Source organism: Gymnoscopelus braueri, assembly GCF_963280865.1.
Source record: "Gymnoscopelus braueri genome assembly, chromosome: 7".
NCBI lineage: Eukaryota > Metazoa > Chordata > Actinopteri > Myctophiformes > Myctophidae > Gymnoscopelus > Gymnoscopelus braueri.
In genome coordinates this window covers 8,223,448-8,367,626 of record NC_137608.1, presented here as the reverse complement: position 1 = coordinate 8,367,626, position 144,179 = coordinate 8,223,448, and the positions used below count along the sequence as shown (strand labels likewise).

Sequence of the window (144,179 nt, the reverse complement as noted above, 5' to 3'; positions counted from 1 at the left end):
ATTTGTAAAAAGAAAAGAAAAAATTAGGTCACAATACAACTGTCTAAAGGTGGACATACACTACGAGATAATCTTAATATTAACGATTTTTAAATCGGGTATAATCACACACTACAAGATAATCTTTCAAGATTCTCTTATCAGATTATCTTAACATGCACACACTACACGATTAAAAAACTCGGGGGCATCTCACACTACAAGATTCTATCCAGATTCTCGGGCTTGCCCGAACAGCAATAATAAATAGAAATATATATTAAAAAAATAATAATTATTAATTATTAATAATTATAATTATATAAGATATTATATCAGTAGCCTATATTATTTTGATATTAAATAAAGTTACACATTACAATCCGTACACTTTCATATGTCAATTCAGCGTTTTTCTCCGACAGCCAGCTGCGCTCCTGAGCAGCGCAGCGCACGCGCATGCACGCATGCACACACACACACACACACACACACACACACACACACACACACACACACACACACACACACACACACACACGGTGCACGTGTCAGAGCAGATCTACAAGCTCACAACGCGTCTCATTCGCGGTAGGCTACTTGTGGTCTTGTTCTTGTATATCACATTAGCTGTAGTAGAATACAACTCTCGTAGACGTATTTATGATTATGACCTTTTCAATCTACGAGAGTTGTATGGACACAGGGACTTTCTGCACTATACCCCGTAGACACTCCAAACATGTACAAATGAAAATAAAGGTGCTTATTCCCACGCCCCCAAATGTTAACTCTCGCTACGGGGTAGTAGTTTAATGTAATAATCCATATCTTTCAATAAAGAAGTGTTTTAATGCCGTCTGTGGCCGAACGCCATTTTTTCACCCTCGTTTACTTCCTGTTTACATTGAGTGTAATTCCGGGGTTCACCAGATGGGCGCGTCACTACCGCCCATTGGGAACTTCCGACAGAATCAGCCACAGACGGCATTAAACACTTCTTTATTGAAAGATATGGAATATTAAATTAAACTATTACCCCGTAGCGATAGTTAACATTCGCTACATTGGGGTAAGCACCTTTATTTTCAATTTTTACATGTTTGGAGTGTCTACGGGGCATAGTGCAGAAAGTCCCTGTGTTCATGGGGGGTGAACCCTACAACTCTCGTAGATTGAAAACGTCAGAATCATAAATACGTCTATGAGAGTTGTATTCTACAGCTAATATCGCATAATGTTAACCACTCGAAACCATTGTGCGACGAAAAATAATCCTGGCTGGCAGAGAGACTTCCCTTGCAACATTTTACAAAATTCATGGATTTAAGAACTGAAGGGTGCACTGCACCGTGCACCAACATGAGTTTTTTTTCTAAAGCATTAGATGGCGGGCCAGAACATAATGAAAGGCTAATTTAAGAAATGGATAGTTAACAAATGTACTGGTCCCCCCCCCCCCCCCCATCCAAGACTGACCATGTAGCAATGCCTACCGTCCTTATAATCATTCAATAATTTGAATGATTTTACTTTTATTCTCATTATACCCCTTCTGCCAATGCCAGACGTAGGCTACAACATCACATTATTAAGCATGCTTCATCGCTTTGCAAATCCACAAGCTCACACTGCAGCGCAGATTGAATATATTCGGGGCGCAACACCGTTGTCACTTGTCAGTGGTGTAAAGTAACAAAGTACATGTACTTAAGTACTGTACTTAAGGAACATTTTTAGGTATTTTTACTTTACTGGAGTATTGCCAATTTTCAGTACTATTGTAGGCTATTACTTCTACACCCCAACGGCAAATAATGTACTTTTACTCCACTACAATAATTTGAAAACTTTAGTTACTTTGCTATTATCAATTATTATATTATAAAACATACATTAACCACTTTAGCCCTATTTTATAGGCCTACATAGGCTATTTGAAAATACCGATCTACAAGCTCACAATGCATCGCATCGCAACACTTGATACTTTTACTTAATAGGTAAAATATCTGAGTACTTTTCCCACCATGCACTGACCGTTGTACGTCGAAGCATAAATTGGTCGTTACTGGATGGATTGCAGCTGCTACTTATGGAGAGAGACAGACTGCTTGAGATCGCTAAACATTAATCTGCTAGTTAACAAGAGAAATGACACTATCCAAAAGTATAAAGAGTATAAAAGATATGTATAAAAGATATGTGACAGTGCTGAAAACAGGGCATTTAAAGATGGATATGGACACATTGGACAGCAGCAGTGCGTTCGGAAATTGGGCACCAGAGCGCACTCGCCTATTAGTTTGTATTGGCCAGTGCGCTCATGAGTTTCTTATAGCCTACCTGGTGTCATCAATGCAAAGCCGTTGTGTTTCATCGGCTACACACGTTTTGGCTGCTTGCAAGCCAAGGAATATAATTTTAGACGGCAAGATGAAGCATGGAATGGTACCAGGCAAGTTATAAAGTTTAATAAGCATCTTTCAGGTGGGGATATATTCTCTATGAACATTATGGCTTTAGGACTGTCAGTCCATATTTTAAAATGAAAATAATAAAATCATTATCAAAATAATGTATTTTAATATAAAACATGGATCCACCGCAGCTGCACATGATTGTCCATCCTACACAAATAACGTGTGTGTGTGTGTGTGTGTGTGTGTGTGTGTGTGGCATTGCGGTGTTGGAACAGCGACAGCGGCCGTATTTCTCTTGGTCTGACCCGCGCCAGGTGTTCCATACAGTAGCGATCCAGATAAATATCAAACATTTTTGAAAATGATTTTGACAATGACAAAAAAAGGGGGGAGGGGGTTCACCCGAGGGGAGGGGTTTTCACTCGAAATATCAAACTATTTTGAACGTGATCGGAGTGGCCCCGATCGTCTTGTGAGCAACTCGGGAGGGTTCAGATTGGATCTTTGAACCCTCACACTAGACGATGTTTATGGCCGAGATTCGCCCCCGATCTAGGCTGGGGTAGACACGCCCCCCCGATACTCGTGAGGGTTGTTTTTTAGCCCGATTATCTCGTAGTGTATGTCCACCTTTAGTGTGAAACTTGAGCTTGTTTTGCTGAACAGAGAGTTTGTATCCTGGCTGGGACTGATGACAAGCACACACGAAGCTCCTCGTCAACTGCTCTCAGTCTCTCTCTGTGTTTACTTTTTACGTAAGTCAGGGTGGAAAAGCTGAGCTCACACAGGTAGGTTGTTGAAAATGGGAGCAACACTGCCATTGCACTGTCTGAGATGGCTGGAAATTCTTTTCCAACAGTCAACCAAAAACTGTCCAAGCTTAGATCTCTGAATTTCATTTTCAAGCCATGGTTCTCCCTTATTTCCACTAGCTGCTCTTGCTCCTCAAATGGACTGTTCTCGTTTGTTTCGTTGAATGGGTCACGGACCCAGTTGAAGTTTGCCATGGACGTTGAGGGGAAATAAAAGGCAAATTTCTCCTCGAGACTTCTCAAATGCTCAGCAATGACCCCACGCAAAGCACGAGTGATTGTGTGTCCAGTGTTGATGAGGGGAAACATCGCAAACGTGCTCTTATCCACCTGCTGACGCCAGAGTTTCAGTCTCCCCCGAAATCCCGTCAGTTTATCTGTGCTTGTGAGGATATTCTCATCTTTTCCTTGCATTCGCCTGTTCAGTTCGTTCAGATGGGTAAAAATGTCCGCCATGTATGCTAGTCTTGCACACCAGTACTCATCTGCGAACAGGTCTGCATAGTCGGATTGCTCAGCAGCCAGAAAGCTTTGTAATTCCTCCCTCAGTTCATAGACACGGGACAAAACTTTCCCTCTGGAAAGCCACGTACTTCGGTGTGCAGCAGCAGCGTTTTGTGTTCCGCCCCCATTTCCTCGCACAGGGTGGCGAACAGCCGGCTTTTCAAAGGTCGTGCTTTAATAAAGTTAACGATGCTTACCGCATCATTCAACACAGCTGAGAGGTCTTTTGGTAAAGACTTTGCAACCAGCGCCTCACGGTGTAAAAAGCAATGCGTAACCAGGACGCCAGGATTCTTCTCTTTTACTCTGCTTACAAATCCCTTGTATCGCCCGGTCATAGATGCAGCCCCATCAGTGCACACACTGACACAGCTTTCCCAGCTTAAGTTCCATTGCTCCAAATACTCCGATGTCACCCGGAAAACCTCCTCTCCTGTTGTTTTCCCAGGCAGTTGTTTGCAAAACAGATAATTCTCTCTGATGGCGTCTCCGTCAATGAATCTCACGTTTGCCAACAGCTGTGCGTGTCCACTTATATCTGTTGATTCGTCAAGCTGCAGTGCAAACTTTCCACTAGTCACAATCTTTTCTATGACAGCACTCTCAATGTCTGCAGACATGTCTTCAATGCGTCGGCCAATTGTCATGCTTGAGAGCGGCACCTTATCGAATTCCGCTGCAACATCTGGTCCCGACATTACGTTAGCCAGGATTTTGGCTCCTGCCAACATGTATGTTGCCGCTGCATGTGGCAATTTTAACTTCGCCACAAGCTCTGCAATTTGGTAGCTAGCTTCCAGAGCTCTGTCATTAACCTTGGTGCTGGTGGTACTGCGTAACAATGCAGTTGTCTGTTTTGCGTTCTGTTTCGCCTTAGTAGCTTTCAAACTCACAAAATAGTCTTTGTCCTTTGTGGCGATTTCTCCATGGTGGGTCTCAAGGTGACGTTTCATCTTACTGGGAACCATACCACTGTTTGCAAGCTTGTCTCCGCACACGATGCACAGTGGAATAGCATTAGATGGGTCCCCCATAAAAGTGAAGCCAAACTTCATGTAGTCATCACGGTACCGTCTGTTGGCTCTAGTCGTCTTGCTTGTCGCCGTTGTTGTTCCCGGCGGCACGGCGAGGACGCTGGCGGCGGTGCTGTTGTGTGTGCTGCTGTTGCTGCCCTGTGCGGCCAGCTCGTCGGCAGGTCGAGGTGGCCCGGACACACCGGCAGCTCTGCTTGCAGGAGGATTTGGCGGCGGCAATGTCTTGTTGATGACGGCGAAATTTAGCGTCTTCTGGCCCTGGGTGCATCTCTTCTTTGCTAGTGGGGCTCTCATCATGTAGTAATAATACTGAGTGCCAAAGCATGTACCCCTGTGCCCCTTTATACAGTACCAGGTAGGACAACATATTTGCATTCCTATGGGTGATGGTCGCTACACTGAATGGACTCGGCTCGGGCGTGGCTGAGTGTGAGACGGATGATGGCCGTAACGATTGACGGACGATCGCCGCTCGCTATTGTTCTCGAGGGGCTGAGTTCACACTTACTTCAAACGGCGCGGAACACCTCAGCAGTACTCGCGGACCAAAATGGGTCCGTGTACCAGGGTTGATATTCACTGGTTTAGACTGATGATAGGTTCTTGGTTTACATACACATTTACATGAAGGTCATGCCTAAATCAATGTCAATCATCAATAGTCATAAATTGGTGAAGTCATGGTGGTGTTTTCTGTTCACCCCTCTGCTCTCAAGCCTTTTTGATTAATCACAATGTCCTTTTTTTTCCTTCTACATATTGGTTTTGTTGTGAGAATATATTTAAAGGTAGGGTAAGTGATTTTCTTTGGTTAAAATAAGTGTTAAATAGCTCTATATTCTGATAGTACTCATTGCTATAGAGTGTTTGTTCAGTAAAAGGAGTCTCCTTGTCTCTCCAGCTCTTTATAAAACAGAAAATGCATTTTCGTTTCAGTTTCAGTTTCATTTCCAATTTTATCCAATCAGGATAGAGAACTCAATCAGGATATAGATCAAACAAGTGAAATTGGAAGTGATGACACTAAGAAATGAGCAGGCAAGATAGGAACTGGAACACTATAAAAATGGAGCTTAAAAATGGGTACTTTCTCCTGATTGGCTGAGATTTTGACACCTACCGGAAAATGTATTTTCTGTTTATTAACACTTGCATGACTAGCCGGTCAATCTGGACGATTTTGAGAATTTAAAGTGGATTATCTTCTCTCAGGAAGCTCCGAGGAAATTCCCCTTTCATGACTTTTCCTAACTATTTGATTCAAATCATCTCTGTTTTTTCTTTTTTCTGAACCGTATTATAAATATGAAATTAGCCCCATATATACCATCCCAGTCGTTATATTTCGGCTAATTTGACCGCTCTCCCCCAGGGAAGAGCAGTTGACACCTCGAGACCCCCCGCCGACCGGCCGCAGACCAGCAGAGAACTGCTGCGCAGCGAGTCTATGTTGCCATGTCTGCTTATTATAAGCGACTTTGGGCTTGTTTTTCACGTCTTTCTATTATTATTATTATTATTATTATTATTATTATTATTATTATTATTATTATTATTATTATTATTATTATTATTATTACATTATAATGGCAATAATTTTCTACTCCACTACAGCTCAGAGGCAAATCTTGTACTTTTACTCCACTACAATTATTTGAAAACTTTAGTTACTTGTTACTTTGCAGATATAAATATCTTTTCATACTTGTTTAGATTAGAGCTTCATGCATGTCCTTTTGTAAATGATTTTTATTAGGTAAATATTTATATGGAAAGGTCTAACCAGGGACTGGGGTTTCAAATTAGCCTCGGCTATAAACCCCATTTACAATGCAATGGTTTCATGTTTTTATAACTTGACTCATTGTTTTTGTATTGTCCTTGTCAAATAAACATAAATAATAATAATAAAAAGGACTCACACATCAAATCACAAATCATGATGACATATAGGAGACAGACAGAAATACACACTACTGCTTGATCCCTCACTGTTTTCTCAGGGCACAACGCATGCAGTAACATTTTCATAGACCTGACTGCTTATTTCTCTCGCAAAATTCAACCCCAGTCATGGAAGTGTTAAGGAGCTGGAGAGACGGGGAGACTCCTGTTACTGAACAAACACTCTATAGCAATGAGTACTATCAGAATATAGTGCTTTAACCTTTTAACAAAATACTTTTTGTTTTAACCCAAAAACATCACTTACCCTACCTTTAAGCAGTAGACAGCACATGACAGTAAAACAAAAATGCTTTTGGCCAGTCAGTATTGCTAGTTTGAGCCAGAAAAAGAACTGGGGAGACCCCTGTACTGAACAGACAATTATAGCAATGATTACTATCGCAATATAATAGAGCGTTAACATTTTAACAATAAACTATATATATATTTTTGTATTCCTTCATCACAATTGAACAAGAAAACATAGTAACTATAAGAAATATCCATAACTTGCATAATGCATCCAGGTCCAGTCAACTGGAGAGAGACAGTAGAAGCTTCTACTGTACATACTGTACAGGACTAACTTGCAGGAAACATACAAGGAAACAAATGCCTCATTCAGTCCTCTTAAGCCCAGTTCAGACTTTGTCGCACAATCGTGTCAGATGTTGGAAATAGCAGATCTACAAGCTCACAACGGGTTGTTAATGAGACACATTGTGAGCTTGTAGGTCTGCTATTTTTAGTCTTCACGTGACAAAGCATAAATTAAGATTATAATCGGTTCAGGTGAGGTCAAATATATTCTCGATAAAGATTGCATCATTCCAAGTCTCACCAATGTTACTGTATGAAATGGTATCTTTTGGTCACCTGACGACGAGAACTGTTTGTTGTCAGATCGTGATCGTGAAAAAGTCCCTTAAAATTGTACTTAACTACAGTACTTGACTAAATGTACTTCTCTGACGACAGACAGTTCACATGGGGTGAGTTTGTAGATCGGTTATTTTCGAAAGAACTCGAAAAACGAGTTTTTCTCTGGAATTTTATATTGTGGGATTGAACTATTAGTGTATCATTATCCTCATCATCATCCCCATCATCATCGTTGTTTTGTCTTCAGTTTTTGAAAACATAAACAGCTCTTAACCAGCGGTTCCAAACCTTCTATGGATCAGGGCCCACTCCAAAATCTCATGAGCGGCCCACCCAGAGCGGCCCACCCATCTGACCACTTAACACGGCAGCCGAAAGGTTGTCAGATGGGTGCGCCGTGTTGCATTTTCAGAGCATGTTTATTTTAATATCAACCAGTCGATTGTGTTCGGGCTTGAATCAATGGAATTCACAGAGTGAAAACACATTTTTCAAGGTTTTAAAGAAAAAGTACTGTGGAATTTATTTTTTATTTTCAATGGTAAATAAATGGTAAATTTATATAGCACTTTTATCCAAAGCGCTTTACATATATTGTGCATTACATTCACCAATTCACACACCGATGGCGGAGGAAACCATGCAAGGCACCAACCTGCTCATCAGGAGTTATGAGGGGTTCAGCGTCTTGCTCAAGGACACTTCGACACTAACTCTGGGGGAGAGCCCCAGCCTGGGATCGAACTGTGAACCTTGTGGCTTCCAGTTCACTCTACCCGGCCACTCTACCCCTGAGCCACTGCCACCCCCAATGTTATATCATAATTCACTAACCACCACACTACAGTTGACATGATGGCTGTATGAGATCAGAACACACTACACACAGAATGGGGCATCTCACTTCCAGCTGAAACATTGAAATGTTACTTGAGTAAAAGTACAAAGGTATACCAAAGGTATACCAGTATATCAAAATATACTTAAAGTACCAAAAGCAAAAGTACTAAAATGTTTGAAAGTAGCCGATCTACAAGCTTGTAGATCGGTGTGTGTGTGTGTGTGTGTGTGTGTGTGTGTGTGTGTGTGTGTGTGTGTGTGTGTGTGTGTGTGTGTGTGTGTGTACTACTATTAGCATGAAAATATACTTAATGTAGCAAAAAGTACTCAGAATGCAGAATGACCATTTTAGAATCATGTACAGCATCATCTTGATGAATTGAATACATAGGGCCACAATTGAAACAAGCCCTCAGGGCTTCTTGTGTTATCCTTTTAGCATTATTGTATAACTGTGCCTCTGTACAAACTGTTGATAAAGTATTCAACCAATCATGTTATTGTTCTATAAGTATTGATCATTCATCACTTAAGGACTATTTCACATTTTGGTTATGGAATAAATGTATAGTGGAGTAAAAAGTACAACACTTGTGTCAGCACTAGATTCTGTAGTCCATTTACTGTACGTTAGGAAGAGATCTTTGTTTGTAGATGCCAGAGATACAGATGCATTAAACCTGAGGGGGAAATAAAAATAGGTTTGTTGTTTATCTAAATTAGTTTGTAAGACAGTCTTTGGTCAGTACAGCAGTGGCGGCCATTTTGTGGTGCCACATATAGAAAACCCATATTTTTTCCCATAGAGATTTCTGAAAATATTTCTATACATTATTTTAAGCCTGGAACCATGCCATCCAGGATCCTGGTGAATCATAACCATAAAAAATTTGATTTTGTGTCCAAAAAATATTTGTATTTAATGAATACCCTTTCTTTTGGAACGGAAATCTCTATGGGGAAATGTATGGGTTTTCTTTTTGTGGCACCACAAAATGGCCTCCACTGCTATGCCCTATACACTTATGAAGTAAAGACCCTGACACAATGAAATGTTTCAGACGCTCACGTCATTAACCCATTAAAAACGGGAAAGCATCTGTGTCATGTTATACTTTGGCTATTAAAAAAATAGCAGATCTACAAGCTCATAGCACGTCAGTTTGTGCTGCGCTATGAGCTTGTAGATCTGCTATTTTTGAAAACTCGTGATTTATTTGCAAACGCACATCTTTAACCCAAATCTTTGCTTCTGGGGGTCCCTGGAACTTCATATTTTGAGATGGGGGTCCGGGCCAAATACATATCATTTGGGGGGTCCTTGACATTAAAAAGTTTGAGAACCACTGATATAGAAACATGTTTTTCAGAAAACTGGTCTTAATGGGTTAAAGGAGTAGTTCACCCAAAATATTACTTATTTTCTATCAATTACACACCCCATGAAGCCTTGAATTCATGAAGATCTTTTTAGTTTTTGTCGCATTCCTAAGCCAATAATTTGATGAGAGGCCGATTCTACAAATGCCTTCTAAATCAGTAGTTCTCAAAGGACCAAGGTTGCGTGCTGAGAACGGCTGAGAACAGCAGACCTACAAGCTCACAACGGTCACATCCGCGAAGCGATGTGAGCTTGTATGTCAGCTGTTCTCGGCGTGCATTACCACTGCGGGGTGAAGTACATACTGTAGGTCTCGCTAGGAGCGTCTCACCAGCCAACACACAAGTGGGGGTTGAATGAACAGAAACCAGCGCTCCCCAAAACAGGTTTGGGCCATGCAGTTTCAATGTTTGTAAACAAGACACCCGTCTATAGAGCACCGAAGTCTGATGTAATTTACACATCCTACCTGGTTTGCGGTTTTCCACCCCCTTTCTGAATCCCCATAGACGTCTTTAATATCGCGTCAAATAAGAACTGTGTTCCAAATATAAACAAATGATCCCGGCGGTTTGACTCTTATGGATATGAAGCATCAACTGACGGTGAGAAAACGATAATGTTACTTCCGCCGAATTAGTTAAATTTTCGCCAGAAACAGACTGTATCAAATATAAGTGACTGACTATCATAAACGATACAGAACCTCCTCCCTGACAATATCGCCGAGACAGTTTGTTTATTTTTGGACCACAATTCTTATATGAGACGATTCTAAGATGACCCAATGTTATTCTCCATAGAGAAATTACTTTACGAACCAGGGGATGAACGAGTGACGTCAGGACTTCTGTACTCTATAAGGAAGTGTCAAGTCAGAGGCGGGTCACACATTGTCATATAACTCTATGGGTATCTTAGTAAACAGCGCCCTCTTGAGAAAAGAAAAGAAAAAAAGAGGCTTGTATTAGCAGACCGGCTTGTATTTGCTTTTTTCAGCAACGCCCCCGGTCATTAATAGAGGCCTGGTTTTTAATTGAATAGAGGTCACTATTAGAGGATTTACGGTATATATATATATATATATATATATATATATATATATAGCTAAAATCTAAAATGACACCGATGTTTTCCCGGTTTTAATGGGTTTTAAGGACATGAGTTCAGTGGCATCTTACCTGTGATGGTTCCATGGTGACCTTGAAAATAGAAGAAAAAACTAATCCCAAATGTGCTAAAGCGTCATTAAAAGCATTTCAATGTAATGTTTGCCATCTCTTGAAGTGTTAAAGAGAAGATTGTGGGAAAACACACCTGTTATGGACGTAATTTTCCCGGTCCTGTAGAATGACAATGAGGACAATCAGCTTATTCAATGTCAACAACACAATTTTATAGCAAGCATGAATTTATATGAAAGTGTTTATATAAAAAGTTTTGTAAACTTACCAAGAATTGCCATCCCAACAGCAACAGCGCCACCAACAACAAGACCGATAACAACACCACCCAAAACAACAGTGTAAACGTAAGCGACAGCAAAACCAACAGTAACAGTAACACATAAAAAGGCTTGTTGTGGAGGTTCAACAGCAAGAAAAACACAGACAACCACAAGAACATAAAGAATAATGACAACACCGCCGGCACCAAAAAGGAGACCGACATCGCCAACAGCAAGCAAAACATTCAGAAGATTAGGGCAAATGGCACAAACAACATGAAAGACACAAACAACAACAGAAACTATACAACCAGCACAAGCAGACAATACACCGCTGAAAAGAACATAAGGAACGCAAAGAACTTGACCAGGAACGCAAAGAACTTGACCAACAACACCGGCAAGACCAAGAAAAATACCAAATATGCCGACACGATCGACAACAACATAACAGCTTTAACAATAGCAACAACAACGGCAACAAAAAGACCAACAACGCCAACAAAAGCCGTTGTTCGTGAATCTGAATCGGCGCACTCTGTAGAGTCTCCTGTAGAGTCTCCTGTATAGTCAAACAAAATCACAATCGCAACAACACGTGACACAAGGGTAATATAGGCTACGTCCAGTTAGTGGTTGAAAGTAACTAATTACATTTACTCAAGTACAGTACTTAAAGGTAGGGTAAGTGATTTTCTTTGGTTAAAATAAGTGTTAAATAGCTCTATATTCTGATAGTACTCATTGCTATAGAGTGTTTGTTCAGTAAAAGGAGTCTCCTTGTCTCTCCAGCTCTTTATAAAACAGAAAATGCATTTTCGTTTCAGTTTCATTTCCAATTTTATCCAATCAGGATAGAGAACTCAATCAGGATATAGATTAAACAAGTGAACTTGGAAGTGATGACACTAAGAAATTAGCAGGCAAATGTATTTTATGTTTATTAAAGAGCTGGAGAGACGGGGAGACTCCTGTTACTGAACAAACACTCTAGCAATGATTACTATCAGAATATAGTTATTTAACCTTTTAACAAAATACTTTTTGTTTTAACCCAAAAATATCACTTACCCTACCTTTAAGTATACTTTTGAGGGTTTTTTTTTTTTACCATAATGTGTTTCCAATTTTCAATAATTTTACATCTACACCACTACATCTCAGAGGCAAATATTGTACTTTTTTCTCCACTATAATTATTTGAAAACTTTAGTTACTACTTACACAGTAGATTTTGATTATTGTGTGTGTGTGTGTGTGTGTGTGTGTGTGTGTGTGTGTGTGTGTGTGTGTGTGTGTGTGTGTGTGTGTGTGTGTGTGTGTGTGTGTGTGTGTGTATGTGTATGTATGTGTGTGTGTGTGTGTGTGTGTGTGTGTGTGTGTGTGACACCCAGACAAATCATGTAGTTGAATTGTTGTAGTTGCTGTAGAATGTAGTTCTTACCAGAGGGACAATTGGCAGCACTTCCAACATCCATATGCATGATGCAAATCTATTGAACAATGAATACATGAACATTACTTATTCAATTTACTATCTTTAATAAAATGTCATTGTTAAAGGAGAATTTTGGACTAAAGTTTTCTTACCTTTTCTATGACGTTATGATATCTTAGGATGAATGGTACAGTAGAAAAATTTCATAACTCCACCCCTGAGCCGCCACAGCTTAAAAGGTGCGCGGATAGGCCTTAGGTTTGTCCCAAAAAAAAAAAAAAAAAAAAAAAAAAAAAAAACAGAAGTCTCGCTAGACGAGATTGAAATCTCGTCTAGCGAGACTTCTGTTTTTTTTTTTTTTTTTTTTTTTGGTTGTATAGTGTTCAGTCACTATGAACGTCAGATCTCATCAAAAAAATATACAAAAAAAGCTATTAAAATATGTGATCTAACCTAAGGCCTATCCGCGCACCTTTTAAGCTGTGGCGGCTCAGGGGTGGAGTTATGAAATTTTTCTACTGTACCATTCATCCTAAGATATCATAACGTCATAGAAAAGGTAAGAAAACCTTAGTCCAAAATTCCCCTTTAAGGTGTTAACCTGTTTCATAGCTAGAAGAAAAAAATAAATTACAGTGAGTGTGTATGATATACAGGACAGGTATGTGAGTGATAGGCTGTTTCCACAGTTAATTACATTACCAGTAAGACAAATGAACCCATCACACAACGTTTTCTTTCCATTTTATGGACAATGACAACAGCAATCACGAGCCTGTTCAAAACACAGCTGGAATGTCTGGAATGAAAAAGAAAACAAATAAAAACATATTAGGCCTACATGTAACATTACATTACAAGGCAATTAGCAGGGTTGTGGGAAAAAATCGATTCATACTCGAATCGCGATTCAGAATCGATTCTCATTTTCCAAAAATCTTTTTTTTTTTTTTTTTTTACACAAAGAAAATTGTTTTCTTGGATTTACCTTTGTGTGTTTACACTATTATCAGTTGATAAAACCTTTACAGTTATAAAAGCTACGTAAATGTACTCTGCTTTCATGCCAGCAGACTGAAGTAGATCCTGAAATCCAGCAGACGATTCACAGCCCTAGTAATTAGAGTGCTTAATTCACTGTCACATTGCATACATATGGCATTAAAAATGGCTTGTTCCAAAAAATACTGATGAAATAAATCTGGTAATACCATGAAACAAATGCCAATACGTAGTTTTAAAATGTTCTCTCTTGATGCACTCCAGCTTGTGGATGTGCTACTTTCAACACAGAGATTTGTTGTAGAGGAAAAAAGGAGGGGACCAATTACAGACTCCTGGGGGATCCCAGACAACTAAGTGTATAGAGCATAGCAGTGGCAGCCATTTTCTGGTTCCACTCCAAAATAGTCAATGCATTTTTCCCATTGACATTTCCAAAAAAAATTATATCAAATTTGAAAACGGCAAAACAAAGGGTATTTATTTAGTATATATTAAATAAAATCACAGAAATAAATGTTTTATGGTCTTGATTCACCAGGACCCTGGATGGCTTGATTCTAGGCTTAAATCAATTGATATAAATAGTTTTGGAAATGTCAATGGGAAAAATGCATTGACTATTTTGGGTCTGAGATGAGATGAGATGAGACCTGATGAAGACCCACAGCGGTTGAAACGTTGTAATAACTTTAAAAACATTTCTACTGGGAGCTACAGTGTGCGGATTTCCCTTCCTTTCCACAAGTAAAAGTATACCATATTTAAAATGTACTTGAGTAAAAGTACAAAAGTATCGGCATCAAAATATACTTAAAGTACAAAAAGTAAAAGTACTCATATGGCAGAATGTCCCATTTCACAAGTTCAAAATGCATACAAAATATTTTTAAAATAGCCGATCTACAAGTTGTGAGCTTGTAGATCTGCTATTTTCAAAAAGGCCGAAATGTATATAGGGTTGAAGTGGTTAATGTATGTTTTGTAATAATAATCAAAATCTAGTAACTTGTAACTAGGGGTTACATAGGTAACCCCAGTTTTCTTAGTTTCGTAGTAAGAAACTTACTTATGGGATATCATCGCCCTCTGGCGATGGCACAGAACACAACACATACGCTCCCGGTAACAATCTTCGATTGGACAGCGTTCTGTGACGCAAACCGGAAACCGGTTGGTTATAAAACCCCCTGCGTCACCAGGTTCGTCCTCTGATACCCTTCACTCTGCACGCTAGTCGAAGCGCACAGAAGGGGTTTCCAGTAAGTTTCTTACTACGAAACTAAGAAAACTGGGGTTACCTACGTAACCCCTAGTTATTCTTTCGTTTCTTCTTAAGAAACTTACTTATGGGACACATAGACCACCCTGGGGAGTCCCAGGAGCATCCCTATCCAACCTGTACGCCCCAAGGTCAAAAGGTCATGCCTCCCGGCAAGACCCTGACCCCCAGACGCATAACCCAAAAGGTCAAAAGGAAGGGAAACGAAACAGGAGCCCATCAGATGGACCTGATCTCCCCGTGAAAGAGAGCCAGGCTCCTGTCCCCACCTTCCATCCCTGGGCCTGGCCCAGCCGGCCCCAGGGAAACAGAAAGGAGACCACCGGTTAGGGGAAGAACAACCAGCCAAAGCCAGTGCCGACGTCCCCTGACCATAGTCCCCCCTAACCCAGACCATACATGACACCCCAGGTGCCACTATGGTCGAGCAAGGGCCACAGAGGCCAAAACCTCTGTCAAGGTTACACACCGGTGATGCATGTCCCTCGGGGACGCAGTTATTACCGTTGGCCGTCCGGTGTGTAACCTTGACAGAGGTTTTGGCCTCTGTGGCCCTTGCTCGACCATAGTGGGGGGGACTATGGTCAGGGGACGTCGGCACTGGCTTTGGCTGGTTGTTCTTCCCCTAACCGGTGGTCTCCTTTCTGTTTCACCAGGGAGAGATCACCACTTTTCGAAACTTCATGGTGTGCGGTATCCTAAGACTCCGCATCCACCTCTGAAAAGGTCTCATGTGGAATCTCCCCAGCCGGATCAGGTGTATGGCCGAGGCCATGAGACCTGCAGCCTGCATGCATGTCCTGTACGCAACTCTGCGCCCCACGCGTAAAGAGCGCACACACGCCAGGAAACCGGCTAATCTGTCTTGAGACAGACGCGCCACCATCGTGGATGAGTCCAGGGAAATCCCCACGAAGGTGGTTTGCTGGGATGGGATCAGAACATTCTTTCGAGTATTGATCGTAAACCCCAGGGACGTCAGGTGCGCAATGGCTAACTCCGTGTGCCGCGCCACCTCCTCCCTTGACCCCGCCGCCAGCAGCCAGTCATCTATGTACGTTGCCAGACGGAGACCCTGCCGGCGTAGCGGACGTGCACTTCACGAAGACCGGAGGGCTCAGTGACATGCCGAACGGGAGCACCGTGTACTCGTATATTTTGCCTTCAAAGCCAAAACGTAGGAACTTCCGGTGCGCGGGGTAGATTGGGATGTGAAAATAGGCATCTTTCAGATCTATACTCGTCCATCAATCCCCCTGACGTATCAATCGCAACAACCTGGCCGTTGTTAGCATTCGAAATTTGAAGATCGTCAGAAACCTATTTAAACCTTTTTCAGAATAGGTCTCACGCCCCCCCCTTTCTTTTTCACCAGGAAATATTCCGAATAGAAACCTAGCCGGCTCTGATTCAGAGATAATTCTCTGATAGCACCCTTGCTCAGCAGAGACACCACTTCCTCCCGTAGCGTCACAGCCGCCTGGCCTGATGCTCGGGAGAAAATAACCTCGTCCGTCAGGGGAGGTCTACAGAAAAATTGCAACCTATACCCTTTCGTAATGGTACGCAGTACCCAAGGATTCGGTTTGCAAGCTTCCCATTGCGCCAAGCAACGAGCCAGAGGGTTCGTGGGGTCGGAGGGGGTCAATGACGTCATCAGCTCCGAAGAGCGTTGCCCCGTTACCAAGGCAACCGGTGAAACTGCCGGCCCGACCGGCGTAACCAGTGGGAGGGCGTCCACAGGGGGCAGTAGCGGTCGCCTCCGTCCGCGTCTCAACGGAAGTGAAGAACTCACCGCTTCGGAGGACGAGCCCGTTTCCATGGGAACCGGAGGCGTCGACACTCCTCTCGACGAGACAGCGGAACCCTTACTCGGTCGAGTTTCTACCCGGAACGAAACTCCCGTCCCTCTCGGGGAGAGTTGAAGGAGTAACACCCGGGTCCGTCAACTTCCGCCTCTTGACGACCGCCATCTTAGGGAGGTCAGCTGGGGCGGGCCTCTTGTGCGGAGACGTTGTTGCTACACAGAACAAAACTTTCGTCCCACCAGGGGAGTTTTGACGGTGCAACACCGGGGCTGTCCGGAAAACGCATTTCCGCCTTCCCTCGTCCGCCATTTTAGGGCAGTTGAGGGAGGCCGCCATTTTGGCTCTCGACCGTCCCACAGATGAACTTTGCAGCCATCTGCCGGACGGAAGAGGGAACTGCAAAGTCGCAGTTGGAAATGTTTTTACCACAGAAGGCCCCTGTTCCACATTGTGAAAACAACACTCAATAGACATTTGATTTATAGCAGAAAAAGGTACTACCTTCGATTGATTCATCATGTTCATGGCACGCGCAGGAGTTGTCCCTGCAGTGTTCGGAATGCCGTCCAGGGTGCAAACCGAACACTGAGGGCTCATAGCATAGCTTCGAGGACAGGGCACCCCACCGGGGTGCGATCCGCCTCTAAAATTAGTATGAGAAGAAATTAGCATTTGTGTTTTCGGCAACAGGTTTAATCCACACACACAAATCACATTACACACATTCGACTTAAAGGACAGCATGGCAATTAAATTGTCTTTTTTAGCGTCTCTTATAGTCTCTGTGTTCCTGCGGAGCCGCCCGTGGCCCTGTCCGTCGAGGCAAGAAGAGCGCCAGTTCTGGTCCCCAAGTGGGGAGCTGACCCCGCTTAATCTCGGCGAAGTGGCCGTGACGGGATCAGCCATAGACCGTCACTTACCCCTCCCTTTGCGACCAGCCCCGGGGTCCTTTCGGGGGGGTTTGATCGGAGGGGGGGTTTCAGAGTCTTTGCGCTTCCTCACGTCCCCCACACCGAGGGAGCCGCAGGGACGTTCCAAGGAGTTGGTTCTGGCGGAGGACGACCTGGACGCTCCTCGTCTGCGTCCAGCGACGGCGGTGGCGAGGAGGCCAGCGGTCGCCCCTCGCCTCTGCTGCTCCTCCGCCTGTGTCCTCCCGATCAGGTCCGTGCTGCTATCGAAGAGGTTGTGGGCCTGGAGGGGAAGGGCGAGAAGTCCTGTAGACACATCCGCCCCCGCAGTTGTGGCCAGGTCCAACCACTGGGCCCTCTCCAAGTCCGCGGTGAGGGCCATGGCCCGACCTGTCCACATCAGGCTCTAGCAGGTGCAGAGGATGGCTAGCTGCATTAGCCTGTCCAGCTCCGTCGCATCCTCCACCCACTCTCTGTGGACCGCAGCCGCAGGCATCCCGTCCACCAGGGGTTTGGCCACTAGCTCTTTAAGTCTGACGGCGGCCGACCCCTGCAGCAACGATACTACGTTGAGCGCCTCCGCAGCCGAGCCCGAGGCCTTGTAGAGGGCGTTGAGGGCCGCGGTGCGGTCTTGTCTGGCATGCTCGGGGAAGATGGGCCGATGTCCCGGTCCAATTCCCACCGAGCCTCTCCTCGCCCTCTCGATTCGAGTTGCCAGAGCAGCGTCCATGGGGGGAAGGCCTAAGACCCCCAGGTCCGTCCCGGATAGGATCTTGGTTGCGAAACCAAGTCGCTCCGGTTCCCCCCTACCTCGCCGCCAGGAGTGGTGCAGGGCCGCACGGACGGCGGTAGGCCTGGCCCGAGGCCCATGCTTCCCACCGACGCCGTGTGGCCCGTGGCGAGGCCAGCGTCGGTGTCAGCACTGTTGCTGGCGGCCGCCAGGCCCTGGGCCCTCCTGAGGCGGCACTCCAGCTGGTGGACCGTGAAGTCATCACAGGGCCTGCATGCGTCTTCGTCGCCTGCGTGGTTCAGGGCGAGCCACGCATGGTTGGGCCCCAGGCACAGGATGCACAGCCGATGGCGGTCGCCCGCTGCTACTGGTAGGCCGCAGCCCGTCAGACCGCAGACACGAGGCGCCTCCATCTTCTTTTCCACCAGTCACCACGAGGCAGGTAAACGCAGCTAGGCTAACCTGCTGTCGCCTATTAGCTTAACGCGGCCTGTAGTCTGGCTAGCGGCGTTAGCTAACTTCTTAGCTCGTGGAAGACTGAGAGGACAGGAAAGGTAACGCGGGAGCGTTCTAATCTAACAACGATAAACTGTAAAATAACGAAAACACCCGTAGAGCGACACTGGTTTAGTTGGGATTCGTCGAAGTCCGCGGTGAGGGCCATGGCCCGACCTGTCCACATCAGGCTCTGGCAGGTGCAGAGGATGGCTAGCTGCATTAGCCTGTCCAGCTCCGTCGCATCCTCCACCCACTCTCTGTGGACCGCAGCCGCAGGCATCCCGTCCACCAGGGGTTTGGCCACTAGCTCTTTAAGTCTGACGGCGGCCGACCCCTGCAGCAACGATACTACGTTGAGCGCCTCCGCAGCCGAGCCCGAGGCCTTGTAGAGGGCGTTGAGGGCCGCGGTGCGGTCTTGTCTGGCATGCTCGGCGAAGATGGGCCGATGTCCCGGTCCAATTCCCACCGAGCCTCTCCTCGCCCTCTCGATTCGAGTTCCCAGAGCAGCGTCCATGGGGGGAAGGCCTAAGACCCCCAGGTCCGTCCCGGATAGGATCTTGGTTGCGAAACCAAGTCGCTCCGGTTCCCCCCTACCTCGCCGCCAGGAGTGGTGCAGGGCCGCACGGACTCCCACCGCCTCAGGCAGGAGTTTTGAGGGGACCTGCCGGGGAGCGAGGGGTGCCAGGCCCTGGAATCCTGGGATGGGGGCCCCGACTGAAGCCCTCGCTGCCTCCATCGGCTGTTCCAGGCCGCACCTGGAGATTGCCCTTCTCAGCACTGCCGACAGGGGCTCGAGAGGCTCCCTCACCACGCTAGGAGCCATCACCCACGGTGCTGCTGGTGCGGGAGCCTCCACCCAGGCCGCTGCTGTAGGCGCGAGGATCTCTGCTCGCGCTGATGTAGGTACAAGAGGCCCCGGACTGGACCTCGGGGGCTCTCGTGCCCGACGGGGGGAGGGTCCGGCCTCCACCTCGTCCTGGGAAGCCTCTCTTATCTCGAAGTCCTCCCCATCCGAGCCTCCTGGCGTCGGAGTGTCGCCCCAGGCGAGGACGGAGAAGGAGGGGGAGGAGGGAGGCACACAGTCCCCGGTCGGTAGCCCGCTGGCCTCGGCTGAAGCTGCGTGGTCCGGTGTAGGCGACGGAGGAGCCTCTCTCCGGACTTTCCTCCTGGCTCCGCTGGATCGTGGCGCATCCTGCGGTAGGCCTGGCCCGAGGCCCATGCTTCCCACCGACGCCGTGTGGCCCGTGGCGAGGCCAGCGTCGGTGTTAGCACTGCTGCTGGCGGCCGCCAGGCCCTGGGCCCTCCTGAGGCGGCACTCCAGCTGGTGGACCGTGAAGTCATCACAAGGCCTGCATGCGTCTTCGTCGCCTGCGTGGTTCAGGGCGAGCCACGCATGGTTGGGCCCCATGGCACAGGATGCACAGCCGATGGCGGTCGCCCGCTGCTACTGGTAGGCCGCAGCCCGTCAAACCGCAGACACGAGGCGCCTCCATCTTCTTTTCCTCCAGTCACCACGAGGCAGGTAAACGCAGCTAGGCTAACCTGCTGTCGCCTATTAGCTTAACGTGGCCTGTAGTCTGGCTAGCGGCGTTAGCTAACTTCTTAGCTCTTGAAAGACTGAGAGGACAGGAAAGGTAACGCGGGAGCGTTCTAATCTAACAACGATAAACTGTAAAATAACGAAAACGCCCGTAGAGCGACACTGGTTTAGTTGGGATTCGTCGAAGTTTATCGCGGTTGCTAGTCGTGTTGTCTTCAGGACTCGTGCGCATTCGCTGCTAGCAGAGTGAAGGAAGAGGACGAACCTGGTGACGCAGGGGGTTTTATAACCAACCGGTATCCGGTTTTGATGGTCCATTGTGGAACCTTGGGCCGTCAACCTTTACTTTATAGAGTGCAGTCAGAAGACAGGCCTTGATAGCCACAGCGTTGATATACTGAATGTAATAGATAAGAACTTCAGAATTCTCCAGGCGCTCAACCGAACGCTTGTTTGCATGCAGACTTAGATGTGGAGCGATTTGCCTTCGTGATATATCAGGTCGTATTGTTTTAATATCATTAATTTGCTGTTCTTTTATTCACATAGTATAGAGGGAATCTCCCTTGTTTGTCAATAAAGATGCCTTGCGCATTTAAAAGGTAATTTCTGTGTATCCTATGGTTTATTGAAAAAACTACACTGTCTCTCTGTATTCTATGATCCTATAGTTTACTGAGACACTACACTGTTTCTCTGTATTCTGTGGTCCTATAGTTTACTGAGACACTACACTGTTTCTCTGTATTCTGTGGTCCTATGGTTTATTGAAAAAACTACACTGTCTCTCTGTATTCTATGATCCAATAGTTTACTGAGACACTACACTAAGTGGCGTCTACACGACTCCCTTTCCGGAATATTACGCCGGGTTCATGGGAAAAGACAGCGCTTAGCCTAGAAGAGTCTTGAATGTTGTGTCTTGTATGTTTTATCTCGTATGTCTCGTTTTGTATGTATTGTCTGTATGTTCCAACGTTGCTTAAGGCTTGTAGTGGAGTCTTAGAAATAAACCAAATACACTGTTAAGGCTTGTAGTGGAGTCTTAGAAATAAACCAAATACACTGTTAAGGCTTGTAGTGGAGTCTTAGAAATAAACCAAATACACTGTTAAGGCTTGTATGGAGTCTTAGGGCGGTTTCACACTGGATCCGTTTTCATTGAAAACGTTTCCCAGATCGAATGCTGGCCTCAGTGGCCTGCATTCACATTGGGCATAGATCCTATCGCACCACAGAACACATGCATATACACCCCCGATCCTACAGGTGGCGGCATGCACATAGTGTTTCCCCTGTGGACACAGACGTCATCAACTATGCGACAATGTTTGTGCTGGTCTCGCACAAATATGCGTTTAAATATGTTGAAAGCAAGGGGTGAGAACTGAATAACACTACTCATCATGAAAACATCATGCACGTGCAATATAAAATATTAATATTATCCAGTGATATGAAAACATTAGCTAATGTTTTTATATCACTGGATAATATTAATATTTTATTTCAAGGTGCCTTGACAAAATTAAAACACCATTACATTATTATGAATAGTATTAACCACATGAACCCCAGCATGGGGGGAACATAAGCCAAAAATAGCCAATCTACAAGCTCACAACGCGCGACGCGTTGTGAGCTTGTAGATCTGCTATTTTTGACAGAGAGATTTGGTGTTGACAGATAAAAGCGTCCAAGAAAAGTAGGTCCGTTTTTACTGAGAATAGAGGGTTTAAGTAGGCTACATAATAATAAAACAATAACTTTATTTATATAGCACTTTTCAAAACATGAGTTACCTTATTTTATGCTACAATTGGAGAAAAGGTCAAATAAAAGATACACTTTTTTTTTAAGCATAAGGGAATAGCCTACCATAGTTAACAAGTAAGTTAATTCTGACAAGCAATAAAGAAAACACATTTAAACAAACTAAAATGAGACCAAAATAACTTTGGTCTCGTTGCCCACATCAACAAACAAACAAATACAGACATACATGTGAATTACATCAATATATGAATGACAGATTCATATGGTAGAAGAGTGCAATTTATGACAATAAAGCACAGAGATGTTTCGTTTTTGTAGCCCACGTTTGTGTGTGAAACTGTAGAATTAATAAAAAGAAACTTCTCATTTATTTTGGATAGTAATTATTCTGCTATTCTTCATTATGCTCATTATAATATAATATTATATATTATCTTCATATAACTGGTCCTCATAATGCTCATTATAATGTATTTTGGATAGTAATTTAATGTATTATTCTGCTATTCTTTATTATGCTCACATAAGCTATTTAGAAGGGATAAACTAAACTGTGCATTCAGGAGAAATTGCATCATGAGTGAAACGGCTATAGTCCTTGGGAAACTATAAACCTACGTAGGCCTACATCTAAATGAGTTACCATATTTACTTACAAATTTCAAATTACAAAGCCTTATAAGCTATATATTTCTGGGATGCATAGTAGCTGAAACTCCACAAGATACCCACAAGATATACTATATGCGCTGCTCGCGCACCTGAAATGCGCGATGGAGACCCGCCAATGTTTCATGACTGATAGACATGAAAGAAGGCCCTTCACAGCTAATAGAGAATTTAAAATTTTAAGAATCGGTTCAGAATTGAATGAGTAAAATTGTTAGAAAGGCTCCCATATAAGTTGATTATTATTTCAATTGTTATGTTCCACCTTAAGAGTAATATGCACCAGCCCTTTAAGTGCGCAATGCATTCTGGGGCGTTTTCATTCATTCAGTAGCACCGGCTAGAAGAGCTGTGTTTTTGTTGGCTGTTTTTGTCGAGTTTATATACCGTCACCTATTCCAAATAGCGGGCCACTTCCGTCTAACGGTACGCTTGCTTTCACATTGCAGCTACCGTACCCGAAAACGCATGATTCGGATCCGAGACTGCCTCCCGAGGTGGTTTCGGGAACGGAACGGTGATCCGTTTCGCGGGTCGATTCGCTACATTCACACTAGCCAAGCGGTCTGGAATGCGCACCCGGGACCTGAGTGTGAAAGCGCCCTTAGAAATAAACCAAATACACTGTTAAGGCTTGTAGTGGAGTCTTAGAAATAAACCAAATACACTGTTAAGGCTTGTAGTGGAGTCTTAGAAATAAACCAAATACACTGTTAAGGCTTGCTGTGGAGTCTTAGAAAGAAAACCAAAACACTGTGTCTGTCTGTATGTTTCAACGACGTTTAAGGCTTGCTGTGGAGTCTTAGAAAGAAAACCAAAACACTGTGTCTGTCTGTATGTTCCAGCGTCGTTTAAGGCTTGCTGTGGAGTCTTAGAAAGAAAACCAAAACACTGTGTCTGTCTGTATGTTTCAACGACGTTTAAGGCTTGCTGTGGAGTCTTAGAAAGAAAACCAAAACACTGTGTCTGTCTGTATGTTCCAACGTCGTTTAAGGCTTGCTGTGGAGTCTTAGAAAGAAAACCAAAACACTGTGTCTGTCTGTATGTTTCAACGACGTTTAAGGCTTGCTGTGGAGTCTTAGAAAGAAAACCAAAACACTGTGTCTGTCTGTATGTTCCAACGTCGTTTAAGGCTTGCTGTGGAGTCTTAGAAAGAAAACCAAAACACTGTGTCTGTCTGTATGTTTCAACGACGTTTAAGGCTTGCTGTGGAGTCTTAGAAAGAAAACCAAAACACTGTGTCTGTCTGTATGTTCCAACGTCGTTTAAGGCTTGCTGTGGAGTCTTAGAAAGAAAACCAAAACACTGTGTCTTTATACGTATGTTATATGTACGTCATCCGAATGAATGAAGGCCTCTGTAAGTCCTGTTTGTTTTTTTGTTTTGTTTTTTTAAGGAGCATCCACTAGTCTACACCTTAGTGGAGACTATTCTTCCTGAGGTCCAGTATTGTGCTTAAGTACAGTCTTGAGGTATTGTTACTTTAAATAGCCCTTACAGCTACCTGTATTTGTACTTCCACTGCATACATCTCAGAGGCAGACAGTGTGCTTCTGCCCCTGCAAAACACCTTGAGAACGTTGGTTACTGTTTACTTTGCAGATGTTGATAATTGCTGCAGTACCACTTCAGCCCTGCACACAGCTCAGCCATTTGGAAATTGCCGATCTACAAGCTCACAAGCTATTTCATCTCAAGCACTTCGCGCTTGTGGATCTGCTATTTTCAAAAGGAAACTTGTGCATGTTAAATCTGAGAAATTGTGAATGGGGACAGGCTGCAGTTTAAACACTTCTCACGTTGGTGTCTCACTCCACTCCGATACCATTTTTGTTTTTGGTACTTTGACCCAAGTACATGTCAGTGGATAGTGTAGTCTGCTCCGTAAGCATTTTGTTTAGAGATTTTGTCCTGCTTAGGAATTTAAACAAGGAAGATAACCGCCTGCACGGGGTTCAGTGGTGGAAGCCAAGGTCACAAAGTACATTTACTCAAGTGTTCTACTTGAGTACATTTTGAGGGTCCCATTTTGTATCTCACTAGAGTGGTTCCAGTTTTCAATACTTTTACTTCTACTTAAGTGTACATTTCAGAAGCCGACATTGTACATTTACTCCAGTATGATTACTGGAAACCGTGGCTATTTAGGCTAGCTCAATAGTGACTCATTGTGCTAGTAGAATCTGCTATTGTTGTTAGAGTTATGAACAGTCTGAAATACGCTATAACTATGATTCGTAATCCCAGAAATTAAGGACACAGCTAACTAGGGAATGTAGCCCTTAGATTAAAAGATTGGGGTCAGTTATTTTGGAAAAAGGAAAAAGAGGAAAAAAGCGAGGAGAGAAATATGACGTTCAAATAAATTAGTTTCTTCAGAGAATTCTGCAGAATATAAAGAAAAAAACAATAGCTTCCATACAGTAAGTGAGTCACTCCCCTCAGAGAGAGAGAGAGAGAGAGCCTGGTGCAGCACTATAGAAAAAAAGGGGGGACCCTGTGAACTGATCAGATCTTAAATGCAGAAATAATGTACTGTGACCAAACTAAGCGTTATCCGTAATAATTGTATCAATTTGTAGATCTGCTATTTTCGTTACATTTTATGCACAGTCTGCAATATGTTGTATACCTATGATTTGTATAATCCCAAAAACTAACAGTTTACTTTCTTACAAGTGACCAGACCAGAAACAACATGCAAATGCACTAAGGTGCTGTTCTTCTAAGTGATTGTTGACTCTGAACTGAATATCAGTAAAAAAAAAAGAAATGTAATAATAATAAAGAAAAAAGCCAATTTGACCGTGTGGATAAGTTAGTAGAGTGTAAGTGTAAAATAAATACATATATATAAAATAAGTGTAATAATAATAATTATAATAATTATAATCATTTTAAGAATGTAATAAGTGGACAGAAAGCCCAAACGCTTCTATGTAGTGATACATTAATATATATATATATTTTTTTATTACAACTATCTCAGACTTTAGAAATGGGTTGGTTTCACATTCGAGGACTGCAACAATGGTTGGCGGACGGTCATTTCTTTCTATGAACTGGAAACATGCACTTGAAGTCCATTGAAAACTGAAAGAGACATATGAAACACCACGATATAATTCTGTCTGATCGACATGCTGAGGCAGAGGGGCACCAACATTGCAAACTGCAGTGTTCACGAGACTCACTTCCGATGACACCTATGGCGTCCAGAGAGCAAGCCTTGGGAAAGCTTGCATGACTTTTGACAAACTTTTATCTGTTACAGACACTGGAACTACTATGCCATGGGGAAGGACACACTTTCTAAGCAAGAAGTGGGAATATCTGAAGCAAGTTTGACTTACTGCTAATCGTTGTTGTTGGGGCCTCGACATGTGTAAACAAATACATGTTCTATCGCTCTGGGTAGGACGCAACACATTTTTATTTGTACAAATAAGGTACAATAGAGAAGTGACAAACATGATACGTATAAGTGCAAATTGTAAAAAAAAATAAAAATCTGTTCTGAAAGAAAAAAAGGGGGCAGTTGCACTAATATATTATAGCGTAACCATGACTTAGAATGCAGTTTCAAAAGATCAAATAATAACAGTGCCCCAAGTAATATAAAATAATATTGCTTCTTATGTGTAGTGACTTCATAGACTAGCAAAATTGAAATAGCTTAATAAGTGGACAACAACCAAATTGAAGTGAAACTGTTGTAATGTGTAGTGTGAAATAGAATGCCACAATCAAACTATATATATATTCAAATTAAACTAAATTATACAGGCCAATGTCAAATTAGTTAACTGAACGAAAACATGCTGTGTTATTCAATCAAGTCCATTTTTAAATAAGTGACTCAAAAATAAGAATAAATGATAATAAATTAAGTGAGAGATGTTAATGAATAACGTCGTTAAGTGAATAATGTATATATTTATATAGTTGGTTAAATCCAAAGACAATTTAATGGAAAACATAAACCAATCGATGAAACAACCTTTGTTAAGTAAAAAAACATGTGCCACAGTTAAGATAAAGCACTTTTCCAGTTCTAAAAATGCAAGGCCAGAGGCCTGTGTTTATTTTATTTTTTTTAAAGCCGTAACTATGAAAGCACTGAGATTTGGAATTAAGTAATTAATTATCATCATTATCCTTATTATTATAATCTTTGAAGAAAATTATGTTTGTGGTCACTAAAACAGCTTTTACAATACTCATTTGATGTAATAACATAAATTGTTTAGTGTGTGGGGAGATTTTGCTCACATTTAGTTTGGATGTAGGGAGTTCTGTTGCATTTGAGTTAGGCTGTGTTGTCGAGGGACTCACGAGCACGTTGGATGCGCTTAGCAGAACATTTATGACCACGGGGGTAGCTGCACGGTCCATGGCCTCAGAAGGGTGCACACTTCGGGGCTGTGTGCGTGTTGGCTCCTTTTGTGCTCTGGCTTGATTTGATTCACATACAGCGAAGTGAGGTGTTTGTGTGTGCTGCTCAAAATATCTCCCTCTTATGTTAATGGTCAGTGCGTTTGGTGTACATTATGAGAACATGCCGGGTTTTGGTTGCAGAGTGGATGTCAAGTGAGTTCATACATTGCTGACATTTGCTTTACAGTCTATTGCCAGTTGCGGTTGACTGGCTGAAACCTACACTATCTTCAAAATAATTCATACTTTACATCATCGATTTTGGTGCTAAATGTATCCAATTACTTTGCTGTTCATTGACCTAACTTTTATTTCTATTGCCATAATACCACTGATTGACCAAGGGTAGTGGGGAGGTCCGAAAGACTTAAGTGTGATTAAGGTTGTTTATGTTGTGGTAAACCTTCCAGTTCTCTAAAACAGGTCGACTGCTTGCAGGAGAGACGTATACACTTTTGCTGTCGTTAACCTTCCATTTCTCTAAAACAGGTTGACTGCTTGCAGGAGAGACGTATACACTTTTGCTGTCGTTAACCTTCCATTTCTCTGAAACAGGTCATAAGTGGCAGAAGAGAATTGTACAATTTTATACAGCCCGAGAATAATGTCAAGTGACCTGTGCATAAGGAACAGGAAAGTTGTTTTGTTGTGTTTCCAATTACATGTTGTGTACGGTATAACTAACTAAGGGTAACTATAAGTGCAACCCAATTTCAATTTGATTGAATAAGTATAGATAAGTCTTTGAACCATTTTAGATTTAGTCACGGTAAAGGAGGGTGGCACCCTGGCCTCTGCACATTCCTATGCTGTGTGCCCTGCCGGGTGGCAGGTCAAGGAGGGAAATAGTATAATAGCATATTCATATTAAGATAGTATAGGATTATATAGTGACAGTAGTATAATGTTAAGTGACTATACTAAAGTTCATACTTGTAGAAACGTTCATGTCGAAGTGATGTAATGTTGCCGTTATTTTTTGTTAAATGAATGTGCTTAGACTTATGGCAGAGTGACCATTACAGAGACACTTAAGTGTAAGGAAGGAGAGACAGTGACATGCACACACACTCTCATACACAGGCACGATAGTTAAGTGAGTATAAATACAGTCCACTGCATACACAAAGTGCAAAGACTCACCACCAAACCCCCACCCATTTTTTTTTATATCAAGGAGGGTGACTACACAATAAATTTGACTAGTACCCATATCACTCTCAGCCAGACAGGAACTTACCATTGTTTCATGGGGTTTAATCAGAGGGAGTATTCTTTAGAGACATATGTAGTATTGAGAGACCAAACAGAGATATTTTTACACGGCCCTACATCTATGCTGCCCAAGGCCACTGAACGACCCCAGAATACATAATAATTTTGATTTTGATAGTAATGTTGGGGGACGTAATCTGATCGTAGCGATCTCCCTGGCAGCTTCAGGCACATTAAGTATAGGCTGTGTTGCCCTTCGCACATGGGAAGTGAAGAGAGCAGGTACAGAAGAATCCCAATTCACACCCCCTAAACATTGTAGCGTAGCGCCACCAGGGCCCCCATGCTGAACTTGACGAAGAACACCCCTGCACGATATCTGCGCCCCGACTTTTGACCTCAAGGAGGGTACGGATCTGACTGGCGCTTGGGGGTTGGGGCCCCTGTGTATAATACGGGGGGCTCCGGTCTCAGGCCCCAGGAGGGTACGGACCCGGGGGGCTCGGGAGTGGGACCTCCGCCTCTTAGCTCATTCAGTGCCAAGTACATTCGTTAATGGCACTGGATGGGTTGGGGAGGGGGGGGGCTAGTCTTGGGCTCTCTCGGAACCTCCTCCTCCGGGCTCGGAAAAGTGACCACCTCAACCAGAGGAATTGGAGAAGAAACCAAAAATGCACACAGTTAACAAGATTAATAAAAAAATTAAAATTAAATATATATATACATATATATTACACATGTTAGAATAGTTGCTTGTAAAGGAAAACTCAGTGGGAATGCCCCACTGAGGGACCCTAAGTTTAGCAATGCGATATGGAATCAAATGATGTAATTGTCCCCAATAAGAGCTCATGTCCAGATGGTAGGTTTGGGACTGCCCCAGCCTAGTTCAGAGTTTCCCCTTCAAAGAAAAGGGTTTTCCTCGGCTCACATGACTCAAAAAGAGAAAAATGGGACCTGATTTTTTAAACATGAAATATGCTAGTGGATAATTTCTATAAAGTACTGTTTAGATTTTAATCTTGTGTTGTTGTGGGTACTAAATTCGTACCCAAGGAGGGGTTGATGGTCCATTGTGGAACCTTGGGCCGTCAACCTTTACTTTATAGAGTGCAGTCAGAAGACAGGCCTTGATAGCCACAGCGTTGATATACTGAATGTAATAGATAAGAACTTCAGAATTCTCCAGGCGCTCAACCGAACGCTTGTTTGCATGCAGACTTAGATGTGGAGCGATTTGCCTTCGTGATATATCAGGTCGTATTGTTTTAATATCATTAATTTGCTGTTCTTTTATTCACATAGTATAGAGGGAATCTCCCTTGTTTGTCAATAAAGATGCCTTGCGCATGTAAAAGGTAATTTCTGTGTATGTCGTCTATAAACTGGACTTTAGGGTTTTATTTAACCAAGAGTGACAGGTCTGCCACGGCACATCAGTTTGCGTCACAGAACCCTGTCCAATCGAAGATTGTTTCCGGGAGCTTATGTGTTGTGCTCTGTGCCATCGCCAGAGGGCGATGATATCCCATAAGTAAGTTTCTTAAGAAGAAACGAAAGAATAACTAAAGTTTTCAAATACTTGAAGTGGTGGAGTAAAAGTACAATATTGCATTTTTTAAATATTGTTTTCTAATAATAATCTAAATCTACAAAGTAACTAGTAACTAACATTTTCAAATAATTGTAGTAAAAGTACAATATTTGGAAATACTCCAGTAAAGTAAAAATACCTCAAAAGTGTACTTAAGTACAGTACTAGAGTAAATGTACTTAATTACTTTACACCACGACACCGGGAAAAGAGAGAGTCGGTCACCAGCACAGCTGAGGCAGTGCTGGCTGAGACACCTTACATTCCATGTGTAACCCACAACAAGCTCCTGCCTCCCACTCTCAAAGTACATGCGAGGACAACCCATCTGGGCTTCCTGCCAAAAACATGTTGCACAATGACAGAAACCACAGCCAGCGGAGTGAGGAGACAAACAAGAGACCATGGTAGGAACCATTGGTGAAAAAAATAAAAAAAATGAAATAAAAAGAAATGTGTGACCTGTTGAAAGTTTAAAAAAAAATACTAAATTGCTGGCAGTGGGCAAACACAGCCAGAAATAAGTCTGGCAGTGAACGAGTTAAAATACGTAATTTTTCGCCACTGGTAATGTGTGTAATGTTGCGTAAATTTTGGAGTATGTCAAAAACGTGATTCATTATCGGGAAGCGGAATAATAATAATAATCATTGCAGTTTCAATAGGGCTTTGCACTACTGTGCAGTGCTCGGGCCCTAAATATAATGGCGTGACCCAGGGGGATAGACTTCGGCGCTGATTGTCCCCCTGTCTTCAGCTGAGTGATGGCATATCAGACAAGTTGGCAGTGCCGTGGCACAGATCCGCTGGTTTGAATTATACATCAAGGCTGATACCGGTTCAACCAGTTTTGTGCAGGTCATTAGTTGAAGACATAATATTATGATGTTATTTATGCACATAAGGTGGGTGCAGTGGGTGCAGTGAGAGAATGCGAGAGAGAATAGATAGTTAGATACAAATTGTGTATTATCTGGCCCCGACCTGAAATTTAGGGGGGTTGTCCACTGCTCAAAGACGTACGGTAACAGCGTTTCTGTACGTGCCATACGTGCATTACGGCATGTGTGATGTGATGCGTGTGTGTGTGTGTGTGTGTGTGTGTGTGTGTGTGTGTGTGTGTGTGTGTGTGTGTGTGTGTGTGTTGTGTGTGTGTGTGTGTGTGCGCGATTTTACATGTGGGTGTGCTGTGCATACCGAGCTGGTTCAAGTTGTTGTACCACAAACTTATAACAACAACAACAACAACAACACCATATTATTATGATTGTTATTGTTATTGTTATTATTATTATTATTATTAGTAGTAGTAGTAGTATTATAATAATAATAATAATAATAATAACAACAATAACAATAACAATAACAATAACAATAATAATAATAGAATTATAACCTCCCCCCCCCCCCACACACACACACACACACACACACACACACACCTTGACTATTATGGAATGGAAGAAAAACTAATGGAATATGGAAGCTAATAAACGCTGTTTATACGTGACTGGCCTAGCTAATGTATGTAAGCACAGCTCCCTCCCCCACTTAAAAAAAACTATAACAACAGCAGTTAAACTGTTTGGCAAACTCCTGCATCAACATTTGACATTTCTATTCATATTTGGCAGTAAATTCATATCCTAGCAAGTTTCACAATTTGATGTTACTACATGTGTGGTGAGAAAATTGATACGCTTACCTTTCTTGCCAGTGAAAACTGTCAGTCTGTGTTGTGAGTTTACGGTGTGACCTACATCTGAGAGAGTGATCGAGATTATAGTGTAGTAGTATTAGCATGAGGCTCCTGACCTGTAATGTGAAACTAACCTCCTCATGTTTACGCCCTCATGATTTGAGCAGCAGTGTCAGTTTGCAACAACAAAACAAATGAAAGCTGCAAGCAGCGATGAACGGGCCCTCGACGTTCTGTCCAAGATACAACCCTGTAAGGTTACAGGGCTTAAGCAATTTCAGCCTGTCCCTTTTGGCCGTCTAAGTGTACCTAGCAAATTTCGGAGGTATTCGATGCTCGGAACCAGTGTTATGGCTGTTTAAAGCCCAGCCAATAGGAAGACAGAGGGGGCGGGGCTTCAGAATTTAGAGCTCGTCCCTATTGGTGGTCTAAGTCCACATACCAAATTTGTACTCTGTAGCATGCTGCGAACTGGAGTTATGGCTGTTTAAAGGCCAGCCAATAGGAAGACAGAGGGGGCGGGGCCCTTTTGAGGTTGATTAAGTGGCCCTTTTGAGGTTGAAGCACTGTCTGTACTGATGAGACTCAACTATTATTATCCAAAATAATTAGGATTTAATTTGTTGGTCGCTCAGTAGATAATGCATGTTATTGTTTTAAAATTAAAAAAAATGTGCAACACATTGGTGAACTTAGGGAAAACCAGGAAAGTATGCTTTCAAAAAGGATTACCGTAAAAATAAGTAACACGGAGTCAGTCTTAAATAATAATCAGGTTTACTTAATTATTTGCACAGGAGAGACAAGGTGTGGTAATACAAAATGCATCAATATAACAGACAGTTTATCTTTCATTAAGCCCACCCCACAATATAATATCAACATGAATAGGGGCGAAGGCTCATTTTGGTGGCAAGGTTGTCTGGGCTAAGGCATCATGGATAAACTGTAGCCACAACTTTCATGGGTAAGAAAGAGTAGGCCAGGGAGCAAGGACATCTTATATCAGCATTTACAGAACTGTCCCTTCTGAGCAAATACATCATACTTTATGCAATTATCCAAAATGATACAATACAATAATCATAATCTAATACACTATTGATTATAAATTATCTATCAATCCCTCATCTTGTTATCAGTTTGGATAGGGTCAAAGGGTGTCAAGTTCGCAGTCAACTAAGCAAGGCTTCTTTACAGGTTTACCTTGAAGCATCATCAAGTCATCGACCCTGAGACTCTATTCAGAAAAGACAACAATGGGGCAAGTCAAAATATGCAGACTTTATCTCCTAACGAGTAAACAAAGTATATAAAGGTGAAGGAGATAGGGGAAGGGGGAGAGAACATAGGGAGCACAAGATAGACACAAATTCAATATGCAATTTTTTTTTTTCTTATTTCGATTTACTAAAGGACTGTATTATGGAATGGTAGAATGTTGATCTCGAAGTGGGTATAGCTCTGACCAATCTGGGTCAGAGATAGGCTCCGTCAAAAGAATGTCCCTTTCTCTAGAGAACAGGCGGTGCACAAACTGTTTGACCAGGGGGATGAGACAGCATTGTAAGACTAAGAGACACAATACCAGAGGGATCAAAATGGGAAGTATTACTCCTGCAGTCAATGTGAGCCACCCCCAGCCCAGGGTTCTGAGATACGAGGCGAAGTCATCAGCAGGGAGAGGCTCACGGACTGCATCTTGCATCCTTCCTATGGCAGAAGAGACATTATCATAATTATTCTGAATATAAAAACAACAATCTGTCCCAATTACTTTACATACGCCTCCTGCCTTCGCTTCCAGTGTATCTAGCACAATTCTGTTCTGGAGGACAGCCTCCCTAATCTGAAATTGTTCAGAATTAAGGGCCGCCAGACTGGCGGTCGTCTCATTGGTCAACGTGAGGAGCTCAACAGCAAGCTTGTTGATTTTCTGGAAAGCAGCTACCACTCCACCAAAGGGGAAAAGGCCCCATCCTACCGTCTCAGATTGAGATGTAAATGGATTGGCCAGAATGTACCCTAAGTACTTGTTCCCAGATCTCTTCGATCGGTGGGTGTAGTCCACTCGAGGCCTGTGAGGCCGCTCCTCTGTCTCTGCAGCATACATCATCACTGCAGGTTGTATTATGGCTGGATAACAGCAGCCTGACCATCCTGTGAGAGGGAGATTAGCGAAGGCATGTTTACCACAGACCCAAAACAGGCCGGGCGTTGATGTCAATTTGGTAAATGGACAGGGGAATTTGTAACTAGTGGCGTTTTTCCAAGTAATAAGACAGGTTGAAGATGTCATATTCCTAACAATAATGTTAATGTCACACTGAGAATAACCAACATGGTGTCCCTCAATCCCACAAATGCACGTCTCAGCTTTCTTAACAGGAACTAGTAAGGTTTCATAGTGAGTCACAGTTTTACCGGTGTCCATGCAGGAAATGTTATGAGGAGGAAACAGAGAGAAATCATCATTAGAATGAGCAAGAGCTATCTGTAGTAACATTAGCATGGCATGTGACAGGGAACAATTAGAATCAGAACCTAGTGCTTGTTCATAATGCAGGTGATGTATAAAGTGGGAGGACAGGGGCGTGACAGAGAAACGTTGCCTCATGCGACAACACACCCAACAATCCTGTCCAGGCGATAGGGTTTGGTGATGTAATATTGAATGAGCACATGCAATATTATCTTCACAAAGCTCTAAAGCCCGGTGTGTGCGAGAGAGAGCAGGGGAATATCCAAATAACGTGGATAAATTAATATTGTCATCAGAATAACTTGTGCTGTCGACTTGGTGCCTTCTTCACACCAGAGAGTATGTGTATGATCAGCTTTACAGGGAAGAGCAGCAAGAGGAGGGGGAAAGAGACCCCAGAAGACAAAGATGGCGGACCAAGTGTATGTAAAAAGGGTTTTCATGACTTACATTAGTTGCAAAACGCTCTAAGATTATGACCATCAACCAGGGTTTGAGATGAATGTAATGGTCTATTCAAATGTGATAGGCCAACACACAAGGTCTCCCCCCCGGAAAAGGAAGTTACACCCCCCTTTGTAGTCTGATTAATGATCACGTTTTGCCAGATAATGTTATTCTATGAAGTGAGTGTAGTGTCTTTGAAAGGCGGAGGAGATAGTTTCACGTGTCGGACAGGGATCCAGCCTCCTCTCCCGAATACTTTGATGACGTGGGAGTCGGTGAGAGTCACTTGGAATGGGCCTTCCCACAGTGGAGTGCCCCAACGCTGGTGGCCTCCCTTCGTCCTCACGGTTGGTTTAAGGAGGACCCAGTCTCCCGGAGAGATAGTGTGGGGGGGATCAGCAGACACAGCAGCAGATTGTCTGAGGGTAGGAGCAACAGGTTTTGAGGACAGAAATCTTTTCATTTCATAAGCGATTCGATTCATTGTATTGGGAAAGGTTTTGCTTTCTGAGGTTATGAGAAAGGTTTTAGTGAGGGGACAACGTAAGTCCGCCCGAAAAGAATCTCATAAGTTGACAGCCCGTTCAGAGTGGGAGTCACATGCATAATCAGCCTAGCTAAAGGTACACACTGAGGCCATGGCATGCCTGTGGATGCAGAGATTTTTAAGATTCTACCTTTAATCGTTCGATTAGCATTTTCAATCAAGCCATTGGCTTCAGGGTTATAAGCACAATGTGGTTTTTGTGTGATTTGCATTGTTGTACACAAATGTTTTATAATGGAGTTGAGGAAGTGAAGTCCACGATCAAAATACAGAATTTCCGGACATCCAAACGTCGGAATAACCCTATCTATTAGTACCCAGGCCACTGTGTGCATCGTTCTTGACGCAGGCTACGGCTTCTATCCATTTACTGTACGGATCAATGAAATTGAGGAGACACTGAAAATTCTGAACTTTTGGGGGCCCTAAAAAATCTAATTCAAGAGTTTGAAATGGCCGCGTGGGAGAAGGGAAGGTGCCAGGGGAAATTTTCACTCCCCCCTGAGGGTTGTATTGTCTGCAAATTAAACACTCTCTACAAAAGGTTTGAAGAAAAGTTGTGATACCTGGTGCACAGAAGTTACGCTTAATTAAACCTCTCATGCCCTCTGCGGACACATGACCAGGTCCATGGGTCAGAAGTGCGATGGGGTGAAACAGCGACTTGGGAAGAAAAGGTAGAGAAGGGGGGAAGAGCAACGGCGGTAGCCCTCTCGATCAAAGGCACACCCCATACGGACCCACTTGAGCTTTTCCTTTTCAGGTGCGTTCTGCTGGGCCCGCAGGAGGACGTGCATATCTAGGGAATCAACAACAGAAGGGGTGACAAGAGACAGAGTTAGAGCATCAGAGGGTTCACACAAGGTGGCTTTCGCAGCGGCTTTCGCCGCATGATCAGCAAATGCATTGCCCAGAGAGACAGGGTCTCTCGATGTAGTGTGTGCAGCACATTTACATACCGCTTGCGCTGATGGGAGCATGACCGCATCTAAGAGAGATGAAATAAGAGAATAGTGGGCGATCTTCCCTCCAGAAGAGGTTGTGAAATTACGCAGCTTCCATTGAGCGGCGAAGACATGCAGTGTGTTGAATGCATACAAGCTATCTGTCCAGATGGTGGCGCTGTTATCCTTGGCCAGGATACAGGCCCGTGTCAAAGCCACCAGCTCTGCCATCTGACTAGAATAAGTGGGGGGCAGGCGCTTGGCCTCTATGACGTGGCTGGCGGAGACCACAGAGTAAGCGGAACACCGTTTGCCTAGAGAGTCAAGAGAACAAGAACCATCAACAAATTAAGTGAGTTCACAATCAGAAATGGGTTCACTTTTTAAGTCAGGCCTGGGAAGGGTGTTCTGGGCTACTTCAGTAAGGCAATCACAAAAATGTGGAGTGCCGTCACATCGAAGTGGAATTAAGGTAGCAGGGTTAAGTGATGTGCAGCGCTCTTGTGTGATGGGAGCTCAGTAAGATGGCCATACAGGAAAGGTGTCGTGCAGGGGACATGAAACTAAGCTTCTGTTCTAACAATAGGAGAGATACCACATGAGTCACCAGCAAGGTAGTGGGGTGGAAGAGAACCAGAGAGGAAGAATTCTTGACCGCCAGGGCAGCAGCGATGACATGTCTGACGCAGACGGGCATGGCTGCGGCCACAGCGTCAAGGCGAGTAGAATAGTAGGCCACAGGCCTGGAAGAAGAGCCTTTTCTGTAAGACAACAGAAGACATGTAAGAGGCATTATCACACAGGCGGCAGTCTACAGTTTGTATGAACATCTTGCTATAGTCAGGGAATGCTAGACAAGGGGTAGAGGCAGGCGCTTGGTTTCGGACATGGGAAAGGGGCCCGCTGTGGAGTTTAACACACTTCTGCACATGCACACCTGAATCACAGAGGAAGGTAGTTTTTTCATTATTAACCCAGAGATGAATTAGGGGTCTTTTAGTGTAGTCAGCGTGTAAGAGTAGGATATGTTCAATGTCAAACACTTCTTCTTCGGGTGCAACTGTTGTATGTAAATCAATCAAATCCTCCCCGGTGGGCCTTAGCACCCCCCAGGGGGGAGGGGGAAAGGAGTCTTGTTACTCATCACATTTGATGAATGTGATGCTTGTGGCCGTAAAGACCTAGGGACCCAGTTTGCGGGTTTGAATGGGAGATCCTGGTTGAAATTAGGACATGCGTCTAACCGGTGGTCGCCTTTCACTCCACACGACCAGCATTGTACAAATGGTGAAAGAGAAGGGCGCTGTCTAGGGTTTCGTTGTGTGGCGTTTTGTGGTGTGTTGACTTTACCTGGGGTCCTTGGTCCTTGCTGGCTCTGCTGACGGCGTGCCCCGGCTCCCCAGGTGTGATGTTGATTCTTTGGCTTGTTATGTTGTGCAGTAAGTGATTGTGTATGGTGGGTTTTAGTGTTAACCCGACGTTCAGGTAAAGATTTTGATTTCTTACTAGTGTTTGTGTCAGATGTCGAATGTCGGGTCGGGGTGAAAGTCCTGAAGGCTCGGCGATAGCAGGTCCAAGCAGGCCCGCATCCTGAGAACGTGGAGAAAGAGTAAATTTTGTTAGGTCAAACAACACCTCCTCATCATCTTTCAAAAATGTACGTATCAAATTAAGTTTGTATGCCAGGGTGAGTGGTGTGCTGTGTTTTTTTTTTACCACTGGTGGGTCCCTGTCTGAACCTGAGCTGTCCAGGTTCCTGTGACGGGGAGAGGATATTTCCCATAACGCCAAAAAATAATTATTCAGACTAAAACTTAAAAGACTGTGTAAGGGGTAGAAAGTGAACGGAAATGAGAAATAAAATAAATCAGAACCAATGGGACAGATATCAGATCATTTCAAAGTGGGTACTCATAAATACTACACATATACATGTTGACCTCTATTTTGAATTTCAAGAAGTGAGTGGGCTTGTGTAGACAATTGACCTGTTTTACTATAATTATTATCCCCTCTATTTGACACACACTGAATGTATCTGTGTGTCAAGGATTAAATGACTTGCAGGGAGAAAGAGCGTAGGGAAAAGGTGTTTTTTTTCCCGGGCGTGAGTAAATATTAAAACAAATCAAAAATGAAATGAAATGAAAATAAATAAATTAAATGATATAAAAAATGTAATAAAATCAAACAAATCAGAGTTTACTTCACAGCAGGTATGTCTAAGTGGATCTTAAAAAATAGTATTGCTATTCAGCACCAAAAATGAAAAGTAGTGATGGAGAATGAGCACCAGAGGAGTAGAGATGAGAAGTGGGTCTGGCTGGGGGGGTGGTTCAAGTAGGGAGAGTGGAAGTTTTCCAAGGTCAGCTAAACTACAGGAGGAGGCCAGAAGGAATGTGGGGGAGACAGAGAGAGTGAGAGATGATTAAAGATAAACAAGGACGTATGACATAAGATGTCATGTGTAGACGGGTGACAGTGTGAAGCAGGTCAGTCCCTGTACGTCTGTGGGAGTTTTTTTTTTGTTGCGAGGTCAGGCATGTAGTGGGTAGTGGGATGTGTGATGCTTGTGTTTTCTGCCATGTAGTTGATTGATTTGGCCAGCATTGGTAATGCAAGACATGAGTTACAAGAATATGTAGTTGTTACCTGATAAGAAGTTGTTTAGAATTTGTTATTACATTTGTAATGTTTACATTACAATTGATTGGGATTCTATTTCAATATTTAACTATTAAGAATTGGTACAGTAAAACATCTTGGTAATAAGCACAGATGGACTTGAGGAGGTGTGGTACAAGCATCAATATATCAACCAATAACTCATACTAAATATCAACTACGTTTTAGAAACAGGAACTCCAACTCTGTGAACCCCTCTTTGCAGACGTTATTGTAATATTTAATGTCCTGTTTATTATTGTAGGCCTATATAATAAGTGTCATGAAGCATCAGGGCATTAGTTCACACGTTGTGATGCATTGTGAGCTTGGAGATCCATTGTTAGCTTTTAGGAATTTAGCCCCATTTGAAACCTCTCCCTCAGCAGCGATTGGAGCTATTGTCAGCTTGAGCTGGATTCCACTTGAGCTGGATTTGGGTATAGTGGTGATAATATAACGACACATGCAAGTATCTGACAATATATGAAGTCACTATACCAACTTTGATGAGGCTGTACTGCTTTGTTTTAAAAAATATAAGGTTTTCTTCATTTCCTGAAAAACTAAAAAAAACAAACAATATTTTGTTGTTTCATTTCCTGAAAAATTAGCGTTTTGGAGGTAGCTGGTTGCTGCTGGACAGCAGAGATATATTCAATAAATTATTGTAATAACATGTTATATTATAATTGAATATATTATAATAATATGTATTATAATGTATATGATATATTATAATATAATAAATATTGTATTAATGATGCAATCTATTATTATTATATATTTTTTAATATAATATATTATTATAATGTTATATGTTGTATTATTGTATATATGATATAACATCAATTATATCATATTTATATCATATAAATATAAATAATGTTATGAGATATAAATATAAAAACATTTATATATATTTATTTATATACATTTATAAATGTTTTTTAAAAATATAAATATACAAATGAGCCATAAATGAGCCAGTCTTTTGAACGGCTCTGTGAAAGGAACGGATCACCAAGATCCGGCTCCCTTAAAAGAGCCATACATCCCATCTCTATTGCGCTGGTGATGTACGTGGAATGTGAATACTGATTAAGTGTGACATATCTATTGGTAAATAGACGTGTGAACTACTTTGAAACTTCCATATGCTGTGATTAGCACCACTTCAATAGCACAGGAAGGCATCACCTTGAAGCACCATTATTACCTGAAAAAACGTTTGAACAGCTATTATAGTTTACTATGTATAGGCGATATATTTTGGCAGTGGTGGAAAAAGTACTCAAAGTGGTTACTTAAGTTAAGTACCAATATTGCAATGTAGAAATACTCTGTTACAAGTTTAAATCCATACAACTTAGCAATACAAATTTTTGGAACAAAATGCCTCAAATCATGAATGAAGTGTCCGTTTGCTGTAAAAGGCCTAAGAAGAAATGCCACCCTTTTCACATTGGCCTATTATAGCGCCACCAGGAGGCCACAATAACCTACCTGACCTGGTGGAGACCTGTGCCCCGAGGAGCACTTTTTCTAGTTATTAATATTATTACTAGTGGTGGTGGTGGTAGTAGGAAATAGCAGATCTACAAGCTATCAACAAATAACTCATGCCAAATATCAACAACGTTTTAGAAACAGGTGCAAAGCCCAACCACTAGTCTTTACAAGTACCTTCACAGAAAAACAAGGGCAATGTCGCTTATAATTAGAGGACAAGGCAACACTGAGCGTGGGAGAGCTCTATATCAAAGAAATCTGTCATTTACTCCTAAATGTATTCAAATATGCTGTATTGGGCCCTAAATGTACTGTAATTGAGGGGGGGGAGTATTATATGTATTTATCCCCTCATTTGTAATGGAAATGTATGCTGTTAGGGACTGTTTGTTATTTAGTTACCAGGGGGTGGTCCAGATGTAATTTTTATTTCCTTGCCCCCCCCCCCCCCCCGACCTCCAAATACTTTTCTGTCCCTGCTTGATCTCTCTCTCAGCTAAGGGGTCCATGACCTGAAAAACGTTGAAGACCCTGGACCTGGACTGTATTACATTTAATCCAGTATGCTATTTTTTAATTTATTATGTTTTAAAAACATAGCAGACCTACAAGCTCACAATGCGTTGCATCCACGACGCGTTGTCAGCTTGTAGGTCTGCTATTTTAGGAATAAAGTAAGCTCTATAGCCCCTCATCTGTGGGCAGCAGACAAATAGCTGCATCAACAGTGAAAAGTTGTGAATCAGACTTTGTTTTAAACGCAAGCAGTACACCCAGAAACGTTATTGTGTGTGTGTGTGTGTGTGTGTGTGTGTGTGTGGGGCTAATAAGCGCAGAGGCTTTGTTTAATAAAAAAATGATCTCAATCGCGAGGGAGACGATGCAAGTAGCGCGGGTCCAAAAAATCACACCCAGTGTGAGTAAGCGGTGCCTACTCTGTTTGATGAGTGTGTGCTGTCATTCAGTTGGTACAAATCTATTTGAAGTGTGGGCGCTGGCATTCAGACTGGTATTGAGGCTGTACTAAAATAGTATTTTTATCGACTTTTAAGTATTTATACTCATTTTAACCATGTTTAAGTATTTTTACTCATTTGAATTACTACTGAGTATTTTTTACTGAATTTAAGTACTCCTAAGTATTGTTACTCAATGTATTTACTTGAAAGTATTTTTAATCACTTTATTAACTTTAAAGTATTTTTTACTCATTTTTACAACTTTTAAGTATTCTTACTCTTTTTATCAAATTTTAAGTATTTTTACTATTTTTTCAACTTTTAAGTATTTTTACTATTTTTTCAACTTTTAAGTATTTTTACTCATTTTGAGTACTTTTAAGTATTTTTACTCAATTTAAGTACTCTGAAGTATTTTTACTCAATTTAAGTACTCTGAAGTATTTTTACTCAAGGTATTTACTTTTAATAATTTTTACTCACATTGTAGATCGGTCGTTTTAGTGTGTGTGTGTGTGTGTGTGTGTGTGTGTGTGTGTGTGTGTGTGTGTGTGTGTGTGTGTGTGTGTGTGTGTGTGGTTGAGTGTGTGTGTGTGTGTGTGTGTGTGTGTGTGTCTCTGTGTGTGTGTGTGTGTGTGTGTGTGTGTGTGTGTGTGTGTGTGTGTGTGTGTGTGTGTGTGTGTGTGTGTGCGCGTGCACATGTGCGGGCCAGTCTGTGTGTGTGTGCATGTCTTTAAGTGGCGCATGTGTTGCAAAGGTGCGCCTTGCAGGACCGCATGTTCTGTGTGTGTGTGTGTGTGTGTGTGTGTGTGTGTGTGTGTGTGTGTGTGTGTGTGTGTGTGTGTGTGTGTGTGTGTGTGTGTGTGTGTGTATGTGTGTGTGTGTGTGTGTGTGTGTGTGTGTGTGTGTGTGTGTGTGTGTGTGTGTGTGTGTTTGTGTGCATGTCTTGAAGTGGCGCATGTGTTGCATCTTTGCCGTCCGCAAACATACGGACAGACATACACACATGGTCAAATGTAGAGCGGCTGGCACCGCTAAAAATGGGATCCGAACCGAAACGGACCCGTGGATAATTGGAGCGGTCCGAACGGAACCGAGAAAACATTCGAAATTACTGGACCCGGCCCAAAACGGGACCGAGGAAAACTGGACCCGTTCCGAAACGAACCGAGGATAATCCAAATGTACTACACCCGGTCTGACCGGGTCTCAGACCCATACTGGACCCGGAGCTCATATTAGCCATGTCTGTGTGTCAGTCAGCACACTGCTCCCCCCCGCCGCATCAGAGTAATCACAGACTCCGTCGTGTGCAATGTTCTCTGTCTGCAACACAGCAGTGCTGTGTTGCAGACAGAGAACATTTCGCCGACTTTATATCGTCTGTCCCCGCAGATTATATCCATAAACATGCTCCACAGTCCACACAGACAACGTTCCAATTTTTTCGACTGCTAAAAAACCTCCAGAAGACTCGCCCCAAAACACACTCGCCCCCATTTTCTTGTATTCGTTTTACTTGAGGATAAGGTTAGAAATAAGTTTAGGGTTAGGCATAGTTTTACTGAGGTTACGTTTAGAAATAAGGTTAGGTTTAGGCATAGTAGGCTAGTTTACTGAGGTTACGTTTAAGAATGCCAGGTGAATAGCCTACCGCCGGATTTGCTTGGGGTGACTGTGTTTTGGGGCGAGTGTTTTGGTATTTAACAGCAGTGCTGCGCACGAGATTGGTTACGTATCAATCGGCTGTTGACATTAAACTATGAGAGAACAGGCGATATGGATTTGGGAGCGTAATTACAACGCATTGGTCTCACTTTAAAACCTAAGGTTAAAGAGTATCTGTTATGAAAGAACACCCCCCACCCCCTTGGCAAAAACTCCTGAAGAAAGGGCCGTTCGCCTCTCTGCTAGAAACATGCGACCGCCTGTCTCGCTGCCTTGGAAGAAATGGGCCTGTGACGTTGAATTGTGGACGTTCTTCACTCCCATTCATATTAATAGGTGGGCGGGGCTAAGGTTGCATTCTTCGAATTCTTTTTAAAGTCTTTACTGAGACTGGGAGACTTCGTCACCCGTCTGAAAATCCCAGGAGGAGATAGATTTTAACTATTGCAGTTTTATGACAATTATTCATCTGCGCCTAACACATACATGCAGACTCACATTTGTTTGAAACTTTGCAGTAATGTAGAGGGTCATTCCAAATATCACTGAAACCAATCTTACTCCAATTGGCCAAAGGGGGGCGCTAAAGCAATTTTTGAAATGCAAACTTTAAACAAGCATAAGCCATGCCTCGTTTGGCCGAAAGTCGTGAAACTTGCTTACACTTGTGCCTTGACTCATGAAGAACACATCTATCACTTTGACCAGTAAGCTCTGCCCTTAGATTGTCCGCAATTTGAGCAGTTTGAAAAACACTTAAACCTAGGATTTATTTACTATTTGCGTGAAACTGTATCATCTGTGTGAGCTCCTTTTTCACCAGTTCAGGTCTGTCGGTCCAATGGTTTCTCTGTACAGCATCTGCCTGACAACCGCAAGGTCGCTGGTTCAAGGCTCACTTCATGCAGACTTCATTTAAAGTGCATTGCAAACAACATGACTGTATCAATGAATACATGTGCAATTGTTAAAGATAACATGAAATGCTTATTTGAGAGTGTAAGTGTCTGTGACACTTGTTTCTATTAACTTCAATTGTTTGTTTAGTTTGAAGTTAATTTGTTATTTACTTTGCGTATTTTGGTTTATTTTATTTTGACACTTCCTGTGTATTTTGGGCGAGCTTTATTTTGACACTTCCGGTTACTCCTGCGGTCTTATTGAGGCATGCTAGCTTGACACACAGATCCATTCACTCAGTGACGGTCAGAGAAAGAGACGCACGGTTGCACACCAACAGGTTTCTAATCACAGCGCGACACGGTACGAAATGTTTGTTTGTTTGCCTTGACTTTCTGTAGCCTGTTTGTAACCTGTATCCCTGTATTCTGCACTTTAAGTGCGCAGTTTGAGTAAGGTTGTTTATTGTTGTTTACAGCGCCTGTTGTGACGTTTGGTGCGATAAATGACCGTTTGAGTTACTTGAAGCCAAGGTGGTTTTGTATGCAGTCCATAGCATCCCTGGATGGATAGCGGAGCGAGGTACAGGAGTGTTCTTTTGTTTGTTTGTTTGGAGTTTCTTTCTGATTTAATTTGGGATCTTTCATTGTTTGTCTGGTATTTTGATTTGGTTATGGTACATTTTCGTTTGGCTTTGCATTTGAAATTGGTTATTAATTCACTGAATTATATCAACTATAAATTAACTATTTTATTGTTGAATTGTACTTTGAAAGTGATGCTTTGAAATGCACTGATTTTATTGTTGAATGAAACTATGAAATTATTTAATATAATCGTAACAGTATTTATTTCTATTTTATAGTTTTCACGGTGTTCGAACAAAGCTTCATCCTGTGTTGAAGAGAAAATAAATACACCTGTTGAGACCATCCACTTCGTCATCATTCTTAATCCAGGGGCCGCTACAGAGAGTATGTTTTTTCAATGTATGACATACTTCATTTTGAAAATAGACGATCTACAATCTCACAACTTTTCAGATAGCAACGTTTTGTGAGCTTGTAGATCGGCTACTTTCAACAATTTCTGTTCCGAGGAGACGTACAATTGCTCTATCGGTAGATGGTTAGGGAACCAGTGATCTAGAGTAGTTAGCAAAACAGAGGCTTGGTCCACCAGGGACGGAAAGACTTATAGATGTCAACAGACACTATCAGGGGGGCCATATATCTAGCTCAATGAGAAGAAAGGCAGCCTATGAGTCAGGAGGTCACTGGTTACATTTTCAGGCCGGGATACCAATTCCGTCCAATCAGGAGAGAACTCTCCACAAAACATGAAATAAAATAATGGAACTGGAACAAAATTGAAGTTAATAAATTGGTTTTCTCTCTTAATTGGATGAAATCGGTGACCCACCTGAAAAGGTTCTGTATTTAGAGCTGGAGAGACGGGGAGACCCCTGTTACTGAACAAACTCTATAGCAATGATTACTCTAAGCTACAATCACTAAACTTTTTAACAAAAAATATATATATATATCACTCACAGCACACTATTTTATTTATAATGCTGATATTTTATTAAATAATACAAAAACAAAAATGGAAACAAAAAGTATAAGGAACGGCAAATATGTAGCTCTCAGTAATGACCATGGAATAATAGATACACATACAGTACAGTCAATCATTTATGGATATAACACACGGGCACATCATAAAGCAAATTGTAAAAGGACATCAGGGGCTTTCCAATCTAATGAGTCACTTCCTCTAAATCAAATCACTAAAATCCGCCATATATTCATCCGTCATAAAGTTGTTTTCCCTCTTTTGTTTTGGCACTGAGTCTTTCATTGATTACAATTGTATTTGTACATTTCTGTCCACTGTCTGCAATGTTGCCACGCATGTTGTACAGTGAAAGTGACAATACAAACCTTGGAATCACCAAAATTGTTTGACTCGTAGGTTTTATTTGTAGGGATTAAGGGCAGATACAATAAGCTATATGTCCACATGTAGTTCTATATCATGTATGCACCAAAATAGTTTTCATGGAACAAGTGCTGTACAATCTGTGAGGAGTTGTTCACTTCAACAAAGAGCCTGTCTCCTTTGAACAGGTGAAACACTCCACCCAAGTAGCTGTTTGATCGTACCTGTCCTTTTCCTGAGTTGTGGGAGTAGTTTCTGGACCCCAGAAGGGTTAAAGGTTTACCAGGGTAACGGGGTGAATCAACCTTGACATTGTGGTGAAATACACTGCGTTCTGTGAAGAACAATTTGGAGTAGACATAGTAGTAGCCCTCCTTTTGAATGACGAGTTTTCCATCTTTGTACTCCATCTCATAGAGGATCTCCGTGTCCGTGCTCCATGACATGATCTTAACTCCGTGGGCCTGATTTAGTCTGGCTGTAAAACAAAGCAGCTAATAGTCAACACTAAACAGATTAGCTTTATATAAACGGATAGCAGATTGTGTGTGGTCGTGAACCTTCTGGTCAATGATCAACGAATGATCTATCAGAAATCGTGGGACGAAGGTGACGAAATATCAATCAGCCATGGTAATAATCCAAACCTTGAAAGGTAATGATCCAAAACCTCACCTGTCAGATGTGCAACAGGTTTGGAAGGCAGGACCACAGGGTTTGGTCGTTTAGTTGGTGCTGGAACAGCTTCTGTGTCGGGAACAGAATGCAGATTATTGTATATGATGAACCAAATTAACGGAACAAGGAAGAAACATTGAATACAGAGTACTGACACATACCTTCAATAACTTTTGAAGCAGATGTTGACTCAGCCTAGAAAGGGAATATAAAAGGCTTTATGATGTAGCACTGTGTGTGTGTGCGTGTGTGCCAGGGGTCATCCCCATGCCAGCTTGTGACGGACATTTTGATCAATTTTATTTTTGTCAGACATACAAAATAACTAGTCAATAATTTTACCAGAAACCCAAATGACTAGCACTAAATGTAAACTAATGGACACCATGCCATAGTGTCTATGCCAGTGTGCTACACATGTTAACAATATTAGACTAGTGTGTCTGCATAAACACTAGTGCCACTGAGCCACTATATATATATATATATATATATATTGAACATGCAAACTCTATATATATATGTGTATATATATATATATATATATATATATATATATATATATATATATATACACACACACACACATATTTTTTATCTTATTATAGACCACTAATTCAAATAATAAAAACATTATTTATGATTAACATACTGATGATTGCACTTGACTTGATAATTTCATATGGCAATGGTTGACATTTCAGTTCCTTTTTCTGCTAGAAATGTCTAGTCAAATGATGTGTGGTTTGTCCGCAAGTGTCTTTCTAAGTTCTCTTTCTTCACCATAACTGTGCAGTTCCTACTGATGAGACAAATACGTACAGTAGAATAATGATGAGAGAGCTCTATCCAGTTCCATGTATGGTACACAAATACATATGGCTAAGATTTCATGGTATGTGTCTGACAAACCAATGATATGTGGTTTGTCAGACAGTGTCTTTCCAAGTTCACTTTCTTCACTTACTGAGTTATTGTATAGTTGTTGCAATTACTTTCTCCATAAAAAATAATGTGTTGTACACTATGTCTTTTGTCTTATGAGGTCTGTTCCCAAACTCATTCAACTGATGTTTCATTAGATGTGGTTGAGAAATAGTAGTAGCTTAATAAACAGGTAACCCACCTGTACCATTGATATGCTGCCAGGGTCAATCCTGTGTTAATTCACATAGTCTAAAGGCCAACGTATTGGCCTTTAGACTTAAGCTAAAGAGAGCAGCGTAATACAATGAACCAAAGTGACCCACGAGGAGGGTCGCAGAAAGACAGCATGCCACAGTCATATCAGGGGTAGCCTATCACAGGCAAGTGAGCCATATACTAGCAGTGGTGGGCAGTAACTAAGTACATTTACTCGAGTACTGTACTTAAGTTGTTTTTTTGCACGTGGCTTTTCACATTAAAAAAAGGTTTTACTTTTGACTAAATTTCTAGTAAGGGACTCTTGGAACCCAAACTTAAAGTATAATGAATGAACCACTTCAGCCCTATTTCAAATATAGTGAAAATAGCCGATCCACAAGCTCACAACGTGTCGCACTGTGACACGTTGTGTGCTTGTAGATCTGTTTTTTTCACCATTTCTATTTTTTCATTTTTGAACATTTCTGTTCTCTTTTTTTTGTGTAAATGTTCTAAATTTCAATACAGCAATGAAATGATATTAAAAAGAGAATTTACTTTGTAATTTGCGCTTTTGAATACTTACCGGACCAGGGTGGTAGAGACGATAGATGAAATAGGCTTCGATGCCCATGCCAAACAGTGCCATGCTCACCAGGAAGAACAGCAGGGTCTGAGCCACCTTGGCACTCCGTGGTGGACGACCGATCCTGGGGGGCCCATGGCTGTCCAACGCAAACACAGAGGAATACTGGGCGCTACCCTGGGCCATGGTGTTCTTCTCTCAACAGGACATGGACGGAAATAAGATAATGATCATTCAGGAAAGGACGCAGTGTAATCCAAGGGGCGGGGCCTGCGACGAGAAATGAAGACTTCCCCATAGTCAGTGTTTGAGTGCATGTGTATAGTGTTGTATTATTGTTTTATGACTGTACAGGATTTCTTTATTGCTGTCACTGGGCACTGTGTTAAACGGAGTAAAAGGTTTTGACGTAGTTAAGTGAACATGACCAGTGACATGACCCCAGTTAGTGTGGTTAGTAGAAAGGCCCGGGTCATCAAGTTAATGAGTTGGTTTTAAGACACATATCAACTCAAAATATGAATAATTGCCTAGTGTAAAACAGAAAATTAATTTTCAGGTTGGGATACCGATTCCATCCAATCAGCTATAGAACTCATCAACATCAAGGATAAATAAGTTAAATTAGAAGTGACGGGGGGGGGGGGAACTGAGCAAACACAATTTGAACTGGTAAACAATATAAAATTCAAGCTGAATAAATTCTGAATGGAATAAATTGGTGACCCACTTGAAAATGTATTTTCTGTTCATTAAAGAGCTGGAGAGACAGGTATAGACCCTTGTTACTAAACCAACACCACATTGTCTATAGCGATGATTACTATAAGAATTCCGAATTTCGTTTTAACCAGAAAATATCACTCAACAGGAGCTCTTTAGTGTGCATCACCACACAATCAAAGGTGTGAGTCTCAATAAGTGGACAAAACTAGTGTTTTGAATTCCGAATTTCGTTTTAACCAGAAAATATCACTCAACAGGAGCTCTTTAGTGTGCATCACCACACAATCAAAGGTGTGAGTCTCAATAAGTGGACAAAACTGTAGTGTTTTGGTCATCAAAGGGAGACAAACACTCACCAAGGTGCACCTTGGTGAGTGTTTGTCTCTTTGTCTCCCCCTAGTGGGGAAACTATAATATTTTTTTATTCTCAGCAATGTTATAACAGCCGACTGGTAAAACAAGGGAGCACTTCATAAATGATTAATGTAATAATAAATTGTGCATGTGTGTGTCTCTCTACTGTATTTTGATTTATTAAAATAGATTTTTTAATAACAAATGTCTGAACCTGCGGTTCCTCTCGTACTGAGCGGGATTACTATTGCAACAACACATCATCAGTAGGGTAAAACTAACCTGTCTCACGACGGTCTAATCCCAGCTCACGTTCCCTATTAGTGGGTGAACAATCCAACGCTTGGTGAATTCTGCTGTCCTCAGACGAGCCCTCCATCAGCAGTTCCAGTCATCTTGATTCTCCGTAAATCTGGCCAACTCATTTGTGCTTTCCACACCAACATCTTGTCACACGTCAAGGTGCACCGTTGCTCCAATCTGCAATAAACCTGGCACAAACACTGATCAGGGGTGAGAATAGTCACTATTCTCACTAGTCACTATTCTAATGCACACATATGGGGCGCTACAGCAGTGTTACTTCAGTGTTTAACACTTAAAATTGCCGGTGTCGGTGACCATTTATCTGATCAACAGCACTATGGACTATGTTTGAAGGCCCTGAAACTCTAGTTGATCTACAAGAGCTGTAATCGTTATACAAATGACAGTTATATTTGCATGAAAACAAGACAAGTGAATTAGTTAAAGTCCCTACCATTCCCTACCATGCGGTGCCTACGGATAATGCGCAATCTAACAGCTGTGTGTGTGTGTGTGTGTGTGTGTGTGTGTGTGTGTGAGCTTGCACGTTCATCTCTATTTCTGGACCTAAAACGACGTAAGGTCCCCCTGGCATGTGGCTCGGATCCTTGCTTCCTAGGCTTCAGGAGGAAACCTAGTGGAAAGCTAGACAGTCGCTCTCCCGGCTTCGGTGTGTGGTCAGACTGGCCGGACTTAAACGATCTGTGCTGTTGGGCTGATGTTACCTTGAAGTGGGTAGGGTCTAACTCAGAGGCGATGGCTGTCTCGGAGGACTTTATATCTGACCCCAGTATCTCTGTCAGAGCATCTATGACTGTGTGTGGAACAGAACACCAACTCCCACTGACTAATGCCCGAGGTCGCCTCTTATGGGCACAACAGCAAAGGCAGCGGCAGCTGGACTGAACTGAGGTTGCAAGGGAAGACTGCATGTCTCCCCGCTGCGGACCATTCTGTCTCGCACTCTGTGCTAAAAAATGTTGCTTTAGACGAATGCATTATTATCTTTACTCTGAAAGCGAGGTTGCAGGTTTTACCATCTAAACTTAACCTCTCCATCTGGTTTCCAGGCAACCATGCTCCTCACTGTATACATCATGGTCATGAACAAATAGCTGAAACCATGTCCCACATCTTAAATGGGTGCCATGTATACAGGGGACTCTCAGCCTGATCTCCAGAGAATACCGTAACATTGCACGGAACGAGTGCACTTCATTCCGTGGATAGTCGCCTCGGAACTCCCAAATTGCGTGCATATGTACGGCGAGTCCCACGGTGGGCGTAACCAGTCGCAACATGGAAAAACCCGGAAGCAGAGCAGTCCGCACAATAAAATTTACGATTCTGTGCCTATCGGTACATAACTCAAACGGCGCTGAGTAGGCACAGGCGAATGTCCCACCGTTCAGGACGGCAACTCGGTCGCCTTAGCTCCCTCGGTGGTCCTTCACGGGGGGACAATTCGCCTGTGACTGCGCGCCTCCGAAATGGTTTTGTCACAAGGCAGCGCCGTACCATATGCACGCAATTCGGGAGTTCCGAGGCGGCTATCCACGGAATGAAGTGCACTCGTTCCGTGCAATGTTACGGTAATCTCTGGAGATCGGGTTGGGACTCTACATAAGTAGGCATGACAGAATAGTGGATTTGATATCTAAAGATATCACTTCTATTTTCAGGTCCTCCATCATGCTGTATAAGCATTCTACTGTGAAGCCGAGCATGTTTAACCTGTGTAACGATGATTCTGTGTTCTCTAACATTTCAGCTAACACCCCTGATGTCATTGTTGTTAATGAAAACCATAGGGAGGTGTTCCTTCTCGAGGTCGGCTGTACTTTTGATTACAGCTTAGCCCTCCTAACCAAAGTGCTAAAATATCATCAGCTAGAGCAGACCATCTCTCAGCTAGGCTACAGATGTAAACTTTTGGTTTTTATCTTTGGTAGTCTAGGGCACGTGCACAAGTTGGTTGTAAGAGGCCTGCAAATGGCCGGCCTCTCCAAAAGGAGGGCTAAACAATTAGCAAGGTAGTGCTCAATATCAGCTATTATAGGAAGCCGCTCAATTTGGAGGAGGCGTTGCTTCCTTTACCCATGATTGTTGTCCGCTGTGTTTGACAAGTATGCCATCTTTTGTTTTGTATGTAACGTTGCTCTGCTTTACATGCACTTTGTAACTAACTGTTTTCCCTTCATCTGACTGCACTGGCAGTGTTTATGTCCTTTGTACATCCTGTACTTCTCATTATGTGGACATAAATAAATATTTCATGTGTGTGTGTGTGTGTGTGTGTGTGTGTGTGTGTTTGGGGGGGTAAAAGAGTTTTTTAAAAAAAAGGAAAAATCTTCTTGACTCTCTGCCTTTGAACTGAGTCACAGGAGCCTCCCTTTAATTGAAATACTTATATACAGCATAGAAGTGTGTATAGTGATCTCAGGGAAAGCAAGGTGATAGGAGTTTAGAAGTAGCACTTAATCAAACTAATCAATTTAATCTATTATAAAATCATATTTAAATAAAATTTAGGTGGGAACATCTCCAAAGAAAATCTAAATAGCAGATTTACATGGGTACCAGCTGGGAAAACCTGTAATTCTTGTTTTTAGTGTTAGAAGATGACACAAATGAACCAGGCTCAATATCCAATAGCTCAAAGTCCACCTCAAAACTATATTCTCGTTCCGTAAAGTATGTGATGTGTCTAAATCGGTGGTTTTCGAAGTGTGGTCCAGGGAAGGGTGGGGGCAGTTAAGAGCCAAAGTAAAATTCCAAGAGTACAATTTTCCATTTGTACACTCTTTCAGAGTTGTGGGGGTCCGTAGCATAATGCACACCAAAATTGGGAGGGGGTGGGGGGGGGGGGGGGGGGTCCATTAAAAAGGTTTGAGAACAACTGGTCTACATGCCCATTGACCACTGCTGTAGATTCTCCATTGCATCCTCCTCGTCCTCATCCTTCTCTTTCTTGGCAGGCCTGGAAGGCAAAGAGGTGGAAGGCACTTGGGGAAGTGGGACGTCCTCTGTCACACCGATCTCCAGCAGGTTATTGTCCAGCTCTTCCTGTTCCAGCTCTTTCAACTCGGCCAGCAGCTCGTCCTCGTCGAGTTCCTCTCCGAAGCCCACAGGTTTGGAGATGACGTCGGAGATCTCCTGCGCCAGCTCCTGCTGCTCCGTGATGTCTTGCATTAGGTCGTCCACCTTGTCGACGTCCAGGTTTTCGTGGGCAGACTTCATGGCCTTGGCGGCGATGCCCATGTTCTTGAGCACTTCGGTGTTGGTGTTGGCGTTCTCCAGCGCCTCTCTCTGAAACTCGATGGTGGACAGCTGGCCATCGACCTGGTCCAGCTGCTTCTCGTACCTCTTCTTTCTTCTCAAGGCCTGCAGAGCCACCCGCTTGTTTTTCGTGCCGTTTTTCTTTGCGGTAAGTAGTTCCTCTTGAATCTTTTTCTCTAGATATTCCTGTTTCTTCGTTAGCAAGACCTCTGTCTCTTTGAGTTTCCGAATAGCCTCTGGTTGTTGGCTATGTTCCTTTCCTCCCTTTGATCCCCATATCTTCTTACCGAACAGAGGCATCTCTGCGACAATGCAAAAAAATACAAAAACCTGTTCGCCGTTGGCCTGAATTGTCGTTTATCTTATGAGTAGCTCTTATAAGCAACTCTTTTGCACTGTCTGAATGTCACATAAACAAATATGACGTCAGCTATCTCCATATTTTGGGCAAAACCGCGGGCACATACACAGACTGGAGGCCAGATGATGTCAGTCATCTATGATCTCAGGCCTGAAAATCGAGCGCTGATCAGAGCACTACGTCACGCAAAGCTGATGACGCCAGATTTTGACGTAGCTTCAGCTTAAAAGAGCGCCAGTACACTGGTTTCTTGCAGTGAAACTTTATTGTGTGTAAACCTTGAAGAATGTATAGAAACTTGAAAGAGGACAATTTATATGAGATCTTGGACCTGGAGAAGGGAGCATCTCCGGAAGACATCAAGAAGGCATATAGGAAACTGGCGTTGAGGCATCATCCCGATAAGAACCCGGACAACCCAGAAGCTGCCGAGATGTTCAAGGAGATCAGCAACGCCAACAGCATCCTCAGTGATCACAACAAACGGAAGGTCTATGACGAGTGTGGCTCCATGGGCGTCTATGTGGCGGAGCAGTTTGGGGTGGTGGACATTGCGTCCAAGTGCTGGTTCAAGGCCCTTGTGGCTATATGTACTATCTTATGTGCTTTCATAACCTGCGGCTGTTGTTTCTGTTTCTGCTGTGGCCTTTGTGGGAGGTGCAACTATCAAGTGGACGAGTATGGATGCATAGATACAGGAGATGCAACACGTGAAGATGGCAGTCCTGATGATCCATCTTGAGACTAGCTAAAAACAGACCTCACCAACTATTTCTCTCACTCTCCGTTGTGCTACGTGAATTGGATGACGGGGAACACCGTCCATATTTGTTTATCGATTTGATTGTATGACGCGAAACCTGCCGAGCAGTGGTGTACATTTATTTGGGTACTGTACTCAAGCACATTTTTTTTAGATCTGCTATTTTCACTATTCAAAATAGATCTTAAGTGTTTAATTCATAATGTACTTTCCTTCCTAGAAAAGTGGTGGAGTCTCCATTACAATATTTGGCATTGAAATGTAATGGAGTGAATGTCTAAAGTATCCAAATACAAATACTCAAGTAAATGTACACCACCGATCGGCAGGCTTCGCATCATAGCCTAACACAAATGAGACAGTGAGTAGTGCTCTTTTAAGCCGAACTGTGTCAAATCTTGCGTTATCAATCTTGCCCAAATATGGAGTTATACACAGCTCAGTGCCGTCAAATGCTCTGGTAAGAAATATGGGAACTTGATAGCAACAGAGATAATAGTTGGTGAGGTCCAGGAGTTGTCTGACTGAACTAACAATTTTAATAGAATAGAAGAGCACATTTTTACAATGGTGGATGACGCATTGAAAATAACAAATACTGATGAAAAGCCACATGCCACTTTGCGATGCATGGATAAGCTTTGTCTGGTCGTCCGTAACCATCCGGGTTTTTGGAGTCATGACGTCAGTACTATGACATCAGTAATGTGACATGGTCATAACCACCACCACAGTTAAGATTTGAGAGTTTTACATCACACAGAGTTCAGTGGAAGTGAGGTGTTAAGTGGTTAATGTTCCTACATTTTAAAATTATTGTAATGGAGTAAAATGTACAATATTTGCCTGAGTTGTAGTGGAGTAGAAGTTTAATGGAAATACTCAAGGAAAGTAAATGTACCAGCAATCAACTGGGTAAAAATGTTTACGGAATTTCTTCTGCGGGATCAAATATGTCTAAATTGTTGTCATTATTATTATTATTACAATTATTATTATTATTATTATTATTATTATTATTATTATTATTATTAATAATAATAAACCCACGGGGCAAGTCCATCAAGTCTAACAAAATTAGATCAACCAGGACCATCGTCTGTATTCAGGGAGGCTCCTGAAAGCTTTCTAAGCAGCAAGCACTCTCTTCCAGCATTGTACTTCAATACTGGTTTTGCTTTGTTTTTAAGAACATTCTGCAGTGGAAAAAAAACAGAACCTGAGACCGGATACACCTTCTAAATCCATAAGGCATTTTTGTAAATGACCTCCTAAAACCTAAGAGTGTTCTGAAAAACTTGACAGAATTGTCAACATTTAAGATATTATTTCTCAGCCTCTAGCAGATGGAAAGATGAAAAACCTCTGTCTTTTACTGAAAATGGCTATTTTCCCTAATGTTCATTAAAATAATCTAAATTAATAAACAAGGAAAGACAGACGTAAATAATGTATGCTCTCGAATGTTTTATTATTTTATTTTATTTTCATTTCATGTGTCTATCTGGTAATTCTTTTTAAAACATTGGAAATGTTTGGAAATGTTAGAATCTTTGAAGTTTTTTCTTTACGGGTTTATGGCAATTTTGCTTATAATAACCTGCCTAGACTATAGACACCAGGTTAGACACAAGTGGTTATGCTTCACTATCCCATTATTAATCCATCATTAATCCAACAACAAAAATGGGGGTCGCTCGCGCACAATCTTTTCAAATTAGGGATCCGTGGCCAAATTATGTAGGTTAACAATTTGAAATAATATAATTAAAAAATATTCATATATTTTTTTAGGAGGTAGAGCGAACACAGTTCAATCCCGGGCTCCCCCAGAGTTAGTGTCGAAGTGTCCTTGAGCAAGACACTGAACCCCTAATTGCTCCTGATGATGAGCCCATGCCTTGCATGGTTTCCTCTGCCATCAGTGTATGAATGTGTGTGAATGTAATGCACAATCATTGTAAAGCACCTTTGATAAAGGCGCTATATAAATGCACCATTTACCATTATAAAATGAAATTAATAAATATAAATAAATAATACAATAGATATTAACATAAATAAATATTTGGGAACTTACTGTACTGCTGTAGACCTAGCCCTGGTTCAGAGCGTTAGTGGTTTCGCTATAACGCCCTGGAAGACCCCTCGCTCTGCGCATGTACAAGGAATTCCACTGCCCTGCCAGCGCTCAAGAGTAGTGAAAATAAACAAAACCATTTCGCTACTCACCGAAGCAAAGTCTGTTTTGTGTTGTTGAAAGTCTATTCTCCGCACTGGGAAGCCTCTCAGCACCCCACCTACTCTGTAAAATACACTTTTTGGGCAGAAAATAAAATATGTCAGCGAGACGGAAATAAATTGTATTTACTCCACAGTGCCCTCTACAGATCTGGAGGATTGGAACTTACCATTAACCAAAATCTGTAGAGGGCACTAAAATAATTCCGTCTCGCTGACATATTTTATTTTCTGCCCAAAAAGTGTATTTTACAGAGTAGGTGGGGTGCTGAGAGGCTTCCCAGTGCGGAGAATAGACTTTCAACAACACAAAACAGCCTTTGCTTCGGTGAGTAGCGAAATGGTTTTGTTTATTTTCACTACTCTTGAGCGCTGGCAGGGCAGTGGAATTCCTTGTACATGCGCAGAGCAAGGGGTCTTCCAGGGCGTTATAGCGAAGCCACTAACGCTCTGAACCAGGGCTACTGTAGACCTGTAACTTAGCAAAAAAAAACACACGCACACACACACACATACACACACACACACACACACACACACACACACACACACACACACACACACACGCGCGCGCGCGCGCGCAAGAACACAGACATGCATGGGCACACACGCAAACACACGTACACACGCGCGCGCGCTTTGCGTAACGACGTCACACTAACAACAACAATAACCCGGATGAACATAGTAAAGCAGATGACGCATGGGGTCGTAGCCAGCGTTGCCATGTCGGCTTATTGTAAGCGACGTTGGCCTTGTTTCTAACGTGTATTTGCTTATTTCCTAATGCTGTTTAAACCAATGATTCTCAAACATTTCCATGGCAAGGGACCCCCATATTCATGTATTTGTCCACAGACCCCCCCCCCCCCCATCTGAAAATATTGTGCCACGTTTTCAGGATAATAAAAAAAAGAAGATCTACAAGCTCTATTTTCAAATAACCGATGCATATAAAGGGCGAAAGGCTTCTTTTGGGCTTGTTTTCATAGACCCCGGTTGGCTTGTTTCTCTCTCAAAACACTGGCAACAGCCGGTCGTAGTGCGGGCTCTCGGCGGTGGTGACGTCATCGGGGGTTAGCTTTACTATTCCACTTTCAAAGATGGCGGAGTCCGAGGAGAAGGAGGTCGATGTGTTGGTGCAGAGGGTGGTCAAAGACATCACCAACGCCTTCAAGAAGAACCCCCACATGCAAGTATTTAGCATTATTATTATTACTGTCGCTGGCCGACAAGGAGTCGTTTGTTTTGTTGGCTAAGAGGAAGAGGAGTGTTTGCTTTGTGTCGGTGAGAACGCTGCCGTCGTAGCTCAGTGCAGCTCAGTGTTGTTGTGAACAGAGTGCAATGGAAGAGTATCAGCAGAACTGATATAGATAAACAGTTGGTGGAAGAAAAAATAAGTACTTAAGTAAAAGTATCAATGCTGCAAGTGAAAGTCCGGAATTCAAAAATGTACTTGAGTAAAAGTGCTAAAGTATTGGGATCGAAATGTACTTGAAGTAACAAAAGTAAAAGTACTCATTATGCAGAGCTGTCCCATTTCATGTTTTCAAATGTATACAAGACTTGTATACAAGTCCTATGAAAATATTAGATCTACAAGCTCACAATGCTGTAGATCTGCTATTTTCAAATGGCCGAAATGTTTATAGGGCTGAAGTGGTTAATGTATGTTTTGTAATAATGATCAAAATCTACAAGGTAACAACTACAGTTTTCAAATAATTGTAGTGGAGTAAAAGTACAATATTTGCCTCTTGAGATGTAGTGGAGTAGAAGTAAAAGTGCTGAAACTTGGAAATACTCCAGTAAAGTAAAAGAATATACCTCAAATTTTGCTTTGTCGGCAAATGACACCGTCCTATTGCAGCAGTGTTGTTGTGAAGGGAGTGGAATGGAAGAGTATCAGCAGAGCTAATAAAACGCAGTGGTGGAAGAACAAGTGCTCACATTTTGTACTTTAAAAGCAGTGGTTCTCAACCTGTGGGTCGGGACCCTCAGGGGCGTCCCCACATAATTTTGGGGGTGTTCCCAGATGACAGTGAAGTGACAATTTAAAAAGAAAAGAAAGATAATTAACAACTATGCTATAAAAACTGGTCAAACATTGGCCAAACTGTCAAATGATATAAGAAAGAGGCAAACATTTTGAGAATAGCAGATCTACAAGCTCACAACGCCTCGTGTTGTGAGCTTGTAGATCTGCTATTTTCACAATGTTTATCTGTGAATCGAGTCAAACCAAATTGAATGCCTCAACAGACTCCTGCATTCCAAGTGCTTTTCAGGGTTAGGGCCCAGTTCAAATTATGATTATTTTGGGGGGTCACAGCCGGAAAAGGTTGAACCACTGCTTTAAAGCAATGGTTCTAAAACTTTTACATTTAATGGTCTCCCCTTAACTCTTGACAGTGTACAAATGGAACCAAATGGACCCGTTGTACACTGTCAGAGTTACAGACTTGTAAGGGTCAATTTAGAACCCCCTAAAGCAGTGGTTTCCAAACTTTTTAGCTCGAGACCCAAAAGAGAAATTTGATGTTTCCTCATGACCCAAACTAGTGAAAATAGCCGATCTACAAGCTCACAACGTGTGGCGATGCAACACATTGTGAGCTTGTAGATTGGCTATTTTCACTACTTCTCAATTTTTCTTTTATGGAAATTCTTAAATTCTTTTGTTTTTAAATCCATCAAATTATTGTGAAAAGTGTCTTTTTTTTATTGCAGGGGAGGTAGAAACTCTTTTGAAAACTTGTTTTTTTTTTATGTAGGAAAAGAAAAGGGGATTTTTACTCGTGACCCATAAAAATTGGTCCGCGACCCAAAAATGAGAGTCCCCCCGAGAGTCCCTGGAATGCACTTTGAGAACCACTCCTCTAAAGTAAAAAACAAAGTAGCACACTAACACAATGCAGAAATAGTAATACTCTGTTGCAAGTAAAACTCATGTATTCAGAATGATTGCTTGAGTAAAAGCACAACAATATTGTTTAGACTGAATATGCCTACAGTGCCAAAGTTAAGAGTAGACTGCTCAAATGTTTACACATTTGTCAAACTTTGGCAAAATAATGTTGAAATAGCTGTTCTTTGTGTGTTCACAAAGAGCTTGCAGACATGCCGTTGTCGAATAAAATGTGGCTCGCTCAACTGGTTAATGTATGTTGTAATATTAATCTAAATCTACAGAGTCACCTGTAACTGACAGGATAAATCTGAATAATCAGAGGGTGGCCAACGCCTTCTAGAAGAATCCCAACATGCAAGGGAACAAACTAAGCGTCGCATTTTGCACGGCATCGCTATCTGACAAGTTATGTCAGATGGCTATCTGTCAGCTCGGGTTCGTTATGTCGGCAAGCGACGCTGTCATACAGTCTGCTGCAGGAGTGTAAACCAATGGGATGACTGTTGAGCATCAGCAAGATGAGCCACTTCTAAAACACTGATATTCACTGATTCATAAAGTTTCCTTCCAAATAGCAGGTCAGCAAGCTCACAACTATCATTCTCTGCCCTCGACGGGGCTGGCCCCGAAATGACTGCTGGACTGAACGTATGAAAACTTCCTTTGGGAACAGTCTGTGTTTGGGAAGCACAAAGGTATGGGGCACACAGTTGACAGGTGCGTTGCGATTGGTGTGGGGTAATTAATCACACCTGTCAATTTGTGTGCCCCATACATTTGTGCTTCCCAAAGGAAGCTTTCGTATTTTCAGTGCAGCAATCATTTCGGGCCCGTCGCTGACAGAGAATGATGTCCGTGTGCAGCTCGTTGAAAAGTGGAGATATTTGACTAAACACATGTTTTCTGCCAGAACTTTCAAATGGATTTGAAATTATAATTAGAGGACAATATCTGACTCCAAGTCTTAGCAATTCATTATTGGGTCAGTACACACGCAGTGCACAATCATTTTATGCAGCCGAGATCACTCTGCTAACCGGGCGGGGATAGGGCCGATCTATGGCTGTGTAGAAGAAAAGATTTATGTAAAAAAATAAAAATAATCTAAAGCCTAAATCCATACACGAAAGCAGTCATAGTTGTCTTTGCTTTAATCCCTGACTGACTCTTGTCTTTCCTTCCCTCCGTGCAGCGATGAGATCGGTCTCATCCCGTGCGTGGAGGCGCGGTACAACCGCAGCCCCATCGTGCTGGAGGAGAACAAGCTGGGCGTGGAGAGCTGGTGTGTGAAGTTCCTGCTCCCCTATGTCCACAACAAGCTGCTGCAGCACCGCCAACGCAAACACTGGCTGGACCCTGAAGGTACGCACCGATTCTCAACCTTGTTTAATTTCAAGGACCCCCACTTTGATATGAATTAGGCCATGGACCCCCCCCCCCCCCCCCCATTTGATACAATAGACCCGTTCGCTGAGCTCTGCCCCCTACATATCTCTGCTGTCGGGCAGAAACCAGCTATAATGTCCAAAATATACACTTATCAGGTAATGAAGAAAGAAAAAGACATGTTTTAGAACAACAATACTGACTCATCAAAGTTGGTATGGTGACTTTATACATTGTCAGATACTTGAATGTGTCCTTATATCATCATCACTTTACCCAAACACAGCTCAAGTGGAGTTGGGAGGTTTTTGACCATTAATGTGGAGATTGTTTTCCGTCTGACTTTGTCATTCTTATCAATGATGGAAAACAACTACTAACTCGGAGTTAGGTGGTTTGACCGACAGTTTGCGGATCCTATGGAGTTAGGAGGTTTAGTCAGAAGTGCTTTTCAATACTTTCCAAAGTTTCCATTGGTTCAATATTTGTAAAACCCACACACACACACAGACAGACATAAATGGTGTTCAATAGCACTGATTTTATAAAAAATGAAAAACATTTAGATGGCTGGTTTCTACCCGACAGCGACGGTATATAGTACTGTACAATAACGTGCATGTTAGGCTAGCTGCGGTGTGAAGTAACACCACACCAACTCGGGACTCCTGAAATGCTGCCCTCCAAGCCGTCACCGTCCTGTCTAGCATCAGGGTCTTGAGCTTTGCAGTGTTGTTAGCTCTGCTGTTGGGCTGCAGTGTGTGTGTGCACCGGTGCCCCTCTTTCCCCTCCTAGCTACGCCTCGTGTTGGCTTCCCACAGTGTCAGTTTACTCGCCACCAGTTCCGGTGCGCCTGACACAGTGCCCAGTCAGCCCTCATCCTTCTCTCTTTGACCTTGTCTGTGACCCGTGGGAGGACCGCTGTAGAAGTCCACGTTTTTTGATGTGGTCCACCCCATGTGACACCCAGTGCCACGTGTAGCATCGTTCTTGTGTGTGGACGCCATCCAGGGCCTTTTCCTGCTGTGCTGTGAGGGTCCGTGTCTAGGGCTGTCACGATTACAAATTTAAGTTGACGATTAATTGTCACTCCAAAGTTTGCGATTAACGATTTCATTGTGTGTTTGGCATTGAACATATGAATACAAATTGTATTTATATTTGCCTTTTAGGCTTCGTAATCAAAAATTGCACAGGGCAGATTTGACAAATAATATGCAAAGAAATTATTGACATATTTAATATTTTTATACGTGTGTAAAAATAGCAGAAATAGCTGTTCTACAAGCTTACAACGCGTCACAAAGTGACGCGTTGTACGCTATTAGAGCTGCTGTTTCTGCTTTTCTTATGTTTGAAAATGTATGAACATTTTTCAACATGGAAATAATTGCGATTATCTCAAATAATTGCGATTAGACGATTATGTAATAATTGTGACAGGCCTATCCATATCTCGGCCCCATACAGCAGCACTGACTCCACTGTAGCAGCCGTTTTCTTGAGGTTATCTCCCAACATGTCATATTTCCACACACTCCTCGTCCCATGCAGGGCATTCCAGGCCAGTGGCTAAGCTAACGTCTGGTGGACACCACCAGAATGTGATTGTTGTGTTTGTGTGTGTGTCTTCCACCAGAGCTGTGGATAATCAATTGAAAATGTTGTTTTGTGTGTGTTTTGTGTGTACACACAGCTCTGGTGGACATCACCTGCACACTACTGCTGCTCAACCCAGACTTCACCACCGCATGGAATGTCAGGTATGACCCAGCCCCAGGTCCCTGACCAGGGCTGTCAGGATTTTTGTATACAAATGATTGCAATTAATCGTGTAATTGGCCTTGAACATTGTTTCATATAAATACAAAACACTATTTGTTTTTGTTGCACAGTGCAAATATGACAGATATTTTTGCCCGACAGCAAAAATATCGTTGCTGTCGGGCAGAAACCAGCTAACTCCATTTTTCCGCTTTAGCTTTTTTTTCCCATAAATCAGTGCTATTGAACACCCTTTACGTCTGTGTGTTGATTAAAAAATATTGAACCAATGAAAAGTATTAAAAAGCGCTTCTGACAAAAGTAGCTAACTCCATTGGATCCTCAAACTTTTTGCTAAACCAGCTAAGTCCACCAGAGGGGGGTGGAGTTAGCTGGTTTTGCTGACTCCAGGCTCCACCCCCGTTTGACCTCCAACCTCATTGTGAGCTTTGAGGTCCATTTAGCTGTTCTTATTAATGATGAACAAAACCTCCTAACTCCACTTTATGTTTTGGAGTTTTGGAGCTGGTTTCTGCCCGACAGCAGAGACATACAAAGAAATTATTGACAATATCGGTACCAATAATCAAAAGATGTAATGTACTAAGGCCAAAACAAGACAAACATAATATTTTAATAATTTTATACTTTCAAAGATATTAAAAAAACTAAATGGCAGAAATAGCCGATTTATAGTCTCACAGCGTGTCGTATCGCTTTTGAAGTCATGTTGTCTAGTTTTGCTGTCTGGTCAAATACCGACGACTAATGATGACTTTTCTCCACAGCCCTGGCCAGACAGGCCGGGGCTGGGTGCCCTAAACCGTGACGACATTGTGTTGCAGGAAGGAGCTGGTGCAGTGCGGTACGCTGAACCCAGAGAAGGACCTCTACCTGGGGAAACTGGCCCTCACCAAGTTCCCCAAGAGTCCGGAGACATGGATCCACCGGTGGGTCTTCATAGCATCACTTGTTACACTGCTGCCCTTTTCCAAATGAATGTTAAAGCTCTTTTGTAGAAAAGGGGGTTCTCACTCCCTCTAGTCCAAAAACTAGTCAGTTGTTCTTAGGGTTGTCACGCTGTTGACGATTAATTGTCACTCAAATAATTGCGATTAACGATTTAATTGTGTGTTTGGCATTGAACATTGGATCATATGAATACATGTTTTATTTCTGTTTGTCATTTAGGCTTTGTAATACTTTTTTTTTTTAAATCCACAGGGCAGATATGACAAATAACTTAAATATACAAAAAAATTATTGACATATTTCATAATTTTATACATATAATATCATATAATAAAAAGCAGAAATAGCTGTCAAAATGACATGTTGTAAGCTTGTAGATCTGCTATTTCTGCTTTTTTGTAATCTTCGGAAATGTGTGAAAAATGTTCAATATGGAAACGATTATGACGATTATGCAAAAATAATTGCAATGATCTCAAATAATTGCGATTAGATGATTATGTAATAATTGTGACAGGCCTAGTTGTTTTGCATACTGCTGGATTTATTGTGCAACTCTTGCTGGCACTCAAAACCCAGCAGCATGCAGAACAACTGACTCGTTTTTGGACTGGAGGTGATATTGGAACTCACTGGCTGCTCTACATAACATAAGGGAATGAGATCACTGGTGCCCATGAACACAGCGACGCACAAACTTGATCTCCCTCGTCACGCTGTCAAACGACGGAAGTGTAACCACTTAATGTGTCTACCTGATACCAAACCATATATAGCGTTCCGGCATAAATGAAACAATTGGCACTTCAGGTACAATGTTAACTCAAAACAACCAAGTTCAATTGGGCAAATAAATCAGAAATAAAGACACTAAAAAGAAACTAAAATTAAGAAATATAAGAAACAAAATAATTATGATTGACAGCCAAAGGGGTTTCTGTCCAAATCTTGATTTTTTTTTTTACTCTCAGGGGTGTCTTGTCTTATTTTAGTCTTGGGTGGCTTTCAAAGGGTTCCCTTTTTTAACAGTCCGATTTATAGTTAGGCTGTTTGAAAATGAGCTTGTAGATGTGCTACTTTTTTTAACAATTTTGAACATATATACGCCTATAATGACATGCCCCGACTATGGATGCTAGGGGGAAGCATGTGTCAACAACAACAAATGTCTTCAGTTTATATTTGGAATGATCTGAGATTAGTCATGTACTCGATATGGCGCTTGACAGCCGCCTCACATGTTGCTGTGTGAGCATGTGTGTGGTTGGGGGTGGTGGGTGCATGTGAGTGCATGGCATGATTTGTATTCTGTAGTGCATTTTCTTTTTACTGCTGTCATTTTCGATTCTATTCTCTATGTAGGCCTGTCACAATTATTACATAATCGTCTAATCGCAATTATTTGAGATAATCGTAATTATTTTTGCATAATCCTCATAATCGTTTCCTTGTTGAAAGATTTTCACACATTTTCAAATTTTAAAAAATAGCAAAAATAGCTGATGTGCAAGCTTACAACACGTCACTTTGTAAGCTTGTAGATAAACTCTTTCTGCTATTTTTACATGAATTAAAATGATTAAATATGTTAATAATGTCTTTCTATATTTCAGTTATTCGTCATATCTGCCCTGTGCATTTTTTGATTACGACGCCTAAAAGGCTTCATATGTTCCAATGTTCAATGCCAAACAAACAATTAAATCGTTAATCGCAATTATTTGAGTGACAATTAATCGTCAACTTAAATTTGTAATCGTGGCCCTAGTTCTATGCTAATTTGTTTTATATGTGCTCAAAATAAAGATGATGAGGATTTATCATTACTATTGATTGTGTGCTACTGCTATTGCATACACTGGGTGCAGCAGCAGATAAAGAAACAAAGATTATTATCATTGTGTGTGTGTGTTTGCAGACGCTGGGTGCTGCAGCAGGTACTGCGTGAGTGCCGCGCCCAGGGCGGTCAGAGGAAGGAGCGAGGCGACGAGCCGCCGCAGTGTGAAGCCTCGGCGGCCGCGGCTGCGGAGCGGAGCCAGCAGCTCGGCAAGCGGCTGGCCCGCACCCTGCGCCAGGAGATGAGGGTGTGCGCCGACGCTGCCGACCGCTACCCCTCCAACTACAACGCCTGGTCCCACCGCATATGGGTGCTCCAGAACATGGCCAAGGACAACATGAAGGTACAGTAGGAGGGAGTGGAGTAAGGGGTGGTTCTGTAAAGAAGGGAAGGACGTCTTTTATGAAGGTTCTGTCATGTTGCAAAATTCGAGACCCATCTACACACCTGTACGTACATTGACATTTGCATAAAATATTCATAGTTACGCTTGTAAATTAACATTTGAAGTCACTGAGAACAAGCAATTCTTGTTTTGCAACTGTCAATCTGTATGAATAGGTTTCTTTCTGTGACTTCACTTTTGTTTTTGGTGTGACTTCAAATGCAGATTATGTGTTAATTTTCATTTCAATTTCAGTGATTGAGTGCTCAAATCAAATCTACAAGCTTGATTTTGCAACATATCTACCATCATATATTGTATATGCTAGACGTCCTTTCCTTCTTTACATAACCCTTTTAGGAGTTAGGATAGACGGGACCCGAGACGCAGGCAGAGAGGCACACATGAACGCAAAAGAAACACAGAGGGGCTTAGGTACTAGTTTCAAGTACATTTCTCAGTAGCGTGGTGATGGCGTCGCTATTTTCTGAATAGCATAGCTCTTCAGCAGTGAAGCTCTTTTATTGAACAAGAGGGGGAGAGAGAGGGAGACATGCATTGACTTATTTGATGGAATGCACTGACTTCTGGTAAAAGAATGTCACAATTGATGAGATGACAGCCATCCTTTGTCATCCTACCCAGCATTGTAAGCTTGTAGATATGCTATTTTTGAACAATTTTGACACATTTTTGTAAAACATTTGAGAATGAGTACTTTTTCTTTTTGTACTTTAAACATATTTTGATGCCAAGTTGCCAACACTTTTGCACTTTTACTTTTTTAATACAGGACTTATACATTGTGGTACTGTAGAAACTTTAGAGAAGGTTGGTGTTTCCAGAGCAGAGGTTGTGAGTGTGAAGGTTTGTGGTTTGAGGAGTTCCTTAAAGTAGGAGGGAACGTTCCCATGGATGCATTGATGTGTTAACACATTAACTGCCAAGACCGTAGTCCTACGGGCCGCTAAATCCAACTGTTAAGCGCCGAGACCGTAGCCCTACGGGCTGCGGTCTTTTCGCGCATGCGCGGTCCGGGTGCACTTTCGGAATTTTTTTGATCCACTTCCGTTTCCGGTTTGATGACAGGAAATAGAATTATTTGGGATCCGGTTTTCACGATCACGCCCGCTCCCATTCTACAGACGAAACTGAAACTCAATTCTCTTCCTGTAGTTTTTTCTCCTCGCATTTCACTGTTTAACGTAATCCGCTCTAACTACAGTCATGGAAGTCCGTTTGACATGCGGTCTTCACTGGGAGATACAGGGAGATCTCGCGGATGTAAAAAGACCGTTCACGGCTCAATCTTAAGGATTTTAACAAGATCTATGGCGACATGAAAAAAACAAAAAAACAACAAAAACACCTTGGCACTGGTGAGTACATTATGAGATTAGCCCTTGGCAGTGGATGTGTTAATAGGGAGATCTTGTATTCTGTCTGGGAGGAGATGGGAAGCCAGTGCGGTCAGTGAGAGGAGGATAAGGATAAGGATGGGATGGGTGTGATGTGCTCGCATTTGTGCACTCTCATCAGGATCCTAGCAGCTTTGTTCTGGATGTACTCAAGCCTTTGAAGGCTCTTGCTAGGGATCCCAATGAGAAGTGCATCGCAGTAATCCAGCCTGGAGGAGACAAAGGTGTGGACAAAGTACTCAAGCCCAGTACTTTGTGAGCTTCTAGATCTGCTATGTTCACTATAGTTGAAATAAGTCTTAAGTGGTCATTTCATTATGTACTTTTGCCAAAAGTACAATATTTGTCTTTTAACTGTTAGTGGAGTGAAAGTCATTAGATTCCCAAAATACAGATCATACATGGGCAACTAGTGGCCCGGGGCCACATGCGGCCCCCACCTTCACTTAATGCGGCCCGCAGGTTAATATGGGAATACTGATATATTATTGATTTCAGCTGTTAAAAACATAAACATGACCCGCTTTAATTACTTTAGTCTATATTAGTAGCTTAATGACCAGTATTAAAATTATATTGTCTTTTTTATGTCCAATGTATTTGTATTTAAGTTCATAAAGATAACGTAAGTATAACTAAATACGGATACTAACTAGGCTATTTTTGCTACTTTTGTGTGACATAGAATGGCCCGACAGTATATGCAATGTGGCCCTCTGGAGTGAGTGTGGAAATATAGTGGCCCTCTCCATCATCAAAGTTGCCCACCCCTGCCCTAGGTTCTCCAGGAGGAGCTGTCCTCCATGCGCATGTGGGTGTCCATGCACGTGTCGGACCACAGCGGCTTCCACTACCGCCAGTTTCTGCTCAAGACGCTGGTGTGCCAGGCCGCCAGTGCCACGGCGCCCCCTCCTCCTGGCAGCGGTCCGCAGCACCAGGCTCATCTCCAAGCGAACGGCGAGGCGTCGGAAGAGGCCGAAGCCTTCAGCGAGGAGGAGGAGGAGGAGGAGGAGGAGGAAGAACAACCAGGTCTAACCTCTGTCCATCAGCTGTTCCACCAGGAGCTGGAGCTGTGCACGGACCTGATCCAGTCTTACCCAGGTCACGAGACGCTCTGGTGTCACAGGTGATTTCTCTCAGGCTTGGCTCTTAACCCATTAAAACCTGTGGCCGATTCTACAAATGGATAGATAGAAAACTTTATTGGCAGTTTTTTAAAAGAAATCACCAATGTCATTATTTAGGAAAAAAGCCAAAGCTTGTGTCCATTGTGGTCGGCCTTGAGAACAACACGCAACAAACTGTACCAACAACCATGAAACAAGGAAAAATAAATCCTTATTTATAAAGTTGGGAGCAATACATATCGTTGCTGTCGGGATGAAACCAGCTAACTCGACGCTTTAGCATTTTTTTCCATAAATCAGTGCTATTGAACACTCAGGTCCATTCAGGTGTTCTTATCAATGATGAACAAAACCTCCTAACTCCACTTTTTGTTTCCTGAAAAATGATGACATTTTGGAGCAGAGATATTGGACAAGAGGTACCCTAAGAGAAGAATCCAATGCAGAGTGGGCTATCTGGGGTAGGGATTCAACTATGACCAGTTAGTGTTAAGATGGAGCCATGATTTGAGGTCATTCTCAAATCTTGCAAGAGAATTTAGGGATTTTTGGGCTGAAGGGAGGGCAAACGTTTTCGATATTTTTCAAAAACATTAGAAAAAACAGATGTACAAGCTCACAGCGTGGCACGAAGTGACGCTGTGAGCTTGTTGATCTGCTATTTTTGAATAGCCAACGCTAAAATCTAAAATGACACGGATGCTTTCCCGGTTTTAATGGTTTCTGTTGTTCAACGATTCCTTGTGGTAGGCGACATAATATTAGGCAGTATAATATATCACCTACCACGAGAAATGGCAGATCAACTTAATAATGATATGCTCACTCTCTGTTGTTTTTAAACCACTTATTAAAACCTGACGGATGGCTGCGCACATGTGCGTCATAAGCCCCGAGGATGGAGAAGTGGTAATGCGTTCAGTGTTGCGCTGCATAAATAGCGAGGAAATGTGTTTGTGCTCTGCGTTGAGACAGCTGCGTTGGTCGGAAGATGGCAAGAACAAATGTGCTCGGCTGCACTTGGGAGGTTCTGAGGATGTTATTTGAAACCGAGCTGTAGTGTATCTGTGAAATACGTTACATGGCCAGGGTTGCCAGATCTGCTCATAATAATTTCCTCGCAAGATTTTATTTGAAAATAGCCGATCTACAAGCTCACAACGCCGCGTTGTGAGCTTGTAGATCTGCAATTTTCAAATAGCTGATGTACATGTTAAAGTACTCATGTGGCCCATAGTTGCTTCTTTTGGGCTGGTTTTCCTAGACCTGGTTGCTTGTCTCTCTCACAGAGTCTGGCAACACTGTACATGGCTCGGCACGCTTATTTCTTGTAGCCGAAAAGAGCCAAATGACATGAGTAATTTATGACATCACAGTACTGTGACGTTGGGCATTTATAGTACATATTTGGGCATAATTTTAACCAAAGCTTCTCCTTGATTTCCAGTGTAAAATGTATGTTTTACTCTGGAAAGATTACAGTATAAAACAGTTCAAAAGGTTGCCTGTGACCTTCAGTGTATCATAATACACCACTGTGTGTATAATAATTAAGTTAATTTCCACTGTGCAATTAAAGTTTAACGTGAAAATAAATCGGTCCAGCGGTTTACAGAATTAGCTCCGGACTCACAGACAGATGTATAGGGCGGAGCCATGCCGCAAAACAGACAGACAAGACGGACAACTTCAACTTCATGATAATACAGTAGATTTTCATAATTACAATTTCAGTTCTGATGTTGGTCACTTATATGTCCACCAGAGGGTACTGAAAACATGGCTCAACTCTTTGTCTTGTCACTTCTGCCTCCTCCACTGAGTGGACTACTTCTCTGGTCTGGCATTGTGTTTTGAACCTTTTTTATTTATTTGTTTTACTTCATTTACCCAGCAAAGTAGCTATTAAGCTAGGGTGCTTATTTTCAGCAACATCCTGCACGCGCACACATTAAAACTGATCTGTACAACCACAGCCTTATACTGTTGGCCATTGTGCCTTGCTCAAGGGCACTTCAGCTGTGTTTTTGGGGGAGGGGTGAGTGGTGGCCATTCTTTTCCCCACCCAGATTTTACCTGCCAATCCGGGGAAATCGAACCGTGAACCTTCCCGGCAACAAGCGCGCGCCGCTCCTCTAACCTCCGCTGCACACCGCTAGTCAGGCTACCTTTAATCACCGCTTCACTTGCAAAGTACATGACTCTGGATATTGTCGGGTGGAAACCTTGTATGACTAAAACCGTACATTTTCTGGAAATAACCAATGTTCCAATGTAGTCACAATCTCTTGTTAATACTGTTCATTGGTTCAATGTTTATAAAATCAACTGATAGACGTAACCACTTTCATCCTGATGTCCCTATTTGGTGCAGGTAATGGGCATGTTATAGGTTAACCTTTTCTGCCAATTCCACAGATCTACTATGTTGGCTACTTTTGCTCGACACCATTATACGACCAATTGTAAATAAAATGGTGCATTAATTTATGAAAATAACAACGACAAATATAATGAGTTTCTGCCCGACAGCGATGATAACATGCTTCTCTGACCAATTCCAGGCGCTATGTCTTCTACCTGTGGCACCACTGGAGGAGGGATCAGCAGCACCACGGCACCGTGAACGGAGCCCACCGTACCCACACAGAGCCCGGTGAGAGCCCCCCCGCCGCTCACACAGACCAGCTAGACAACAGCAGCAACAGCAGCAGCACGGCAGGAGGCAGCGGCTGCGGGACAGCGGCGACGGCGGCGGACACCACCACCACCACCAATAGACTGCCACAGGCTAGCGAAGCTATGGACGTGGACGGAGGAGGTCCCGGGGGGCCCACGACCAGCCTGCCGGACCCTCGCGACACCAAGCGGCTAAAGAGAGAGCCCCCCCCCGGCCCCCCCCGCCCTGTCGTTTGAGCACAGCTTTGTCCGTGGCGTCCTGGACGCCGGGTGCCACGGCCCGGACCAGAGACGCTTCGCTCTGGCCTACAAGAAGTGGCTGGATGCGGTCATCATCGGCCAGTAGCCCCCCCCCCCCCCCTCCCCCCAAGAGGAACATATTTTAGCCCCCTGCACTCTCTCTCTCTCTCTCTCTCTCCCACCTCCTTGTTCTGTGGAGTCTGCCTTTTAGGCACAGACCTAGGATCAGCCTCTGCTTCCCTTTAGCGCTATAACCTCTACCGATAGGGTCTGAAATGAAGTGTTAAAGCCTAATTCATGCTCTGGCGCACAACGGTGTCTCGGGCCCCCCGAAAATAGCCGACCTACAAGCTCCCAATGCGGTGTTGTCCGCGCCGCTTTGTGAGCTTGTGGGTCGGCTATTTTTGGCGTGACAGCGCCGCCGTCGGCGCCGACGACGTATGATTTGGGCTTTAATCCATTAAGACCGGGAACGCATCTGTCATTTTAGGATTTATTTGGCAATTCTTTTTTTTTTTTTTGAAAATGTGTGCACATTTTGTTTGAATATTTATATATTTGTAACTCAAATCTTTGCTTCTGGGGATTCTACAAATGTCTTCTAATTCCTAAACCTTATGCGTGCTGTGTCAAGGACCCCCAAAATTGTGTATTTGGCCGCAGACCCCCATCTCAAAATATTCTGTTCCAGGGACCCCACAGAAGCAAAGATTTGAGTTAAAATGTCTTACTTAAAACAAATACATATTCAAAGATTTTCACACATTTTCAAAAATAGCCAAAAGAAATGCACAATGACACATGCGTTCCTAGGTCGAATGGATTAAGCCTGATTTGAGCAGGACTCACACATGCTGCTTCAGCCGACACAAGTTGGAAACGCAAGGCAGACCTGTGTGTAGTTCGTTCGACTTACGTTGGCGTGTTGGCTCGCTGAAATAAAACTTCAAGCCAAATGGCTGCCAATAGGGGTCAATGCAGAACGGTGCTTCTATGCTATTGGTCGGTTCTCTCCCATGTAGCTGAAGTGAACGGCGAGGGTGACGCGAACGCCGCGTCTGAAGCTCACGTGTGACTCCCGCCTCATGCTTAGTTGTGCAGCGGTGTCTCGCGTGCAGAAAATAAGCCTACGAGCTAACAACTTAACTCGGGGTCTTTAACAGGGGGTCCGGGACCTCTAAGGGGTCCTCAGAGCTACTACAGTCAGGGGGACCGCCAAATCTTTGTGTGATAGGGACTTTATTTTGTTATTTCTACATTAACCACTTGAACCCTCACATCCCTATTCTGGGGGGAACATTAGCCGAAAATAGCAGATCTACAAGAGATCGTCTATTTTCGGCGAAGAGGTTTGGTGTGCAGGGAAAAAAGAACAGACGAAGTACCTACCTAGTAAAATACACATGCATCCAATATGTAGTGGTGGGGTCTGCTTAATCTCTCTCTCAGCTAAGGGGTCCTTGGCCTGAAAAACGTTGAAGACTTAGCTTGAAGACGGCCTGTTTTCTGCACGCGACACCAGCACGCAACTAGGTATGAATTAAGCATGAGTGAAAAAAGGTATTTTGGGGGGCAGGGCAACTTGGTTTCTTCTCTGTCCTCTATGTCTATGGTGACTGAAAAAAGGATGAGGGGGGATTCTCTCCTGATAGGTCAAGGCAGTTGTGGTGCGCACACCCAGGTTTGTTCCTGAAAACATCTCTCACTTGTTGGCAGAGCGTGATCTTGAGCCAATCAAAAAAAACCTTCAGAATGGAAAGCTGCATTACGTCTCTGTGGAACTGGTTTAGTAGTAGATTCTGCCTTATTTCAGCTGTCACAATACCTCAGGTCGCATATGGGAAAGGATTACTGTCCACATATAGCAATTTAACAAATGATTTTGTGTCACTGGCTCGGCATTCAGCTCCACCTACGCACTTCACAGTCGCCCCCAACTCCATTCAGCAAGAACGTTAAATGACGCAGACAATCGTTCACAGGTCAAATGTTTATTTGTAATTAGCGTTTGCTAGTGCTTTGTTAGCAGAGAGGGCAAAAGCGGAATTTAACACTAGATAGTTGGTCCTGTCTTTATAAACATTTACAGCATTTATATTTAATGCAGAGAAACTGTTTGGGTTGTTTCATCCTCTAAAGTTTATTTTTTAACAAATATCAAATGTTGCTTGTGCTACACAATTCTGTCATGTTTTACTTACACTAGACTTCTGTGTGTAAAGGTTTCAGCATACTTGTTTGTGGATAAAGAGGTCAATAAGAACAAGAGGACGTAAAAGGAACAAACGCATTGCCGTAGTGAAGTTTAGGCAGTTCTTGCAACCTCCAAGAGGCACCAGTGCAAACATGGTGATGCGCTTGTGATCTATATATAGTTTTATTTGTGCAACGCACCACAGAAAGCTAGCTTTGAAGAAAAGTTGTCTAGGACAGTGATTCTCAACCCGTGGGCTGGGGTGGGATATTATTGCGAGTAAGCCCCCCAAATAACTAGCAGAAAATACTTTAATAAATAACATTAATACTAAAACAATCACTATTTGTTATCTTTAAATCCATTGATCCAAGCCGTAACACAATCGATTGATTGATTGATCAATAATATAAATATGCTCTGAAAATGCATGCGACCCACCCATCTGTCCACCTGGGTGGGCCGTGAACTCCTTGCACATTTTCAAGTGGGCCCTAATCCACAAAAGGTTGAGAACCGCTGGTCTAGGAGAAAAAGTTAAACTGCATTTTAAGTATGCTGCCAGCTTTAGAACCAAAATTGCAACGTCTGTTAACTCTTGCATTCATTTGACATCAAATAAGTTACAATTCACTTCACCTGCACTTAGAATGACAAATATTCAAGCACAATGTGGGTTCTGCTTTTCTTTGAGTTCTTTTTTTTAGTTTTGTTTTTTGGATTAGTCGCATTTCCATTCTGAAGGGGGCCAGCACTTATTTATGTTTAAATTCTCTCACACATCTTTCCCATCTCTGATTTTCTAGCAATTAGGGTTTGTTGTCCGTTTCACTGTATTTTTTTTTTTTTTTCATTTTTATTTAGCTTCACCCTTGGGTATAGACAGTTAACATGTAATTCATTGTACCTGACAAGTTAGTGTGTAGCAAAAAACAAACAAAGTATCAAAGCTAGCGTAACGAAATAGCTTGCAAATGGCACAAGGCAGCAGTGTTTCCCAAATAACGGGTCAGGACCCATGTTTGGTGTGCGGACCCATTTTTATGGGTCGTAAATATATTACCATTTCAATAGATTAAATAATCCAAACTTTTCAGGAAACTAATCATTTTTCAAAGGAATTTCAGAAATTTCCAAAACTCAAAGAAAGTTTCACAAATAATCATTTCATGAGAAAGCTCAAGAAATAAAGCTTAAGTGGTTAATTCATAATGTATTTTTTGTAAGCGTGGGTCCTAGGAAGACATCAAATGTATCTTTTGGGTGTCGAGCTGAAAGAAGTCTGGGAAACACTGTTAGACGGCTTGTGATCACTAACTGAAAGGTTAGGCCATGGCTGTGTTCATGTCGAAACATCCTGCCAACACAAAGCTCTAAAAACGCCTAACCACATGAACTGTCTTTTATCAACGTGTGCGGTACTTATATGCTTGAATGATAGAGCACTTAGGGAAATAAGTTCCTGCTACAACCATTGGTGCTACATGCTACTGTAACCAGACATGGTGTGCAGTTAGCAACAGGTCAAAAACATTAACCACACTTTTTTTTTGGGACTATTTTAGGATAATAGTCAAAGTTGTTACTTTGGTTATAGGTTGGTCAACCCTAATATTCCAACTATTGTCCTCTTTAAAACTGTATGTTCTGCTGTCACCGACCTTAGCCGACGACGACAGCCCTGGCTGCCTTCTCTGTCAACATTGCTTTGTTTAAAAAAAAAATAGACTTTTGCAATTAAAAACTACTCTTGAGTGGATATTTCTTCAATGTTCAGGAGGAGTAACTCGTAGCTTTCCTACTTTGGAACATGTTGACGTACGGTAATGTCAGCGGCTGCACAGCTGATCCTGTACAAACAAACACAATGAAAGCTGTTTGTTTTCCACTGCATTCTACTCTAGCTAGTAGGGCTGCAACACTATCCAACTAATCAATTTAATCAATTATTTAACAAAATAAGCGATAACCAAGTATTTAATTATATAATCATTTAATAATCAATCCTTATTTTGGGCATGTCATTATTGTTGGGTTTTTTTCTACTGTCACAAAATGTCAAATAGTGCAAATAGCCACCTACAAGCTCTGTGAGCTTGTAGGTGGCTATTTTCACCGTTTTTGCACGACACAAAAACAAGGTATGAAATAATGCAACTTAAGTGGGTGAACAATTTGTCGATATACAATTAAAACAAATATAAAAACCTGCGTTATTAATCGAAAAAGTGACCAATAGAATAATCACTAAGAAAATAATCATTAGTTGCAGCCCTCTCAGCTCAACACACAAGCACTAAGAGAATGTCTTGCATTTTCAGTCACATTTTACTAGGGCTGGGCAATATCGATATTATCAGCATTGTGATATGAGACTAGATACCGTCTGGGATTTTCAATATCGTGATATGGTATTTTCCTGGTTTAAATAACCTTATTTTATACTTTTTTTTTTTTAAATGGCGTAAATAGACGATCTAGGTCTAGGAGATCATAATGTGTTGACACGCGATATGTTGTGAACGTGTAGATCGTCTATTCACATGATTTTTGAAAATGTTTGAGGAAATGCGATATTGAGGTATTTAGTCAAAATTATTGTGATTTTGATTTTGTCCGTATGGCCCAACCCTACTTTTTACTTAACCTAGAGGTAACTACCCACTCACCCCCACCCCCCCATGTCACCTTATGTCTTTATGGTATTAAGGTAAAGGAATGGCAATAAAGCCCAAACCATTGTGGTTTATCTCTTTCCATCTGAGCCTGATATTTATTTATTCTTTTAAATGCTCAAGTGATGTAAATGGAGTATTGAAAGTAGAGTGAGTGATATGGTATTAATATGGACATTAGACATAATATGCAATTCCTTCGAGACCAACCATCAGCCAGTGAACTGTGGACTGATGATGTTATTAGTTTCAGGTGTGTGAATCTGCAGCTGATAAGTATGTGTTATGAAAGTGAATCTCAGTGATTTTGTTAAGCCAGCCTATAGCTTAAAGGGATAGTTCACCCCAAAAAAACTTTTTTTCTATCGATTAGTCAACCTTAGAGACTTGACTTTATGGATATTTTTTTTTGTATTTGTCGCATTCCTAAGCCAATAATTTGATGACCAGCGGACCGGTAGGCAGCGGTTCTGGTAGGAGACCCAAAGGAGACTCTGTGTCTCCTACCGGAACCACTGCCGGTCATGAAATTATTGGCTTAGGAATCCAACAAAAACAAAAGAATATCCATGAATTCAAGTCTCCATGGGGTGACAAATCGATAGCAAAAAAGTCATTTTAGGGGTGAACTATCTCTTTAACTACTGTACATCTCCAAGCTTGTGGGCAGCTAAAGCTCAAGTCCGATTATAACTTTTCAGAATAATGTAGCATTCAAGTAGTGTTGCAGCTTGATAAAAGCTATCACTATACATTTTCAGTAGCACAACATGAGTTTTTGAGTGCAGCACTAAGCCAAGCACCCCATGAAACAAACAGTATTTCTGTAGCTTTTACACACACTGCCTGTGCATATTTTTTTGGAAAGGCGAGAAAACTGTGTGGAATGAGGATCCAGGAGGAGAGGAGTCGGTGAGATGTAAGAGAAGTGTATCATCACTGATCTTTTAGACTTTTTGTTTTTATTAATTTCATTTGAGTCATGACATCTGTATCATAACCTGAACATTGACATCAACAAGCTGCTGCCTGAATCTGAGTGAGTTTATAACAATAGTATTTAACCCATTAAAACCAGGAAGGCATCCGTCACCGTGTCATTTTAGATTTTTGCGTTGGCCATTAAAAAATGGCAGATATATACTGTGAGCTTGTACATCTGCTATTTTGGAACATAAAAAAAAAATCTTGAATGGGTCATACTGATTTAGAAGGCAACTATAGAATCGGCCTCAGGTCTTAATAAGTGTTCAGGCAGAACAGCAGGGACCACTCCAAAATATTTGCGGAGTGTACAAAGACCACTCTCCAAAAAACACCTCAATTCCATGTACTTTTTTCTCTGCACACCCCCACTATGCTCTGGGGCAAAAAGCCCCTGACCCTGTGTTCCATATCCACTCCATGGTGTTAGGCCTATGGTGTTTTAAAGATCTTGTTGGATGGATGTGCCCTTTTTGATGACATTTGAGCACCTGCCCTTCCAGTGGTCTCTGCATGACCCTGCTGTCAGGGTTACATTAACCCTGAATTTCACAGTGCAAATTGGGGTCCCATAAAAGTATTGTATGTATTGTATCTAATGGGGGGGGGGGGTGTGTCTCTGAACATTCAAAAGGTTGAGAATCAATAAATGCAATAGGGGTGGGTGGGTGCAAATTAGGCTCTATGCACCGCAGCCATATTGTGACGAATTTCACAGGTGTTGCCAATGATACTAATGAAGGCTCTGTTCCATTCTGGTCAAACAGGGTCAGGGTGCTGAAATTGTGCATGATGGCTCACTAGAAACACTGCTACACCAGAGGGTCTAAAAATGGTTCCTTGAGGGGGTTCCAAATGGCCCCTTACGGTTCCATCTGTACACACTCAGAGTTATGGAGGTCGTGTAAATGAAAAAGTCTGAGAACTAACTGAGCTACACTAAATGGAACAGAAAAAAAGCATTTCATGAATGAAACGACAAAGCCGTGGGTGTGCGTGTGTGTGTCCTTTCATTTTGAAGTGACACCATCGTACCACCCGGTATAAAACGAGGCTTGACAAATAGGGGAGGGGCGGATTGCTGCCGACCGACAGATGCCGAGCTCAACCGGGCGGCTGAGAGAGAGAGAGAGAGAGGGAGTGAGTGAGAGAGAGAGAGAGAGAGAGGAAGAGAGTGAGTGAGAGAGAGAGGGAAGATGGTGGATGTGCAGGGAGTGGTGGTGGAACGAATCGCAGGCTCGCAAAACATCACTAGAATAAAAACAGGTGAGTCCATAATGAATTAGTGTCGTTCCAGTTACAACTAGAACCTAAATGGTAGCGATCAGACGCCTGTTGGACAATAATGACTCACTGTCAGAGACCAGCACGGACCCTTTTATGGACGGTACAAAGAAAAAGAAAAGATTGGGGTGTTTTCTTTCTTTCATTCATTAATTTAACTGTTTGTGTCGGGGGCCGGTTGGTAAAAGATGCTGATCGCTGTTAAAAAAACGTTACTGTGGACCAAAACCGTTACAGCCATCCAGGTTGGATGGCTGTAACGGTTTTGGTCCAATGTAAGGGTTTTTACAGCGATCAGGATGATCCAGGCTGAAAAACTGAAACAAACCCTTTCTCTGAGAGAGAGGGAGAGCTTTATTAATCGCGATCGCATACTTTGTTGACGTGCAAGGGAAAGTGTTCACAATACATCCAGTCATATATAATGAAGAGATTTAACACTCTTTTAGTGGTGTGTTGCACTTGTGACTTGCGTATAAGCGACCGTGTTGTTGCGTTCAAGTGATTTGTGATTTGTTGATCACACATTAAGGCCTCCCATATAGCCTATTTATCCAGATATAGGCCGGTTTGTATATAGGCTACGATCTAGACAGCCTCGCATTCCATCCTGCTGGACGGCTAGGATGGGAGGAATGAGTGCAGGGAAACGATCCGTTAGGCTGGGGTTGTTATAACGGCGTTATTACGATGTAATAACGTTTTTTTTGTTCTACCGTGTTTGTTATAACGTTGTTATTACTATGTAATAACGTATTTGTTGTTATACATAATGATTATACATGATCCTGTATACATGCCTGGATTGTACGTGGAACAAGTTCACCTTCATTTGGGATGGGTGGCTTTTTTCCCCCTTATTTTTTTCAGAGAGGATGGATAGCATCTCAATGTAGGCTACATATAGCCCTGTGCTGTCGCTAGCCGACAGATTGCCAGATCTACAAGCTATCGATGGAGCTTAATTTGTAGGTTGGCTCTTTCTTGTTAGTCAGTGAGCGACAGACAGCAGCATCAGCACCCCTGCTGCGATGGAATTGCGTCAATCATTGATTTGAGGCGTGCTGTGCGCGCGCGTGTGTGTGTGTGTGTGTGTGTGTGTCTGCGCGTGCGTGCGTGCGTGCGTGCGTGCGTGCGTGCATGTGTGTGTCGTCTCTGCATCCGCCTGATTGACGATTTGATCCAGTCTTCCATCTCTATTCTGATACAGCAGTGATTCTCATCTCGACCTCTCTCCCATTTCAACGACCCCCCTATTTGGTTATATAGGACATGGATGGATGGACCCCCGTTTGATTAATTATGTAGGCCTATGTATTTATTTATTTATACATCTGGGATGCTGATCCGAACACTTTCATTGTTAGACGTGATTTGGTCTGATATGGTATGTCGTTTGGTCCAGAATACCTGTACTGTCTATGAGATAGGCCTACTCGCATCTGTCTGTCTGTCTGTCTGTCTGTCTGTCTGTCTGTCTGTCTGTCTGTCTGTCTGTCTGTCTGTCTGTCTGTCTGTCTGTTTGTTGGATGCAGACATGGCATGTTCTCTAGTTGTGTTTACTTGTAAATGTAATAATTAGTGAAGATGAACTATCAATCATTTAGCTGTGGGGACCCCCTGGAACCCCCTCAAAGACCCCTGTCATTGGGGTCTCTGGACCCCAATATTAAGAATCCCTGCTTTGACAGGATCTTATCACAGCGTTTTTAGAATGCTAATAATGCAACATACGGTCCGGGGTCCACTATAGGGGTCCAAGTGGACCTTTATGGGGCTGTTAACTCTGAGAGTGTGGGGAAAAATGGAGATCCTGCACACTGTCTTCACTTACAGCAAAACAAGTGTTTTATTGCGAGTAGGCTACAACGTTTCGGTCCAACTGACTATGATACCCATAGAGTTATTAATATACGGTACAGAATGTACTCTATGGACCCCCTGTGTGTCTGGAATAAAGTTTGATGCCTGATGAAGGTCAGTTGGACCGTATAGCCTACTTGCAATAAAATACGTTCCTGCTGTATGTGAAGACGGTGTGCAGGATGATCTCCATTTTTCCTGTCTCATGCACTAGCTGCCTGCTCCTATACGCACCTGTCCCAGCAGGTGTGCAAAAACAGTGGCGGAAGTAACGAAGTACTTTACTCAAGTACTGTACTTAAGTACAATTTTGAGGTACTTTTACTTTACTGGAGGATTTGCAATTTTCAGTACTTTCACTTCTACTCAAAACATTCATTACCCACATTTCGGCCTTTTGAAAATAGATCTACAAGCTCACAATGCGTCGTGATGCATTGTGAGCTTGTAGATCTGCTATTATCAAAAGATATTTATACAGTTTTACATTTGAAAACTTTTCTGAATAATGAGTACTTTCTACTTTTGGTACTTTAAGCGCATTTTGATGCCAATACTTTTGTACTTTTACTCAAGTCAAATTTGTATTCCGGACTTTTACTTGTAAGGGCACGGTCACACCGCACTTTTATTTTACCTATGGGGCGGAATCTGCCAATTATTTGTCAATGCAAATGCATGGTCTTGCGCATCTTTCCGCGCATGACGCACACTGTGCGTTTATTTTAAGCACATAACTGCTCGAGACAGATGCTGATTTCCCCCGTTCTGTCCCATCACGTGAGTCCAAAGTGGCCACGGGGAGGTCGTGAAAGTGAGTGACAGGTGGGTCACTGGTCATTGGGACAGAATGCACTGCAAGCTACTCCGTTTTCTTTAGAATGCGCTGGCTGCAAAAACTGTTGGCCGCGCACAACCTGAGTGTAACAGCGGGCAACCATATTTTGGTGTGAACGCGGCCTAACAGAGTATTTCTAACATTGCAGTATTGCTATTTTTGTGGAAGATGGAAGAGAGGAGGGGCATGTTTGTAAAATTCTTAGTATTGAAGATGTTTTAAACCATTAAGACCTGGAACGCATCTGTGTCACTTAAGATTTCTTTGGCTATTCAAAAATAGCAGATATACAAGCTCATGGCGCGGCACCGAGTAGATCTGCAATTTTTTGGAAAAATCGTGAAAAAATATTTGTTCTATTTTTTTTCAAAATGTTAGGATTTAGAAAACATTTTTAGAATCGGCCTCAGGTCTTAATAGGTTAATTGCTATTTTTTTGGTTAAAACAAAACATTTTATAAAGTTAAAGTCCTATATGCTGATAGTCATTGCTATACAGAGTGTTGGTTCAGTAACAGCCAGGGGGTCTCCCCGTCTCCCCAGCTCTTTAGTCAAAATAATACATTTTGATGTGGGTTGTCAACTTCATCCGATCAGGAGACAGTATCCATTTATCTGCTTTAGTTTGATAGCAGGCCTATTCCAACTGTGTCTGCTCATTTCTTTATTTAATCCCTTCCAATTTCACTTCTTTATCCTGTATCCTAGTATGAGATATATCTCCTGATTCGATGGAATTGGTATCCCGACCCTGTTACTGATCAAACACTCTCTATCAATGAGTACTATCACAATATAGAGCTATTTAACACTTCATTTAACAAAAAAAATATCACTTACGGTACCTGGCGCCCCTATTTTGGGCATGCCATTACAGGTGGACATTTTCAAACATTTCGACGTGCTGCGAAACGTGCAAAAACCACAAACTGCTGCATGGACGTATAGCGAATATCAAACGTTTTAAACTAGCAGTTGTAGATAGATAGACAACACACTAAACAACTAACTAAACAACATGCATACCAGTGGTTCTCAAAATGGGGTCCGGGGACCCCCAGAGGTCCTTGAGGGGTTTCCACGGTGTCCCCAGCTAAACAAAGTGTAACTCTGAGAGTGGAAAAATGTAAACTTTTTAACTTCAAGGACCCCCATAACTCTGAGAGTGTACTAATGGAAAATGGCTCACAATACGTCACGATGCGACACATTGTAAGTTTGTAGATCTGCTATTTTCGAAAGATTGTTTTATTTTTGAAAACGTGTGAAATGGGACATTCTGCATTATGAGTACTTACTTTTGTACTTTAAGTATATTTCGATACCAGTACTTTTGATTAAAGTAAATTTTGATTACCAGACTTTTACTTGTAACAGTGGTGTTTCTACATTGCAGTATATTGACAGAAATGTAAAACAGCACGAGTACATTGGGGTCCTAGGTATTCAATTCATCAACATTAAGAACATATTGCACAACATTAGAAATAGCACCAAACATTCAATATCATCACAAATATAAAAGACTATATGTACAGACCACAGAGTAGAAAAACAAAGGAGGGGGGGATGGGTCGCAGGTGTTCTGAGTGGCTCACCGCTGCTGTGCCCAGCGTGTAAGACGTACATTAAACATTCAGGGTTGGTGGTACAGTCAGTTCTCAGGGGAAAACAGGGAGAAAGCCTTAGATACAAACACAAGAGAGGAACTTGCCTGTGTCACGGAACCAGGCTGTACCCAAAACAATTGAGTAGATAGCAGACCTTGTGCCATGTCATCTTGACTCTGTGACATTATTCACAGGGCCAGAGCATCATAGACATAAGGCAGAAGGTGAGCAACCTAATAATAACAAAATAGGATATAATTTGGACTAATTGTTCCACACCGGTAGGTAGCTGTTCAGTATACCAACAGACACTCTGTGGCTACGAAGCTATTTGCCAGAATTGCCACTTTGTGGCATCCAGTGGTATTAAGCAGGGGTCTTCAACGTTTTTCAGGCCAAGGAGGCCTGAAAGCTGAGAGAGAGATGAAGCAGGGAGCACCCCACTACATAGCACCCCACTACATAATTGTATAACATTTTGTTGCAGATTAAACCTTGTCATAGATTTCATAGATAATTGTTTGACGAGACTTGTTTCACAGCACTATCATCAGTGTTGCGTAGCGCTGTGTAGCGCTGTGTTGGATTCATCATGTTAATGTGTATTTTCAGTCATTTAGCCACTTAAACCCTCAATACTTCTACACCGACTATACTACTCCAAATCTCTTCGCCGAAAATAGCCAATCTGCAATCTCACACCAAGTTGCAGCGTGACCTGTTTGTGAGCGTGAGCTTGTAGATCTGCTATTTTCAGCGAATATTCCCACCAATGACCAATAGCGATGCTAGGGTTGTAAAAAGTCATTAAAAATAAATAATGTTCCTAGCACACAGATTTGGCGGCCCGGCCCCCCTGTAGTAAGACTGAGGACCCATGGTGCAAAGTAACCAAGTACATTTACTCAAGTACTGTACCATAAGTACACTTTCAAAGTTCTTTTACTTTTCTTGAGTATTTCCATTTCTTGTTACTTTATACTTTATACCCCACTGCATCTCAGAGGCAAATACATCTTTTTATTCCACTGCATACATTTGACAGATTTAGTTACAAGTTACTTAGCAGATTTAGATTATTAATGGTTATCAATAAAACATATTTAAATTGTTTAAAAAAAATAGCAGATCCACAAGCTTGCGTTGTAATTTCGTAGGTCTGCTATTTCAGCATTTCTTTTAAATGGCTGAAAATGTTTCAACGATGAATTTGAGCAAACGAACCGAAACGATTCTGGCGATTATCGTCTCTGTCGGGTGGAAACCTCATATGTCCAAAACTGTTACTTTTCAGGATGCGAATGAAAAAATATCAAAAGTATCAGATCACAAGCTCGAAACGCGGCACAAAGCGACGCGTTTCGAACTTGTGATCTGCTACTTTTGAGTGACGCTGTAGTATGATCAAGTAGGACGTTAATTTACGAAAAAAAAGTTAAAATAATATGGAGATAAGAGGTTTCTGCCCCGACAGCAACGATACGCAAAAATAACCGCATTTATCACAAATAATTGCCATCGATTACGTAACGATCGCGACAGGCCCTATAGCGCTCGACCTGTCCACAACGACTACGCGCGATCAACAATCATAACACCGTCCAGAAATAGAGCCCTGCAAACAAACACAACACTGACATTGTGCACTGCTGTGGGCTGTGTACTCTGTAAGTAATCGATATATGGGAGGAGGAGGAGGAGGAGGGGGAGGGGGGGGGGGAATTGGGCGCCGTGACTGGCCTGTTCGATGTGATGGATTAGCCGGTATCCATGGAGATGAGAGCGCCATCGGGTCACCCGGAAAAGTGACTGTAGTGTACACACACACGCATGCAGCGCTGATGGGAGAAAGTACTCTCGCTGTGTGTTTACTCAATGAAAAACTGCGGATTTGGTTCTTAAAGGAGCACTTCACCTGTTTTCAACCGTAGCTGTGTTTTTTCCTATAGAGGACCACAATGGAAATAAGCCTTATAGGGCAGAGGCCTTCAACAGGGGGTCCGTCCGGGACCTCTTGGGGGTCAGTACTTGTACATCAAGCCGTCTCGCGCTACAGAAACAGGAAATAGCCTATGGGCCACATGGCTCGGGAACCACTTCCACTTCCCAAGGCTACTACTAACTTACAAGTAGAATGCCTGTATTCAAAATGTTACTTGAGTAAAAGTACAAACGTATTGTTGTCATCAAAATATACTATACCAGCAGTCGTAAAATATTTTTCTTTTTCAATCTGTCAAACCTTTTAGAAAATAACAGATGTACAAGCTCACAACGTCTGTTACGTACTGGGCCTAAGTGGTTAAAGGTTATAAGTTAGTTTTTTCAGATCCCATTCCAAGTGGCTATGACTGCCTTCCAAAGTTTGCAGGCCCTGGGGAGACTTGTGCTCTGGAGGAGCACATTTTTCTAGTTACCCATCATTTCCCTCTGTACCAGCAGTCATCAGCCACCGCACTAGTGTGGTGGTGTTTACCTGCAGAAACACGCCCTCTCGCTGTATTTTGGTAGCAGCCCCCAAAACATCCCCATCTACCAAAAAATACTAAAAATACCAAGAGAAAAAACTATATACAACAAACAGGACAACATATAGACACATTGCCTAGTGGAAACAGCAACTCTCAGTCTGAATTTTCGAACGCCAAGGAGGTCAAGTGAGTTTTTAAATGTGATCAAAATGGCTGAATATGATATAATAATTTAAAAAAATAATATATATATATATATATATATTATTTTTTTTGGGTGTTCAGAAAAACAAAATTATTTGGAGGTAGAAGCTCCGATATGTACAATGGTGGCAACCCATTTAAAGACTTAAAGGAACATTTTACCCAACGTTTTCCTTACCTTTTTTATGATGTTATGATATCCTAGGACGAGTGGTACAGTAGAGACACTTCATAACTCCATCCCGGGGTCCGCCGCAGTTAAAAACCCACGCCTATGGTCCTTGCTCTAAATTGTGTAATTTAATAGCTTTTTTTTAGAGATGATGTTCATAGTGACTGAACACTATGCAACGTGTTTGTCTTGAATGTCCCCCACCATAAGTCTCGCATTTTCAACACCTCCGGTGGGGCACCGGAAGTGTTAAACTGAATCCTGTAGCGAACAGGGAGCCAGTGTAGGGAGGCAAGAATCGGGGAGATGTGATCATACCTCCGTGCCCCTGTTAAACCCATTAAGACCTGGAACGCATCTGTGTCACTTTAGATTTCTTTGGCTATTCAAAAATAGCAGATATACAAGCTCATAGCGCGGCACTCGGTGCCGCGCTATGAGCTTGTAGATCTGCTATTTTTGAAAAATAGTGAACTTTTTTTTTTTTTTTTCAAAAAACTATTAGGATTTAGAAAACATTTTTAAGAATCGCCTCAAGTCTTAATGGGTTAAGAGGCGAGCGGCGGTGTTTTGGACTAACTGTAATACAGTGAGAGGGTTCATTAACACCACCACACTACTCCAGTGGTTGATAAACTGCTGGTATAGAGGGAAATGGTTGGTTAAAAAAGAATAAGAAAAAAAGTAGTTATTGTTTTGTTATGTAACCACTACAGGGCAAAGTTACATGCTATGCCTTTACGTACAGTACTAAATGTACTTTGTTACTCTCCACCGTTGGAAGCAAGGCACTCTAGTACAGGACCTTAGTTAAACTGCACTTGCGGCGTTCTTTTTCAGCCTGCAGTACACCAAGTCTATTAGTCTTCACCCAAAATAGCAGATCTACAAGCTCACAACGCGTCACAACAAGACGCGTTGTGAGCTTGTAGATCGGCTATTTTTGGTGAATGTTCCCCCCAGAATAGGAGGTTTTAATGGGGTTTTAATGGGGTTTTAAATGGTTAAACGCCAAGTATAAAAGTTATTTCCAGTCTGTCCTAACGGAAACAAATATTCTCTCCTACTTTTCCTCGTGACATACTGTATCTTTGGGGGGAAGATTTACATATTTACGTACCGTTAATTTGACAAAAGGTGCTATATAAAGCGTTGGTTCTCAAAGTGGGGTCCGGGGACCCCCAGGGGTCCTTGGGGGGATACCAGGGGGTCCCCAGCAAAAGTAGTTATACAGAATCACAATCATTGTAACCAGTCTATCCATTTATATGTTGGCTATAAAAAAAATAGCAGATCTACAGTACAAGCTCACTTTTTAGAATTTGTTTTGAATACTTTTGATATATTGTTTTACATAAATCTTTTCTTCTGGGGGTCCCTGGCACAAGACATTTTCAGATGGGGGTCCATGGAGAACTACTGCTATAAAGTAACAATGTAATTCAGGGGCTGCCGTGGATGAAAACGTTATTTACAGGGGTGACCTGAGACACAAATGTTTGAGAACCACTGCTTCTAGTATGTGTATTTTACAATATTTATGGCTCTGCCTCTCTCTGGGGTTCTGGTGGTGGAACAAGGACATGTGGTGTAGAGGCTGCAGTCTAATGATTTGTCACCCACGTTCACTGATGGAGACAGCGCCGGAGCATAGGTCACGCTGGCTTGGTTACCGTGGTAACAAGATGAAAGGATGTACCGTGGACAGCAAGAAAATGAGCATCTGCTAAAATAGTACCTGGGTGTGGTGGAGCACTTGGTGTTCAATGTGAGGGTCCCGGGACCCCTAGGGGGTCCTTGAGGGTAGAGATGTACCGATACCAGGGGTTCCAAAAGGACCCTTACTGGTCTGTAACTCTGAGAGCGTACACATGGAACCAAATGGACCCATTTGCGGGTCCATTTGGTTCCATTTGTACACTCTCAGAGTTATGGGGGTACTTGAGATTAAAAGGTTTGAGAACCACTGCTCTAGGAATAAAGAAACATTCCATTAATAATTGTTAATGTGCAGCTACAAGTTAGAAACATTATAATGTAAATAGTACAGTAAGAGTATAAAACAGTCGTGCAACATCAACTGAAGCAATAAAAAATATGACTGTAAATGAAATCTCATCATGTGAGAAATTACATGGTATGGGAATGAATGGCATAGACTGGCATACGCTGATACCAGCATTATAGGCAGTATCGGCAGTTTTTCCGATACTGGTATCTGTATCGGACAACTCTACTTCCAAGGTGTCGCCAGCTAAATTATTGATAGTTAGGAACTAGGGATGCACCGATATGGAAATTCTTCGCAGATACATCTTCATTATAAGACGACTGTTCAGAATCTGCAGAAACACAACATAATTGCCTTGATTCAAGTAACATTAACGAGTGTCAACGAGCGTCAGCTGGACAGTGACAGGCACACCTCAGCTGTGCTGAACTGAAAGTCCCCGGACCGGTAGGAAAAGAATCTTGGTATAGGGGAATGATTGGGCACCCCATACCCCAATACCGCTGAAGTGCCCTTGAGCATGGCACTGAACCCCCAACCTGCTCAGTGGCCAAAAGTATAAGACTGTGGTTGTACTTGTCAGCTCCCAGGTTTGAATCTGTGTGTGTGTGTGTGTGTGTGTGTGTGTGTGTGTGTGTGTGTGTGTGTGTGTGTGTGTGTGTGTGTGTGTGTGTGTGTGTGTGTGTGTGTGTGTGTGTGTGTGTGTGTGTGTGTGTGTGCAGGGCGTGGCTGAAAACAAGCAGTCTAGTTCAGCTACCTCCCTGGGTAAATAAAAAAACTAAAACAACTTATAATAACACATCTTACAGTGCAGATTGGGGTCCCATAGATCATTGGTTCTCAAAGTGGACCCCCAGGGGTCCTTGGGGGATACCAGGGGGTCACCAGCAAAATTAGTTAATGTAGCTTCATAATCATTTTAACCACTTTAACCATTTTATACTTTGACTATTCAAAAATAGCAGATCTACAAGCTCATAGCGTGGCACAGAGTGCCGCGCTATGAGCTTGTAGATCTGCTGTTTCTGAAAAATCGTGACATTTTGTGCAAATCTTTAAACATATATATTTTTAAAGCGAACATTTGTAACTCAAACCTTTGCTTCTGGGGGTCCCTGGAACAAAAATGTTTTGAGATGGGGGTATGCGGCCAAATACATATCATTTTGGGGGTCCTTGACATGAAAAAGTTTGAGAACCACTGCCATAGACGTAATTATGCCGCACTATGAGCTTGTATATCTGCTATTTATGAATAGCCAAAGAGATCTAAAATGACACAGATGCGTTCACGGATTGAATGGGTTAAATGAAATTAGGCTGAGAATGGCTGGTGTGGAGCTGTTATGCTATGGGGTCTCATGGGGGACGGGGAGGGTCATTTTTCAAACATGTTGTTTGTTGTTATATACACCATTGGTTCTCAGCCTTTTCAGGCCGAAACCCCCCCCAAAATAATCATATTTGAACTGGAGACCCCCCACCCTGACAAGTACTTGGAATTGTAGGAGTTGAGACATTACATTTAGTTTGACTCGGTTCCACAGATAAATACTGTGAAAATAGCTGATCTATACAGCTAGATCTGCTATTTTCACAATGTTTGCCTTTCTTTAGTAATATTTGACTATTTGGCCACTGTTTTTCATTACTTTTGACACAGTAATAGTCTAATTAAAAAGGTATTAAAAGTCCTTAAATTGTCACTTCAGATACCAAGTGTACAATGAATTATACTGTATGTTGGTTACTTGGTTTGTTGAGTGATAAACAATGTTGCACATTAAGCTATAATCATCTGGGGACCCCCCCAAAACCCTGGGGGTCCCCACCCACAGGTTGAGAACCACTGATTTAGACAAGCCTCCAATGAGGTTGGAATCTTCCTGACCGACAGACAGGGTGGCAGAGCTGCTGTAGGGAGCATGAGTGACCAGCATGCATATTCCTCCAACCTGACCTAGATTGGACCTAGATGCTACTTTAAAGGTGCTATATAAGTGATATCTTCTTGTCAACCCATTAAGACTTCTTTGGCTATTCAAACATATCAGATATCCAAGCTGCTACAAGCTTGTAGATCTGCTATTTTTTTTAAAGATTGTGAACGTTTGTGCACATCTTTGAATGTATATTTTTTAAAGCGAACGTTTGTCAAATATTTTTGTTCCAGGGACCCCCCAGGAGCAAAGATTTGAGTTACAAATATTCGCTTTAAAAATATATATATTCAAAGATTTGCGCACATTTTCAAGATTTTTCAAAAATAGTAGATCTACAAGCTCATAGCGGGAGCGTGAAATCTTTAAATGACCCAGATGTATTCCCGGATTGAATGGGTTCAAATAAGTGTTAAATAGCTCTAAATTGCTATCATAATCATTGCTAAGTGATATACTGGAGAGTGTTTGTTCAGTAGCAGGCATCTTCCGTCTCTCTAGCTTCTTAGCCAGGGATACCAATCCATCCAATCACCACAGAGAAGTCATACAGCATACAGGATAAACAAGTGAAATTGGAAGTGAGCCGACAAAATTGGAACTGGAACACTATAAACATGTATTTTTGATAAATGGCTTCTCTCTCCTGATTGGGTTAAATTGGTGTCCCTGAAAGTGTATACAGTACAGTTTAAGATTGTAAGAGCCGGAGTAGACAGGGAGGTCACTGAAGAAACACTCTCCAGCAATTATTTGAATATAGAGCTTTAGCCTTTCAAATGTGTTTTGTTTTAACCCAAAAAAATATAACTTACAGCAGTGGTTTTCAACCTTTTTCACGCCAAGGACCCCTAAATTGATATGCATTTGGCCACGGACACCCATTTGAAAATGTTTTGTGCCAGGGACCCCCAGAAGCAAAGATTTGAGTAAAAAAAAAATCGCTTTAAAGAATATATATATTGAAAGATTTGCACACATTTTCAAGATTTTTCAAAAATAGCAGATCTAGATCTGCTATTTTTGAATAGCCAAAGCTAAGTGGTTTAAATGATTGTGACACTATGTTAACACATTTTGCCGGGGACCCCCTGGTATCCCCCCATTAAGGACCACAGGTGGTTCCCCGGACCACTGGTTGAGAACCACTGACTTACAGCACCTTTAACTTTAAATATATTCTAGCAATTTAGCAAAGCTGAACATAGAGCGCTTGCTAGCAGGGATGATGTGTTTTTGTAGGCCAACCCGGAAGTTGGGTTAGCACCGCCTTACGGCGGAATGTCTGCTTGGGTTCTCAGATAAATTATCAAAATAAGCTGTGTAGCAAACAGAGCTTATTTAACACGTTTAGTTCAACAAGAGAATCTTCACAAATCAACACCCTTTTTATGAGTTCTACCACGTGTGTGTGTGTCTCTGTGTGAGGCGAGCTGTCTAGACATGGGTCTGTCTTAATGGGTTCTGGCCACGCCGTGGCAGCTGATCACAGATGATTCCTTTTTTTTTTACCTTTATTTACCCAGTGGCGGTTGCTGAGCACGAGTGCTCTTTTTTCAGTAACCCCCTGCCACACACACACACACACACACGCACGAGCGCGCGCACGCACGCACACGCACACACGCACACACACGCACACACTGTAATTTTCTGGTATTTTTGCGAACGCGGAAGGGGGCGCGGCGAAGCCGCGCCTCCGACCAAGTGGAGCTTACTATGGGCGCGTTCGAAAATACAGCACTGAGCGCACTGGCCAATACAAACTAATAGGCGAGTGTGCTCCGGTGCGTAATTTCCGAACGCACCCATTATCATCGTGCTTGCGGTGTGGCATATTTATGGTCTCTTTCCGTCTGTGTTCACGCTCTCATTCTCTCATTGGCTCGCCGGCGAGAGATTGCGCCTCATCCCATTGGTTCACCGATCTGTCCGTCAACCCCCGCCCCGTTAACACAACATTACGAGCGACGCCCACTGCACTCTGGTTGGTTGCGAAATGAAACACTTCCTCATACCGAGTGACCCGCTGGGCCAGGCTTTTATTTTTTAGCAAAACTAAGCAATAAAAGCCTGGAGATCGAGGCGAATCTGCGTTCGCCTCCAGCGTTCGCGCGTCTTACTTGTTACTTTACTGGAGTATTTCCAATTTTCTGTACTTTTACTTCTACTCCCCTACATCTCAGAGGCAAATATTATACTTTTACTCCACTACAAGTATTTGATAACTTTGTAGATTATGATTAGTATTACAAAACATACACTACCCACTTTAGCCCTATATACATTCCGGCCATTTGAAAATAGCTGATCTACAAGCTCACATGCGTCGCAACTTGTTAAATGGGACATTCTGCACAACTAGCACTTTCTACTTTTGGTACTTTAAGTACATTTTGATACCAATGCTTTTGTACTTTTACTCAAGTAAATTTTGAATTCTAGACTTTTACTTGTAACAGAGTATGTCTACATTGCTGTATTGATACTTTTACTTAAAAATGTAATACATTTTCCACTACAGCACACGCACACGCACACACACACACACACACACACACAACACACGCGCGCGCGCGCACACGCATGCACGCACGCACGCATGCACGCACGCACGCACGCACGCACGCACGCACGCACGCACGCACGCACGCACGCACGCACACACACACACACACACACACACACACACACACACACACACACACACACACACACACACATTAAAAACTGGGAGCTGACCACTACAACCACAGTCTTGTACCGTTGGCCAACGAACAGCTCCACTGGAGCAGTTTGGGTGTTCAGTGCCTTACTCAAGTTCACTTCAGCGGTGTGGAGGGAGGGGTAAGTGGTGGCCATTCGTTTCCCCACACAGATTTCGGTCACAAATGCGCTCCTCTAACATTTAGGCCACCTCTATATTTAGGCCACAGCTGATCGCATCGCAGCCACTCTAGACCAGTTAGTTCTCAAACTGTTTCATGTCAAGGACCCCCAAATTGATATGTATTTGGCCCCCATCTGAAAATATTTTGTGCCAGGGACCCCCAGAACAGAGGGTTTGTTAAAAAGAAAGAAAGAAAATGATTCAAAATCTTTGAATCATTTTGATATCTTTCAAATAAAAATAAAAAAAAGCAGATGTACAACCTTACAGCGTGTCACTTCATGCCGCGCTGTGAGCTTGTACATCTGCTATTTTTGAATCGCCAACATATAAATGGATAATGTGGTTAAAATGATTGTGATGCTATGTTAACTACGTTTGCTAGGGACCCCCTGGGAAACCCCTCCAAGGACCCCTGGGGGTCCCCGGTCCACACTTTGAGAACCACTGCTCTAGACAAAACACTTGTGATTCCACCAGACGCGTTTCAGAATGCATCCCAGAATAAAAGCTCAGAGTGCTGAAGAAATCTGTACCTGGTCTGTGTGTTGCTCACAGAAAGCAGACACATTGACAGTGAAAATCTTCTATATTGACATCATTCACCAGTCATTATGATATCGTTGCTGTCGTGCAGAAACCTCTTCATCTTGCATCTTCTAACTTTTTGTGTTTTGTTTTTGTAAATTAACACCCTACACTACATACTACAGCGTCAAACAAAAGCATCAAAGACAAGCTCGCGCTGCGTTTTGAGCTTGTCGATCTGCTATTTTTGAATTTGAATCCTGAAAGGGTACAGTTTTGGAGGTTTCCACCCGACAGAGACGATATCTAAGCAAAAAAAAGAAAAAAACTCAAAATCAACCCGATGTAATAAGCAGTTGTGGACAAAAAGTACTCAACCCCAGCACTTGAGTCAAAGTACCCTAAAAAGTATAAATTGCCAACTACATTTTCTTTTTAATATCAATGCGTCACTGTATTGAATTTTCCAAAGAAATTCCAAAACATTTCAGAATTTCCCCAAAATATTTCACAATTTCACAATTTTTTCTGATGGCCAAATACATTTCAATAGGGGGGCCTTGACATGAAAATGAACCAGCGGACTGAACAGTCCTTGGGGCTCTGCAGGATGGGACTTGTTGACGTCTGTGGCAGATAACATGTTCACAGGGGAGAGAGACAGACAGACAGAGGAATTAACCGTTCTTATAGACCAAAGGCCTAAAATCTCCCCCAGCCAAGGCGCAATTACCCTTTAGGCTATAGTGGATTTTGGTTTGATTTTTAAAGCGGACGTTACACTTGTGGAAACCAGTGTTGATTTTACACTTGGTTGCATGCTGAAAATAGCCGATCTACAAGCACACACTTTTGTAGAATCCCCAGAAGCAAAGATTTGAGTTACAAATTTTCGCTGAAAAAGAAAATATACATTCAAAGATTTGCACACATTTTCAAAAAAAATATCTTTTTTTTGCAGGTCTACAAGCTCGTAGCGCGGCACTCGGTGCCACGCTATGAGCTTGTAGATCTGCTATTTTTGAATAGCCAAAGAAATGGCACATCATGCAATCCCGGATTGAATGGGATATTGAAGAATATCAGGTTGAAGTTGGCTTCTTTATTCCTATTATGTGGTCCTATAGTGACTTTTTCGTCTGCTGACACTGAAGGAATGTTTGAAAGGAATGTTTGTTTCTCTATCCGCCTGCAACCGGCCAATAGACTCAAGTCAAGTGTGTGGAGCTGTCAATTTCCCACAGCAATATAAAATACATTCATCCATTCAATCCGCAAACGCATCTGTGTCATTTTAGATTTTAGCTATAGCCCTTATTTTATACTTTGGCTATTCAAAAATAGCAGATGAGCTTGTAGATCAGCTACTTTTTTTTTGTTGAAAAAGAGTGAAAATGTGTGCAAATCTATTATTTATATATAGCTTTTATATATAATATAGCTTATTATATTATAATCTCTTATATTTTAAATTGCTTCTGGGGGTTCCCTGGAATAAAATGTTTTCAGATGTCTGCGGGGTCTGCTATTTTTTAAAGAAATAACTTAAAGTGAAAGCGGTCAAGTGTGTCTGTGGTTTTATATATATATATATTGAACCAAAGAACAGTATTAACAAGAGTTTGTGACTAAATAATAACAACATTAGATCCATTGGAACACAAGTTCCTCTTTGTCCCTTTTCTGAAAAGTAACAGTTTTGGACAAGGTTTCCACCCGACAAAGGGACGATTTACCATTCGAGTGGAGATTTAATCAAAAGCTTTCACTGAAGTGTTCTTCAGGTGCTTGTATTTTTAGGCACAGGCAACGCCAAGGTGTTTCTGAGCCAGAGCCTTCCTCAGTGTGACAAAATGGCTCTTTAATGTCATGCCCTGCTCACACACTTTTATCAACGTTGACAGAGGAGTCAAAGTTCACCGGTGAGCTTTACATTTGGCAAGTAGGCACAGCTATATTAACCACTTAAACCCTTGACCGGAGTCCCTCAGGACTCTGTACTAGTGTCGTTTTCGTTCTATACATAAAATATCTTCGCAGAAAATAGCCGATCGACAAGCTCACAACGCGTTGCAACAATTATCAAAAACTGCTCGAACCGAATTTGAAGATGAACTGGCTTAATTGTTTCTCTGATATTTGTGTACTTGAGCGTACTTCTTGTTTGTGTAGATGTCTATATTATATTGCATACTATCGAGTACTTTTTGGTTTTATTTTTATATACAGGTATGCATGTTTATTATCTCACTTAATTCGATGTTTGTCAGACCGTTTATTATTATTATATTTTTGAGCGGTGTAACCGCTCCTATTAGAGGGTTTAGGACCCATCCGTGGCGAAAGTTTTTCTTTCCGTCCTGAAACTTTGTCTTTCGCTGTGACGCCATGCTATGGAAAACACGCCCATAGGCTAAGCTTTGCAGGACGTGCTGTGATTGGCTACCGAGATGCATGATGAAATTAATAACTCACAAATAGCACCGCTCACTTCACACTGGGTGTGATTTTTTTTATGTCTATATGTATGTATGTATGTATGTATACGTGTATTATTATTATTATTATTTTGTATTATTATCATTTGTGAAGTATTATTTGTGAAGTATCCCAAAATACAAACGCTTAGGTAAAAGTACAGATTACTCAAAGAAATGTAAGTGCAGTGCTCAAGGGTAAAAAAATGTACTTTGTCTCTGTCCACCTCTGGTCATGACTCATATGGGTGGGGGGGGGGGGGGGGGGGGGTGTATTGGGGAGCGGAAGGCGCCCATTTTGAGGTGTGGTGTGAGAACGCTGATGCTCCTCCTGCTAGAAAAAGGTCAGCACCGTCCTCACCTCCACTCCCATGGGGAGTCATTACACTTGCCGTCACCATGACAACCCTGCTGCCTCCTCCTCCTATGTGTGTGGGTGTGTGTGTGCGTGTGCGTGTGCGTGTGCGTGTGCGTGTGCGTGTGCGTGTGCGTGTGCGTGTGCGTGTGCGTGCGCGTGTGCTGAGGGTGAGAGGAGAGAATAGAAAACAGCCTCTAACTGTGTGGAGCTCCGTTGTTCGCTAGATCAGTGGTACTCAAACTTTTTCATGTCAGGGACCCCCAGATTGGTATTGTATTTGGCAGCGGACCCCGCCCCCCCACCCCCATCTGGGAAAAAAAGTGTTCCAGTGACCCCCCAGAAGCAAAGATTTCCCTTTAAAATATATATTCATAGATTTGCAAAAGTTTTCATGATAAAAAACAAAACAAAAACAAGCTCATAGCGCGGCACTCTGCGGCGCTATGAGCTTGTATATCTGCTATTTTTGAATAGACAAAGTTTTCGAAATATTAAAAAAATAGCAGTTGTACAAGCTCGCAGCGTAAATCATGTTTTGGGGTGATCGTTCGGCACAACTGCCAATCAAAGTGACTGTACTGGCCAATCCCAGCGCGTCTTTTCCGGGACTTGGCAAAACACTTAAGCTGTACGCCCGTTGGTCTGTTTAGCAGACTACGGTGGCTTGTGTGCGACAACCGAGGCATGGATGCATGTGTAATGGCAACTAATAACAGATTCATGAGGGGGAAAAAAATCACTTTTGATAGCATAAATAGCGGTGATAATGATATGGACTTTGCTCTATGCTATGGGCGCTTCTGGGGAAACTGGACCACAGGGGCAGTTCTGCAAATAGACCCCATGGCCAGTCATTTGCAGTGGTCTAAAGTACATTTACTCAAGTACAGTACTTAAGTACAATTTTGAGGTACTTTTACTTTACCGGGGTCTATATTCTTTGCAATGTACATTATTACATTATAAAACATACATTAACCACTTTAGCCCTATTTTATACGTAGGCTATTTGAAAATAGCTGATCTTGAGCTTGTAGATCTGCTATTTTCAAACATTTGAGTACTTTTACTTTTGGTACTTTAAGTACATTTTTATACCAATACTTTTGTACTTTTACTCAAGTCAATTTTGAATTCCGGACTTTTACTTGTAGCAGAAAAAAGCCTATATGTATGTTATTTTAGTCCTTCATTTTTTTTTTTTTTAAAGACTGAAATCAGTCATGGCGACTGACACCGCTAATCCATATGCCATTTCCTGTTGATTTAGTCTCAGCAGCCCCCGCCTTGAGTTCGGAGTGTCTTGGGAGATCGTCGCCGATGCGTCCCTGAACTCCTCCCACGTCACCACCGTTGGAACCAATCCCGGGCAGCCATGAACCCGCAGGAGGTGGAGCTCGGCCAGGAGATCGGCGAGGAGGCCAACGCCGGCGCCGCCCCCTTTTGCCACGACGGCCACGGCGAGCCGGCACCTCACAACCACGGCGGCAAGGAGAAGAACTACCACGCCCGACAGCCAGGGGGCGCTGCAGCACACTACAGGCGTTGTGAGGCACCTGGCGGAGGAGGCGGTAAGCCTTTCACGGTTATTACATAATCGCCTGATCGCGATTATTTGAGATTATCCCAATCTATTTTTTGCATAATTGTTTTCATTGTCTGAATGAATGTGTTGAAATGTTCATAGATTTAAATTGGGTTTAAAATCGAGTGGAAATAGCAAATCGACAAGCTCACAATAAGATATATTGTATGTTTTGGCCATAGTACATTATTTCTTTTGACTATATTGTGGTCATTGTTAGCCATTTCTTTGTATATTTATGGTTCTATCCGGTGCAAGTTTTGTTTGCAAAGGCTCAACGGCAAACAACAGCAATGTAATTTTTAAAAACACAATTGAATCATGAATAGCAAACATTTATATTACAATTAATCAAACAAAAATTACATGATCGTGACCAACCCTAGGATTTTGATTTGATTTATTTATTAGATCCCCATTAGTTTACTGTACTGTTACAGCAGCTACTCTTCCTGGGGTCCCAACCAGCATCACCAACAACACAAGTTACATCAATACATAATCAATCAATCAATACACACAACAGACTCATCACAAATTACAGTAGGGGCGACACTAACTCATAGCCTGTCTAATACATTCGATAGCTCTATATTACAATTTAATCTTTAACATGATCGATAAATCTCTTAACTCAACCTAAACCCAAGACCTGAAGCCGATTCTACAAATGTCTTCTAAATCCCAACAGTATTCTGAAAAAAACGTATGTTTCTATATCAGTAGTGCTCAAATTTTTTCATGTCAAGGACCCCCAAAATGATATGTATTCGCCGACCCCCATCTCAAAATGTTTTGTTCCAGGGACCCCCAGAAAAAAGGAATAGAGTTAAAAATGTTCGCTTTAAACATATATTCAAAGATTTGCACGCATTTTCACGATTTTTCTAAAATAGAAGATCTACAAGCTCGTAGCGCGGCACTCGGTGCCGCGCTATGAGCTTGTATATCTGCTATTCTTGAATAGCCAAAGTGTAAAATGATGAAATGAAAAAGTGACACAGATGCTTTCGAGGTCATAATGGGTTAAGTGTGAAAATAAATATTATAGTGGGATGTATAGCTCATATCCCCTTTTTTTTTTTTAGGCGGTAGCGGGGCCAGAGGGGCCCCTCAGCAGCGGAGGTCCGCAGAGGGGTCCGACCTGGAGGGGCCACACGGGGCCCAGTCTCCTCCTCCTGCATCTCAGCAGCAGCAGCAGCCTATTCCCCGGCCTGCAGTGGCGCGTTACCGCAGACAGGGGGACAGCGAGGCCCGGCTCAGGGCCCAGCAACAGAGACACAGACAGAGACAGCAGAGAGAGGCGGAGAGAGCAGCACAGCAGTTACTGCTGCAACAGGAGAGCAAGGTGATTATACATGAACCCCTTGAACCCTGTATGATTGACCAGAGTCTATGCTATTGTATAATCTGTTTTCTGTTATTGTGGGGTAAGCTTTCGCTGAAAATAGCAAATCGACAAGTTCACAACGTGAGCTTGTCGATTTCTGCTATTTTCTGCAAAAGCTTTCCCCACAATACGGATGCTGGGGTTTAAGTGGTTAAAGCAATACCACAAAATATTTCAGTTAAACAAAAGTAATTTTTGCTATATTCTTGCGCTGGTATAGTTTTCCACAACCATTGCACTTTCAAACAATGTTTTGACTACTTCTTTAGACAGTATTTCTATTCTCAGGGGCATGATGTGATTAATTATTTGGGCGCACCTGTGTAGATTCCAATAGCACTACTCTGTATTGCATTTTTAGAGAGGGTCCCTGCTACCCCTCCTAGCAGCCAACCAGAGAGCTCTGTCACCTCTGCACCAGCCCGACAGTCGGTAGCCGACCGAGCATGTTCGGTCGGCTTTCGACGTTATCCTACAAGTTCCGACCCGACACGACAGTGTACACGCCGCACATTCGACAACAGCTTTTTGGCCACAGACGCTTTCCAACACTTACTGCCGCCGACGTCGGTGCGGTGGAGAGCTGCCTTTACACGATGTGACTATAATTAAAACTAGAAGAAAATAACGAAAACTAGAATTGTAAAAAAACATTTTAGTTACCTGAAAGAAAAATGTAACTGAAATTGAAAACAAAAAGTCAGAACGGAAAAATAATAATAATAATAATGACTAATGCAAAACTATAACAACCTTGCAGGAGAGACAACAGCATGCTGAGCGAGAGGACGAAGATGCGCGGGAGCGGGACGACTCGGCGCTGGCGCGCTCCGCCAGCACGGAGAGCGGCTTCCACCAACACACTGACCGCGCTGAGGGTGATGACGGCCTGGCCATGACATCACTGGAGCCCGAGGGCCAGGCTGAGGTAGAGGACAGCCAAACTTGTCATAAGTCTCCCCCCTTTTCTGCTCCCTTCACTGCCTGCACCCAGTACAAAACCCCTGGTGTTGGCATCCCCATACCTTCAATGCATGATTCCCCTACAACCCTACAAGCCTTCCTGCACACTTCAACACAGGAATGCTGGTCGAGCCTTCCCTTAAACACCCTGGACAACACTCCACACGTCTTAGACTCTTTTACCTTCCTTAAACACCCTGGACAACACTCCACACGTCTTAGACTCTTTTACCTTCCTTAAACACCCTGAACAACACTCCACACGTCTTAGACTCTTCTACCTTCCCCAAAACACCCTGGACAACGCTCCACGCATCCTAGCCTCTTCTTCCTCCCCTTCTTCCTCCCCAATTTCAGTCAGAACTTCTCACTCACAATCCATTCCAGTGAAGACTCACCTCTTCAGACTCCACCTCACCCCCTAGCACTCACCTCTTCAGACTCCACCTCACCTCCTAGCACTCACCTCTTCAGACTCCGCCTTACCCCCTAGCACTCACCTCTTCAGACTCCGCCTTACCCCCTAGCACACACCTCTATACAGTCCATCTCACCCAATTTTCAATTACAACTACAATTTGGGCATTTAGCAGACACTCTTACCCTGAGCGACTTACCCCCTTTAACTTATCCCCTAGCACTCACCTCTTCAGACTCCACCTCACCCCCTAGCACTCACCTCTTCAGACTCCACCTCACCCCCTAGCACTCACCTCTTCAGACTCCACCTCAACCGCCTAGCATTCACCTCTTCAGACTCCACCTCACCCCCTAGCATTCACCTCTTCAGACTCCACCTCACCCCCTAGCACTCACCTCTTCAGACTCTACCTCACCCCCTTGCACTCACCTCTTCAGACTCCACCTCACCCCCTAGCACTCACCTCTTCAGACTCCACCTCACCCCCTAGCACTCACCTCTTCAGACTCCACCTCACCCCCTAGCACTCACCTCTTCAGACTCCACCTCAACCGCCTAGCATTCACCTCTTCAGACTCCACCTCAACCTTGGCGCCTACCACTTCTCTCTCCCTGTACCCTCCTTTTCTTTCGATCGATGCTAGTTTACTATGCAGACATAATAATGTTGGTTACTTGTTTATTTTTTTGCCAGATGCTAGGATGCTAGGATGCTATTTTCCTGGTAGCCTGTAGTTTCAGATGTACAGAAGGTTCTCTATATATCGCATGTTGTTTAGACAGATGTTAGGTTCCTTTGTTTACCCAGTATCCTCATTTCTGCGAGGCACTATATCGTCTCTGTCGGGTGGAAAATGTCCAAAACTGTTACTTTTCCGGATTCAAATTCAACAGTAACCAAAGTAGCAGATCGACAAGCTCAAAACGCGTCGCTTCACGCCGCGTTTCGAACTTCTGCTACTTTAGATGTTTTTGTGTGATGCAGTAGTATGATCACGTAGGGCGTTAATTTACGCAAAAAGGAAAAAAGTTAAAACATGGAGATACAAGGTTTCTGCCCGACAGCAACGATAGTGTAGCGCCTCTCTCTTTTAACTTGTTGTTTATTCTGCTTATTCCTATTTTACACCAGCAAGTCGCTCGTCTGCTAAATGCCTGTACATTGTAAATTGTAATTGTACGCAGGTAGAGGACGAGGCGAGCAGCTACGGCGTCCAGCTGCGGCCGGAGGCGGAGGGATACACCGAGAGCGCCGAGGCCGAGCAGCAGTACGCGGCGCCCCACCTCGCCGCCTGCCCCCCCGCGCGGCCCCCGCCCCTCCCGCGCGGCGGGGAGCACCCGTCCGACGTCCGGCACACGGACGGCCGCGGCGGCGAAACCGACGAAAGCCCGAACACCGGCTACTCCAACTACGTCTACGCCCAGCCCGTCCGCCGCTCTCGAGGAGGGGCGGAAGGAGGAGGCGGAGGAGGAGCAGGAGGAGGGGCCAATAACTCCCCCGACGGGTAGGCCTGTCACAATTATTACATAATCGTCTAATCGCAATTATTTGAGATAATCACAATTGTTTTTTGCACAATCGCCATAATCGTTTCCACGTTTTCAAATATTAAAAAAGCAGAAATAGCTGATCTACAAGCTTGCAACGCGTCTTTGTGACACGTTGCAAGCTTGTAGATCAGCTATTTCTGCTATTTTTACATGTATAAAATGATTAAATATATCAATCATTTCTTTGTAAATTTAAGTTATTTGTCAAATCTGCCCTGTGCAATTTTTTATTACATAAAAGGCAAACATAAATTAAAGTTGTATTCATATGTTCCAATGTTCAATGCCAAGCACACAATTAAATCGTTAATCGCATTTGTAATCGTGACAGCCCTACCGACGGGAGGAGCTCGGAGAGCTCGGAGGTCAGGCCATCCGAAGAGGAGGCGTACTCGGAGCCGTACGACGACTACGCACACTCCGAACACGTTTACGAGGAGATCGGCGACGCTGCGCCGCCACCGCCGCCGCCGACCGACGCGTCCGTCGTCCGCCAGGCCGAGGAGGCGGGGTCAGCAGAGGAGCCGCCCGGAGGAGAAAGTGCCAATAAGTCGCTGCGGGAGAGGAGGGCGGGGTTCCGCCTGGTGGAGCCACGGTCCGCCGACGGCGTCTACCACCAGCAGGAGGCGGTAGGGTCCCGCCTGCATCACTACGACGAGCGCTCCGACGGCGAGTCGGACACGCCCGAGAAGGAGGCCGAGTTCGCCCCGTACCCGCACAACGACGGCTGCGAGCAGGAGGAGGACGGCAACAGCGCCGCCGCTGTCAGGGAGGTTAAAGGTAGGGCAACAGATAAGGGACGTGCGCTGATATTTACATGCTATTCCACTGGTGGACTAGTACAAATGGAACCAAATGGACCCATACGAGGAGTCCATTTTGGTTCCATTTGTACCTGTAAGGGTCCATTTGGAGCGCTGGTGGTCCCCCGACGTTGAGAATCAGTGTGCTAGTCTCAAACCTTTTCATTTCAAGGACCCCCATAACTCTGAGAGTGTACAAATGGTTCCATTTGTACACTCTCAGAGTTACAGACTTGTAAGGGTCCATTTGGAACCCTGATAAGGAAACCCTGACGGTCCCTGGGCCGCACTTTGAGAACCACAGTGCTAGTCCATATCTTGACACACACACACACACACACACACACACACACACACACACACACACACACACACACACACACACACACACACACACACACACACACACACACACACACACGGGGGTCCTCTGTTGTATCATTGAGTAAACATTAACAACACGCTAACACTGTTAGCACCAAGAGCTAACATACTCTGGGGACCCTGTGGCCGCGCATGCCCATGCATGTGCACGTACGTGGCCGTGCATGCATGTGCACGTGGCCACGCATGCGCAGTAACCGCGAAAACTCCGGCCGTAGAGTTAAACAGTTTCCAAAAAATCGAATAAACAGCTTAAATTTGGGAAAAGTGAAAAATAATGTAATGATCATTGCCCGTGTGCAAGTTCAGATCAATTGCTGAACCCACTGAGGAGAAAAATGTGTTCAGACAGACAGACAGAGGTTTACTAAGTTATAGGAGGATATTTATTGTTTTATGAGAAATTATACATTGTGCTGTTTTTTCATATCATTGTTTTATCCAGCATTGAACCCATTACGACATGAGGCCGATTCTACAAATGCCTTCTAAATCAGTGGTTCTCAAACATTTTCGTGCCAAGGACCCCCAAAATTATATGTATTTGGCCGCGGACCGCCCATCTGAAAATGTTTGGTGCCAGAGAAGATTTGTGTTAAAAAAAAAATCACAATTATTCAAAATGCTTGAGAACCGCTGTTCTAAACCACTGTTCTAAATCCTAAGAGTTTTCTGAAAAATGTGTGTTGCTATATAGCTCAAATCTAAAATGACACAGATGCTTTCCCGGTTTTAATGGGTTAAAATGATCTGTTGCCTCTAAAGGAAACCTCCAGATCTCCGTGCCCGGCGCCATCGACGAAGACGGCGAGCGAGCCGCGGGGGACGAGAAACGACAAGGCGATCTGCCAACGGATGACTCGCCGAACGGCGACAAAACACCCACGGCCGCCAGCCAAGAGGATCTGTCAGAGGGCCAGCCTGTCGACCAATCAGAGCAGCCCGTCGTGGTGAAGAACAATCAACAGAAGCGGGACGCCATCTCGCTGGCCATCAAGGACATTAAGGAGGCCATTGAGGAGGTGAAAACGTCGCACGCAAATATCCATTATTTTCTTAGCGATCTATCTCTATCGACACATTTTCGGATTGATCGAATAATTGCGGAGCAAACAAATTCAAATAGATTTGTTATAATCCCCCTGGGCCTTGTACAAAAAACTAATAAAAAGATCTTGAAAAAAAAAAAAAAAAAGATTTTTTATAATCGACTAAATTGATGTTAATCACTTTCCTTTGTCGTAAAACAGTGTCGCACACAAATAGTGAAAATATTGGATCTACAAGCTCACAACGTGTTGCATCGCAATGTGCTGTGAGCTTGCAGATCTGCTATTTTTGCTATAATTTTTTTTTTTTTCACCACTAAGTTTTTTGTAAAAATGTATAATGAATTATTATTGTAGTCGATTGAATGGATTAGTTGGATTAACTGTACATGGAGGGGGTCGGGTTCCCAGCTAAATTTGTTACTGTGGTTATTTAAAAAATAGCAGATCTACAAGCTCACAGCGCGTCACTTCGTGCCACACTGAGAGCTACATCTGCTATTTTTGAACATTTTTGAAAAAATCTTTACGTCTAGGTGAAAACGCGCACGGTGAGGTCGCCCTACACTCCCGACGAGCCCAAGGAACCTGTGTGGGTGATGAGACAGGATCTGAGTCCCACCGCAGACTGCAGTGACCTGCAGCAGTCACTAGGGGGCGAGGTGAGCACAACTTAAAGTGTGTTGAGAACGTGTCAGTGACTAGCAGCCGCCATTAGGGGACGAGCTAAATGGTGTTGACAATGTGTCACATTGTCAGGCACGTGTGTGTGTGTGTGTGTGTGTGTGTGTGTGTGTGTGTGTGTGTGTGTGTGTGTGTGTGTGTGTGTGTGTGTGTGTGTGTGTGTGTGTGTGTGTGTGTGTGTGTGTGTGTGTGTGTGTGTGTGTGTGTGTGTGCGTGCGTGTGTGTGGTGTTAATTTCAGGCAGTGTTAGCTCTTACACAGGGTAACGGCTCTGTGACTCAACACAAAATGGTGGGCGGGGCCTATTTCTCACAAAGAACGCCATATATCATGAAGACAACATCCAATCATCGTCAAATTGAAATCGCATGTTGAGTGGCCACCTCCAAAAGCACTTTCACTTACTAGGGGGCACCACACACACAAACAGTGGCACCGTCTGTCGTACAAACTCTTATTTCCCCCAGCAGCTTCCTTGTGTCCTGACGGCTGCACCCCACAACTGACACAGCCTTGGGTAGGCAACCCAGCCTGGTGGAGAGTGCACTTTTTTAGTTCTTTTTTAAGATCTGTGTGTTTGTGTGTGCGCGCACGCGTGCGTGTGGGATTTTCACGCTTTATGTAGGTAGGAGTGTGAAACAAGACAGGTAACCAAGGAGAGAGGAGAGACAAAAGTCGGATTCGAACCTGCGTCTGCGCGGCTCCAAGGGACACGTTGTGCTCAGGCCACACCCCCATGCTTTATTTATTCAGTGTGGGGGAGAGAGAACGGCAGGAGTCTGTGAGAGGCGTCAATAATTTAGTGTTGAAGCTCAGATAACTGAGGCAGAGAAAGCTCCTTTTATTGTCCATGGCTAACTTCTGTACACTGTGAAACGTGGGGTTCTGGGACCCCTAGGGGGTCCTCAGAGTTACCCAGAGTTTGTGTGATAGGACCACCACATGAACCCTTGTATCCCTATTCCGGGAGAGGGTAACATTCGCAGAAAATAGCACGATTAGATTCAAAATAGTCGATTCAAAACAATTGTTTAATCCCTTTTAATTCACAGCGCTTGCCAATACATAGCCATTGCTCTGAAAATTTTATATCATTTTAATTCAATTAGCTTGCAAATAATTCACTTAGATAATATTAGGCATAACATTAACTTAATTCAATTCACAATCTTGACTTTCCACATCGCCCCAGTCTGTTTACCTTTGCAAAATTCAAAGAACAACCTCACTTGAGGACACACACACACACACACACACACACACACACACACACACACACACACACACACACACACACACACACACACACACACACACACACACACACACACACACACACACACACACACACACACATTTGTGAGGACATCAACATTTTAGGACAGCGATTTTCATGAATGCCATTTACATTTTCCCCCCTTTTTAACTGTAAGCCTAGAGCCGAAAATTGCAGATCTACAAGCTCTGTGAGCTTGTAGATCTGCAATTTTTTGGTGCGTGACACGGGCAAGCAACTACTTCGTTTATACTCTTAAATCATGTTTAACTCTAATTCCAATGTCCTAAACCTAACCTCTGAATGTCTAAACCTAACGCCAACCTGAATCTTTCTCTAATTGTAAACGTATCTCTAAAAATCCATTTTCAACCATAAAAACAACCCTTTCCATGCCTATTTCTCAAATTCTACTATACTTGCGGGGACATTTGGTCCTCACACACACACACACACACACACACACACACACACACACACACACACACACACACACACACACACACACACACACACACACACACACACACACACACACACGCAGAATGGTGAGACACACAGTGAATTCTGATACCTAGCTTGTGTCACCTGAGTAGCCTGTACGCAGCTAGAGACGGCAGACTGCACTGACATCACATCTCGTCTGGTACACAGTAGCTGGCCGGTGGACATTTGTGTATAAAAACAGTGCTTTTCTTGGAACGGAACAGTTAGCAGGTTCTGTTTATAGTTCAGCGGTGTTCACTGTGCGAGAACATGGAGAACTATTGGATGTACCAAGTGGACCAGCATGAGAAAGAACAGACCACCACACAGGCAGAGCCGGTGCCGGAGCCACCGCACGGAGATGAGGTTTGACTCGTTCTGAGCGGTTCAGGGTTTTAGTTTTTTTATTCAGTGGTGGAAGAGAGGAGAGAGACAGAGAGAGGGAGGGAGGACAGGACAGCTTTGTACTACAAAATATAAAATAGCACTTAATGGTGGTGTAAGGGATAGCCTATGTTTTTGTTAAAAAAAAGAAGTTAAAGCTCTATATTCTGACAGTAATCATTGCTAAAGAGTGTTTGTTCAGTAACAGGGGCCTCTCCAGCTCTTTAGTAAAATCAAACAAAAAGAAACATTTTCAGTTTGGGATACAAATCTTAACCAATCAGGAAAGAGAACCCCACAAATATAATTTATCCATTAAATTGTATAGTGTTCCGTTTCCAATTTTGAAAATGTTGTCCTCTTGTTTATCCTGTGATATTTCCATTCTGAAATTGGTATCCCAACTTGTTACCGAACAAACAATAGCAATGATTACGGAATATAGAGCTATTTAACACTTATGTTAATAGAAAAAATAAATGACTTACACCCCCTTTAAGTGGTTAACATTTACCATCAAGTCAGGACCCAATATATTATTGAAGATAATGCTCCTTGATTAAAGCTTTTGTCTAACCTGGCAGGATATCGTGTGTCCCATGTTAGCGTATAGCAGAGTGACTCAGAGCCTCTGTCCGAAGACCAGAAGCCAATACAGTATGTCTCTGCTGTCGGGCAGAAACCAGCTAATTCCTAAATAGTCATTTTTCAGGTAATGACTAAAACAAAACATAAAGTGGAGTTAGGAGGTTTTGTTCATCATTGATAAGAACAGCTGAATGGACCTCCAAGCTCACAATGAGGTTGGAGGTCAAAAGGGGGTGGAGCCTGGAGTCAGCAAAACCCCAAAACTCCACCCCCCTTTGGTGGAGTTAGCAGAGTTTAGCAGAAAGTTTGAGGATCCAATGGATTTAGCTGGTTTTGTCAGAAGCGCTTTTTAATACTTTTCATTGGTTCAATATTTTTTTAATCACAACACCCTTAACTCATTCAGTGCCATTCTTATTTATGGCAGTTTGGTTCTAAGTGCCACAGCCAAAATTAATTGTAAAAAAAAAGTGCTCAGGAGCCGAGATACAGCCTTTTTCAGTAAGAAGTTAAACAAGAAGTGAATGGAGCAGCAAATCTTCAAATCATCATATCTTGGGTTCTGAACATTTTTTTCCAAAAAAAATAAGATTTTTGTTTTTTTCATGACGTCTTAGACGTCACGTGGCGCTCAGGGCGCTTCAGGCCATGACGTCTTAGACGTCATGTGGCACTGCGCCCATATATGAAGATGTACCTACCCACATATGGAGATATCTGTACCGTATATGTGCCTGTGTGTAATCACTCTGCTCTGCAGAGAAGGAAACTTTTGTGGCAAAATTAATGCTCGTTTTACCGCCGATCAGTCTTCTCTTCTCCTCTCCTCTTCTACGTCCATGGTCTTTCCTCTCCTCCTCGAGAGGTTCCTCTCAATCAGCTTGTGTACCTCCTCGCATTCCTTCTCCGTTTTCCGTCTTTTCCCCCAGTCTTCATTGATGGAGTCGAGCGCCACCTTGGCCGCAGCAGACGCACCGATTGATCTTGCGTCCAAAATCATCACCGGAAACCTGTTCGTCATTGTTTCGGCGGTAGTTAACCCATTAAGACCGGGAACGCATCTGTGTCATTTTTAGATTTATTTTGGCTATTCAAAAATATCAGATCTACAAGCTCATAGCGCGCGCTACTGTATGAGCTTGTAGCTCTGACATTTTTTGAAAAATAGTGAACATTTTGTGCAAATATTTGAATATATATATTTTTAAAGGGAAAGTTTTTGACTCAAATCTTTGCTTCTGGGGGTCCCTATTACAACATATTTTGAGATGGGGGTCCGGGGGCCAAATGCATATAATTTTGGGGGTCCTTGACATGAAAAGGTTTGAGAACCGCTGATATAAAAACATACTATTGTTTTTTAAACTGTAGGATTTAGAAGACATTTGTAGAATCCCCAGAAGCAAAGATTTGAGTTACAAATGTTCGCTTTAAAAAGTTATATATATCCAAAAGCGGCGGTGCCGCGCTATGAGCTTGTAGATCTGCTATTTTTGAATAGCCCAAAGAAATAAAAAAAATGACACAGATGCGTTCCCGGTCTTAACTTATTGACTGCCATTGACAGGTTTTTTCCCAAAGAAAATGCCTCAAGGCATTCAAAGAGAGACTTCAGGGAATAATCCTCTCTGTCTTCCAACGGAAGGTAGATTGGCTATTGTCAGTATATAGGCCGTAAGTGGTTAACAGTAACACACATACAGACATTACCTCTCCACTGGTTCCCCTTCACAGTTTCACAGTTTATTCGTTGCCTTTAGCAGCCTCTCTGTTAAGCTCACTTATTATATTCATTCCTACTTGCCTGTCTGTCGGTCTGTCTGCCTCTCGGTTCTAGAGATGCGTGAACTATGACTGTGGCCTTGAAATCCAAATGTTTGGGAATCACTGCACTGATTGCAACGGTGTCTGCGTAAATCATTGTAGGCAGGAATGCTTGGCAACGGTTTGTGTTGCGTTTGACATCAGACCAGAGCTCTGGTCTGCCTATATAAGAGTCCACTGGCATACTCTACTAAGACAGTTCAGGTGAGAAAGGCAGGGATTTACAGTGTCGAGATAAATAACTAGAGAGAGAAGATAGAAGGACAAATCTCCAAGAGAAGAGAAGAGAAGAGAAGAGAAGAGAAGAGAAGAGAAGAGAAGAGAAGAGAAGAGAAGAGAAGAGAAGAGAAGAGAAGAGAAGAGAAGAGAAGAGAAGAGAAGAGAAGAGAAGAGATATATTTCCGTCCACATCACAGTCCATGGAAAACAGCAGCTTTGACAATGAACCAGCGGAGGTTCAAATGTCCAGCTCTGTAGCAGGCCAGGAACAAGGCGACCACACAGGCCAACCAAGATCATACCAAGACTTTAACTCAGCCGCAAGAAGTAAAGATACATCCGCTGGCTTACACAGGAAAGACCACCACATATGTAATACGTGTGACAAGAGATTCAGTCAGTTAGGTAACCTGAAGGCACACCAGCGTGTCCACACCGGAGAAAAACCTTACCACTGCAAACGGTGTGACAAGAGTTTCAGCTGTTTGGTTGGCTTACAGAAGCACCAGCTAATTCACACCGGAGAAAAACCTTACCAGTGTAAACAGTGTGACAAACGTTTCGGTGAGTTGCGTACCCTACAGAGACACCAGCGTGTTCACACTGGAGAAAAACCTTACCAGTGTAAAGAGTGTGACAGGAGTTTCGGTGACTTGTCTACCCTACAGACACACCAGCGTATTCACACCGGAGAAAAACCTTTCTACTGTAAACAGTGTCACAAGAGTTTCAGTGTGTTAAATAGCCTACGGACGCACCAGCGTATCCACACTGGAGAAAAACCTTTCTACTGTAAACAGTGTCACAAGAGTTTCAGTCTGTTAAATAGCCTACAGACGCACCAGCGTGTCCACACTGGTGAAAAACCTTTCCACTGTAAACAGTGTGGCAAGAGCTTCAGTGTGTTAGGTAATCTTAAGTCACACCAGCGTATCCACACTGGTGAAAGACCTTACCACTGTAAACAGTGTGGCAAGAGTTTCAGTGAATTATGTAATCTGAAGAGACACCAGCTTATCCACACTGGAGAAAAGCCTTTCCACTGTAAACAGTGTCGCAAGAGCTTCCGTGTGTCATATAAACTACAGACACACCAGCGTGTCCACACCGGTGAAAGACCTTACCACTGTAAACAGTGTGGCAAGAGTTTCAATGAATTAAGTAATCTGAAGGCACACCAGCATATCCACACTGGAGAGAATCCTTACCACTGTAAACAATGTGACAGCAGTTTCCGTTATACAAAGGATTTGAAGAAACATTTGCGTGTCCACTGTGAGCAAGAGTGTGACAAGAGTTTCCACGACGAATAATAACCCATTAAGTAGGGGTGTTTCGATATATCGTCCCACGATATATTCTGAGGAAAACATGGAGACTGACAGTAATTGGATCTTAAAGTGGGGAATATAAAACCTTAAAATACAAAAAGGGCAAGGACATGTCTTGCCACGGACACATTGCACACAAAAAAGAAAGTACAGTTCTTGAGTAAAGGTACTTAATGACTCTCTGTGTATGTCCAGTCTCCAGGTTCAGAGTCCTCGTTCCCACTGGGAGCAGAGTCTTCCAGCAGACACCTGCTTCAAGAGGACACTCTGGATTCACCACCTGCTAACAAAGAGGTGCTGGAACAACTACTACTGTACTTTCCCTCCCCTTCCCCCCCCCCCCCCCCCTTTATTACACTTAAAGGAGTAGTTCACCCAAAAAATTATGGATTTTTCAGTTTTTGTCACATTCCTAAGCCAAATTGACGACCGATGAGTCTCCTACTGAGTCTCGAAAAAAGAAATACACTGTTACAAGTAAAAGTGCTGTATACAAAATTATACTTGAGAAAAATAACATAGATATTGCCATCAAAATATACTTACAGTAGGCCTACTTCAGAGCAGAAATTCATTCATTAATTGGAGAAAAAAAGAAACAGGTTTTGTGTATTTTTAAATATATTTCTATGTGAAATCCTAGACTTTTGTGACTACGTATCATTTAGGTGACTTCTATTTGAATATATACTATGTACCAGGCGTGGGCAACTTTGATGATGGAGAGGGCCACTATATTTCCACACTCGCTCCAGAGGGCCACATTGCATATGCTGTCGGGCACCCACCTATTATCTCCGTATTTTAACTTTTTTTCGTAAATGAATGCCGTACTTCGGCCATTCTATGTCACACAAAACGCATCGCGGTGCGACGCGCTTTGAGCTTGTAGATCGGCTATTTTTGCTATTTTTTAATTGGAATCCTGAAAAGTAACATTTTTATTTAATTTCAAATGCATTTAGTTATACTTATGTATGTTTTTGAAATTAAGTACAAATACATAAAAAAGACAATAGAATTTGTATAGTCATTAAGCTACTAATATAGACTGAAGTGATTAAAGCGGGTCATGTTTGCATGTTTGGAATTGTAACAGCTGAAATCAATAATATATCAGTATTCCGATATCAACCTGCAGGCCGCATTAAGTGAAGATGGGGGCCGCATGTGGCCCCCGGGCCGCAAGTTGCCCATGTATGCTATGTACCATATTAATTCTTTGTTCCATCTACTCTACTTCCATAGGCTAGAAGAAATCTGGCATCCTTCCCTACCTATGTTGAAGGTGAGTGTCTTACTTCCTGAAGCATTCAGCTTTCATATCGTTACTGTCAGGCAGAAACCTCTTATCTCCATATTCTAACTTCTTGTGTTTTTTCGTAAATGAACGCCCTAATTGACACAAAAGCATCAACCGTAGCAGATCCACAAGCTCGAAACGCGGCGAGAAGCGACGCATTTTGAGCTTGTAGATATGCTATGCTTTTGCTGTTTTTGAATTTTGAATCCTGAAAAGTAAACAGTTTTGGTTTTTGGACATAATGAGGTTTACCCCCGACAGAGACCATACAGTACAGTGGTGGAAAAAGTTTAAAAAAAAGTTTACTTAAGTAAAAGTATCAATACTGCAATATAGAAATACTCCGTTACAAGTAAAAGTCTGGACTTTGAAATGTACTTAAAAAGTACAAAAGTATTGGCATCAAAATGTACTTAAAGTATCAAAAGTAAAAGTACTCATTATACAGAATGTCCCATTTCAAGTTTTCAAATGTATAAACATCTTTTGAAAATAGCCGATCTACAAGTAGATCGGCTATTTTCAATATGAAATGCATATAGGGCTGAAGTGGTTAATGTATGTTTTGTAATAATCAAAATCTACAAAGTACTAACTAAGTGTTCAAATAATTGTTGTGGAGTAAAAGTACAATATTTAGACCTGAGATGTAGTGAATAGAAGTAAAAGTATTGGAAATACTCAAGTAAAGAACAAATACCTCGAAATTGTACTTAAGTACAGTACTTAAGTAAATGTACTTAGTTACTTTCCACCACTGACGATATACATTCCAAGCTCATTGAAACTACAGCCTTTCCGTTTCTGGAAAGGTAGCATGCTGAAATAGGAAAGAAGAATAAATAAATGAACAGTTTGAAATCTTGTTACCAAACCGATGATGTCACTGGTAGGCAGGTTTCTGAACTGTGCCGTCTTATAATGACCATTAGTGAGGACCAGTGGTGGAAAAAGTACTCAAATGTTTTACTTAAGTAAAAGTATCAATACTGCAATGTAGAATACTCTGTTGCAAGTAAAAATGCGGGATTCAAAATTTACTTGAGTAAAAGCACAAAAGTATTGGTATTAAAATGTACTTAAAGTACCAAAAGTAAAAGTACTGAAATATTTGAAAATAGCAGAACTACAAGCTTACAACGTGTCGCGATGCGACGCGTTGTGAGCTTGTAGATCGGCTATTTTCAAATAGCCTATGTATAAAATAGGGCTAAAGTGGTTAATCTATGTTTTATAATGTAATCATTTATATCTGCAAAGTAACTAGTAACTAAGGTTTTCAGATAATTGTAGTGGAGTAAAGGTACAATATTGACCTCTTGAGATGTAGTGGAGTAGGTAAGTACTGAAAATTGGAAATACTCCAGTAAAGTAAAAAAAAAACTCAAAATTGTACCTGAGTACAGTACTTGAGTACACGTTACTGTACATGTTTGTTACTTTACACCACTGACTCCTCCCAGTCCCAGGACCATGTGACCCAGAGGACCTGATCGACGGCATCATCTTTGCCGCCAATTACCTGGGCTCCACCCAGCTGCTGTCGGACAAGACTCCCTCCAAGAATGTACGCATGATGCAGGCCCAGGAGGCCGTGAGCCGCATCAAGGTACACACACACAGATGCGCGCACGGCACGCACACACACACACGCACACGCACACACACACACGCACACGCACACGCACATTCACGCACATTCACGCACACGCACACACACACACACACACACACACACACACACACACACACACACACACACACACACACACACACACACACACACACACAGACAGAGGTTTTTATTACTATACTTGTGAGGACATCAACATTTTAGGACAGCAATTTTATGAATGCCATTTTGTAATCAATTTAGCCATTTTTAACCGTAGGCCTAAAGCCGAAAAATAGCAGATCTGCAAGCTCGTAGATCGGCTATATTTTGGTGCATGACAATGGCCACGCAACAGTATAAACCCTGGGCCTGTTTAACTCTTAATTCCAATCCCAAAACCTAACCTCGAATGTCTAATCCTAAATCTAAGCCCAACCTGAACCTCACAATGTCTATTACTGATATTCTACTGTACCTTTGGGGACCATTTGTTCCTCACACACACACACACACGCACACGCGCGCAGGCCGACACCGGCAACTTTTGCAATTTGTTTATTTCAATCCTGAAAAGTAACAGTTTTGGACATTGTACCATGATTCTTTCACAACGCACGTGTTGAGCAAACATGATCAGTCATCATTGTGTCTCTGCTGCCCTCTAACTCGTCCTAATAATGTCCTTTCTACTCTGTTGTGTTCTGTTCTGTTCTCTTCCTCTCTCTGCAGACGGCCCAGAAAGCAGCCCAGAACAGGAAGAAGGTGCAGTACCTTATCCACTAAATCTATGTGCATGTGTGTGTGTATAGAGTACCGAAGTCCTGATATCACCGACGACACTGCTGCTAGAGGGCGCTATCCCCCTGGGTCATTATTTTTCCCAATAGAAAATCCCCATAGAGAAATCTTAGATCGTGCCATATGAAAACTGTGTTCCAAAAACAAACAAATCACCCCGGCGATTCTATCAGGTGTGTGACTCTGTGTCGTTTATGATATTGGGTTACATTTGATAACGTCTGTGTTTGGAGAACATCTTTTTTATTTTCTTACTCTTTGGATAAATGAGAATTTTCACCGCCAGTTGATGCTTCATATCCATATGAGTAAATAAAATCGCTGGGGTGATTTGTTTATTTTTGGAACACAGTTCACACAGTATACAGTATGACGCAATCTAAGATTTCTCTAAGGGGAATCTCTATTGGGAAAATAATGCCTTGACACAGGCGGATAGATAGATAGATAGATAGATAGATAGATAGATAGATAGATAGATAGATACGGTTACAATGGAGAGCATTCCCCAGAGAAGGGGTGCGGCTTTGGCGGTGATTCCTTTTCCCTGTCGTCTGATCTATGTACAGTATGGATGGATGGTGCTTTTTTATGCTTTCTACTTTCTCCTGATTTGCTGCTGTTGCTGAATCTAGCAAGCAGCTGCATCTCCTTGCAGTCATTCTATTGATCACTTGAGTTGAGTCTCCAAGTTGAATGCTTAATTCTTCATTCTCTGTCAGACATTTTCCTGTACCTCCTCCCCAGTTTGTTTGTCAATGCCTCCCTTTTGTAAATCAAATGTTTGAAACATTTTTAAATTAGCTGGCTCTGTTTTAAAATACATGTTTGTAAGGTTGGCCTCACTGTGTGGACTAGTGCTGTCAAAGGCCTGTTTGTTGGCGTCTCAACCAGATCACATTTATCACGGTGTAGTCCAGTCAGATTGGAGGCATGCTGATGTTACTTACTGCACACATCTCTCTCTATTATGTACACAGTCAAACCTTTAACTCTGAGCATTCACTGAACTCTGAGAGGTATAACCAACTTTCAACCTGGGGTTCCTGTTTTGAGTGTGTCAATATTATAGAGCAACTGAAGTCTGACATCACTGCCGCTAGAGGGCGCTATCCTCCCTGGGTCATGGAGTTATTCTATTGAAATTCCCCAAAGACATTTTTTCTTCTTATTCTTATTTTTTATCCAAACAGACATTTTTGGAACACAATTCTTATATGACGTGATCTAAGATTTCTCTATGGAGATTTTTAATAGAAAAAATATTTACGTGAACCAGGGGTATTGGGAGTGACGTCAGGACAGGTACTCTATAGATAAACATACAAAAAAAAAAGTGTTCATGTTTATTGTTTGTGTGTGCGTGTGTATGTGTGTGTGTGACAGGCCCCTGAAGGAGAGCCTCAGCCCATGACAGAGGTGGATCTGTTCATCTCCACAATGAGGATTAAAGTCCTCAACGCTGACTCTCAGGTATTATACAGATCTAAAAGCTCACAGCGTGTCGCTTTACGGGCTTGTAGATCAGCTACAGTATATCAAGCGGTCGGGGCCACATCTGCTATTTTTGAAAAAAAAATAATAATCTTGAAAGTATTTCAATCATTTTGAATTATTTAACACAAATCTTCTCTTCTGACTCTTGCCCCCCCCCCTACAGGAGACCATGATGGACCACCCTCTGAGGACCATCTCCTACATCGCTGACATCGGTAACATCGTGGTGCTGATGGCGCGGCGCCGGATGCCCCGGGCCGACGCCCAGGAGAACACGGAGGCGTCGGAGCCCGACCAGGACGACAAGCGGCAGTACAAGATGGTCTGCCACGTGTTCGAGTCCGAGGACGTGAGTATATACGTCCATAATATACCACCCTAATTTAGAACACACATGGGAAAGGTCTAATTCTACTACTCTGCCACCAAAATGTGGAATGCCCTGACACCATCCATTAAAGTATGTGAATCACTGGCTTCTTTCAAAATTGGCCCGAAAACACTATCTATCAGGAGACCTCAAGGGGAGGGAAATGTAATTTCCCATCTCCTTTGTACATATAGTCAGGGCCGGATTAATGCTTCGTGGTGCTTGACGGGAAATTGACGCTTCACCGGCGCGTTTCACCGCTTTAGCGCTCCTTCAGCAGCCGCTGCTTCTAAATTTCGGCGCTTTTCGGCAATAGTTCTGTCTTCTTTCACTTTCTTCCCCCGCCGTTTGGTGCCCCCCCCAAGGTTGGTGCCCTGTGCTTCAGCACCTAAAGCCCTTCCGTTAATCCTGCACTGCATATAGTGTTGTATTTGTTGATGCTATGTTGATGAATTGAATACCACAATGGAAACAAGTCCCCAGGACTTTTGTGTGTGTTATCCTTTTAGCCTTAACGTCTTACTGTACCAGTGCAGTTTACATTTCTGACTAAAAGTGTAAAATTAACTCTAAAGGCCTTTTGCACACTCAGTGTGTATTTATTGTATCTGGGTGTGTAGGGAGGGGATGCACACACTGAGATACAGTACACGTGCGTGCACACTCACACTTTTCAAGATTTTAATTGGCATTTCAAGTTGTGTCATCGCATGGGAGAAAAACTGACTCTGGGTAATGAGCTTTTCAACTGAATCTTCAATCTTCAATCATCTAAAGTACGGATACAAAACATGTTTTTAAACCATTAAAACTGGGAAAACATCTGTGTCATTTTAGATTTTTTGCGGTGGCTATTCAAAAATAGCCGATATACAAGCTCACAGCGCGTCACTTTGTGCCGCACTGCAAGCTTGTACATCTGCTATTTTTGGACTACTGATTTAGAAGGCATTTGTAGAATCAGTCCCAGGTCTTAATGGGTTAATCAAGTACAGTACTCAAGTAAATGTACTTTGTTACTGCTCACCACTGGTCAAGTTTTATGACGATATATGGTGAGACACTTACTGTATGAAGCACTGACTGTAATGGACACTTTATTAGCTTTTACTTCTGTATACCGTTGCTCTGTGTTGCTGATGCTTCTCGTTTTTCTTTTTGCCCTGTATTGCTGTACACAACAGTATTTTTTTCTTCTTCTTACTCTTTACCTGTAACTCTGTAACCTTAAAGGGATAGTTCACCAAAAAAACATATTTGTTTCTATCGATAAGTCACCCCATGGAGACTTGAATTCATGGATATTTTTTAGTTTTAGTCGCATTCCTAAGCCAATAATTTGATGACCGGCAGCGGTTCCGGTAGGAGACACAAAGAGTCTCCTTTGTGTCTCCTACCGGAACCGCTGCCTACCGGTCCGCTGGTCATCAAGTTATTGGCTTAGGAATAGACAAAACCCCAAAAATATCCATGAATTCAAGTCTCCATGGAGTGACTAATTGATAGAAACAAATATTTTCCTGGGGTGAACTATCCCTTTAACTGCTGTACCGTCCTCTGGGCGACTGAATTCCCCCCTGTGGGATAATAAAGGTATCTATCTATCTACCTCCAGGCCCAGCTGATTGCCCAGTCCATCGGGCAGGCCTTCAGCGTGGCCTACCAGGAGTTCCTGAGAGCCAACGGCATCAACCCTGAAGACCTGAGCCAGAAGGAGTACAGCGACCTGCTCAACACCCAGGACATGTACAACGACGACCTCGTCCACTTCTCCAAGTCAGAGAACTGCAAAGACGTGAGTGAGACAGACACACAGGCACACGCGCGCACACACACACACACACACACACACACACACACACACACACACACACACACACACACACACACACACACACACACACACACACACACCTCACAAACTCTTGCTTCTGCCATTAGAAGATGTTTTTCTTAACCTCTCAAAGGAGCACTTTACCCACTTTCAACCTCATCTTCATCTCGTTGCTGTCGAGGCGGAAACCTCTTATCTCCTTCTGTGTATATCTCCTCTTATAACTTTTTGTGTTTTTTTGTAAATTACCGCCCTACCTGATCATACTACAGCGTCACACAAAATTGTCAAAAGTAGCAGATCTGCAAGCTCGAAAAGCGACACGTTTTGAGCTTGTAGATCTGCTACCTTCACTATTTTTGAACTTGAATCCTGAAAAGTAACAGTTTTGGACATGTGAGGTTTCCAGATGATATAATTTGTCCTCCACACAAATGCTCATTATAAGATGGCACCGTGGAGTAGAAGTAAAATTACAGAAAATTTGAAATACTCCAGTATATACCTCAACATTTTACTTAACCTATTTAGACCGGGAAAGAATCTGTGTCATTTTTAGATTTCTTTGGGCTATTCAAAAAATGAGCTTGTAGATCTGCATTTTTTTTTTAATCATGAAAATGTGTGCAAATCTTGGAATATATGTTCAAATCTTTGCTTCTGCTTCTACAAATGTCTTCTAAATCCTAACAGTTTAAAAAATATATATATGTTCCTATAATAAGTGGTTTTATTATATGTATTTGGCCGCGGACCCCCATCTCAAAATATGTTGTTGCAGGGACCCCCCAGAAGCAAAGATTTGAGTTACAAATGTTCGCTTTAGAAATACATATATATTCAAAGATTTGCACAAATGTTCAAGATTGTTCAAAAATAGCAGATCTACAAGCTCATAGCGTGGCTTGTGGATCTGCTATTTTTTAATAGCCAAAGTAAAAAATAATGGTTAAAGTGTTTACACAGATGTGTTCCCGGTCTTAATGGGTTAAGTACAGTACTTGAGTAAATGTACTTGGTTACTTTACAGTACTGATAATAATAAGCATGTGTTGTTGTTGTTGTCTCCTCTAGGTGCACGTAGAGAAGGCCAAGGGGGAGATCCTGGGGCTGGTGATCGTGGAGAGTGGCTGGGGCTCCATCCTGCCTACGGTCATCATCGCCAACATGATGCATTCTGGGCCGGCGGAGCGCTCCGGCAACCTGAACATCGGAGACCAGATCATGTCCATCAACGGCACCAGCCTGGTGGGACTGCCTCTGTCCACCTGTCAGAGCATCATTAAGGTAGGCCATTGTTTCGCTTAGCCATTGTTCAAGAAGCATGTTTACATTACAGTATAATTCGTTGCTGCGGGCAGAAACCAGTCTCCATTTTTCAACTTTAACAGTGCTATTGAACACCCTTTTCGTATGTGTGTGGGTTTTACAAATATTGAACCAATGAGAAGTCTTAAAAAGTGCCTCTGACTAAACCTCCTAACTCCATTGGATCCTCAAAACTGTCAGTCAAACCACCTAACGAGTTAGTTGTTTTTTTCCATCATTGATTAGAATGAGGTAAAAAAAAAACTCCTAACTCCACTTGAGCTGTGTTTGGGTAAAGTAATGATAATATAATATAATGTATTTGGGTAAAGTAATGATAATATAATATAATGTATTTGGGTAAAGTAATGATAATATAAGGACACATTCAAGTATCTGACAATGTATAAAGTCTCCATACTACTTTTATTGTGTTGTTTTGTTTTTTTCATTTCCTGAAAAGTTAATATTTTGGACATAGCTGGTTGCTGCCCAACAGGAAGTGTTATTTTATACTTCATTACACAACTGTGCCGTGCAAACATTGTGAAAATAGCAGATCTACAAGCTCAAGAGGTTAAACTGCTATTTTCATAATTTTATATAAAGATAGATAATAATAATGTTCTTAGATTAGGGTCAGAAAGATACAAAGGCATGTCAAATTCCCTGAAATTAAAAGGTTTTTTTAGAATCACTGCTCTGGTATATATTGTAAAAACTAAACAAACAAAAAACAAGAATCACTGCTCTACAAGGATTTAAATCAAGAGAAACACATTCTCACAGTCAGAGAAAGGTAAGCACCGCCCCCTAGAGGGGGTGTTTGGTAGCTCCATTGGTGCATAGGAAAATGGTCAACAACAGTAATGTAAAGCAGTGGTTCTCAAACTTGTTCAATTACCATCTTTATTCTTTACACAGATTTTGCTTAGAAAACTGCAAGAGAAAACCATAGCTAGCATATGATGCTATGAATGAATGATAACCCACATTATGAATAATATATAACATGTAACTGTAGTTAGTGCCTCCTGCGCAGATTTATTTGAAACTATGGCCATAACATTTCAATAAATCCAGTTTGGATGTCGATATGTTCAAATAATGTCCAAATATGTTATTCTTTTTCTTTTTTCCTTTTATACAGATCAGCAAGGCACACACATTTTGTCAATGTTTTTTTCATTAAACATAACAGAAAAATATGTTTCTATTTTCCACTTGTTTCCACTATTTTCCCACAGTGGTGTAAAGTAACTAACTACATTTACTCAAGTACTTAAGTAAAATTTTGAGGTATTTTTTACTTTACTGGAGTATTACAAATTTTCAGTACTTTTACTTCTACTCTACTACATCTCAGAGACAAATATTGTACTTTTCACTCCACTACAATTATTTGAAAACTTTAGTTACTTTGTAGATATTGATTATTATTTCAAAACACACATTAACCACTTCAGCCCTATATACATTTCGGCCATTTGAAAATAGCTGATCTACAAGCTCACAATGCGTTGCGATGCGACGCATTGTGAGCTTGCTATTTTCAAAAGATTTGTATATATTTGAAAACTTTCAATTCTGCATGAATACTTTCTACTTTTGGTATTTTTAGTACATTTTGTTACCAATACCTTTGTACTTTTACTCAAGTAAAATTGTAATTTCTGACTTTTAGCATTTCTACATTGCAGTATTGATACTTTTACTTAAGTAAGAAATTTGAGTACTTTTTCCACCACTGGTAAAGTACACAGTGAATTAGGGTTCATCATTTACGGTCCTTTAATTTGCCTCATTCATTATTGAGCTTTATATAATCACCTCCTGCATTATTGAACACATCTAATGTGTGCTCAACTGCTCTCTGTTGCACAATCCACTAAGACCTACGGCATTAATTAACCACTTAAACCCTGAATACTGTACTTGGTTGACCGTGGGTCCCCCAGGGCTCTCCACTTGGCCCTGTCGCCGAAAATAGCCAATCTACAAGATCACAATCTTTTGTACTACTTACCTCAACTTTATTGCTTTACCCATTAAGACCGGGAACGCGTCTGTGTGTCATTTTTAGATTTATTTGGCTATTCAAAAATAGCAGATCTACAAGCTCGCTATGAGCTTGTAGATCTGCTATTTTTGAAAGAAATCTTGAAAATGTGTGCAAATCTTTGAATATATATATTTTTGTGTAAAAAGTGAACATTTGTAACTCAAATCTTTGCTTCTGGGGATTCTACAAATGTCTTCTAAATCCTAACAGTTTTTTGTTTTAATGTATTTGGCCGTGGACCCCCATCTCAGCATATTTTGTTCCAGGGACCCCCAGAAGTTGTAACAGAGTTAAAAATGTTCGCTTAAAAATATATATTCAAAGATTTGCACACATTTTCACTATTTTTCAAAAATAGCAGATTTTGTAGATCTGCTATTTTTGAATAGCCAAAAGAAATCTAAAAATGATTCTTTCCTGGTCTAAATGGGTTAAATTAAGTAAATATATTCAAGTACTTAAGTGTAACATTGAAGTACTTTCACTTTACTTGAATATGTCAATTTGTCAATACTTTATACTTCTACTCCACTATATCTCAGGCATGTATTGTACTTTTTACTCCACTACAATTATTGGAATACTTTAATTTACTTTAATACAAAGCACAAGTTACTTTGTAAATCACAAAACATACATTAAACAATAAGGGAAAGTTCACCCATAAAATCGATTAGTCACCCCATGGAGACATGAATTCATGGATATTTTTTAGTTTTTGTCGCATTCCTAAGCCAATAATTTGATGACCAGCGGACCGGTAGGCAGCGGTTCCGGTAGGAGGTACAAAGGAGACTCTTTGTGTCTCCTACCGGAACCGCTGCCGGTCATCAAATTTTTGGCTTAGGAATGCGACAAAAAATGTTTTTTTTTAACAATTGTTAGTTTATTTGAAAATAGCTGCTCTACAAGCTCACAACGCGTCGTGATATGACACATTGTGAGCTTATAGATCAGCTATTTTCAAAAAAGTTTGACACATTTTGAAATTAGTTTTCTACCTTTAATTTGGTATTTCTATGTTGACACAAATACTTTTGTACTGGCATCAAAGTTCTACCAATCTAAAGTGCTTTATAGTTTCAGTGTACAAGCTTAATACTATACTGTGTGTCCCGTATACAGGGTCTAAAGAGCCAGCCTCGTATCAAGCTGAACATCGTCAGATGTCCCCCAGTGACCACTGTGCTGATCCGACGGCCTGACCTGCGCTACCAGCTGGGTTTCAGCGTCCAGAATGGCATTGTGGGTAGTACTGTGTGGAAAACACTCAAACATGAATGTTGACAGACATTTCATATCCTACCCTGGATTCCAACCCATGGGTCTCTTGTGCAAGTGCTGACATTTATTTTTCCACTGAGAAAATGCCTGCTCCATTGTCAGCTGCTTATGCTGCTGGCTGCATAAGGCAGTAGGGAGTCAGTAATACGGCTGCATAAGGCAGTATGGAGTCAGTAATACAGCTGCATAAGGCAGTAGGGAGTCAGTAATAAGGGAGCAAAATAAACTAACCAAAGGCACTTGATTAGTTAGCAGTTGATCACACACATATATTTTGACATAACGAACGAGCTATTGAAGTGACGTCTCTCCTCACAGATTTGCAGCCTTATGCGCGGAGGCATCGCTGAGCGCGGCGGCGTGCGCGTGGGGCACAGGATCATCGAGATCAACAGCCAGAGTGTGGTGGCCACGCCCCACGAGAAGATCGTCCAGATCCTGTCCAACGCCGTGGGAGAGGTGAGAATATCAGAAACGCTCTAGCAGTGGTGTAAAGTAACTAAGTACATTTACTCAAGTACTGTGCTTAAGTAACCTCGCATCACCAGTCTTTCCACCTCGGAGGAAAGCCTGGTATTCGTTATTAAATTGCCTGTGTGATCCGGTCTAGGCCACGCCTACTGAAAAAAAAAAAGAAGCAATTCCTTTTCCGGAAGTTGCAGGTTCCGGTTTGGCGGAGCCGCTTTGTTTTGGTTTGGTTTGTTTCCCCAATCCCTATTTAAATGGAATAGAATTTCCCCGTGGGATAACTTTTTATTTTTATTTAAACTTTATTTAACCAGTCAAATCACATTGAGACCATAGTCTCTTTTACGAGTGTGCACTGGCCAAGAGAAGAGGCAAATAAATGTTACATAACAAAGGTAGACAGACGCTAAATAGTCTCCGGAAAATGCACTCACATTTATATTTGTAAAAAACTACACCTACACCGCATCAAGGATTTTATTAGGTAGGCCCTATTACAATGCCCTTGATTGCGGCCGGAGTGACGGGAGGGTGAGGCTTGCGGGTTCCGGCCGCCTGATGATGCGGATGACGCGCCTGGTGACGTAGGGTTACTTCCGCTCCTGACCGGATCATAAACCCCAAAAATGTATTGATCCCAGGCTAGTACTTAAGTACAATTTTGAGATACTGTTACTTTACTGGAGTATTTCCAAATGTCTACTCCACTACATCTCAGAGGCAAATATTGCACTTTTACTCCACAAAATATTATCAAAATAATAGGGAGGGGGCGTTGTTTTCGTGTGACCAATTTGCCCAAAAATATGTTTTTTCTAACTCTCTCTCTCTCTCTCTCTCTCTATGTCTCTCACTCAGATCCACATGAAGACGATGCCTGCGGCCATGTACCGCCTGCTAACCGCCCAGGAGCAGCCTGTTTACATCTGAAGCGAAAGCAAAACAAAAATACCTGACCTCGCACATCTCTTACTCACCTCTCACACCTCCAAACTCCTCCTGACCCCCAAAGCTTCTCCTTCAGCACCACTGAAACGTGTCCTGTGTGAAGGAAGCAGCCCCCCCCCCCCCACACACATTTCACATTTCAAGTATGCCACACTCTCTGGCTAGTGATTGGGGGAAAAAATCCGAAATTCCATACTAACATACTATTTAGTTAGACAAGTTAGTACGTGAGATTTCTTTTTTGTTTTATATATCCGAAAGCTTAATAGCTACTCAGTAGTACGTGAAATGCATACTCAATTCGGGGAAATATCACAAGTATGCGACAGTGGACACAATGCTGCTATGAATGTCCAACAAACATACCGGACCAAACCTCTGTCGTAACGTCAATTCTGATATCAAATATTAAGCCCATGTAGAGCGTAGTTATTATTAGTTTGAAACCCATGACATGTCAAATAATAAACATTTAACCGCTATTACACAGTGATGAAATGGGAACCTGTATGTGTAGTACCTCTGCTTTGTCACAAGATGGGGCATACTTTCCTAACATTCCGTGTGGTCTCATAGGTATGTCCGAAATGAAACGTACTATCGTGTATGTATGCACTTAAGAGTATGTCGCAAAAATAGCATACTGTTCAGTACGTAGTCTGTGATTTTGGACGCAACCAAAGCTTCTATACAGCCTTACAATGGGACATTGTCATGTCCTCTTCCTGACTTGGCCAGTCTGACTAGCTGTGGTGTGACTGGCGTCAGTGTCTCTCCTATCCCAGCTGGCCCTGCAAGGTGTGTGGTTTCATAGTGCTTAAGTCGTCCTCTACGTCTCCTCCAGGGGTCATCACCATGCTGTCTTGTGGTGGACATTTTGGTCAAAATTAAATTTTTGCCACGGACATACAAAACGAGTGGACAACAATATTACCAGAAACACATACAGAACTAGCCCTGAATGACCATATAACAGGTCTGTAACTCTGAGAGTTATGGTGGTCCTTGCAAATAAGACATTTGAGAACCACTAGTAGGACTCCTAATGTGTTATTTACTGTATAGTGTCATAGTAAATCGGAGTCATACATATTCTGATGAAAACCTGGAGACTTGACATTCATTAATTGGTCTTATGATCAAAATAAGAACATTATAATGGTGTGTAAATCAAAACGTTTGCCACGGACAAGACCAAGTCTTTGCCACGGACACATTTGTCCGTCTACGGACATATTGATGACCCCTGGTCTCCTCCAATCCCATAGCCTGAATTCTTATTTCGTTTCACTTCTTATTTTTAAGTCTGACAGTGCTCCCATTTCAGCCGTCTTCCCAGATGAGCTTTGCCGAAGAGCGCTTGACATCTATTGTCAAGCGTCACTGGTCATCTTGCTACTGTAACTAACTAGCCAGATAGGGTTAAAAGTATGTCGGCCGATATAGCGATAACCTGCCGTTTGTGTAAAGAAAATGTACAAATCAAGGGGCAATTAGTAGCCTAAATACACACTATATATATTCGTCATTCCTGGGATTCTATCCACAACAGCTCGAATAGCCACCGCCAACCATTGCTGTTTTGACATGTCTGCCGCAGTTACATTACGTCATCACATTCAAAGGATGCTGATTGGTCGGAATTTCAATCAAGAAAACCCCGCGAATGACACCATCACCAGACCCTTGAATCGCTTTATTATTATCTTTTTTTTTATGGTCGTGGCTAGCGATTCATGGACTGGAGCCAGGATAATACATCAACTATTTTCCCTCCTTCTCCTCTATCTCCCTGCCTATGGGCTCTATGCCCAGCAGCCATATTATCACTTCCTTCACAGGTGTTACCAATGATACTAATGAAGGCTCTGTTCCATTTAGTGTAGCACAGTAATTCTCAGACTTACTAAGTAATTATCAGACTTAATAACTCTTGAGAGTGTACAAATGGAACCAAATGGACCGGGTTCCATTTGGTTCCATTTGTACACTCTCAGAGTTACACACCCGTAAGGGGCCATTTGGAACCATGAGAGTCCCTGGACCCCAATTTTAGAACCACTGGTGTAGCAAAGTGTTTCCAGTGAGCCAACATGCACAATATCAGCACCCTGACTCTGTTTGACCAAATGGAACAGAGCCTTCATTAGTATCATTGGCAACACCTATGAATTTCTTCGCAATATGGCTGCTGTGCAGACTGAGCCTATTCCCCTACCGTCATCCAGAAGAAATACCTCTCTAGTGTAGTATATTACAAACTCAAGTACAGAGGGCGCATTCTGTGTCGATCCTGCTGATACCACAGCACATCCTTTATCTTCGTTACATTCCCCACCTTTGGCGCAACAGTAGTGGAGAGCCTTCCCTACTGTGCTCTACGGCAGTGGTTCTCAAACTTTTTCATGTCAAGGACCCCCAAAATGATACGTATTTGGCTGCGGACCCCCATCTCAAAATATTTTGTTCCCCCCAAAAGCAAAGATTTCAGTTACAAACGTCCGCTTTAAAAAAAAATATATATTCAAAGGTTTGCCCAATTTTCACGATTAAAAAAAAATAGCAGATCTACAAGCTCATAGCGCTGCACTCTGTGCTGCGCTATGAGCTTGTATATCTGCTATTTTTGAATAGCCAAAGTATAAAAGGTTAAAGTGGTTAAAATTATTGTGATGCTATATTAACACAAGGACCCCACTGTGAGAACCACTGGCCCAGAGGGCAAATAAAGACAACTATTGTATGTAAATAGTTGTGATGTGCAATACTCGGCAGTGATCTTCGTATGGCTTATTTTTCACGCCCCCCCCCTGTTCAGTCCTTAAGCATTCCTTGAAAGACCAATGATGGAAGCATTCCAATGTTTTAGTGCTCAGGTCTTACATCACACTGTGATCCAGTGGTGGAACTAGTAGTCAGATTTCTTTTTTTTTTTAAACTTGAGTAGTAATACCACAAGAAATAATACGTAAATAAGTAAAAGTCCTGTATTGAAAATGTCACTTGAGTAAAAGTACAAAAGTGTTGCCATCATACTTAAAGTACCAAAAGTAAAAGTAGGCTACTCATTAATTATGCCGAATGTCCCACGTTTTTTTATTATTTTTTTTATTTGTCAAAATCGTTTGAAAATCAGAGCGTTATGAGAGGTATGGAGGGCCCCCAAAAATGTAATAGTTATTTTCAGAAACCGACCGAATAAAAAAAAAAGATGCATAATTGCCCAGCACTACTCAACAGTGAAACTAATGTTTACATGGGTAGCTGGATAACGGATAGAGATGAAAGGTTTCTAATCTAACCTCCCCCCAATTCTGTTATTGACTTTCTGGAGCTGTGGCCTTTTTTTTTCTCTTTTCTTTTTTTCTCGAGTCCTTGGAACTGTGTTCCATTTTGTCCTACTCATTCAAAATGTGCATGTAAGCCCCGCCCCCAGGCTATAGGTACACCACACCCCCCAAGCTATATGTGCATCCCACACACGCCCAGGCTATAATGTGCATCCCACCCTCAAGCTATAGGTAGTAGGTACAGTACACCACACCCCCAGGATATATAGGTATATCCCACCCCCCTTCAGGCTATTGACATCCCACCCCCAGGATATAGGTACCAGTGGTGGAAAAAAGTTCTCCAATTCTTTACTTAAAGGGGAAATCCACCCATTTTCAATATTTAACTATGTCATTAATATAGCATAAAGGAGTTGTGTGGAAATAAGAAAAAATTAAAAAAAAAATTAACATTGCAAAAAAATTTAACATTGCAAAAAAATTAACATTGCAAATTACACTGTGATGACTCATCATGGTGTAATTTGCAATGTTAAATTTTTTGCAATGTTAATTTTTTTTGCAATGTTATTTTTTTTTTTAATTTTTTCTTATTTCCACACAACTCCTTTATGCTATATTAATGACATAGTTAAATATTGAAAATGGGTGGATTTCCCCTTTAAGTAAAAGTACCAATACTGCAATATAGAAATACTCTGTTACAAGTGAAAGTCCAGAATTCAAAATTGACTTGAGTAAAAGTACAAAAGTATGGCATCAAAATGTACTTGAAGTACCAAAAGTAAAAGTACAAAAATGTTTGAAAATAGCAGATCTACAAGCTCACAACGCATCGCGATGCGACGCGTTGTGAGCTTGTAGATCGGCTATTTTCAAATAGCCTATGTATAAAATAGGGCTAAAGTGGTTAATGTATGTTTCATAATATCATCATTTATATCTGAAAAAGTAACTAGTAACTAAAGTTTTCAAATAATTGCTGTGGAGTAAAAGTACAACATTTTGCCTCTAAGATGTAGTGGAGTAGAAGTAAAAGTATTGTATATTGGAAATACTCAAGTACAGTACAAATACATCAAAATTGCACTTAAGTACAGTACTTAAGTAAATATACTTAGTTACTTTCCACCACTGCTAGGTACACCCCCCCTCAGGCTATAGAGGTACATCCCACCCCCAGGATAATAGGTACATGATCCCCACCCCCCAAGCTATACTGTAGGTGGTACACCCCACCCCACCCTCAGGCTATACACGTTAGTATAGCCTATAATGTAGGTTAGTGCAACATTGTCACCCACTTCCTCGAATATACAATGTCACAAAAATCATTGAGTCAAAGTCTGTTTTTGTCACCTCTGAAGCTCATTCTGCCTTACTGTTACTGTACTTTATGATAATGGAACTGACGTTGAAGACGTTACCTATAACGGTAGCCGTTTTGTAAGAATGGGCTTTTCTCTCTGGAGTCGCCAGAGTATGGATTATTGCTATACCAATTTTTGCTTCTACTAAGTGTGTGTTGTGTGAAGATGAAAAAGTGTACTCCACATTCAAAGCTAAACCAACTGTACATTACAAATATATACAATATTATCGGATTGACCACATAGGCAAGCTTCAGTGAATGAAAAGCAAAATGTTGAGCAGTCCTATAAGGTGGGTGGAATGTAAAAGACGTATGTGTAAAATGACATTATGCGCACATTCACCTTTAGCACAAGACTGCAAATGTAGCGATAATAGTGGCTTCCCTGTGGCATAGGGGACAGTAGGGTAATCCCACGATGGTGTGGAGGTTGGCTAAAGGCTAATTTATACCTATAGTGATAAAAATAGCTGATCTGCAGGCTTACGACGCATTGCAGCGCAACACGCAGAGAACTTGCAGATCAGCTATTTTCGGTGCCTGACACCGATGAGCAACTAAGTATAAATCAGTCTTAATGAGTATCTCTAAATGGACTCATTTTGAATGTAATTAAATCTTATACTGTTTATCAGCGTGTGTAAAGATGAAAAATCATACAAGGAAAAAAAAAATGTGTAAAGTAATGGCATTGTTAATTTATTTGCTAGCTTTTACTGTGATGTTATGGCTAGTTAAGCTACATTCCTGTACCAGAGCCAGAATGTTTCTAACAGTATTTACAACAATAAAGGAATTTCAGCAGGATGAAAGTTTTGGCGTCATTTCTAAGCAAGCAGTATTATTGGGATGTAAATCAAAACGGTCCATTTAAAACAAATCTGTGGCGTTAGAAATTTGAACGTTGTGTCAATGTCATCCCAGACACAAGGCAATAGACTATTGTATTCTATTGGTATTACAGACAAAAAGTACATTGGCCCAACCGACCCGTCGGCGCCACGGATTGGTGGAGCATTTTGTCACTTTTGTGCCAATCCACCAATATACTGTGGCATCAACAATATAAGTGGCATCGTGTACAATAGAACTCCATTCGTATATCAACACGTCATCAGCAGTTTCTGATGACATCAGGGATCCCTGTGTCTCCATATTTAGTCGATATCGTTGCTGTCGGGCAGAAACCTCCTATCTCCCTCCAGCGCAGTGGTGGAAAGTACTCACATTTCTTACTTAAGTAAAAGTATCAATAATGCAATGTAGAAATACTCTGTTACAAGTAGAAGTCCAGAATTAAAAATGTACTTGAGTAAAAGTACAAAAGTAATGGTACCAAAATTAGAAAGTACTCATTATGCAGAATGTCCCATTTCACAAGTTTTCAAATGTGTAAAATGTATAAAATTATTTTGAAAATAGCAGATCTACAAGCTCACAATGGCTAGGTGTATGTTTTGTAACAATAATCCAAATTATAATAAGTATTGCATAAATGGGTGAGGCGTGCATTCTAAACTTTCAGATTTGCATCGTTCCCACCTTGCGAGGCCACTTAGTATAGGCTGATGCCCTTCTCTATACATTCACAGAATCTGTAAGTGTGTCAATCTGTCTGTCCCGGGCATATGCTATGCTATGTTATTTAAAATGTGTCATTTTAGTGAACGTGATGACAAACACGCAGTTAAGTTAGTTGATTATTTGAATAGAACAGTTTATCAGGATATACAGACTGAGTCTCTCCATGGAGCACGACTGTGGATTGCTACTATTATATTATACCATATATATCTTATTACATTCTTATCTTATTATACATTGTTATATTATACCATTATACTATCTAACACTATTGTTATACTATATTATACATTATATCCTATATTATACTATTATATTTACAATTATTGTCTCCGCCGGACTGAAGGCGTGGACGAGACTATGTTTTGCACTCTGTCCACCCGTAGTGTGTCCGTCCGTCTGCGAGCAGCTAATCTCTGGCACCGTTGGCCCGATCGCAACAAAACTGTGCACGCACACTCCCTGCAGAACCTCTTTCCCAAAATTTTCAGATCGGCCTGTAATAGGAGGCCGATTTTTGCGAAACACCTTTTTTATATAAATGTATATATTACTCCTACAGATTTGGTCCAAACATCACGCAAAGCGATACACATTAACTCTATAGTAATTAAACCAAACAGGTCTGTCCGATTTTACATATTTCATATTCCATTCCTGATTGGCTAAGATTGGCTTCCAAAGTTTGCAGGAGTGGCTTCTTTTGAACAAAATGCCTCAAATCATAAACGCAGCATCCGATTTCCGTGAAACTTTGCACACACATTCCCACTAGGCCGAGGAAGAGGCCACCCTTTTCACATTGTCCTGTTATAGCGCCACCAGGAGGCAGATTTTTGCTAGACGTATTCTTTGATATTACTCCTACATATTTTGTCCAAACATCATGCACATCGGTACACATTATCTCTACAGTCATGTGATCAAGATGGATCTATCCTGATTGGCGAATTTCGAACAATGCTGGCCCACAATAACATACCTGACCTGGTGGAGACCTGTGCTTCGAGGGGCACTTTTCCTTTTTTTTTTTAATTTATTTATTTGGGCTTTTTGGCACTATAATAGAATGTAATTGAATTTATCAAACAGAACGTTGGTGTCCTCGACTGGAGACACACAACACAGCAATGGCAGTTAACCACTTAAACTTACACTAGGAAACTAGGGTTCAAGTGGCTAAATTAATACGAAATGCATGACGTCCAAAATGAATATTATATATATATATATATATATATATATATATATATATATATATATATATAATTACGAGTAACGTCAGCGTGCAGTAAATGTATTTGCACAATATAAAACGCAACTACATTGTGTTTTGATTAATACTGAGCTACTACATGCTATCGTCCGTGCATAACAATGTCCTCCTCCAGAGAACACGAGGCAGAGCTCAGATGTGCATTCTTTGCTTGTACACTGGGATCACGTGGCGAATATAAAATGAGCCCGGGGAGCCTAAATAATAGGAACAAATGTTTGGCTTCCATGATTTAAAATGTAATAATATGAAGAGTCTTTTTTTGCACATAATATGTGCAAAAATATCTGCATATTATGCAGAATTACAGGGCTCTTCAATAATAATAGAGAGCTGTCTTTCACTCTGGGTTGTTGTCTACAAAGTATTTCAGGCCAATTGGGAGCCCTTAGCTTAGCTGAGAGATGAAGCAGAACAGGGATGCTAGTGTATAAGGGGTTAACGTTAAAAAAAAAAGTTCCAATCACACTGTAATAACTCCGAGGCCCCCTAGGGGTCCCGGAGAACGCCCTGATGAAGACCCATGCCATAGTAAACTATGTGAAGAAGGGCTTCTCGGCCCAGCTGCAGTACCAGAGAGTTTACCCGCAGCCAAGGCCCACTCTGGGCCTTAGGGTTCTATAGGCCCTTCAGTATCCATATACTTGTCAACTTGATAGTCGCACCTCCCACAGCAGCCAAAGCAGCAACAGAAACAACAGCAGCAGCCGGTGAAGATGGTACATAAAAAAACGAGTGCCTTGAACCAGCACTTGGACATGATGTCCGCCATCCCATACTGCTCTGCCACGTAGACGCCCATGGAGCCATGCTCATCGTAGACCTTCCGTTTGTTGTGATCGCTGAGGATGCCGTTGGCGTTGCTGATCTCCTTGAACTTCTCGGCAGCTTCTGGGTTGTCCGGGTTCCTATCGGGATGATGCCTCAACGCCAGTTTCCTATATGCCTTCTTGATGTCATCATGAGACGCTCCCTTTTCCAAGTCCAAGATCTCGTATAAATTGTCCTTATTGTATGAATTGCCCTCATTTAATTTGACATTCATGCTTTACAAGTCGATATCCAAAGAGGTTAATTTCAAGACGACAACTCTTTTAAGCCGAGCTGCTTCAAATCTGGCGTCATCAAATATGATGATGTCAGTCTTGCCCTAACCAGGGCTGTACCAGAGCCGTATAAGGAGAGTTGCGTTACCTCTGCTCACTTCACCGGGCCAGTCTTCTACAGAGCCTTCTATTGGCGAACAGTGACAAAGCACTGTACCGAAAGTTTACGGAATGCACTGGAGTCTATGAGCGTTTGTCACTATTTCGAGTTTACATGAACGACGCTGTTTTCTGCCTCCGAGGTGACTAATACAAGGCTCTGGGCTGTACTAAATACCAGTGGTGGACAATGTTTAAAAAGCCTTCATCAGATGGCTATGATAGAAATCAATAAAAAAAAATCTTGAGACTTAAAAAAGTATTTGAAAGTACATGCTTTTAAAAAAGGACCACTTCACCCCTTTTCAACCTTATCTTCATATAATTGGTCCTCACTAACTTTTGTCTACTCTGTGTCTCAGAGGAGGGCTGTGGACAGTTCATAAACGCGCCACCAGTGACACATCGGTAAGCAGGTTTGGTCATTTCAAATGTTTTATTTTATTTTGTATTAATGCGAGGACAATGGCTTCTATTACAGCATGCTAACTTTCCAGGAAGAGAAAGCCTGCAATTATCTTGGATTCACCATGTCGGTTTTCTGAACTATCCACAGCTCACCTCTGAGACAGAGTAAAACAAATAGTACCATATTATGATGAGCATTAGTGAGGAAGACCAATTAAATGAAGACAAGTTGAAAATTGGTGAAGTGGTCCTTTAAGTATTCGAAAGAACAAATTAGAAAGCACAGAGTACCCCTGTTTTGTCCCTGATGTAACTGTTTGCCACTGAGTGTGCCAGCCCATTGCCCCTCCCATGCCCTGCTCCAATTTCCCCTCAGTCAATCTCCTCTCCTCTCTCCCTGAGGCAAAGAGCTGTCACAGTGGACCAGCTGAGCCTCATTGAGTGACGAGCTCTTGAGACTATAAAGACTGTGTTCTTTTGTGCTGACAGTGTTTGGTCATAAGTTTGTAGTGTTTCTGGTTCTGTTTGTTAGTTATTTAGAGTCTCAGTGTTCGAGTGTTGTACTGTTGTAGTGTATGTACAGTATACAGTGTGTGGTTGTGTTTACTGTTTTGTTCAAGTCTTTGTTAATTGTGAACCTCATCTCTTGTGTTTGGTGTTTGAGTTCTTGCATGGGGTCCTACACCTTCCGTTCCTGATATACAGGGGTGAGAGAGAGAGAGAGAGAGAGAGAGAGAGAGAGAGAGAGAGAGAGAGAGAGAGAGAGAGAGAGAGAGAGAGAGAGAGAGAGAGAGAGAGAGAGAGAGAGAGAGAGAGAGAGAGAGAGAGAGAGAGAGAGAGAGAGAGAGAGAGAGAGAGAGAGAGAGAGAGAGAGAGAGAGAGAGAGAGAGAGAGAGAGAGAGAGAGAGAGAGAGAGAGAGAGAGAGAGAGAGAGAGAGAGATGCCAGTCTAGTATATAAACATTTGAGACTGAGAGCTTTTGGATGCAGCAGGCCTGTGTGATGCATAAGTAATTTTTTGTTGTAGACGGTCAATATGCTGAAAAAGCATGGGGAACAGTGCAACAGCATGGGTTAAAATCAAGGGGCCAGCTTGAGAGTTGTGCATTGAGTCTAATAAGGAAGTGAGTTCAAGTGACAGTTCATATGAATGGCTGTAGTTTCGCTGTTTTACCCCTGCTGGTGTCAGAAAGATTTTTTTTTTCAATGCAAGCGGTTTTTGACGAACTTTAGACTTGATTTTCTTACCTTAATAAACATTGTCATAAATACTATATGCTTCCTATTCTGCCCCCAGTACAAGGACTTAGTATTCTGATATTCCCTCAGTGTTAAGTGCCCTCTAGGAGCAGGTTAATGTGCCCTGGAGCAGGTTAATGTGCCCTCTAGGGGCAGGTCAATGCTTTGATGTTTCTGTTCATTAAGTTAAGCTTTGATTGCTTCAGGTGTTGGCTATCGGCAATCAGTGATTACTAGCAGCTGGCAGGGTTTGAACCTCAGTGTAAGAAGGCAGTTCATTCAACACAGTCATGCTTTTTGTTTGTGCTCTTAAGAAGCAAAGTTTGGAAGTACAGCCTTTCTGAACACATTGTAAACCTTCTGCTTAGTTGATGTGGTGTATTTGGAGGACTGTGCTTTTGTTTGTTTATTTCTGCTTGATAGTATGTGATTTTGTTGCATTTCAGTACATGCTTAGCACCTTTTTATACTTACCTGTATGTTTACTTGTGTTTGTGCATACTTGCCTAGTATACCTACTTGTTTAGTCCTTTCCTGTGTGTTATTGCTAGATATGCTACAGTGATAATTAATGTTATTTTATTAGTTTACCTTTATTCATTGGTTGATGATAGATTAATGCAAACAATTCTATGTGAAATTTACACATGTTTTTTCTTGTGCTTGGAAGTTTCACAGTTTCTATTAAAGACCTGTCAAGCCAGCTCCTGTCTTCAGTGCTTTGTGGAATAATGTTTAGCTCGCTGCATAGCCACATACACTCACGTGTGGTGAGGGCAGAAGACTTCCAGTCGCTAGTTTAAAGTCTTCTTTCAATCATCATGAGATGCGTTTTGGTAAATTATGGTCCCATTTATTTTAAAATTGACGACAAAGTAGGGTATGCTCTAGGAGGGGCGGGATGATTTGATTGACAAGCTACCCAACCAATAGCATTCATTTAGGGATTGATTTCCGGTTCCTATTGCCGGTTGCTTTTTTGTATATATTAAAGATGGCGGATTTCAAATAGCTGAAAAATCGGCTTCATTTACTGTCTGTAGGAACCAATTGCGTCACTTTGTCCATTCATTTTTACAGTCTATGGGTGAAATTATGCTTTCTTAGAGTAACAAGGTGGGGGTTAACAAACAGTTCACAGATAACATGCTGTCTTTGCTGGGATCGTAGAAGTATCGGATAGAAGTGTTGAAAACTCAAAACTGAGTTTATTGTACAGAGAGCATCCAAGATATTGTCACTGAGGGATAATGAATTCATTTGTTTAGCGCTTTCCAAAACAAAGCTGCAATGTGCAGTACAGAGTAGAGTAAAGTAAACCAGCAAACAGAGCAAAATCAGAAAACGATAATAACTTTAAAATTACAACTTTCACAACCAGGCGTGATGTGACTTTATTGCTGAGGCCAGGAAGGCTCGATGAGATAAAAGCATGACCTTCATGAGGTCAGGGGCTGACAGGAATGACTTAATTTAGTTCCTCAATTGAAAGTAACAGGATCGACTCCTGTTACTTGGTGGATGGAAACCATGTACAGTATGTCCAACCTGCTACTTTTCAGGAAATGGAAAAAATAAAATACTTTCACTTTCAAATAAATTGCTAAAATTACAAACATAGCAAGTGTTTACAACTTCTACAAGTTGTATATAACTGTATTTAACTGCTATTTTCACAACTTTTGCGTGACACTGTTCGGAATTAATTTGCACAAAAAAAATATTATATATCCAATAACCAGGTCCCTAACCCAATTAGCATAGCCTACTTGGCATACATTGTGTATGTTTATTACCAAACTATATATACATTCTGTTTATTATTGTCAATGCCAAATAACAGACAGTTAGATGGACTGTTAGAATGTGATTATTAGCCTATTTCCCAGGGAGCAAAAAAAGAAGAGAAAGCCTGTTGATTATAACTAGAATTGTATAGACTTTAATAGTAAACATGTATTATTAGTATCATTATTATATAATATAAAACAGCTACAATTAGTAAATGGAACTTCAAACACTACTTTGGTGTCCTTATTGATCACAAACAGCAGTCAAAAGGTAATCACTTGGTGAAGGTACAGTACCAAACAAGATTTTAACAAGCATTCTTATTCATTGTTCTAGTGCAAAATACAGATCAGCATTATGGACTGTGCTTAAGTGATCTGCAGTTCATGAATCCATGTCTAGCCAGTCACAATGACCCCCCCCCTCCTGTCTGTCTGTCTGTCTGTCTGTCAGTCTCGGTCTCCTCTCACAAGGCCTATGCGCAACCACAGACAGCTACAGAAGATGTAGGCATGTAGCCTGTCATTGGTGGATGGGTTGATATAAAATAGCCTATACATCACAAAATGTACTGTAGGCTACAAGGCTGTCATGAGGACAATAGATGTGACTTAATTCATGGTTCACAAGGAACTATGCTGCCTCTCCCTCTCTGTTTGGCATGGATAGAACTCCCTTATCTTTATGCATGCAGAGTTTCAACTTGAACTTCAACAAAAACATCCATGAGATCATGTGACACACTGGCCATCTTTTCTTGTACATAAGATCCGCTGTCACCAACAGAGGGGCAACACTTTGGATGCTCAGTACATAGATAGCATGACTCTGTAAATCCCACTTATGTTCCAACCGTCTAACACAACAAGCAGTAGCGTGGTAGTTTAGAGTCAACACTTTAGACCAGAGTGGGCAAACACTACCTGCTGACAGCAGTGACGGTGTTGCTCGCCGAAAAGAACACATCCACAAGCCAACACGATGCATCCGAACGCGTTGATGGTACCGTCATACTACGGAGTATAACATTATCTTCACTAGCTGTTCAAAAAATAAGAACACAAACGCCCCCAAATGTATTTCTTCTAGGGCTCTCTGACAATACAATACTGCCCAATGGGGGGGGGGGGCTAAGGCAGTTGTGACTCCAGTGGATGAGGATTGGTGGGATGTTGAGGTGGTTGAGTCATTGATCATCTTGTGGCACTGAATGGTGTTGAAGACGTGAACAAGGTTGATTGAATGATGTCACCATGGGTCAATCCTTGAAGGTCTACTCTAAAGGAAGGGTAAACAGAGGTAATGCACGCACAAAAAATAATGAAATTACGTAGTTGTCATTCACAGGTTGAAAGGGGAGTGTCTGACAGGTCCAGTGGTCTGCAAGATTAGCTCTGGACCCACGTATACAGACTCACATACTATACACACACGTGCACACAAACCGGGGAGAAAATATTACTTCCCCCTCACCTTTATTTGTGGTAGCGATCTATTCTCAGAGATAATTTATTGTTGGAGGAAGAAGAAATTAGAGGTTAATAGCTGAGGTTGTCAGTTCGTTCTGATGGGCCAAGAGAATCTGTTCTTTGCAGGTCTGGAAGGTAAAGAAGTTGGCACTTTGGGGAGCAGGAACCAGCAGGTTCTTGTTCCAACTTATCCAGCAGCTCATCCTCGTCAAATTCTTCTCCAGCGCCTCTCTCTGGAACTCGATGGTGGACAAGCTGGTCATCGGCCTGGGCCAGCTGCTGGGCCTGCAGAGCCACCAACCTGTTTGTTTCTGTGCTGTTTTTGTTTGTGATAAGCAGTTTCTGGTCAATCATTGTCTAGAACTACCTAAAAAAACTGGGGGGGGGATCAATATGTGCCGTCACGGGGTGTCCCGTCACGCCAAACGTCTGACAGATGGTCAAATCCGTTCCAACTCACCACCCGTTTGCTGCCACAGTTGTGATAATGTCGCTTTCAAGGTACGTGTCTCAAGCCTCTCCCATAGTGCTCTGATTAACTTGCCACTCAAAAGTGTTCTTTAGAACCTTGATTTGGGTATTAGCTTCGTACTGACGACGTTGAGTCAATATGAGTGATGTTCTTTGACTTTCCATGACCTTGTTAGTTTCGTCCAGACTGCGAGTTGCACCTCCCCCTGGGGGAATATATTCAGCAGAGTTCTTATCACTCCCAGAAACATAGTCGGTAAAATGATCCGATACTAGATGGTAACGAGTTCTCATCCCGTGCTGTTTCATCCTCAAAGTTATCCTCCATATAGATGGACACAAACAGACTTTTCATCAATATTCATCATTTTCAATGTCTTCCTCCGCACATTCTCTTGGTCCCACAGTCGCAGCAGAACTTCGCAGACTCTACAGGGTACTTATTCCCACACGAATAGCAGTACCTGCCTTTCATTCCACCACTCGTTCCGCCATTGTCCACTTCACTCACGCTGTTGGCATCTTCCCTAGAGACATTGTAGTTGTCCAGGTTGTAGACATTCCTCTTCTTGGGTCCCAATGAAGGCGGAGTGCTCCTCACTGGGCCAAGGCCAGCTCTCATTACCTGACGGAGGGCTTGTGGGCTTGAGAAGGCAGGGGTCTTTACTATCGCCGCAGAAGAGTAGGTCTTAGATGGGCTTCCAGTGGACTGTCCAGAGCCAGCCTTCTGAGGTAAACGAGAAGGGGATGAGGGAGTAATGGACATAGTGGGGGACTTCTTGACTGGAGTAGGAAGCTTGCTTGCTAAGAGTGCAGGTTTATTTATGTCTCCCAGCTTGCCCTTGCTGGGCATGCGAGTATCCTTCTCCCCGCAGGACCTGATGTGAATGTTGGATGCGCTCCTACTAACAAACTTTCTCAATGGACAAGATGGACACTTCATGAAATATGATCTTGTATCTTGACTGGGAGGAGGCTCGGCCTGAGCCTGAATTGCCAGCTTTCTCTCATTACGGATGTTGGCGATGAACTCGTCATGTGTTTCTTTCCAGTGCTTCTTGGGGAATTCTTCTGGTGGCTTTGATTTGCTGGGTTTGAGTGCGAGATCTGTGCCCTCAACGGCTCTCCATTTACTGGTGTCAAATACTTTCCTGGTCTTCATGTTCTGACAGATGCGAAGGTGGTTTTTCAGCACTTTGGGATAAAAGCTCCTTCCGCAATTTTGGCATGGAGATAGTTCAAAGTCAACGGGAGGAACTTCATGGCCGTCTGGTCTGTGTGTCTCGTTAGCAGAGTCTTCATCCTCATCCTCCTGTTCATCCTCCTGTTCAGCCTGATATGTTTTGTCCTGAGGTGTTTCATTCTGAAGTGTTTTGTCCTGCAGTGTTCCGTCCTGCAGTGTTTCCTCCTCCATAAAGATGGACACACGAACAGACTTTTCATCAGTTTTCATTTTCTTTCTTTCATCTGCCTTGGTCAACATTGTTACTGCCATCTTGTACCTAACACAAACGGGGAAATGATCTGACCTTGTGTCCAGCGGTCCTTTAAGCCTCGGTATCTTGCGCCATCAAATGGCGTCATCCTTGCCCATGGAGCTCCACACAGCTCCGGACTGGCAGAAATATAAAGGTAACCAAGGCAACCTGACGTCAACAGACATATACGGCACACCTCTTCCTCTCACTTCTGAAAATGGGGGTGCCACAAATGCGAAAACGTCGTAGAAATGGTATTTGCCCCTTAGCACCTACTTACACACTTTCCTGGTCTTCATGTTCTGTCAGGTGCAAAGGTGGTTTTTCAGCACTTTGGGATAAAAGCTACTTCTGCAATTTTGGCATGGAGATAATGTCAACGGGAGGGTTAACGGGAGGATCCTCCTGTTCATCCTCCTGTTCACCCTGATGTTTCACTCTGAGGCAGCTTCCTCGGATCCTGTTCCCCGTGACTTATACAGCCCTGTGTAGGCCACGCGGTCTGGTGGAGATATGCGCTCTGTGGACGACCTCGTCGTAGTTTATGGCTCTGCAGCAACGCCATGACACTTGAAACACCAGCTCTCTGGGCCTGCAGCTCTATAGCTGCACCTATTTCTCTCCGGTTTAATACCTGTCTCTGATGCTTCAAGGTCAGCATCTTCCTCTGATGTCTCTGATGGCTCAGCAGCTTTAGCGACTACTGTCTCCATTGACCGGTCCTCTGTCTCTGTAGCAACCTGACCTGCCACAGCCTTAAAGGAGTAGTTCACCCAAGAAATGACTTTATTTCTATCGTTTACCTACCCAATGTTGTCTTTTCCTCGTGCAGAGTCAAAGACAACACCTCATGCACAAGCGAAGAACGCGCATGGGCATGCCCATAGGGTTCAACCGGAGCTTACTCATATGCACCAGAGTGGAATCTAAATGAATAGAAGCAGAATCTAAATGATAATATGAGCGATGTTCTGGACTTTATGGACGGATTTCTGATATCATTTTGCTGTCGTTACGTGGAGTCTTTGATTGATTCCATTCAAGTTCCATTCAAGTTCCTTGTGTTCCATTCCAAGTTCTTTCTTCGTTTTTGGATTCTGGATTCAACGTTATGGAATGTTGTACTAATTAAAACTCTGTGAGAGTTAAAGACAACACCGGGTAGTTAAACGATAGAAATAAACTAATTTCTTGGGTGAACTACTCCTTTAACTTCATTGGTGACCATCCGCCTGCTACAGCGCCAGTCACAGCTGCCACCGGCACCACGGTAGCTGCAACCGCCTCTCTGGTGGCCTCAACCACGCTCTCAGAGGAGGAGACTGCTCACTCATCCTGCTGAGCCACCACAGCCTCCTGCAAACTGCTGCTTCTGGTTAGCAGGATGGAAATGATCGGTAGGCTTGTCCCAATACATCATTGACTTCTGGGTCAAAAAGAGACAGTTTGCACCAGTTGGTGGATTTGTTTGATTTATTTTCTTTTTCACAAATTATTTCCAGATTGTAAATCAACAGTCAACAATACAGACAAACATATATTACACATTTTAAGTAGCTTAAATACTAAAATCAGCAAACAAACAAAATAAACAAACAATACAAAATTAAAATATTTCATTACCAAGAAATACCAAGCAGTGAATATAACATGCATAGAGACAGCATGTAGTCAGCTTCATATTCCTCCATTGGTCACTAGGGGGTACCCTTTTACCACTGCTGTGCTCAGTATTTTATTACAAGACACTTTGATGGCTGGCAAAAGCATGTATAAAATGTGTGGGCTGTGACTGAGTGGGTCACAGATATTATCCAGGTGCAATACAACATTTTAATAAGCAGATCTTGAAAATATCAATGTCTGTTTTAATCCAGGTTCAGTTTGACTATGCCTCCTGAGTCCTGAGTACACTGGAGGGGATTAAACCTAAACTTCCAGGTGAAAATAAACTAGTCAGTCAGGGTGGGATTGAACCGCATGTCTCATGTTGTCCAATTAATGGAATCATAATGGTTGGCACTGGCAGTTGAATATCATCATACTATAAGCAGTGGTGTACTGTGGATCTTTTAATCACTGGAGCGAGTGATCGCCGATAGAAATAACCTCTTAAATATGTAGGCCTATTTATTAACCCACAATAGAGAATTGTATTCTATTTACTTACATAATGGGGATACTTTAGTGTTGTCATATGCATTTACCTTGCAGACTCCTGTAATTTAGTTCATTAATCCATCAGCCACTGTTATCCAAACGTTCTCTTTGGACTACTTCAAAACATCTGACAGTAGGCTATGCCTACACCTACAGTACAGGTCACACAATGGACCATTGATATGCATCCAGCCAGGGTTTTTCCTATGTTAATTCACGCTGTTGACACTCGGCAGCTTTTGTAATCTTTTGTAAGAGGTGTGAAATGAATGGTTGTTTTTGATTAATACGCGAGGTTGACATGCATGGGTACGCACGTGCATGTCCATGCATTTGCGGGCGCTCCACAACTAGTGGAGTGGCACTCCACCTCGCCCCACCTCCAGTACACCCCTGACTATAAGTCTATGTCTGCAAGAAAAGTGTCTGCATACAGAATCTCTGTCTGGGTCATAACTCGGGGAGCGATAGATCAAATGGTCCTTGGTATGAGCTTCAGATGACCCCTTGATGGAACGTGCCAAGCTGCAATTGGGAGGGGCTTACGGATCCAGAGAATCGAAAACCGATTCAAGTTTTTTCAACTCACAAGTTTGATCTTTTATATAATACTAAAGGTTCGGGCCACTACACGCGTACGCGGCCCTCACATGTAGATTTGGGCCGTTATGCGGCCCTCACACCTACGTCGCATGTATGTCCATATATGGAGATCCCTGATGTCATCAGTAGATGCCCATATATGGCATATTGGTTGGATCGGTTCTGGACGACTGGATAACCAAACTACTCGACGGCACTACTTCGAATCCTTGCAGCTGCGCACGCCGAGTTTGAAGTCGGTCGGTTCATATTTCCACATGATATATGGGCATAGAGGTCGGGTCTGTGGCTATGGACAACCGTATCTCTGTATCTGTCAGTCCTTGTCCCATTCATGCCCATATATGGAGATCGCTGATGTCATCAGCATGTCGCCCAGCGACAACGAGACGCAGCGCCGCCCAGCAACGCCGAGACGCTGCCGCCGCCCAGCGATGCTGAGGCACTGCCAGCGTCACAGAGATGTAGTGATGGGAGTATAATTGGGCATGTTACACACAAATGACCCTTTGGCTCATACCTTTAATGGTGTTCAACGACCCATTTAACATTGATTGATTTATACAAAATGAACCATGGCACACCCATCCAACATATGAACAACTGACAGGGATGTGCTGGCCACTGGGAAATTTGGGACAATTCCAGAACGGCCGCGCCATTCCAGGCCGACCAGGCCACCAAGACAGGCCGGTGGGCCACCCAAAAAAATAATATATATATACAAAACGGACCCCAGCGTGTTGTGTTAAATACATGAGCTGTAACCACTCAGAACTCAAATAAGAAAGACTGGAAATGTTTTTCTGAAGTCTGGATACACTGGTGTCTCTTCAGGTCGCTTCACACGTTGACAGTGGAAAGGTTTTACTGCAGTGTGAATACGCTGGTGTTTCCTCAGGTTACTTGACATGTTGAAACGCTTCTTACACTGTTTACAGTGGTGTGGTTTTTCTCCAGTGTGTGTACGCAGGTGGAAACGCAGGTGTCTCTTAAGATTACTTGACACAGAGAAACTCTTGTCACACTGCTTACAACAGAAAGGTGTTTCTCCAGTGTGGATGCGCTGGTGGGTCTTTAAGTGACCTAACTGCCTGAAACTCTTGTCACACTGTTGACAGTGGAAAGGTTTTTCACCAGTGTGTGTACGCAGGTGTGTCTGCAGAGTACCTGACGCATTGAAACTCTTGTCACATTCTTTACAGTGGTATGGTTTTTCTCCAGTGTGGAGACGCATATGTGTCTTAAGACTATTCGACACACTGAAACTCTTTTCACACTCTTTGCAGATGTGTATTTTCTTTCTTGTGTAACTCAGCTGATGTGTCTCTACTTCTCCCGCCTGAGCTACATTCTTGGTAAACTGTTGATGACTGTCATATTTTGGTTCATCTGTGTCTTCTTGTTTTGGGCTGGTTACAGTGCTGTTGATTTGCTGACAGGCTGCTGAGGGGATCTGTTCATTCCTCAGCGTTTGGCAGTAGAGGTCGTTGTGGCTCCTCTTCATGTGTTCATGAGGGAAGGTGAAGACATAGGCATATGGACGCTCAGAACAGGAGACCTGAGTCTGGAAATATTGGGACTCACTCCTTCCTTCCATCATCAAATGCTGATAATAAATGGACTGTGATGGGGATGAGAGTTTTAGGTTCCTCTCTGGGGGTCGGACAATCTCCCTGTTGTTCTCTGTCTCTCCCTCTTCTGTCTCAATCTTTGCCTCTCTCAGGAAAATACCTACAATGAAATGAAGTGAAAGTCTAAAGACAATTCAGACCTTATGTAGGCTGACCAGGAGCTGAGGTCTGACACCACACACAACATAAACTGTTGCAGTGCAAGCCTAGAAATGATGATGAGC

General features: G+C 42.3%; 5 protein-coding genes and 1 long non-coding RNA gene across 10 annotated transcripts; 2 read left to right on the top strand and 4 right to left on the bottom strand.

The window, feature by feature from the left end:
- Window positions 1-8,091: 8,091 nt before the first annotated feature.
- LOC308088378 lies at window positions 8,092-32,128 on the bottom strand. 3 transcript variants are annotated; one of them, XR_013933435.1, is made up of 7 exons: window positions 31,852-32,128; window positions 13,390-13,486; window positions 12,694-12,742; window positions 11,255-11,811; window positions 11,120-11,145; window positions 10,984-11,004; window positions 8,092-9,101 (listed from the first exon to the last, which is right to left on the bottom strand). It is a non-coding gene; the product is annotated as an uncharacterized lncRNA (long non-coding RNA). The 3 variants fall into 3 exon arrangements; XR_013933436.1 differs by having other exon boundaries at window positions 11,120-11,811; window positions 31,852-31,908; window positions 31,980-32,128; XR_013933434.1 differs by having other exon boundaries at window positions 11,120-11,811.
- Window positions 32,129-45,652: 13,524 nt separating this feature from the next.
- On the bottom strand, window positions 45,653-49,832 carry LOC308088376 (tumor necrosis factor ligand superfamily member 6-like). 3 transcript variants are annotated; one of them, XM_080432808.1, is made up of 5 exons: window positions 49,664-49,832; window positions 48,302-48,498; window positions 46,752-46,785; window positions 46,588-46,659; window positions 45,653-46,390 (listed from the first exon to the last, which is right to left on the bottom strand). In XM_080432808.1, the coding sequence occupies exons 1-5, from the start codon at window positions 49,758-49,760 to the stop codon at window positions 46,002-46,004; spliced, it is 789 nt and encodes a 262-aa protein (XP_080288934.1). In that variant the 5' UTR covers window positions 49,761-49,832; the 3' UTR covers window positions 45,653-46,001. The 3 variants fall into 3 exon arrangements, with proteins under 3 accessions (XP_080288934.1, XP_080288936.1, XP_080288935.1); XM_080432810.1 differs by having other exon boundaries at window positions 48,302-48,493; window positions 49,664-49,804; XM_080432809.1 differs by having other exon boundaries at window positions 48,302-48,496; window positions 49,660-49,783.
- A 2,759-nt stretch (window positions 49,833-52,591) lies between these two features.
- Window positions 52,592-53,266, bottom strand: LOC308088852 (charged multivesicular body protein 4b-like; the record flags this gene model as incomplete). The annotated part of the gene is made up of 1 exon (XM_080433439.1): window positions 52,592-53,266. One exon carries the CDS (start codon window positions 53,264-53,266, stop codon window positions 52,592-52,594), a length of 675 nt encoding a protein of 224 aa, XP_080289565.1.
- Window positions 53,267-57,420: 4,154 nt separating this feature from the next.
- ptar1 (protein prenyltransferase alpha subunit repeat containing 1) lies at window positions 57,421-75,018 on the top strand. The gene is given in 8 exon segments (XM_080433340.1): window positions 57,421-57,523; window positions 60,435-60,604; window positions 62,325-62,391; window positions 63,238-63,342; window positions 65,283-65,544; window positions 67,784-68,130; window positions 70,696-71,019; window positions 71,021-75,018. Coding segments are annotated over 8 exon segments (1,500 nt in total). The 5' UTR covers window positions 57,421-57,434; the 3' UTR covers window positions 71,157-75,018.
- A 3,066-nt stretch (window positions 75,019-78,084) lies between these two features.
- On the top strand, window positions 78,085-124,129 carry apba1a (amyloid beta (A4) precursor protein-binding, family A, member 1a). The gene is made up of 19 exons (XM_080433438.1): window positions 78,085-78,169; window positions 96,820-97,120; window positions 98,223-98,482; window positions 99,285-99,452; window positions 101,094-101,413; window positions 101,791-102,239; window positions 103,412-103,668; window positions 104,232-104,357; window positions 110,682-110,780; window positions 111,735-111,774; window positions 113,253-113,398; window positions 114,134-114,166; window positions 115,589-115,675; window positions 115,863-116,048; window positions 117,685-117,864; window positions 118,978-119,190; window positions 122,399-122,518; window positions 122,876-123,016; window positions 123,884-124,129. The coding sequence occupies exons 2-19, from the start codon at window positions 96,925-96,927 to the stop codon at window positions 123,953-123,955; spliced, it is 3,093 nt and encodes a 1,030-aa protein (XP_080289564.1). The 5' UTR covers window positions 78,085-78,169; window positions 96,820-96,924; the 3' UTR covers window positions 123,956-124,129.
- Window positions 124,130-138,450: 14,321 nt separating this feature from the next.
- LOC308088850 (zinc finger C2HC domain-containing protein 1A-like) lies at window positions 138,451-139,563 on the bottom strand (the record flags this gene model as incomplete). The annotated part of the gene is made up of 1 exon (XM_080433437.1): window positions 138,451-139,563. One exon carries the CDS (start codon window positions 139,561-139,563, stop codon window positions 138,451-138,453), a length of 1,113 nt encoding a protein of 370 aa, XP_080289563.1.
- Window positions 139,564-144,179: the final 4,616 nt, after the last annotated feature.

What these genes read in the sequence shown, in the direction of transcription:
- LOC308088376 (XM_080432808.1), bottom strand. Translation starts at nt 49,760, where the DNA reads ATGGAGGGCTCGTCTGAGGACAGCAGAATTCACCAAGCGTTGGATTGT. An exon ending in ATTAGACCGTCGTGAGACAG is followed by an intron (nt 48,499 to 49,663) that starts GTTAGTTTTACC and finishes TGTCCTGTTGAG; the next exon opens with AGAAGAACACCATGGCCCAG. An exon ending in GTCTCTACCACCCTGGTCCG is followed by an intron (nt 46,786 to 48,301) that starts GTAAGTATTCAA and finishes TTCCCTTTCTAG; the next exon opens with GCTGAGTCAACATCTGCTTC.
- apba1a (XM_080433438.1), top strand. Translation starts at nt 96,925, where the DNA reads ATGAACCCGCAGGAGGTGGAGCTCGGCCAGGAGATCGGCGAGGAGGCC. An exon ending in GGCACCTGGCGGAGGAGGCG is followed by an intron (nt 97,121 to 98,222) that starts GTAAGCCTTTCA and finishes TTTTTTTTTTAG; the next exon opens with GCGGTAGCGGGGCCAGAGGG. An exon ending in TCCTCAACGCTGACTCTCAG is followed by an intron (nt 115,676 to 115,862) that starts GTATTATACAGA and finishes CCCCCCCTACAG; the next exon opens with GAGACCATGATGGACCACCC.